The sequence below is a fragment of the Microcaecilia unicolor genome, chromosome 13 (assembly GCF_901765095.1).
Source record: "Microcaecilia unicolor chromosome 13, aMicUni1.1, whole genome shotgun sequence".
Taxonomy (NCBI): Eukaryota; Metazoa; Chordata; class Amphibia; order Gymnophiona; family Siphonopidae; genus Microcaecilia; species Microcaecilia unicolor.
The window spans coordinates 29,111,442-29,252,675 of NC_044043.1; the positions used below are offsets into that span (position 1 = coordinate 29,111,442).

Here is a 141,234-nt window from a genome sequence, read left to right on the forward strand (position 1 = left end):
TCCTCCAGGCCGCTGCAGACTCAAGAAGTCAGCAGCTATGAAAGGAGTCAAGACTCAGGTGTAAGCTGGGGAAATGTTTCTGCACAGAAAGGCTGGTGAATTCATGGAATAGCCTCCCAGTGGAGGTGATGGAGACAAATATTGTATCTGAATTCAAGCAAGCTTGTGATAAGTTCATAAGATCTCTGAGGCAGGGGTAGTAAATGGTATGGATGACCAGACGCTATAGGCCATTTGGTCTTTATCAGGTTTTATTTTTTCCATTTCTATGTTTTTGTCCACCTTTGTTTGCAAATCCCTAAAAGTTAGGGAAATATTGTTGCTATAATGATATTTATATTGCTATGTTGGGAATGACAACACTGTAAAGTCTTATACTACCTCATTATTATTTCAACACTGCCATCCAGTGGCTGAACTGAACTTGCACCTGGATAAAATGTTTCCTATGTGGATTTTTTTGAGGAGAGAATAGGATTATTTTAATTCATTAAATGCAAATTGACCGAAGTTGTGTTTACCTATGTTGCAATTATAGGAATTGCTGAGGATAATAATAGCAACAGTGATTCATATGAGGAATAAGGTAAAGGGTGATTAATCTGTGTAATAAAGGCCATAGTGAGATAAGCAAGTCTTACTAAAGTATTGAATGGAATAATAAACCTCGGGATGTGGTCACTCAAAAGACTTGGTGCAAGAGAAATTCTAGATTCCTAATTAAGGGCTTTTGAGCCTAAACAATGTAATAGAGTAAGTCTGTAAGGGCTCCAGACTGCAGGTTTTCTTAATCTAGATCCTCTAGGCTGCCGGATCAAGGGAAAGGAGCCCGACAGAGTAAGCAAAGGGTGCGTACCCAAAAAGATTCACTATATGAGAGAATCATAGGGACCCCTTGTGGGGGAGGGGGAACAGTATAATAAGTTTTTTTCTGGGAGAGTGAAATAGATGCACAAGTTGTCTGAGATTTCATCCAATGCAATAGTTATGATAAATAAGAAAAGTAAATGTGAGTATTCTATTTTCTGTAAATGAAGTTTAAATTATGCTTTTGAGACTTACAAATGTTTGGCAAAATGGTACATACGAACATAAGAATAGCCATACTGGGTCAGACCAATGTTCCATCTAACCTAGTATTCTTCTTCCAGCAGTGGCCAATCAGGTCACAAGTACCTGGCAGAAACATTCCATGTTACCAAACCCAGGGCAAACAGTGGCTTCCCCAATGTCTATCTCAATAGCAGACTATGGACTTTTTCCTTCAGGAATTTGCCCAAACCTTTTTTTAAACCCAGATTCCCAAGGGAAATATTTTGCAACCTGATACAGTCAATGGTACTAAGCCACGCAGACTACTGCAATGGAATCTATGCGGGATGCAAAGAACAAATCATAAAGAAACTTCAGACCGCCCAAAACACAGCAGCTAGGCTCATATTTGGAAAAACGCATTTTGACAGCATCAAACCGTTCCGTGAAAAACTGCACTGGCTCCCAATCGAAGAACGTATCGCTTTCAAAATCTGCACGACAGTTCATAGAATTATTTACAGCGAGGCCCCAGGATACATGACAGACCTCATCGACCTGCCAACCAGAAACACCATAAAATCAGCACGATCATACCTAAACCTCCACTACCCAAGCAGCAAAGGACTCAAATACTATGCTCGACCACCTAAATTTCCAGCAAGTTCCAGAGCTTAACTATTCTTTGCATACATTTTTTTCTCCTTTTTGACTGAGGAAGTGATAGATTGCGCCAGAGAGAAATGTTCATGCAGATACAGCCTCGGAATGCTGTGAAGCTCTTCTGATGACAGAAACATAAGGCGTTTTGGATTTCTTTCTTAGTTCATCCTTACATGACAGGTCAGAAAATGACAGGAAGACTGACAGCATCTCAGACCTGAATCAACGCTTCTGAAAGCGTGTTTTTCCCCCCCATGCTTGAGCACCCCTATTATTGAGAACATCCCTTCTATATATCCAGGGAGGGGTTATTTCCGTTGAGCTTAACACCCCCAATAGTTTTCAAAAGTTGGCTCCTATGCATCCAGGCCTACCCAATTAAGGTGTAAGGCTTTCCTACAGCTAAAACCAGTGGGAGGTACTTTTTTCTTAAAGGTTCCTTGTAAATGCCTGATTATATATGGAATTAATTCATTTATTTTCTTAGATCCAGCTCATTTAGAAGTCTTTTTGTCCATCAATGTTGGAAATATGTCTTCATGATTTAAAAGAACATTGGATTAATTAAGAGTTTGTAAGTATTGCTCCTAGCCTGAGCTTGTTATTATTTTTTTTTTTTTAGTGGTAGAATTCTTGATTTAACTCCCTTTTGTTCCCATTGATGTGGACTTGAAGATATACATTTATTCTTTAACTATTTTTATTGGATTATATTGCCTTCGTTTTTTCTTGTTGGTTGCTTTATGTAACAAAATTCATTTTCAACTAAAAATAAAGGAAATATTTTTTTTCACTCAAAGAACAGTTAAGTTCTGGAACTCATTGCCGGAGGATGTGGTACAGCGGTTAGCGTATCTGGGTTTAAAAAACATTTGGAGGAAAAGTCCATAGTCTGCTATTGAAATAAACATGGGGAAGCCACTGGTTGCCTTGGGATTGGTACATGGAATGTTGCTACTATTTGGGTTTCTGTGAAGTACTTGTGACCTGGATTGGCCACTGTTGGAAGTAGGATACTGGGCTAGATGGACCATTGGTCTCACCCACTACAGCTGTTCTTATGGAAGAAAAAAATGGCTAAAGACAAAGAAAGGTGACAAGACCCACCAGCTGCAGCAAGGATCAGAGCAGGTGTTAGACATGCTAGAGTCTTGAGCAGAAATTAAGAAGCTCCCCCCCCCCCCCCCACACACACATGTCATGGCTACCATACAGCCACTGACCCTCACCAAATATGGAACAAGGGATCAGAAATTATAAATAAAAATACGTAGACAAAAATTGAACTGGGAACCCCAAGACGTTAAACTCAGCATATACTGTTACACTGGAAAAAACAGAAATGCTTTTCATTTTGTACTGAACACAGTACAAAGCCATCTGCCATGCACATTTCCCATTTCAGTTAATAAATTCAAAATAAAACACTTTGTTGTCTGTACATTTCTTTTTCCATCATATTGGTCCCAATTTCTGTTTTCTGTTTTGCTGTCTGACTTCTGTTAACACTTTCCAGTAGCTATTGTCCATTTGTCTTTTCTCCTCTCTCCTGTCACTGACATATTGATCTTTCCATTTTAGCTGTTTTCTGCCTTTTTTTTTCTTTTCTGCCACTCAGCTTTCACCCTCTTTCTCACCCTTATTTTTACCTTTCATCTATCTATGAACTTCCCATCTCCTTCTCTCACCCCCTAGCTCCCCCATTTCTCATTTCACTCCTTCCTCAGCCCCTATTCTCTTCTATTTTGTTTTCTATTCCCTATTACCACATTCCTACCCTGTGCACTCACTCATCTACATGCCCTCCCCCACTGGCCTCTCCCACATGGTTCCGCCATTCCCAGCATCTCCCTCCTTTGTAACCCAGCATCTCCTCCCTCTCCCTCAACTCCACCTTTTGGCCTGACATCCCCTTGTCCCTTCTACTCCATCCCATAGCATCTTCTTGTCTCCCCATTAGGGCCAGCTCAAAGGATTGTGGTGTCCTGAGCCAACTTGCTTGGGCACTCCCCCCCCCCCCCCCCCCCCCCCCAGCATTGGTATTGTTTCCTTTCACCCTCAATTGCTCATGGCGGTTTGGTATCTATCTGTCTCTCATCCATTCTGCTCCCCTTGCAGGTCTGACATTCCTTCCCCTTGATCTTTTAAATTTTATGTAGGTTTGTTTGCAACAGCACATGGGAACAGGCTGTTTTTCCCAACCCCTGAATCTTTCCTCTGCAGTATTCTATATCCTGTGATGCAATTTCCTTTCACCAGGACACAGCAGAAGAAGCCTGTCTTTAATCTATGTAAAGTTTAAAGGACCATGGGAGAGGGGAGGAGAAGGAGACAGGAAAGAAAGGGATGTGAACCTGTAGGGCAGATGGAGTGTGGAAGAGAGAGAGTGGTCCAGGGAGGTGGGGAGAGAGAGGGAGAGATGCTGGACCAAGGGATAGAGAACGATATGCTGGTCCTGCTGGGGGAAGGGAGGGAAAGAAGAGGGGAAGAGAAGTCTTTACCATTAAACTATGTGAGGTACTGTCAGTTATGTTAGAGGCTGGGGATTTTGGCATCCTGTATTGCTGGTACCCTGAGCCAGTGCCTTACCTGGTCCAAAGGTTAAGCCAACCCTGCCCCATCTACCTTCCCTTCTACCCCCCCCCCCCCACCCCATGGTCCAGCATCTCTCTTTCTCTCCCCCCAGCACACATGGTCAGACATTTCTCCCTCTCTCTTTCCTGCTGTCCTTCCATCATTCTTTCCCTTCCCTGTAGTCCAGAGTCTCCCTCTCTCTCTCTTCCCTCCTTTTCTGCCCCTTTGATGTAACATCTCTCCCTCTCTCTGCCCTTCTTCCCTCTGTCCAGCTTCTTTCCACCCCTGGGTCCAACATCTCTCCCTCTTTCTTCCCTCCCTCCCATTGTTCCCTATATCTCTCTTTCTTTCCCTTCCACTCCAGAATCTAGCATCAGCTCCCTGCATTGATCCCCTACTACTGTCCAGCACCTCTCTATGTCTCTCTCCCTCCATTCTTTATCCCCTCCACTGTAGTCTGACATTTGTTTCTCCCTCTAGTCCCCTCCCATCCTCTGGTATTTCCTCCCTCTCTTATATACCCCCTCCCCAAGTCTACTTTAATGGATGTCTTCCATGCCGGACCATGGGGGATGGAGGGACTGGAGGGAGAAAGAAATGTTGGCCTGCAGGGTGGACCCATGCCCACTTAGGACCACCCATGGCTAAGTTTCTGTGAATAGTCAAGATCTCTCTCTCTCTCCCTGCTTCCCACCTTCTCTCTCTCAGAATTTTTTCTTGTTCCCACCATGTACTCTTTCATGACACAAACTCATGGAAAGAAACTCCAGGACATAGCCGACAGCATTTGCCCAGGCAGCTGTGATTTCTGAACAGTGATAGAATGGGGCCTGATGTGGCAGCCAGCATGGAGCAAGAAAACCGCTCCCACTGCTGCTGAGTGGTGACTAGGGGGGGCAATGAGATTTGATCACAGGAAATGGCAGGGGCCTATCTGGCCCATTATGTGGGCTGAAGCCAGTAGGCGGAGCTTGTCACCCTATCGATTACATTTTTTGGGGGTGTACCAAGATGGTGGCAGCTGCATTGGGGAGAATTAAAACTTCCTTGGGTGAAGGCTAGCTTCAGCCTTGTGACATCATGCCATCTCCTGTTATCAAACCTCCTTGGGCTCAGGAAAGAGTAGTGTCAAGAAGCTCTCTGTGAGTCTGGTACAATGGAGTAAACATGCTCACTAACATGTGAATGTGCATTCCATAAGAACATAAGGATTGCCATGTTCAATCAGACAAAAGGCCCATCCAGACCAGTATCCTGTTTCCAACAGTGGCAAATCCAGGTCACAAATACCTGTCAGAATCCTCAAAAATGGCAAGATTCCATGCCAGTGTTTTTTTCCTAGGTTTACATTAAAGACAGTTTTGTTTTGTTTTGTTTTTTTGCCAGGAATTTGTCCAAACCCTTTTAAAACCCCAGCAACATTAACTTACCACATTCACTGGCAATGGATTCCAGCACTTAACTATGCGTTGAGCAACAAAATATTTTTTTCTGATTTGTTTTAAATGTACTTCGTAGTAACTTCATGATGTGTCCCCAAGTTTTTAATACTTTTTGAAAACCATAAATAATTGATCCACATTTACCAGTTCTACTCAATTCAGAATTTTATGAACCTCTATCATATCTTCACTCTGTTATCTCTTCAGTTCCAACCTCCCTAGCTTTTTGTCTTGTAAGAGTCATTCCATCCCCTTAATCATTTTTGTTGACTTCTCTCTACCTTTTCTAATTCCACAATATCTTTCTTGAGATATGGAGACCAAAATTGCACATATCATAGAGCAATATAGAAGGATTATGATATTTTTGGTTTCATTCTCTATTCCTTTCCTTTTATGGTCATCCGTATTATTCTCATATGGATCTCCTTTCCATTTTCTGAAAGAGGTCCATGTGGCTCTTACCTGCTTCTTTCACTTCCTATTAAAAAATGCTAGGAGCAGTTTGGTCTTCTTTTGACCTTATTAATATGCATGCAATATAGTTTAGCTGGTTTTACAATGTTCATTTGTGAAAAGTTGAGCTGACGGAGTGGCCTAGTGGTTAGGGTGGTGGACTCTGAGTTCGATTCCCACTTCAGGCACAGGAAGCTCCTTGTGACTCTGGGCAAGTCACTTAACCCTCCATTGCCCCAGGTACAAATAAGTACCTGTATACAATATGTAAGCCACATTGAGCCTGCCATGAGTGGGAAAGCGCGGGGTACAAATGTAACAAAAATAAAATAGATACTATTGGAGATTCTACATGGAATGTTGCTACTATTGGAGATTCTACATGGAATGTTGCTATTCCACTAGCAACATTCCATGTAGAAGGCTGTGTAGGCGTGTGTTTCTGTGAGTCTGACGTCCTGCATGTACGTGCAGGACGTCAGACTCACAGAAGCAGAAGCCTGCGCGGCCACATTGGTGATCTGCAAGGGCCGACTTCTACATGGAATGTTACTAGTGGAATAGCAACATTCCATGTAGAATCTCAAAGAGTAGCAACAGTGGAGGAGTGGCCTAGTGGTTAGGGTGGTGGACTTTGGTCCTGAGGAACTGAGTTGGATTCCCACTTCAGGCACAGGCAGCTCCTTGTGACTCTGGGCAAGTCACTTAACCCTCCATTGCCCCATGTAAGCTGCATTGAGCCTGCCATGAGTGGGAAAGTGCGGGGTACAAATGTAACAAAAAAATTATATGTATATATATATAGTATTTTATAGTGTTAGTACTTTGGATATATTTTTTGTTTCTTTTTGAGGATTTGTTGTTATGATTTTTAAAGTATTTTCTAATGTTTATACACCTGATACAGCTGTTTAGCTGAATCATAGACATGTTGAGTTAGATTCTGTCACACCGGGAAAGGCATGATGCTGCCCATAGCAGCCAGCTCTTTGGGTGCTGTGGGTGCTTGAATACCAGCAATATTGACCAAACTCCTTTACTGTGTCCATGGAAGGGCAATTTCTATTGGTTTAGCACCTCCAATAATTTTGAAAAGTTAACTGCTAAGGTGCTGCCTGAGGGAGAGGGAGAACCTCGAGTGTTGGGTTTTTAGGAGGCTGGAGCCTGCCGATTCATTTGAGTTTGGGGTCCTAGAGAAGGAAGAGAGCACCCAGAGCATGTCAGCAGCTGGAATATCACTGAGCAGGCTCACATCTGTGCAACAGAGAGGTGCAGTGCAATGGCTTCAGCTTATTCAGTGTCTTGAGAATTAATGGCCAAGGGAGCTGTGGGAATGAGTGATTTTCCAAAGCAAGTAGTTGCTTCTACATTAGACTAGCCATTGACTGCGGTGAGCTCAGTTGTACCTGGATATTCAATGCCAGGGCCCAATCCAGGCATTGACACTGAACAGCTGGACTTGCCTGGCTGCTGTAAGTTATTTGGGTGCTGGCCAATATTGAGTGCCAAGAACCAGATAACGATTCAGGAAAGTTAGGAACGCTACTTGTGCAGTCCTAGTTGATCGGATCTTTATCTGGGCACCAGCACTTAATACTGCCAGTGCATGGGTCACTTCCAGGTCTGCCCCTGCGCTGCCTGATTATTCAACGTTTCTATCTGGGTAAGCGCTGCTGAATGTCTGGGCATGGCCTGGTGAGTGGAACGTATCTGGGTAGGAGCCTCTCCTATGCAAATTAAATCCTGATGAATATCAGACCCTTTACATTTAGGTGTTTATTTTCCAACTAATTGCAGTACCTTGAGGCTACAGAAAAATCAGTGTTTTCATGCCAGAGGTACAATTACTGGGTACCATTTCCTGTGGAGTCCAATACGCCTGGAATCAACTTCCTGAGCCCCTACGTCTTGCCCCATCCTTGGCCACCTTTAAATCTAGACTGAAAGCCCACCTCTTTAACATTGCTTTTGACTCGTAACCACTTGTAACCACTCGCCTCCACCTACCCTCCTCTCCTCCTTCCTGTACACATTAATTGATTTGATTTGCTTACTTTATTTTTTGTCTATTAGATTGTAAGCTCTTTGAGCAGGGACTGTCTTTCTTCTATGTTTGTGCAGCGCTGCGTATGCCTTGTAGCGCTATAGAAATGCTAAATAGTAGTAGTAGTAGTCTCTTGTAATCAGAGGTGATATTGTGATGTCATAATGCCTCAGGCCACCAATAAGAGCCAACCTCATCAGTGATGTCACAATGGCTTGATTGTCCTATACTTGGCTCACTTTTATTACATAGCTCTTTGAGCAGGGACTGTCTTTCTTCTATGTTTGTGCAGCGCTGCGTACGCCTTGTAGCGCTATAGAAATGCTAAATAGTAGTAGTAGTAGTAGTATGTCCATTTGTGCTTGTAGAAGCTGAGCAGAGGATACAAGACAGACCAGGGGAGGGGAGGTGAGACTACTAGGGAAAAGTATTTTTTGCCAGCGTTCATCTGATAAACACTTACTTAATTTTCTTTTTTCTTTGGAATTTAAAATGAGAAACCCAAACTACAGCTCGGATGCTCAATGCAGAAACTAAGAATTACCCCAACCCATTCTTTGTGGTGGAAAAGTGACTATCGTCATGTAAGTAAAGTAGACAGGTTTGGAACCAATGTCACACCAGCAGAGAGGTCTGAGATCGGTGGGAGTAATATCACAGTGCAGTCACTATCTGATAGACCTCCTAATATAAGAAACCCTGAGCACACAATCACCCCCTCCCACCCCCATAGTTCTGGTTGCATTGCCTGCTGTAGATAATATTCTAAGGGCCCTTTTACTAAGCTGTGTAAGCGTCTACATGTACCCAACGTGCGCCAAAATGGAGTTACCGCGTGGCTCTTGTGGTAATTTCATTTTTGGTGCATGTCTGAAATTTTTATTTTTGGGCGTGCGTATTGGCCGCGTGCCAAGTGGCATTTGACGCGCATAGGTCATTACCGCCCGGTTACCGCGTGAAACTTTACCGCTAGGTCAATGGCTGGCGGTAAGGTCTCAGACCCAAAATAGACGTGCGGCAATTTTCATTTTGCCGCACGTCCATTTTCGGCAAACATTTTTAAAAAGGCATTTTTCTACAGGTGCGCTGAAAAATGATTCTGTGTGCGCCCAAAACACGCGTCTTCACTACCGCAGGCCATTTTTCAGCACAACTTTGTAAAAGGGTCCCCTAGAGAAATTCTGATCCCTGTTAAAGAGAATACTGAAATCAAAGCAATGGTAGTGCTATACAAATGTTAATAATAATAATAATAAAAGCAATAAGACAATTTGCTAGTTTCTACTTTTATTAAGATTACATCTCATAGGAGAGGTTGGCACATGTTTTCATTATTTTATGGCCACGCTCACAGTTGTCTCCTTTCTATTGCTTGCCTTATCCAGAGGCTTTGGCATTTGCATTTGCGGGTTTTACTTCTCCTCCCAGGCAGATTTTCTCTTTTCCAGAGAAGCAGCGGTTATATTGACCATCAAAGCAGCATTTCTGATCAGGGGGGCACTTATTCTGTTCACCACACATGTCATAACAAGCAAAAAAGGTCTTTTGCTTCGGGACTTTTTTGCATACAGGACATTCGCAATTATCCTTATCTGAAAAACATCCAGAAAAAAAAAAAAGAACAGTTTATCCATATTAATGTATGAAGATCTCAAACTTTGCAAAGTCGTTTTAAGGTGGTCATATTATTGTATTGCATTTGGAGAAAACTGGTTTCTATTACATTTTTTTCAAAAGTAAAAATGATGGGCCCAATATTCAGCGAGATTTAACCGGATTTCATCTCACTGACTGTGCCAAAACTGGATATTCAGTGGCTCTTATTAAATAGTGCCATTCAATGTCCAGGTAGACCAACAAGCAGGGGTGTGCTGGTAAATTGTTAACAGGGGGCTCTTGTCTTGTCTAGAAGGTAGGTGAGCCCTTAGGTCCCGTGAGGCCCCGAAGGACCTCAGAGGACAGCCGTGCAACCCTAAGACTTCACCCGCGGCGACCGCCGTTCACCGGAGATTGAGCCTCCAGCTGCAGGTGGCCAACGGGACTTCCGGAACTGCGGGGTTGACGAACTGACCCAGTACCGGAACCGGGAAGGGCAAGAGGAAACCAGAGAAGTCCAGAGACAGGCACCAGGACAGAGCAGGCAGCTCGCAGCGTCGTCCAAACACAGGCAACAGGTCAGGGCAGGCGGCTAGCAGAGTTTTCCAAAAACAGTCCAAAGGTCAAACCAGGAGAACAAGGGAACGTACTGAAAACTCGAACACACAAAGACTGGCCTCAGGAAACAGAACCTGAAGCAACGTCCTGTTTCAACCCCGCTCCTTAAATAAGGTCAGCAATCAACCGCCCAGCCCCAGCCGACATGGCCGGCCAATCGGAACCCGTCTACTGAATAAATCCTTCTGGTTGGTTCTGTCCGGCTTCTCAGGCGGGGCTACAGCACCGAAATCCCAATCTAGTTCTTCTGAGGCGGAGCTTCGGGCTCCTGCACCCGAATGTGGGGAAGACGCCGGCCATCGCGTCTCGGCGCCATCCTCCCCGCTGGCGCAAGCACGGAGCCCATAGCTGGCGACCGAGAGTCCGGAAGCCGCGATCGCCGGCCCCCAGGCTCGGCCCCGGACAGGGCGGCCATCGCCGCGGCGAACCCCGGCTCTCAGCCGTGGCCTCAAGAAGGCCAGCCATCGCCGCAATAGACACCGGCTCTTGCTACCCGCAGAGGAGCAGCCGGAGGGAGCGACGGATGTGACAGCTCTCTCTCGCCAGTAAAGTAAAAGAGAATTCAGGAGGGGCCCAAGCCCACATTTTGGGATCCATTTGTTAAAGTAGCCATGGAGAACCGGCTCCCAAAATTCTTAAAAACTTAACAAACGGTTCTCGAGAGCCTGTGAGAGCCTGCTCCAGCACACCACTGCACACGGCACTGCCTAGTGCCCAACACCCATTTCTATGACTGTATTTAGTTGCGGTCAAAAAACAAGGAGTGGGAACTGGATCAGGCTCTTCGAAAGCAGACTCAGGACTCCAAAGTGAAATTATAGGTGTTTATTTAAGCTGAGTCAACACAAGTACCATTTCACTTGTTATTCATTTTTTCATTCATCAATGGTCTTTTTAAAGACCAGCTTATATTTTACCAGACGTATTGCCAGGGAGAAATGTGATTGTCAAGTACACGCATTTGAGGCAGGCACGTGTGTGCCGAAACATGGTACCATGTCGAGTCAGCTTAAATAAACACTTACAATTTCTCTTTGGAGTCCTGAGTCTGTTTTTGAAGAGCCTGATGGAATGGAAATGGGACTTCATATACCGCCTTTCTGAGATTTTTGCAACTATATTCAAAGCGGTTTACATATATTCAGGTACTTATTTTGTACCAGGGGCAGTGGAGGGTTAAGTGACTTGCCCAGAGTCACAAGGAGCTGCAGTGGGAATCAAACTCAGTTCCCCAGGATCAAAATCCACTGCACTAACCATTAGGCTACTCCTCCACTACCAACATTCCATGTAGAAGTCGGCCCTTGCGGATCACCAATGCGGCCGCGCAGGCTTCTGCTTCTGTGAGTCTGACGTCTTGCACATACGTGCAGGACGTCAGACTCGCAGAAACAGAAGCCTGCGCAGCCTTCTACATGGAATGTTGCTAGTGGAATAGCAACATTCCATGTAGAATCTCCAATAGTAGCAACATTCCATGTAGAATCTCCAATAGTATCTATTTTATTTTTGTTACATTTGTACCCTGCGCTTTCCCACTCATGGCATGCTCAATGCGGCTTACATGGGGCAATAGAGGGTTAAGTGACTTGCCCAGAGTCACAAGGAGCTGCCTGTGTCTGAAGTGGGAATCGAACTCACTCCTTCAGTTCCCCAGGACCAGAGTCCACCACCCTAACCGCTAGGCTACTCCTCCACTGCAGTATCAAACGGGTAGGTTTTTAGCCCAGATAGATGCTTCCCCGGTCCTATGCACTCTTTTATACACCACACCTAACTTTAGGCGCATTAAATAGAATAGCGCTAGGTGCTTTAATCATACACGTCAGATTTTAGACGCCATTTACAGAATCTGGCCCTTTGTGTGCAAACATTCACATCTGCGCTGGAGCATGCAAAAATGTCTGCAGCTTCCTTTTACCTGTGATTTCTGTAGCTGTTCGGGGGTTGTTTTAAAAAGACATGTGGGTACTTACACGTCTTTACAAAATAGACCCAAAACAAGTTGCCCACTTAACATCCCAACCTATGCCACCTGGTATAAGCCTACTCTCCAACCCCCTGTTTATAAAGCAGTGTGGTAATGCCGACACAGCCCATTCAGAATAAACGGGCTGTGTCGGCATTAGTGTAGCTGTGTAAACTGGGGGGCAAATGTGTAAGTAAGGAGGTAATCTGATAGACTTTACATGTTGAAACCAGCTTTACATAGAACTTATTTTAGAAACCCTATTCAAGGTTTACATACTTAAATTCTTCCATTTACACATGTTTGTGCAACATAAGTGAAAAACCTGATTTTAGAAAATCGGTATTTATCAGGGGAGGACTGACAGGGATCTGGGCCCCAGGCAATAAATGGGTTCTGGGCCTGCCCCCGCCTCCTGGGTCCCATTTCCCTCCCCATTCACCCCTGGGTCCCACATCTCTCCCCCTCCCCAGATCCAACATCTTATTCCCGCTCCCCCCCCCAGATGCAATATCTCTCCCTCTCATTCTTTATCCCTCTCCTTGATGCACCATCTCTGAACCCCTCCACAGCTCCATCATCTCTGCCCCGCCTCCCTTCCCCAGGGCCAATATTTCCCCCTTTCTCCTTTCTATCCCTGGATCTGGCTCTCTCCCCTCGTGTTTACCTCAAAAGTCCCTTTCTCTGTATAGGGCCCTGACTGACTGCTGCTGACAGGAACCTCTCCCCCTTGCGGAAGCAGGAACTTATGTCAGAAAAGGGCAGGTTGTGACACAGAGAAGGTTCCGGTCAGTGACAAACAGCCGGAGCCCTGTATGTCAAAAAAAGACTTTTGAGGTAAACGGGGGGAGGGGGTTAGAGAGGCGGAGTGTCGGATCTGGGGATACAGGGGAGAGAGATGTTGGACATGAGAGGAGGAGGTACTGGGCCCCCCCCAACTGCACTGGGTCCTCAGGAACTGCCTGGTTGCCCAAACGGTCAGTCCGCACCTGGTACTGATACATGTAAATCAGCACTATGTGTCCTCACTGGCCTCCCACTTAGCCATCTATCCCCCCTTCAGTCCACTCAGAACTCGGCTGCACGTCTTATCTTCCGCCTGGACCGATATACTCATATCACCCCTCTCCTCAAGTAACTTCACTGGCTTCCGATCAGGTACCGCATACAGTTCAAGCTTCTCCTACTAACCTACAAATGCACTCAATCTGCAGCCCCTCACTACCTCTCTACCCTTATCTCCCCTTACATTCCTACCCATAACCTCCGCTCTCAAGACAAATCCCTCCTCTCAGTACCCTTCTCCACCACTGCCAACTCCAGGCTCCGCCCTTTCTGCCTCGCCTCACCCCATGCTCCCTGAGCCCATACTCCAGGCCCCCTCCCTGCCCATCTTCAAATCCTTGCTCAAAGCCCACTTCTTCAATGTCGCCTTTGGCACCTAACCACTACACCTCTACTCAGGAAATCTAGACTGCCCCAACTTGACATTTCGTCCTTTAGATTGTAAGCTCCTTCTATGTTTGTGCAGCGCTGCGTACACCTTGTAGCGCTATAGAAATGGTAAATAGTAGTAGTAGTAGTACTACTACTACTACTATTTAGCATTTCTAAAGCGCTACAAGGCATATGCAGCACTGCACAAACATAGAAGAAAGACAGTCCCTGCTCAAAGAGCTTACAATCTAATAGACAAAAAATAAAGTAAGCAAATCAAATCAATTAATGTGTACAGGAAGGAGGAGAGGAGGGTAGGTGGAGGCGAGTGGTTACGAGTAGGAGTAGTAGTAGTATTTGCATGGGGCTTGGTTTGGGTGTGATGTGGCAGAACCAAAATCTACACATGTATTCCTCAGTTCAGAAAAGCAATACATTTATATATGTCAATATTTCAACGTGAGGATTTATAGCTTCTGCGTCGCATGTATATGTTTTAAAAAATGCTTATTTGAGCCAGCTCTTTACTGGAGGGATGAAGAGAGTTTTCCCTCTTAATCTCTTCTTGGTTATGTCCCTTCTTCCTCTGTTCCTTCTACCCTCTCTACTGTCATTGTATTATTTCATCAGTTCATTGTAAGCCGCTTTGAGGCCGCTTTCAGTGGTATAAAGCGGGGTCTAAATGTCTTCTGTGTTTGTGCAACGCTGCGTATGCTTTGTAGCGCTATAGAAATGCTAAATAGTAGTAGTAGTAGTTCTGCATAAATAAATAAATAGTGTCGTGTCTATGTATGTTTGTATAATGACAGACACACATGTAAGTGTTAACACACGTGTGAAATACCAATTTGCATGTGCACATATCAGCATTTACACGCTTAAGTTGTTGCAGTTCCTTTGTTCAGATTATTTAGCACATATTTTTGTAAAATGATTGGTCCTTCTGTACATACCACCACTTACCCTGGCACGCACGCATGTGTTTTAGGAAAGACTCCATGCTGGCAGATTCTTTTGGGAACGGGGATGGGGCTTGATTTACCGCCTTTCTGTGGTTCCATTCAAATTGGTTTATATATTATATACAGGCACTTATTTTGTTCCTGTATATTTGGCCCAGAGTCACAAGAAGATGCAGTGGGAATCAAGCTCAGTACACCAGGAACAAAGCCTGCTGCGTTAAACACCAGGAGGGGTCCTTTTACAAAGGCCCGCTAAAAATGGCTTGTAGTGTAGGCGCGGGTTTTGGGTGCACGCTGATCCATTTTTCAGCACGCCTGTAAGAAAGGCCTTTTTAAAAAAGTTTTGACGAAAATGGACGTGCGGCAAAATCAAAATTGCCACGCGCCCATTTTGGGTCTGTGACCTTACCGCCAGCCATTGACTTGGCGGTAAAGTCTCATGCGGTAACCGGGTGGTAATGACCTACACGTGCCAAATGCAACTTGACGCGCTTCCACTACACGTGCCCGAAAATAAAAATTATTTTTCAGCTGCGCGTATCGGATGCGCGCCAAAAATGAAATTACCGCAAGAGCCACACGGTAGCCAGGCAGTAACTCCATTTTGGCACACGTTGGGCGCGCATAGAGCCTTACGCAGCTTAGTAAAAGGACCCCTAGGTTACTCCTTCATTTTTCTAAAACACTACTGTCCCGATCTGACATGTATTGATTCTGATTTCCACATTCTGTCTAAAATGAATCTAAGAGCATTTTATAAAATTTTCCTCAATATAAACATATGAAAGTAGATACAGGGAGCAATCCTATGCATACTTTTATAGTTATTTAAAGTGGCGTTACTTGGGGAGGAGTTACAAAATGTCAAAACATACATGTGTCATCAGCTGTCGTACTCATGCATATTTATTTCTGCTCTGGTACAGATGCAAATATGTGCATTAATGCTTTTGCTGCTGGTTGAATGCATGAATGGCGATTTTATCTGCGAAGGTACATGTTTTATTTATTTAGACAGGCTTGATGTGCCGGCAATCACATCATAAATGCAGCAAAGCGGTTTATAATCAATAGGGGCCCTTTCACTAAGACGCATAGAGGGGCATAATCGAACGGGGCGCTCAAGTTTTCCTGAGGGCGTCCTCACAGAACGTCCTCGGGAAGGGACGGGGAAACCCGTATTATAGAAAACAAGATGGGCGTCCATCTTTCGTTTCGATAATATGGTCAGGGACGCCCAAATCTTAACATTTAAGTCGACCTTAGAGATGGTCGTCCCCGGTTTTCAGCGATAATGGAAACCGAGGACGCCCATCTCAGAAATGACCAAATCCAAGGCATTTGGTCATGGGAGAAGCCAGCATTAGTAGTGCACTGGTTCCCTTGACATGCCAGGACTCCAACCGGGCACCCTAGGCGGCACTGCAGTGGACTTCAGAAATTGCTCCCAGGTGCATAGCTCCCTTACCTTGGGTGCTGAGCCCCAGGGCCGTGCCTATGGTCTCTGGTGCCCCCCTGCAGACTGTCAGTTGGCGCCCTCCCCCCATGTGGCACAAGATGCAAAGGAAATAGGAGCTGAAAGATGGAGTGCATCTTTGTGGGATTGCTGAACAAATAGAAGGTTTACAACCACTTAGCTTTTCGTGCTTTTATGTTCACGAAATTAGTAATTAAATCTTTGATATCTAACGGGCACATATTTCATTCTCAATAGCAATCATGGCAAGGCTTACAAGCCTTTCTTGTGAAATACTTGATCGCAAATAATCCTATATAATAATTCTCACCTCCAACAGGATGTGCCTGGGACCGTGCCTCCCTCGGAGGTGGTCTGCCAGGCAGGCACGCACTGAGGTCAGTGACAGCTGCGTGTTTCCCTACTCCTCCCCCTGTGTTACAGCCCACTGCACCCCCCCTTCCGCGACCCAGTCGACCCCCCTTCTTGGCGAAAACCATCCACCGCCGCCGTCCAATACCTGTGCTGACTGGGGACCCCAACCCCCATCAGCCGAAGTTCTATGCTGGCCTTTGCGCCATTGCTTCTTCAGTGATCTTTGATTCAAGTTCCTCTGCGTGCGTCTGACAACTTGGACACAAAATCATTGAAGAAGCAACGCCTCGAAGGCCAGCACAGGACTTCTGCTGACGGGGGTTGGGGGTCCCCTGTCAGCACAGGTACTGGATGGTAGGGGACGGTTTTCACCGAGAAGGGGGGTCGACTGGGTCGTGGAAAGGGGGGGTGAAAACGGAGGGACGGCAGAGTCTGGAACAGCGAGGGAGGGAGGGTGGGGAATGGCCTTGCTAGCGCCAGTTTCCTTCCCTTTTGAAACGGGCATTTTTTACTAGTTTTTTAATGATTTTTAACCGAGAAAATGATTGCTCACCACTTGCCACACTGACAGGAATTGTCAGCAATATTCTTAGAAACAAATTCTATACATTGCAAAATAAGATAGCAGATGTAAATTCTCAAAGTGGACATATTCCAAACACTAAAATGAAAATAAAATGATTTTTCTCTACCTTTGTTGTCTGGTGACTTTCTTTTTCTGATCATTGATAAGTCTCTGACTCTAAAGTTTAGCAAATTCATTAAAGCAAAATATATTTTCACATATCACAGACTCTTCCTATCCAAGGAGAATCTTTTATATAAAAACAAACAAACAATCAAACACATCACTCCAATATAGTGTCACATTGGGGATTCAGATCTGAAGGATAAAATATATAAAATTTTAAAAAATAGCCTCAGTGTAACAGGGAGCCTGACTTTTGTGCTCCACTGTAAATATTACCATCAAAGGCTTCCACCAGCTTCCAAAAAAAAAAAAAAGAGAAAAACTCCCAGAATATTTCAAAAATTGTAAAGAAGTGGGAGAAAAGTCTGTGTTTAAAAAACAGAAGGGAGGGTAACACAATTTAACACAATACAGATCCAAATACCCACAACACTAAATCTCACTATGAATATAAATCACCCAAAAGGACACTAATTAGCAATCCCTCACTAGACTAAAATCCTCATTCAAACAGAGAAGCCTTCCTACAAGTAAAGAAAACTCAAAAATAGAGCAAAAACTCTTATAACATTACTAAAATTGCTTAAACTTCCATCCTTACTAATGAATGGATTCTAATTCTGACAAAAAGTAAACTTTACTTAGCTCAGAACATCCAAATTGTCCTGACAGAAGTGCAGCCTCATAGGATTTTCACAATCTGTGGGGTTTCTCCAAAATTAAAGTGTCCAATTTCCTACTGTCGAGAAACAAGGAAATTGGACATTTTTGCCAGAAGGATAATATAAATTGGAGGGGGCTTGGCGTAAGGGCTCAGGAAGTTTATTCCAAGCATAAGGTGAGGCGAGGCAGAATGGGCGGAACCTGGAGTTGGCGGTGGTGGAGAAGGGTACTGAGAGGAGGGATTTGTTCTGTGAGCGGAGGTTTCAGGCGGGAACGTAAGGGGAGATGAGGATAGAGAAGTAATGAGGGGCTGCAGACTGAGTGCATTTGTAGGTAAGAAGGAGAAGCTTAAACTGTATGCGGTATCTGATCGGAAGCCAGTGAAGTGACTTGAGGAGAGGGGTGATATGAGTATATCGGTTCAGGCGGAATATAAGACGTGCAGCAGAGTTCTGAACGGATTGAAGGGGGGATAGATGGTTAAGTGGGAGGCCAGTGAGGAGTAGGTTGCAGTAGTCAAGGCGAGAGGTAATGAAAGCGTGGATGAGAGTTCGGGTGGTGTGCTCAGAGAGGAAAGGGCGAATTTTGCTGATGTTAAAGAGGAAGAAGCGACAGGTCTTGGCTGTCTGCTGGATATGCGCAGAGAAGGAGAGGGAGCAGTCGAAGAGGACTCCGAGGTTGCGGGCGGATGAGACGGGGACGATGAGGGTGTTGTCAACTGAGATTGAGAGCGGAGGAAGAGGAGAGGTGGGTTTTGGCGGAAAGATGATAAGCTCAGTCTTGGCCATGTTCAGTTTCAGGTGGCGGTTGGACATCCATGCAGCAATGTCGGATAAGCAGGCCGATATCTTGGCCTGGGTCTCCGCGGTGATGTCTGGTGTGGAGAGATACAGCTGGGTGTCATCAGCGTAAAGATGATACTGGAAACCATGAGATGAGATCAGTGAGCCAAGGGAAGAGGTGTAGATTGAAAAAAAGAAGGGGTCCAAGGACAGATCCATTGCTAAAGAATATGGTGTCAATCCCAGTCAAATTTCACATATTTTGAAGCAGAAAGACCAGCTTCTGGAAGACTGGCAACACAATACAAATCCACACCGGAAATGAAAACGGGCGGGAAAAGCTGAGGAGGTAGAAGATGCTCTTCTTCGGTGGTTTTCTCAAGTCAGGAGCAGACAGTGGTCCACTGTTTATGGAGAAAGCTAATCAGCTAGCTGAAAGTCTTGGACTAACTGAATTCAAAGCCACTGCTAGATGGTTGGAAAGATGGAAGGAGAGGAACAACATAAAATTCAAGAAACAGTATGGTGAAAAACAAGATGCTGATGACTTTGGTGCTGAAAATTGACTTGTTTCAGTTCTTCCTACCATCTTGAACGAGTTTGCACCTCATGACATTTTCAGTGCTGACGAAAACGGACTCTACTGGTGAGCGATTCCTGATGGAACACTTGCATTCAAACAAGCCAAAACTACAGGAAGTAAAACATTGCAGGACCGACTGACAATCCTCCTTTGCTGCAATATGGATGGGAGTGAGAAGTTGGAACCTCTCATCATTGGAAAGAGCAAACAGCCCAGTTGCTTCAAGAATCTTAAGTGACTTCCTGTGTCATACGAGGCTAACGCAAATTCATGGATGACTGGGGATTCTCCAGGACAAGCAGGCTGCTTGTTCTCACGACTGGGTTGACGTCCACGGCAGCCCCCACCAACCGGAAGAAAACTTTGCGGGCGATCCTGCACACAGGGCACGCCCACCGCGCATGCACGGCCGTCTTCCCGCCCGTGCGCGACCGTTCCCGCTCAGTTTTTTCCAATTCCACGCTGGAGAGAGACGTGTTATTGTCTCTCTCTCTGTCAGCCCCGGAAACCGGATCGCAGCCTAGCCGCGGTTTTTCTCCTTCGTACGTGTTCGCGTATTTTCTTTTGTTTTGATTGTAACAAAAAATATATATATATATATATATAACAGTGTCCTCGTCGTTCTTAGCCTCGAGGGCGCTTCGTTGCGGCCTTGTGGCTGCGCGGTCATTTTCTTTTTCGGGTGTGCTTTTTCACCACCACCATCCACGACTTTGACTTTGCCGACGCAATTTTCTGTCGATGTCCTCGAAGGTCCCAAGTGGATTCAAGAAGTGTGGTCGGTGCGGCCGGCAGATCTCGCAAACCGATACCCACGCTTGGTGCCTCCAGTGCCTCGGCCTGGAGCATAATACCAAGACGTGCACCTTGTGTCTTGGCTTAAGGAAGCGGACACAGGTGGCAAGGCAAGCTCTTCGGGACTGTCTTTTCGGAACTTGCGCCGGCCCTTCGACGTTGACTTCGACGGCATCGGTGTCAACGGCCGGATCTTCGGTACTGGTACCGATGTCGACGAAATCGGCGCCGGCTATGGCACCAACCCCAGGAGTACAGGTACCGTTGGCCCGCCGGCCTGCCGGTGACGGCGGGGGTGAGCGGCCGCGCGGGCATTCGGCCCCGGCCACTCCCTCTACCTAGGGCCATCGGGACCGAACCCTGTCGGATCTGACTCCTCGAGGCCGGGGGGGTTGTACCTCCTCTTCATCTCTGCCGCCGAGCGCCAATGACGGGCACTGAAAGAAAGCCAAGAAGCACCATCATCGGTCGCCCACGGCGCATGGAACTGCCAGCTCCGGCACCTCGAGGAAGCGGCAGTGCCGAGAGGAGCATTCCCCCTCGGTTGAAGAGGTGTCGCTGCGCCAGTCCGCAGGTGCTTCGGTACCGTCTCCTGGACCCGAGCAGCTTCTGGCACCGACGGAGGCGCCGGTGTGCTCTAGCCCGATGCCGAGGCCTCCGACGCCGCTTGCGGCACCGGTGTCGACCGCCACACAGGTGGAGTCCCCGTCGACGTCGATGGAGGGAGCTTCGTCCACCGCTCAACGCCATCACTGAGGACGTGGTTCCTCGCAGGCGAGATGGGCCCGGTTGAGGTCTGAGCTGTAAGAGCTCATGTCCGACACCGAGGAAGAGGCCTCATGGGGGGAGGAGGAGGACCCCAGATATTTCTCCTCAGAGGAGTCTGTGGGCCTTCCCTCCGACCCCACTCCTTCACCGGAGAGGAAGCTCTCGCCCCCTGAGAGCCTCTCCTTTGCCTCCTTCGTCAGGGATATGTCTATCTGCATTCCCTTTCCCGTGGTCTCTGTGGATGAGCCGAGGGCTGAGATGCTCGAGGTCCTCAACTATCCATCACCACCTAGAGAGTCTTCCACGGTGCCGTTGCACAATGTCCTCAAAGAGACACTGCTTCGGAACTGGCTGAAGCCATTATCTAACCCCACCATCCCCAAGAAAGCGGAGTCCCAATACAGGATCCACTCAGACCCAGAGTTGATGCGGCCTCAATTGCCTCATGACTCGGCGGTCGTGGACTCTGCTCTCGAGAGCACGGAGTTCGAGGGATACCGCCTCGGCGCCCCCTGGGCGTGAGTCTCGCACTCTGGACTCGTTTGGGAGGAAGGCCTACCAATCTTCCATGCTCGTGACCCGCATCCAATCATACCAGCTGTACACAAGCATCCACATGTGGAACAATGTGAGGCAACTGGCGGACCTGGTCGTAAAGCTCCCTCCGGAACAGTCCAGGCCTTTTCAGGAGGTGGTCAGGCAGCTGAAGGCATGCAGAAAGTTCCTGTCCAGGGATATCTATGACACCTGTGATGTGGCATCTCGAGCTGCGGCCCAAGGTATAGTGATGCGCAGACTCTCATGGCTGCGTGCCTCTGACCTGGACAACCACACCCAGCAGCAGCTGGCGGATGTCCCTTGCCGGGGGGATAACATTTTTGGCGAGAAGGTCGAGCAGTTGGTGGACCAACTACACCAGCGGGAAACCGCTCTCGACAAACTCTCCCACCGGGCGCCTTCAGCATCCACCTCTGTAGGTGGACGTTTTTCCCGGGCCCGGCAGGCTGCACCCTACGCCTACAGCAAGCGTAGGTACACCCAGCCAGCCCGAAGGCCTCCTCAGGCACAGGGACAGTCCCAGTGCGCTCGTTCCAGTCAACAGCGTGCGCCTAAGCAGCCCCCTGTGCCTCCACAGCAAAAGCCGGGGACGAACTTTTGACTGGATCCATGGGAACATAGCCGCCATCAAAGTGTCCGTACCGGATGACATGCCAGTCGGAGGGAGGTTGAAAGTTTTTCACCAAAGGTGGCCTCTGATAACCTCCGACCAGTGGGTTCTCCAAATAGTGCGGTGCGGATACACCCTGAATTTGGCCTCCACTCCACCAAATTGCCCACCGGGAGCCCAATCCTTCAGCTCCCATCACAAGCAGGTACTTTCAGAGGAACTCTCCGCCCTTCTCAGCGCCAATGCGGTCGAGCCCGTGCCACCCGGGAAGGAAGGGCAGGGATTCTATTCCAGGTACTTCCTTGTGGAAAAGAAAACAGGGGGGATGCGCCCCATCCTAGACCTGAGAGGCCTGAACAAACACCTGGTCAAAGAGAAGTTCAGGATGCTTTCCTTGGGCACCCTTCTACCAATGATTCAGAAAGACGATTGGCTATGTTCCCTGGATTTAAAGGACGCTGACACTCACATCCCGATACTGCCAGCTCACAGACAGTATCTCCGATTCCGTCTGGGAACACGGCACTTTCAGTATTGTGTGCTGCCCTTTGGGGCTCGCCTCTGCACCACGGGTGTTCACGAAGTGTCTCGTGGTGGTTGCGGCGTATCTACGCAAGCTGGGAGTGCACGTGTTCCCGTATCTCGACGATTGGCTGGTCAAGAGCACCTCAGAGGCAGGAGCTCTTCGGTCCATGCGGTGCACTATCTACCTTCTGGAGCTGCTGGGGTTTGTGATAAATTACCCGAAGTCCCATCTCCAGCCAGTCCAATCTCTGGAATTCATAGGAGCGCTGCTGAATTCTCAGACAGCTCAGGCCTTTCTTCCCGAAGCAAGGGCGCAGAACCTTCTATCCCTTGCCTCTCAGACCAGAGCGTCTCAGCAGGTCACAGCTCGGCAGATGTTGAGACTCCTGGGTCATATGGCCTCCACGGTTCATGTGACTCCCATGGCTCGCCTTCACATGAGACCTGCTCAATGGACCCTAGCTTCCCAGTGGTGTCAAGCTACTGGGAATCTAGAAGATGTCATCCGTCTGTCCATTAGTTGCCGCAATTCGCTACACTGGTGGACCATTCGGACCAATTTGACCCTGGGACGTCCATTCCAAATTCCGCAGCCCACGAAAGTGCTGACGACGGATGCATCTTGCCTGGGGTGGGGAGCTCATGTCGATGGACTCCACACCCAGGGACAAGATCTTCAGATCAACCTCCTGGAGCTCCGAGCGGTCTGGAACGCGCTGAAGGCCAATCATCCAAATTCGGACAGACAATCAGGTTGCAATGTATTACATCAACAAGCAGGGGGGCACCGGATCTCGCCCCCTGTGTCAGGAAGCCATCGGGATGTGGCGTTGGGCTTGCCAGTTCGGCATGCTTCTCCAAGCCACATACCTGGCAGGCGTAAACAACAGTCTGGCGACAGACTGAGCAGAGTCATGCAACCGCACGAGTAGTCGCTCCATTCCAGAGTGGTACGCAAGATCTTCCGAGAGTGGGCACTCCCTCGGTGGACCTTTTCACCTCTCAGACCAACCACAAGCTGCCTCTGTTCTGTTCCAGACTACAGGCACATGGCAGACTAGCGTCGGATGCCTTTCTCCTCCATTGGGAGACCGGCCTCCTGTATGCTTATCCTCCCATACCTTTGGTGGGGAAGACCTTACTGAAGCTCAAGCAAGACTCGGCACCATGATTCTGATAGCGCCTTTTTGGCCCCGTCAGATCTGGTTCCCTCTACTTCTAGAGTTGTCCTCCGAAGAACCGTGGAGATTGGAGTGTTTTCCGACTCTCATTTCGCAGAACGACAGAGCGCTTCTGCACCCCAACCTTCAGTCTCTGGCTCTCACAGCCTGGATGTTGAGGGCGTAGACTTTGCTTCGTTGGGTCTGTCTGAGGGTGTCTCCCACATCTTGCTTGCCTCTAGAAAGGATTCCACTAAAAAAAGTTACTTTTTCAAGTGGAGGAGGTTTGTCGTTTGGTGTGAGAGCAAGGCCCTAGAACCTCGTTCTTGTCCTGCACAGAACCTGCTTGAATACCTTCTGCACTTATCAGAGTCTGGTCTCAAGACCAACTCAGTAAGGAATCACCTCAATGCGATTAGTGCTTACCATCATCGTGTAGAAGGAAAAGCCATCTCTGGAGAGCCTTTAGTCGTTCAATTTATGAGAGGCTTGCTTTTGTCAAGGCCCCCTGTCAAGCCTCCTGCAGTGTCATGGGATCTCAACGTCGTCCTCACCCAGCTGATGAAATCTCCTTTTGAGCCACTGAATTCTTGCCATCTGAAGTACTTGACCTGGAAGGTCATTTTCCTGGTGGCAGTTACTTCAGCTCGTAGAGTCAATGAGCTTCAAGCCCTGGTAGCTCATGCTCCTTATACCAAATTTCATCATAACAGGGTAGTACTCCGCACTCACCCTAAGTTCCTGCCAAAGGTAGTGTCGGAGTTCCATCTTAACCAGTCAATTGTCTTGCCAACATTCTTTCCCAGACCACATACCCGCCCTGCTGAATGTCAGTTGCTCACTTTGGACTGCAAGCGAGCGTTGGCCTTCTATCTGGAGCGGACACAGCCCCACAGACAGTCTGCCCAATTGTTTGTTTCTTTTGACCCCAATAGGAAGGGGGTCGCTGTCGGGAAACGCACCATCTCCAATTGGCTAGCAGATTGCATTTCCTTCACTTACGCCCAGGCTGGGCTGGCTCTTGAGGGCCATGTCACGGCTCATAGTGTTAGAGCCATGGGAGCGTCAGTGGCCCACTTGAAGTCAGCCACTATTGAAGAGATTTGCAAGGCTGCGACGTGGTTATCTGTCCACACATTCACATCACATTACTGCCTCCAGCAGGATACCCGACGCGACGGTCGGTTCAGGCAGTCGGTGTTGCAGAATCTGTTTGGGGTTTGAATCCAACTCCACCCTCCAGGACCCCATTTTGTTCTGTTCAGGCTGCACTCTCAGTTAGTTGTTCTTCGTAGGTCAATTTCTGTTATACCCTCGCCGTTGCAAGGCTCAATTGACCTGGGTTCTTGTTTTGAGTGAGCCTGAGAGCTAGGGATACCCCAGTCGTGAGAACAAGCAGCCTGCTTGTCCTCGGAGAAAGCGAATGATACATACCTGTAGCAGGTGTTCTCCGAGGACAGCAGGCTGATTGTTATCACCTACCCTCCCTCCTCCCCTTTGGAGTTGCGTTTTTTTCCTCATTCCTTTGCTTGTCATTCAACTAAGCGGGAACGGTCGCGCATGGGTGGGAAGACGGCCGTGCATGCGCGGTGGGCGTGCCCTGCATGTGGGACCGCCCGTGAAGTTTTCTTCCGGTTGGTGGGGGCTGCCGTGGACGTCAACCCAGTCGTGAGAACAATCAGCCTGCTGTCCTCGGAGAACACCTGCTACAGGTATGTATCATTCGCTAATTTGGAAGCAGTGGCAAAAGAAGTTAGACACTAGAATGCGGGCACAAAAGTGTCAGATTTTGTTGCTTTGTGATAATTGTGCTGCACACAGTGATGATGTCAGGCTGTCTAACGTCAAGGTGGTCTTCTTGCCACCAAACACTACCGCTCTGATCCAACCTATGGGTCAGGGCATAATAGCCAATTTCAAACAACATTATCGGGCTCTTGTGCTACGTTGTCTGATGAGCGTTATGGATGACCAGACTGGGAAGGATAAACGTGCTGTTGAACTGGCTCATAATCTATCACTGTTGGATTCCCTACATATGCAGAAAGCTTTGTTAGGGATGTGGAGAGGGATGAAACAGATGCAACTGTTGCAAACGCGTCAGATGAACAGGCTATTGACAACCCAGCCAGTGTTACTGAAGAGGAGTTTCATCACTACGTATCTGTTGATTACGATCTACAAACAGCTGACGACAGCACTGATGTCCAGATATGCGCCTACACGCAGGCAACGGCTGATGATGAAACAGATGATGAAATGAGCAGCGAGGCACATGCTGACAAAATTCAACAACCTCCTGTCACTTTTGCAAGAGCGCTGGAGAGTGTCAACACCATGCGGGCCTATCTGGAGGCCGCTGTATGTCATTGCTATGACAGTTTTTACCGTCTGGCAGACATAGCCTATGGAACTCACAGACACAAGAGTGTACAGAGGACTATGACTGATTACTTCAAGTAAATGTAATGACAGTTAACGGAGACTGTATACAGTACGTATAATAAACAGTACTGTACATATGTTTATCAGATGTCAAGCTTCTTTTTTGGGTCACAATGGTTAAGTACACGCTCTGGTTAACTGCATGTATTTCTTTGGTCCCAGACCCTTGCACTTAAGCGGATTGCACTGTATTTATATACTAGTAAAAAAAAGGCCCGTTTCTTAACGCAATGAAAGGGCACTAGCAATGTAATGAGTTCCTGCCATTAATGTTTCCACGGTTGTATTCTGAATATAATTGTTATTTACATGTGTAAGATTTCTTTATATACAATATTTTTTGTGTAAACTGTGTTACAATGTGGTAAAAGTTTTCCTTGTTCAGGCCCTTCAATCAGGTTAACAATCACATCAGAAGAGCTCCTTACTCCTGCGAATGCAACATACAGTTGCCCATGTGAGAGACTGAGAGTGACAGTGTGTTTTACAGACAGTGTAAGAGAGATACTCAGTGATTGAGTGTGTGTGTGACAAAGTGATTAAATGTTTGTCTTCCCTTCCGTTCTGTGCACTTGCCTCCACTGATGTTCGTACCTCCCCTGTATATGATTGTTTGTTAGAGATTCAATCCACTCCACTTCTCTCCTCCAAGTTCCGTTCTGTCTGATTGGGTCTTCGTTCCTGTGACATCAAGTTTATTTGCTTGACAACTATGCAGTGTTCCGTTTCCTTGACGTGAGGGCGGGGACAGTGAGAGCCAATGAAACGCTGAACTACAGACTTACAAATCCTACACTGCCACAGTGTCACGAAGTCAGCTTGAGAAATTTTACGTACGTACTTATTTAGTCATCAAACTTACTTATTACTATTAAACAACATTTAATTATCTTAAACCATGTTGATGTAACTGACATTTTAGAGTTACTACCTAGCGATTTTTTCATATTAAAAATGTTTGAGCTGAAACACAGTAAAATAGCATCATTCAAACGATATAATTAACAATGTCAGAATTTAGCAGTCACTGTGAATGCTCAAAATGTCGTCTCCCCTCCTCCTCCCCTCCCCCCCCCCCCCCCCCCCCCCCCCCAGCTATAACCCAGGCCTTCAGTTGCTTTGGGAAGTTCTTATCAGCCTTGTTGGTCGGTCCATACAGCAGGTTGTCCCAGATCATCTCCTTGAGTTTGGTGATTGTTTGTGGCTTTGGGTGGAGCTTGTGATAGGCCTCCAACATTGCTTCCCAGACAAAAGTCTACGTCACTGTGACATCATTAACAGTAAACTGGTACCCTGTTTTTTCCCCAAAATAATGGTAGTTTTACAGTGCAATTGAATGTGCAAAAATCACTGGGTGGTCATTCTAAAAAGTCTGTAACTTCATCATGTTCAAAGATAATTTTATTCCACTCAGCACGTAAACATAGATAGCAACAACAACACATAAAGCTGTGAAATTTCACATTGAAATTCCAAGCAGTTGCTGAGAAAATAGGAAACAACTCTAGGGGGTTACTTTTTATGCCTCACCCTGTCTCTATATTTATATTTACATTTATTTTTGTTCTGGATCTAAAGTACTGGTTATGTTATATGTACCAGTATCCTTTACTAAAGCTTAGTGAGTACACTCTAAGTGATGCGCAGGGTTGCCAGATTAACCAGTTCCAAACCCGCCCAAAATCACACACCCCCGCCCCCACCGTCATCAGCTCCACCCCCGCCGTCATCAACCCCGCCCCCTGCCGTCATCAGCTCCACCCCTGCTGTCATCAACCCCGCCTCCGCCGTCATCAACCCTGCCCCCGACATCATTAACCACGCCCCCGCGGGGCGAAAAACCGCAGCCAGCCACGAAAAAAACCGCCCGGCCAAAATAAAAGCCACCCAAAAAAACCACAACCCGCAGCGGTCAAAAATTTCCCGCAGCGGGTTGCAGAAAGCCGCCCAATTGGGTGGGAAAACCGTCCATCTGGCAACCTTGGTGATGTGTGTCCTATTTTATACTTATGGGTCACGTGGCACTTAGTGAATGCTAATGTCCATTAGCTACGCTACACTTTATAGGAGTCAGAGTAGTATTTGAAATGGGCTGGGGGAGTGGCCAAGATGGCACCTACATGCTGGGACTGAGTAGCTGGCCCGGTTAGAACTGCTGGAATTTTTGCTACTTACCGTGATGCCACATAGCAAAGAAAGGGGACTGTCAAGGCGATACCGCTGCCGGCCAGGACATCCCTCACCGGTTCAGCAGACTCTGGAACGCTTCTCGACCCGTCGTCCCCTGGAGAATGCTGGTGTGGGCTCGGTTGGAGTGCGGGAGGATGGAACTCCTGCTCTCTTGGAGCATGACATTACGTTACCTCCCCTGGCAACTGACATCCCATCATGCCCCGCTGCAATTCGGGAGGGGAAACCAAACTCCGCTCTGGCGAAGATTGCCGAGATTGGATCTGGTGGTGGCAGAGCTTCTCTTGATAAGATAGCAGCAGGAGTAAATTCAACTTTGGAGCAGATTTCTTCATCTCTCGTGGTGGTGACACTAGATACACTTTGGAAGGCAGTGGAGCAGCTAAATTCTTCAGTGGAGCAGTCGACCCAGGAAACGCTGAATCTTGCTGCTAAGGTAGAACAACTTTCTCAAATGGTGGAAAACATGAAGCATGATTCTGCTGAACAGGTTCAAAGAATCCAAGTGGAGGTAAATGCTATTAAAGGTACTGTGTCTGCTTTGAATAAGGACAATATTGTTATACATCAAAAATTGGATCAAATTGAAAACTTTAATAGGCGACTACATTTGAGGATTTTGAATTTCCCTACACCTGTTGGGGTCTCCCCCATGGAATTGTCAAAAACGTTTCTTGTTGAAAATGTCAAGTTTGCCTCTGGACAGATTCTGCCTTTTAATAAGGTTTATTATTTGCCTATGAAAAAAAGCCTCAGGGGAGGCTCAGCTCCAGGGAAATCAAGAGCAGAACCAGAAGGATGATAATGACCTAAAAGACCTTTCAGCAATTTTGGAGGACTCGCTGTCTGATGTTAGTGATAGAGCCATGGTGCTGGCTTCATTTGTTTTTGAACAAGATCTGAATGCTGTAATGAGACTTTAGTTTTAAAATGCTCAGGAGTTATTTTGTGGTCAGAAATTATGGATCTATCCTGACATAACTATAACCACTCAAGATGGTCTTTTCCCAGCGTGGCAGTGCTTATGTACTTATAAGATACTTGGTACTGTGCTAGTTATGTGGCTGATTTTCCGGATACATCTACCAGTTTGAAGCTGATTTATCCAGTGAAAACTTGACTTCAACTAGCTAAGGGGTCCTTTTACTAAGCTGTGGGAAAAGGACTCTGCGGTAGTGGCGGTTGCCATTTTTCCCGTGCATCAGGGCCCATTTTTTACTACAGTGGGTAAAAAGCCCCTAAATTAATTACCATGTGGTAAGATAACTCTTCCATGCAGTGGGGAGCAGTTACCGCCACCCACTGAGGTGGCGATAAGCCCTGGTAACCCAGCAATAACCGGGAGGCACATGGCGATGCCTGATTACTGCCAGGTTAGTGCTGTGCTACAAAAAAGAAAAATTTCTGGCGTGCCGGAAATGGCACATGCTCGAGCTGGAACTACTGCTGGCGGCTGCGTTGGGCCAGTGGTAGTTCTGGGATAGCGCGCGGTAAGCTGCTGGCTGAATTAGTCTGATTATTCAGTGCCAGCAAATGTTCCCTCTAAGCTAAGCACGAATCCTCCACTTACCCTCCTGTCAGTAGGTGGTGCCATTTCAGTATTGCACGTTCAATAGCGAGGGGCAGTCAAGCTGTGAAGGACTCCGGGGAACCTGCCTGCCTCTAGGGATTGAGAATACAATATCGAAGCACCACACCCCACTGGCAGCAATGCGTTTACGTAGAAACATAGAAGAATGTAGGCAGATAAAGAACATATGGCCCATCCATGCCATCTACTCTCCCTATCACTTCCTTAGAGGACTCCTGCTCAGCTTAGAGAGAACATTGAGGTCAGCCCTTTTCCGGTGTCTGTACTGCACCCGGAAGTTACCTGGATATGGTCGATATTTAGTGCTATACCTGGAAAATCTCAGAATGTATTTATGTGGTCCCACCATGCTCAGCACAGAATATTGGTGGCGCCCAGATAATTTCAGGATCCATGCCAAGTCTACCCCCAGGATCCCTGGTACTACCCTGATAGTACTGTGACAGTCAACTGAAAATGTGGGGTAGGGCCTGGTCAGTGGGACTTATCCAGGTAGGACCCTCTCCTACCAATTAATTCCCACTGAATGTCAACCCCCTTGATTATTAATGCCTTAAGGTCCCTGGGGTGTTAAAAAAAAAAAAAAATGCATTTTCACTTCTAACCTGGAGTGAACATGAATCTGAAATTCAGAGGTAATATTCGGTGCTAGCTGGTTAAATTTATTGCAGCCAAAGATAGGACTGCTATTTCAGTGGCCCAATTTGGCCGCTTGGCTGAATATTTATTTTTGTAGCTGTGGTACATTTATTATTTAAATACGGTTAGTCCGACTGGCTTAAATGCCGAATTAGAATGGGCCTCCTTAATATAAAGGTTTTTCAGTCCTGCCCAATGGGAACCGAGGGTTTTGATACGTCATGTGAGGAATCATTTAAAGGGTTTAATTAGACGCCGTCGCCATCTTGACAGGGGTAATCCCCGAAAATAATCTAGTTGAGCTGGCGCTAGAACGGCATAAGGGTAATTATGAGCTAGGGATTATATGTGGAAAATTGTCATTTTGTGTGAGAAGTGAAAGCTCAACTCATACTTAATGTTTTGAGACGTTATTTATATATTTTTTCCAGGGGAAGCCCTTGACACAGCCTAGCAGGCGAAACATGCATGTTGGACAGCTTTGAGCCCCCAATCCGAATATATTTAAGATAAGTGCTTTAAATATATTAAAATGATTGTTTAGAAGCCGATGAGGAAGTTGGTGCCGTATGAATTGCCAAAAAAATAATTATTGGACAATGAAGCACCACTGAGGCAAAATCAGAAGAGTTGTGAAAACTGAATAAGGAAATAATTAGATTTTGACAACTTATATAAGTTATACAATGCGGTGGGAGAAAAGTATTGACAGATAGATCTGGGACTGAAAAATTTGAAGATAATCAAGGTCAGGTATACATATAAAGTAGCACATATGAGTTTATCTTGTTGGGCAGGCTGGATGGACCGTACAGGTCTTTATCTGCCGTCATCTACTATGTTACTATAAATAATAAATGCACATATCACCCGCAGTGTGATCAAAAGTCATTTGTCACTGAATGGACCTGTGTGGAAGAAGTTGCCCTGCTGCTGCTGCTGCTGCAGTACTATTTTTAACAACTCAAGTCTCCCAGATCTTCCAGAAAATTCCTGTTCTGTCAGTTCTAACTCCTGAGGCTTCTTGATGAAGAACTTTGCTCCTCTTCCTCATTTTGGGAGGTGTGGCCTGTTGCCATGGGAACAGGAAGGGGAGACTTTGCAGCATACCCTGGCCTGCTCTCTACCAGCAGAAAGGAGGAGAAGGAGGAAGAGGGGAGTGATGAGCAGAGGCAAAAGACGATTCATTTTTGGAAAATTTGGCCTTTTTTTCCAATTTTTCCTCGATTTTTTTTTTTTGTTTGTTTCACACACTCACAAAACATTTGAAGCATGCATTAGAAATGTTTTCTGTGCGCAAACTGGTTGCACACATTTTAGTTCATAGGTTACAAGGAACAAATCAGTTTTCTGTGCACACATTTTTAAAGCATGCTAATAAGTTTGCATTCCTAAAATGGAAGAAGCAGAGTGAGCCAGGCAGTCATTGGACAGCCAAGTGGAAAGGCTGCAAATACTTCAGATGGTAGAGGAGATTAGAAAGGAGAAATCAGCTAGTGAGTAGAAAGGTTAGGAATGCTTTTGTGAGTAGGGGACAGGCTTACATGGGGAAGAACCAAATGCTGAAGGAAATGGGGAAAATCTTCCTACATCTATCCTTATGACCCTATAATTGGTCTCATGTATTTTCTGTTTGCAATTTCAATTCAAATTCAAATCAATTCTTGAATATCGCTAATATCCCCTTTCCAGGGTTCAGTGTGGTTTACATTCTAGGTGAGACAAAAGCAGATAGTGTTAGTGTGAGGTTTGAGAAACATTAGAGACCATTGGAATAATGCATGAGACTAAAAACATTAAGGACATGATTTATGGACGACAAGAAATGTGTATGGAAACTATGCACCCAAGCAAAGAAGACAGCACAAGAAATGAATCAATACATTCATCCAGCATCTCACTAAATCAAAAACAAAAATCTGCATAACTTGAAACTTGTGGCTGACTATTGACCTCATCGTTCTTCTGCCTGAGGGTCACAGTTGCAGCATCCTCTTAGTTCAGACTGCATGGCTGACTGTAAGGAGGGTGATGTGGAGCAACAATCAACCCCTTCTCACTCCATTCACTCTTCCATCGTATTTATCCCCAAGCTTCCTAAACTTGCACGGAGGACAAGTTTAGGGTATGTTTTCAGCTACATTCACAATGAATATCCGTGAGAAACTGAGAAGTTTAGGGTATGTTTTCAGCTACATTCACAATGAATATCCGTGAGAAACTGAGGCCCCGATGCACAAAGGCAACCGTGAAATTTAGTGAATCGCTAACAGCCAGTGATGCACGAAAGGGATCGCATGCAAATGAACTGCACGGATCCCCCTTTGTGCATCCTCGCTATTTGTGAGTTCGAGCTGTCAGATGGATTTGATATTGCTGTCAAATCCATTTGATAGCTCTGATGCACTGGACCTGTTAACCCACACTGTTTTTTAAAATTTACCCTGGTGGTCCAGAGGACCACGACCCCCCCCCCCCCCCCCTCCCTCTGACCCTGCAACCTTTTAAAAAAATTTCCATGGTGGACCAAACCCCTTCCCCTGCGCAGGAACACACACACCCCTCCCTCCCGCACCCAACCCACACTCCCTCCCCTCCCTGTACCTTTAGAACAAGGAGGAGGGCAGGAGCAATTGCTCCTCCCTCCTGCCTCGGGCCCTCCTGGAACAAAATGGCAGCGCCCAGGCCCTGCCCAGTGCATTGTGGGATGCACTGAGCAGGGGTAAACACCATATAAGGAGCTCATTGTAATACATTTGCATGGGGTTCTCGGTGACTGCAAACAGCACACGTTAGAGCCGTGGAAAACCCCTTTGTGCTGTCTAAAGCAAACGTTAATAGCAAGGTAAGCTTTGTGCATCTGGCCTAGAGATGCCAACATATGCCAGGTCTGTATGCAAATATATCGCCTGCATATTCGTTGTGAATATTGTTTGTTCAGTCTTTGCTATATTGCCTTTTGTAACGAGTATGTTGAAAACGTGACTACCTTCTTCTTTCTTGGGTTTCTGGACCTGCTCCTCTTTGTGATGATGTATTTGACCACTTTCATTAGGTGCTTGATAGACTTACTGATCATTTATCTCACGCGTTCTTCTTATTTTGGGTACTTATGATCCTTTCCACATACAGGTTCTTGTGGTACTACTTATATGGTTTATCAAGAGGAGTGGCCTAGTGGTTAGGGTGATGGACTTTGGTCCTGAGGAACTGAGTTCGATTCCCGGCACAGGCCTAGTGGTTAGGGTGGTGGACTTTGGTCCTGGGGAACTGAGTTCGATTCCCACTTCAGGCACAGGCAGCTCCCTGTGACTCTGGGCAAGTCACTTAACCCTCCATTGCCCCATGTAAGCCACATTGAGCCTGCCATGAGTGGGAAAGCGCGGGTACAAATATAACAAAAATAAAATAGATACTATTGGAGATTCTACATGGAATGTTGCTATTCCACTAGCAACATTCCATGTAGTAGAAGCCTGCGCGGCCACATTGGTGATCCGCAAGGGCCGACTTCTACATGGAATGTTGCTAGTGGAATAGCAACATTCCATGTAGAATCTCAAATAGTAGCAACAGTGGAGGAGTGGCCTAGTGGTTAGGGTGGTGGACTTTGCTCCTGGGGAACTGGGTTCGATTCCCACTGCAGGCACAGGCAGCTCCTTGTGACTCTGGGCAAGTCACTTAACCCTCCATGCCCCATGTAAGCCGCATTGAGCCTGCCATGAGTGGGATAGTGCGGGGTACAAATGTAACAAAAAAAGAAAAAGACAAAACGCCGTTACTGGGTTTAGATAAAACACACAAGCCTCTTACCTTTATTTGAAACTGCTGGAGGTGAATCTTTTTGTACGGGCACCTCAGAACACATTTGCTTCATAACAGTATTTTCTATATCTTTCAGGCCATCAAAGCTGCCTATGGTAAAGACCCGCGACTTATTCCCAGCAATCTGATGCAGCTCTGTTTGGTTAGCCTCAGTGCCCACTCCAATGCAGTAAACCATGGCATTCGTCGTATTCCTCAAATTCTCAGCAGGTTGCAACACACTGTCTTGGGATTCTCCATCTGTTACCACAATAAGGTAGATGGGGACGCCTGGCCGGAGAGCAGCTGCCTTCCTCAATTCCCTAATCACGGTATCTAGTGCTTTACCTGTCTTGGTTCCTTGTTTCAGCTGAACCATATTCATAATGGCAGAGGTGATGGAATTAGCATCATCATATGTGTCAGGGGTAAATACAATTTGTACATTATCTGAGACTGTACATATCCAACTTGCACGTTATTTCGTCCGATCTGAAAATGTTGTGTTATATTGACAGCGAAGGCTTTCGATTTATTGAAATCTTGCGGCCAGATGCTTCCAGAGCCATCCTGCAAGTATACGAGAATAGCTTCTTGCTTTGTTGTACATTCTATATGTAAACAGAAGATGAATATTATAATTAGCATTTCTGAATCTAGGGATTGTCATTTGCATTTATTAGAGGTTTACCTTTCAAGTAATTAGGTGCTGTCCCAGGGTCAGAAGCATATGGCTTTATTGGTGTATATGTGACATGCACACACAAACATTTGTGGCATTTTATGTGGGTTCCATTTAGTGACCAAAAACCGTGTATCAGAATCAGCCATTTGCCCCTTCCCCAGCTCCTCTTTCTGCCAGCCCTAGCATCAGCCTGAGGGCATAGAATTTTTTTTTTTGTGGGGGGGGGGGGGGGGCAGAAAGAAGAGCAGAGATGAAATTTTGATGGCAGTTCCTTTTGTTGTAATATTATAATTACTGTGGGGCCCTTTTACTAAGCTTCGTAAGGCTCTACGTGCACCCAACGCTGGCCAAAATGGAGTTGGCGCCTGGCTACCACGTGGCTCTTATGGTAATTTCATTTTTGGCATGTGTTCGATACACGCGGCCGAAAAATTTCAGCCGCGCGCCATGTGGCATTTGGCATGTGTAGGTCATTACCACCCGGTTACCATGCGAGACTTTACCGCTAGGTCAATAGCTGTTGGTAAGGTCGCAGATCCAAAATGGATGCGCGGCAATTTTAATTTTGCCGTACATCCATTTTCGGCAAAAATACTACAAAGGGCTTTTTTTACAGGCAGGCTGAAAAATGGATCTGCATGCGCCCCAAATCCCACCTACACTACAGTAAGCATTTTTCAGCATACCTTAGTAAAGGACCCCCAAATTTGTGTATCAGAAGTCAAACGTGCAAAGTAGACCATCTATTTTGTAATGAGCAACGCTTGTAAAATGTGTCCAATACAGTAATAATACAAAAATATAGTGGCTTGCGGTAGCGTAGGCGCGGGTTTTGGCTGTGCGCAGAAATATTTTTCAGCGCACGTACCAAAAATGCCTTTTTAAAAATTTTTTGCCGAAATGGATGTGCGGCAAAATCAAAATTGCTGCGCGCCCATTTTGGGAGTCTTACCTTACTGCCAGCCCTAGACCTAGCGGTAAAGAATCTGCATGGCAACGACCTATGCACGTCAGATGCCACTTGGCGCGCGTCCATTGCACTCATCCGAAAATATTTGCCAGACGTGCGTAGTGGACGCCCGCCAAAAATTAAATTACCGCAAGAGGCATGCGGTAGTCAGGCAGGGTAAGTTCATTTTGGCGTGCGTTGGGCGCGCATAGATGCTTACACAGCTTAGTAAAAGGGGCCCATAATGAGTGGCTTAAGTCTGTTGTACTTTGACCGCAGATGTATTGAGCTTTCCAGGTTCCATAAACACTGGAAAGATTTTCAAAAAGTCTAGTTGTTTCAATGTGTTTTGATTTGTTAATCTGCTGTTAGAATCTGCCCTGCTTTAGCTTTTTGATTTTATGCTGCTTTCAGTTTAAATTAGTTTATATTTCCACCCCTTCTAGTTCACTCCCTCCCATCAGGCTTCTGTTCCTTATTTTCACTTAGGGATGAACATTTTCATTTTTTTATTTATTTATTTATTTATTAGATTTAAAAAAATTTTTACACGAAAACATGTAAATAGTAATACATTGTATACCTTGATCAATAATCTAAACAATTATATTATTAATAATATTGCAAATACACAAATTCACCAAGTAAGAATAGGTTATACAATTAATTAGACCACAACTATAACTTCCAAGGGAAACGTGAATTAGATTATAGGAGATCTCAAAGAAGAAAAAGAAAATAATCGTTTATGGCCTGGCCTACCTTACCCTTACTACTATTGATAATCTGATAACATCAATTATTCTGCAGGTGTAATGGCTAATTTTTTTCATCGCTAAGAACGCTTTAAGATGTTCTGGTTCAAAAAATATATATTTTACTCCCATATATTTAACCAGACATTTACATGGGTAAGCAAGTAAATATGTTGCCCCCAAAGCTCGGGTCTCTTCTCTATATGAAAGAAATATCTTTCTCCTATCCTGAGTTGTCTTACAAACATCCGGGTATATCCACAATCTTTGACCACCAAAAGTTTTTAAAGCATTTTTAAAATATAACTTCAGTACAGCATTCAAATCCTGTTCAAAAACGAATGATATCAAAAGAGTTCTGCGCTGTTCAATTTCAGATAGAGATGAGTCTAATATTACTGAAATGTCCAGTTGTGCTTGAGGATCCAAAGATATGTTCCCATGTTCATTTGTCTTGCCCTTATCTCCCGATTCAGCTTGCAGAGGAATTGGAAGGTAATATATTCTATTTAAAGGAGGAATAGCTGAATCTGGATATAACAAGATTTCTTTTAAATATTTCTTGAACATTTCAATAGGACTCAGTTCTTTAATCCAGGGGAAATTCAATATTCTAAGATTCAATCTTCTATTAAAGTTCTCAAACTGTTCAATTTTCTTGTGGATTACTATTTTATCTGTTACTAAAGATTCAGTCACAGATTATAAAGATTTAACTTCCTGCTGAAGTGCTTCAGTTTGTAAGACCGATTCCTGCTTAGTTTTTTCAAGGGAATTAGTCAAAGAGTCGATTTTACTTACTAACAGAGAAGTCTCTCGAGCAGATTTTATTACCGTCTGGCTCAAGCCCTGTAGTGTCTTCCATATCATCTGCAGATTTATCTCCGCCGGAGGGTTCCCCTCCAAAGAAATATCCTCAGCGTTCGGGGGGGAGTTAGCGCCATCTGAGGTTTGGTCCAACACGCCTTCCGTAGTGGCTTCATCCTCCTCCCTCCGCCCCGAAATCGCTGGCGGCGGAGGTCGATTATCTGGTGGCGAAAGAGATATTTCCAGTGCTGAGGGAGATATGGCTCCTCCAATAGCTCCCAATTCAGCTTCGCTCGCCCTATTTCCTTGGATACGCGTCGCAAATCGGTCCAGTGTTTGTTGGGACGGGGAGGAAGTTCGGGCCGCTGGCGTCAGGCCCTTAACTGCCTTAACTAGCCCCTTCCTTTTGGTGTGAGGCATTTCAGTTGAGAGGAAAAACACAAAGATTAGGCTCCCAGCAAAACTACCGTGAGCGATCCACGAACGCTCCGGCCGCCATCTTGACACGCCCCCGAACATTTTCATTTTCTGCAGTTTCACTCCATTTTAGCTTAAGCTATTTCATTGAAAATATGCTGATTAAGCCTGCAGTGACATCAAATATCACATGTCCAAGACAAACTGTGGCACACTATTTTGTGTTAGCATGTGCTAAATTGAAATAGTGGCCACTAAAATAGAAAAAACAAAACAAAACTGAACGAAGCAATGAAAGGTTTAACCAAAATCAAACAAAAATACTTCCCCTGCACAATTCTATTCTTAGGTGCTTCCCTACCTCAGGAGGCAGGCTTTCCCTTCCTTGGAAACTTTCTTGTATGCCTAGAAGGCTGGATTCAGTAAATGGTGCTCAAAAATCAGCGCTGGAAAAAAAATCGGCACTCGGTGCTATTCGATACCAGGGGCGTAGCCAGACTTCGGCGGGAGGGGGGGTCCAGAGCCTGAGGTGAGGGGGCACATTTTAGCCCCCCCCTGGCGCCGCTGCCCCCCCCCCACTATTGCCGATCCCCACCGCCACCACCACCACCAACAACAACAACTTTGACCCCCCTGCCGATGACCCTCTCAATCCCCCCCTCCCGCCTCCAACCCTCCCCTGCCACCACTGTCGCCTACCTTTGCTGGCGGGGGACCCCAACACCCACCAGCCGAAGTCCTCTTCTTCCGGCACAAGGCTTCGTTCTGTTTCTGTGAGTCTGACGTCCTGCACGTTGGGGTCCCCCGCCAGCAAAGGTAAGCGACGGCGGGGGAGGGTTGGCGGCAGGAAGGGGGGGGTCAAGAGGGTCATCGGCAGGAGGTTCCAGGGCCAAATCTACGGGGGCCCAGGCCCCCATGGTCTCACGTAGCTACGCCACTGTTCGATACAGAATGCTCTGAGCTGAGAACCCTTTATGAAATAGCACGCATCTTGGATTCTCATGCCTGAGTTTGAATACTAGGACATACGCCAACTGAAACCAGGTGTAAATCCCGGTGCACCAGTTGGGCACATCTACCCCGTGACCTACTCATGCCTGTCCTGTGGCCATGCCCCCTTTTGGGTTGGGTGCCCAGCGATATAACATAGCGCACAGCAAAATGCAAGCACAAACCCAAACTGTATTTATGTTTATTTAGTTCTTGATATCCCACCAAATTCAAAGACTGGGTCAAGGCGGTTTACAATTGGTAAAAACAGGATTAGAAAAGAACACCATTTGGAGATAGGACAGCACACACTCACAAGATGTACATACCAAAATTTACATAGGGCTCCTTTTACCAAGCGGCGATAAGCACAACGCGTGCTTACCACTCGCTATACGGGAGGTACCGTCAGGCTACCGCAGCAGCCCTGTGGTACTTCCCACCCCTAGCATGTCATTTCCTGCGCTACAAAAATGTATTCATTTTTGTAGCTCTAGAGTATACCCGGTGGTAATTGGGCAGTGCCACGCACCTCCATCTGCCACGTTCTGCCACACAGGAAACAGGAAATGATGTCAGCGAGGGCGGGACACTGACAGATGGAAGCCTGAGAATGAATAGCTGCATGCGCCGAGGGACGCTTGTTCCGATACTGGGGAGGGACAGGGTTCAGAGAAAGGAGTGCAGATGCATGGACGCCACGAAGGAGCGGGAGAAGATGTGGGTAGGTGAAAAAATCTGTGATATTAAAAAATACCTCTGGGAAGATGGGTGTGGTGTGGTGTGGAGGGGACGTCAGCACGTGCATAGAAGGGCCCATCCAAAATACTGAGCCTGGCTCCCTCTCTGGTGTATATATGGTACTGGCGGTGGTGGTGTGCCAACCTCTTCTGTTCTGAATTTGTGATGCTGGGAATGGGCTAGTGCTCTGAAAGGTAGATGAAGGGAGGATAACCAATATCTTGCAGGAGAAACAGTTGGAGCAGCGCGGGAAACGCATATAACACCCCCACCCATTAACTACTACTACTACTTATCATTTCTATAGCGCTACTAGACGTACGCAGCGCTATACAGTTGAACATGAAGAGACAGTCCCTGCTCGACAGAGCTTACAATCTAATTAGGACAAACAAGAGATAAGGGAATATTAAGGTGAGGATGATAAAATAAGGGTTCTGTGACATCATTAACAGTAAACTGGTACCCTGTTTTTTTCCCAAAATAATGGTAGTTTTACAGTGCAATTGAATGTGCAAAAATCACTGGGTGGTCATTCTAAAAAGTCTGTAACTTCATCATGTTCAAAGATAATTTTATTCCACTCAGCACGTAAACATAGATAGCAACAACACATAAAGCTGTGAAATTTCACATTGAAATTCCAAGCAGTTGCTGAGAAAATAGGAAACAACTCTAGGGGGTTACTTTTTATGCCTCACCCTGTCTCTATATTTATATTTACATTTATTTTTGTTCTGGATCTAAAGTACTGGTTATGTTATATGTACCAGTATCCTTTACTAAAGCTTAGTGAGTACACTCTAAGTGATGCGCAGGGTTGCCAGATTAACCAGTTCCAAACCCGCCCAAAATCACACACCCCCGCCCCCACCGTCATCAGCTCCACCCCCGCCGTCATCAACCCCGCCCCCTGCCGTCATCAGCTCCACCCCTGCTGTCATCAACCCCGCCTCCGCCGTCATCAACCCTGCCCCCGACATCATTAACCACGCCCCCGCGGGGCGAAAAACCGCAGCCAGCCACGAAAAAAAACCGCCCGGCCAAAATAAAAGCCACCCAAAAAACCACAACCCGCAGCGGTCAAAAATTTCCCGCAGCGGGTTGCAGAAAGCCGCCCAATTGGGTGGGAAAACCGTCCATCTGGCAACCTTGGTGATGTGTGTCCTATTTTATACTTATGGGTCACGTGGCACTTAGTGAATGCTAATGTCCATTAGCTACGCTACACTTTATAGGAGTCAGAGTAGTATTTGAAATGGGCTGGGGGAGTGGCCAAGATGGCACCTACATGCTGGGACTGAGTAGCTGGCCCGGTTAGAACTGCTGGAATTTTTGCTACTTACCGTGATGCCACATAGCAAAAGAAAGGGGACTGTCAAGGCGATACCGCTGCCGGCCAGGACATCCTCACCGGTTCAGCAGACTCTGGAACGCTTCTCGACCCGTCGTCCCCTGGAGAATGCTGGTGTGGGCTCGGTTGGAGTGCGGGAGGATGGAACTCCTGCTCTCTTGGAGCATGACATTACGTTACCTCCCCTGGCAACTGACATCCCATCATGCCCCGCTGCAATTCGGGAGGGGAAACCAAACTCCGCTCTGGCGAAGATTGCCGAGATTGGATCTGGTGGTGGCAGAGCTTCTCTTGATAAGATAGCAGCAGGAGTAAATTCAACTTTGGAGCAGATTTCTTCATCTCTCGTGGTGGTGACACTAGATACACTTTGGAAGGCAGTGGAGCAGCTAAATTCTTCAGTGGAGCAGTCGACCCAGGAAACGCTGAATCTTGCTGCTAAGGTAGAACAACTTTCTCAAATGGTGGAAAACATGAAGCATGATTCTGCTGAACAGGTTCAAAGAATCCAAGTGGAGGTAAATGCTATTAAAGGTACTGTGTCTGCTTTGAATAAGGACAATATTGTTATACATCAAAAATTGGATCAAATTGAAAACTTTAATAGGCGACTACATTTGAGGATTTTGAATTTCCCTACACCTGTTGGGGTCTCCCCCATGGAATTGTCAAAAACGTTTCTTGTTGAAAATGTCAAGTTTGCCTCTGGACAGATTCTGCCTTTTAATAAGGTTTATTATTTGCCTATGAAAAAAAGCCTCAGGGAGGCTCAGCTCCAGGGAAATCAAGAGCAGAACCAGAAGGATGATAATGACCTAAAAGACCTTTCAGCAATTTTGGAGGACTTGCTGTCTGATGTTAGTGATAGAGCCATGGTGCTGGCTTCATTTGTTTTTGAACAAGATCTGAATGCTGTAATGAGACTTTAGTTTTAAAATGCTCAGGAGTTATTTTGTGGTCAGAAATTATGGATCTATCCTGACATAACTATAACCACTCAAGATGGTCTTTTCCCAGCGTGGCAGTGCTTATGTACTTATAAGATAACTTGGTACTGTGCTAGTTATGTGGCTGATTTTCCGGATACATCTACCAGTTTGAAGCTGATTTATCCAGTGAAAACTTGACTTCAACTAGCTAAGGGGTCCTTTTACTAAGCTGTGGGAAAAGGACTCTGCGGTAGTGGCGGTTGCCATTTTTCCCGTGCATCAGGGCCCATTTTTTTACTACAGTGGGTAAAAAGCCCCTAAATTAATTACCATGTGGTAAGATAACTCTTCCATGCAGTGGGGAGCAGTTACCGCCACCCACTGAGGTGGCGATAAGCCCTGGTAACCCAGCAATAACCGGGAGGCACATGGCGATGCCTGATTACTGCCAGGTTAGTGCTGTGCTACAAAAAAGAAAAATTTCTGGCGTGCCGGAAATGGCACACGCTCGAGCTGGAACTACTGCTGGCGGCTGCGTTGGGCCAGTGGTAGTTCTGGGATAGCGCGCGGTAAGCTGCTGGCTGAATTAGTCTGATTATTCAGTGCCAGCAAATGTTCCCTCTAAGCTAAGCACGAATCCTCCACTTACCCTCCTGTCAGTAGGTGGTGCCATTTCAGTATTGCACGTTCAATAGCGAGGGGCAGTCAAGCTGTGAAGGACTCCGGGGAACCTGCCTGCCTCTAGGGATTGAGAATACAATATCGAAGCACCACACCCCACTGGCAGCAATGCGTTTACGTAGAAACATAGAAGAATGTAGGCAGATAAAGAACATATGGCCCATCCATGCCATCTACTCTCCCTATCACTTCCTTAGAGGACTCCTGCTCAGCTTAGAGAGAACATTGAGGTCAGCCCTTTTCCGGTGTCTGTACTGCACCCGGAAGTTACCTGGATATGGTCGATATTTAGTGCTATACCTGGAAAATCTCAGAATGTATTTTATGTGGTCCACCATGCTCAGCACAGAATATTGGTGGCGCCCAGATAATTTTCAGGATCCATGCCAAGTCTACCCCCAGGATCCCTGGTACTACCCTGATAGTACTGTGACAGTCAACTGAAAATGTGGGTAGGGCCTGGTCAGTGGGACTTATCCAGGTAGGACCCTCTCCTACCAATTAATTCCCACTGAATGTCAACCCCCTTGATTATTAATGCCTTAAGGTCCCTGGGGTGTTAAAAAAAAAAAATGCATTTTCACTTCTAACCTGGAGTGAACATGAATCTGAAATTCAGAGGTAATATTCGGTGCTAGCTGGTTAAATTTATTGCAGCCAAAGATAGGACTGCTATTTCAGTGGCCCAATTTGGCCGCTTGGCTGAATATTTATTTTTGTAGCTGTGGTACATTTATTATTTAAATACGGTTAGTCCGACTGGCTTAAATGCCGAATTAGAATGGGCCTCCTTAATATAAAGGTTTTTCAGTCCTGCCCAATGGGAACCGAGGGTTTTGATACGTCATGTGAGGAATCATTTAAAGGGTTTAATTTAGACGCCGTCGCCATCTTGACAGGGGTAATCCCGAAAATAATCTAGTTGAGCTGGCGCTAGAACGGCATAAGGGTAATTATGAGCTAGGGATTATATGTGGAAATTGTCATTTTGTGTGAGAAGTGAAAGCTCAACTCATACTTAATGTTTTGAGACGTTATTTATATATTTTTTCCAGGGGAAGCCCTTGACACAGCCTAGCAGGCGAAACATGCATGTTGGACAGCTTTGAGCCCCCAATCCGAATATATTTAAGATAAGTGCTTTAAATATATTAAAATGATTGTTTAGAAGCCGATGAGGAAGTTGGTGCCGTATGAATTGCCAAAAAAATAATTATTGGACAATGAAGCACCACTGAGGCAAAATCAGAAGAGTTGTGAAAACTGAATAAGGAAATAATTAGATTTTGACAACTTATATAAGTTATACAATGCGGTGGGAGAAAAGTATTGACAGATAGATCTGGGACTGAAAAATTTGAAGGATAAATCAAGGTCAGGTATACATATAAAGTAGCACATATGAGTTTATCTTGTTGGGCAGGCTGGATGGACCGTACAGGTCTTTATCTGCCGTCATCTACTATGTTACTATAAATAATAAATGCACATATCACCCGCAGTGTGATCAAAAGTCATTTGTCACTGAATGGACCTGTGTGGAAGAAGTTGCCCTGCTGCTGCTGCTGCTGCAGTACTATTTTTAACAACTCAAGTCTCCCAGATCTTCCAGAAAATTCCTGTTCTGTCAGTTCTAACTCCTGAGGCTTCTTGATGAAGAACTTTGCTCCTCTTCCTCATTTTGGGAGGTGTGGCCTGTTGCCATGGGAACAGGAAGGGGAGACTTTGCAGCATACCCTGGCCTGCTCTCTACCAGCAGAAAGGAGGAGAAGGAGGAAGAGGGGAGTGATGAGCAGAGGCAAAAGACGATTCATTTTTGGAAAATTTGGCCTTTTTTTCCAATTTTTCCTCGATTTTTTTTTTTTGTTTGTTTCACACACTCACAAAACATTTGAAGCATGCATTAGAAATGTTTTCTGTGCGCAAACTGGTTGCACACATTTTAGTTCATAGGTTACAAGGAACAAATCAGTTTTCTGTGCACACATTTTTAAAGCATGCTAATAAGTTTGCATTCCTAAAATGGAAGAAGCAGAGTGAGCCAGGCAGTCATTGGACAGCCAAGTGGAAAGGCTGCAAATACTTCAGATGGTAGAGGAGATTAGAAAGGAGAAATCAGCTAGTGAGTAGAAAGGTTAGGAATGCTTTTGTGAGTAGGGGACAGGCTTACATGGGGAAGAACCAAATGCTGAAGGAAATGGGGAAAATCTTCCTACATCTATCCTTATGACCCTATAATTGGTCTCATGTATTTTCTGTTTGCAATTTCAATTCAAATTCAAATCAATTCTTGAATATCGCTAATATCCCCTTTCCAGGGTTCAGTGTGGTTTACATTCTAGGTGAGACAAAAGCAGATAGTGTTAGTGTGAGGTTTGAGAAACATTAGAGACCATTGGAATAATGCATGAGACTAAAAACATTAAGGACATGATTTATGGACGACAAGAAATGTGTATGGAAACTATGCACCCAAGCAAAGAAGACAGCACAAGAAATGAATCAATACATTCATCCAGCATCTCACTAAATCAAAAACAAAAATCTGCATAACTTGAAACTTGTGGCTGACTATTGACCTCATCGTTCTTCTGCCTGAGGGTCACAGTTGCAGCATCCTCTTAGTTCAGACTGCATGGCTGACTGTAAGGAGGGTGATGTGGAGCAACAATCAACCCCTTCTCACTCCATTCACTCTTCCATCGTATTTATCCCCAAGCTTCCTAAACTTGCACGGAGGACAAGTTTAGGGTATGTTTTCAGCTACATTCACAATGAATATCCGTGAGAAACTGAGAAGTTTAGGGTATGTTTTCAGCTACATTCACAATGAATATCCGTGAGAAACTGAGGCCCCGATGCACAAAGGCAACCGTGAAATTTAGTGAATCGCTAACAGCCAGTGATGCACGAAAGGGATCGCATGCAAATGAACTGCACGGATCCCCCTTTGTGCATCCTCGCTATTTGTGAGTTCGAGCTGTCAGATGGATTTGATATTGCTGTCAAATCCATTTGATAGCTCTGATGCACTGGACCTGTTAACCCACACTGTTTTTTAAAATTTACCCTGGTGGTCCAGAGGACCACGACCCCCCCCCCCCCCCCCTCCCTCTGACCCTGCAACCTTTTAAAAAAAATTTCCATGGTGGACCAAACCCCTTCCCCTGCGCAGGAACACACACCCCTCCCTCCCGCACCCAACCCACACTCCCTCCCCTCCCTGTACCTTTAGAACAAGGAGGAGGGCAGGAGCAATTGCTCCTCCCTCCTGCCTCGGGCCCTCCTGGAACAAAATGGCAGCGCCCAGGCCCTGCCCAGTGCATTGTGGGATGCACTGAGCAGGGGTAAACACCATATAAGGAGCTCACTGTAATACATTTGCATGGGGTTCTCGGTGACTGCAAACAGCACACGTTAGAGCCGTGGAAAACCCCTTTGTGCTGTCTAAAGCAAACGTTAATAGCAAGGTAAGCTTTGTGCATCTGGCCTAGAGATGCCAACATATGCCAGGTCTGTATGCAAATATATCGCCTGCATATTCGTTGTGAATATTGTTTGTTCAGTCTTTGCTATATTGCCTTTTGTAACGAGTATGTTGAAAACGTGACTACCTTCTTCTTTTCTTGGGTTTCTGGACCTGCTCCTCTTTGTGATGATGTATTTGACCACTTTCATTAGGTGCTTGATAGACTTACTGATCATTTATCTCACGCGTTCTTCTTATTTTGGGTACTTATGATCCTTTCCACATACAGGTTTCTTGTGGTACTACTTATATGGTTTATCAAGAGGAGTGGCCTAGTGGTTAGGGTGATGGACTTTGGTCCTGAGGAACTGAGTTCGATTCCCGGCACAGGCCTAGTGGTTAGGGTGGTGGACTTTGGTCCTGGGGAACTGAGTTCGATTCCCACTTCAGGCACAGGCAGCTCCCTGTGACTCTGGGCAAGTCACTTAACCCTCCATTGCCCCATGTAAGCCACATTGAGCCTGCCATGAGTGGGAAAGCGCGGGGTACAAATATAACAAAAATAAAATAGATACTATTGGAGATTCTACATGGAATGTTGCTATTCCACTAGCAACATTCCATGTAGTAGAAGCCTGCGCGGCCACATTGGTGATCCGCAAGGGCCGACTTCTACATGGAATGTTGCTAGTGGAATAGCAACATTCCATGTAGAATCTCAAATAGTAGCAACAGTGGAGGAGTGGCCTAGTGGTTAGGGTGGTGGACTTTGCTCCTGGGGAACTGGGTTCGATTCCCACTGCAGGCACAGGCAGCTCCTTGTGACTCTGGGCAAGTCACTTAACCCTCCATTGCCCCATGTAAGCCGCATTGAGCCTGCCATGAGTGGGATAGTGCGGGGTACAAATGTAACAAAAAAAGAAAAAGACAAAACGCCGTTACTGGGTTTAGATAAAACACACAAGCCTCTTACCTTTATTTGAAACTGCTGGAGGTGAATCTTTTTGTACGGGCACCTCAGAACACATTTGCTTCATAACAGTATTTTCTATATCTTTCAGGCCATCAAAGCTGCCTATGGTAAAGACCCGCGACTTATTCCCAGCAATCTGATGCAGCTCTGTTTGGTTAGCCTCAGTGCCCACTCCAATGCAGTAAACCATGGCATTCGTCGTATTCCTCAAATTCTCAGCAGGTTGCAACACACTGTCTTGGGATTCTCCATCTGTTACCACAATAAGGTAGATGGGGACGCCTGGCCGGAGAGCAGCTGCCTTCCTCAATTCCCTAATCACGGTATCTAGTGCTTTACCTGTCTTGGTTCCTTGTTTCAGCTGAACCATATTCATAATGGCAGAGGTGATGGAATTAGCATCATCATATGTGTCAGGGGTAAATACAATTTGTACATTATCTGAGAACTGTACATATCCAACTTGCACGTTATTTCGTCCGATCTGAAAATGTTGTGTTATATTGACAGCGAAGGCTTTCGATTTATTGAAATCTTGCGGCCAGATGCTTCCAGAGCCATCCTGCAAGTATACGAGAATAGCTTCTTGCTTTGTTGTACATTCTATATGTAAACAGAAGATGAATATTATAATTAGCATTTCTGAATCTAGGGATTGTCATTTGCATTTATTAGAGGTTTACCTTTCAAGTAATTAGGTGCTGTCCCAGGGTCAGAAGCATATGGCTTTATTGGTGTATATGTGACATGCACACACAAACATTTGTGGCATTTTATGTGGGTTCCATTTAGTGACCAAAAACCGTGTATCAGAATCAGCCATTTGCCCCTTCCCCAGCTCCTCTTTCTGCCAGCCCTAGCATCAGCCTGAGGGCATAGAATTTTTTTTTTTGTGGGGGGGGGGGGGGGGGCAGAAAGAAGAGCAGAGATGAAATTTTGATGGCAGTTCCTTTTGTTGTAATATTATAATTACTGTGGGGCCCTTTTACTAAGCTTCGTAAGGCTCTACGTGCACCCAACGCTGGCCAAAATGGAGTTGGCGCCTGGCTACCACGTGGCTCTTATGGTAATTTCATTTTTGGCATGTGTTCGATACACGCGGCCGAAAAATTTCAGCCGCGCGCCATGTGGCATTTGGCATGTGTAGGTCATTACCACCCGGTTACCATGCGAGACTTTACCGCTAGGTCAATAGCTGTTGGTAAGGTCGCAGATCCAAAATGGATGCGCGGCAATTTTAATTTTGCCGTACATCCATTTTCGGCAAAAATACTAAAAAGGGCTTTTTTTACAGGCAGGCTGAAAAATGGATCTGCATGCGCCCCAAATCCCACCTACACTACAGTAAGCATTTTTCAGCATACCTTAGTAAAAGGACCCCCAAATTTGTGTATCAGAAGTCAAACGTGCAAAGTAGACCATCTATTTTGTAATGAGCAACGCTTGTAAAATGTGTCCAATACAGTAATAATACAAAATATAGTGGCTTGCGGTAGCGTAGGCGCGGGTTTTGGCTGTGCGCAGAAATATTTTTCAGCGCACGTACCAAAAATGCCTTTTTAAAAATTTTTGCCGAAAATGGATGTGCGGCAAAATCAAAATTGCTGCGCGCCCATTTTGGGAGTCTTACCTTACTGCCAGCCCTAGACCTAGCGGTAAAGAATCTGCATGGCAACGACCTATGCACGTCAGATGCCACTTGGCGCGCGTCCATTGCACTCATCCGAAAATATTTGCCAGACGTGCGTAGTGGACGCCCGCCAAAAATTAAATTACCGCAAGAGGCATGCGGTAGTCAGGCAGGGTAAGTTCATTTTGGCGTGCGTTGGGCGCGCATAGATGCTTACACAGCTTAGTAAAAGGGGCCCATAATGAGTGGCTTAAGTCTGTTGTACTTTGACCGCAGATGTATTGAGCTTTCCAGGTTCCATAAACACTGGAAAGATTTTCAAAAAGTCTAGTTGTTTCAATGTGTTTTGATTTGTTAATCTGCTGTTAGAATCTGCCCTGCTTTAGCTTTTTGATTTTATGCTGCTTTCAGTTTAAATTAGTTTATATTTCCACCCCTTCTAGTTCACTCCCTCCCATCAGGCTTCTGTTCCTTATTTTCACTTAGGGATGAACATTTTCATTTTTTATTTATTTATTTATTTATTAGATTTAAAAAAATTTTTTACACGAAAACATGTAAATAGTAATACATTGTATACCTTGATCAATAATCTAAACAATTATATTATTAATAATATTGCAAATACACAAATTCACCAAGTAAGAATAGGTTATACAATTAATTAGACCACAACTATAACTTCCAAGGGAAACGTGAATTAGATTATAGGAGATCTCAAAGAAGAAAAAGAAAATAATCGTTTATGGCCTGGCCTACCTTACCCTTACTACTATTGATAATCTGATAACATCAATTATTCTGCAGGTGTAATGGCTAATTTTTTCATCGCTAAGAACGCTTTAAGATGTTCTGGTTCAAAAATATATATTTTACTCCCATATATTTAACCAGACATTTACATGGGTAAGCAAGTAAATATGTTGCCCCCAAAGCTCGGGTCTCTTCTCTATATGAAAGAAATATCTTTCTCCTATCCTGAGTTGTCTTACAAACATCCGGGTATATCCACAATCTTTGACCACCAAAAGTTTTTAAAGCATTTTTAAAATATAACTTCAGTACAGCATTCAAATCCTGTTCAAAAACGAATGATATCAAAAGAGTTCTGCGCTGTTCAATTTCAGATAGAGATGAGTCTAATATTACTGAAATGTCCAGTTGTGCTTGAGGATCCAAAGATATGTTCCCATGTTCATTTGTCTTGCCCTTATCTCCCGATTCAGCTTGCAGAGGAATTGGAAGGTAATATATTCTATTTAAAGGAGGAATAGCTGAATCTGGATATAACAAGATTTCTTTTAAATATTTCTTGAACATTTCAATAGGACTCAGTTCTTTAATCCAGGGGAAATTCAATATTCTAAGATTCAATCTTCTATTAAAGTTCTCAAACTGTTCAATTTTCTTGTGGATTACTATTTTATCTGTTACTAAAGATTCAGTCACAGATTATAAAGATTTAACTTCCTGCTGAAGTGCTTCAGTTTGTAAGACCGATTCCTGCTTAGTTTTTTCAAGGGAATTAGTCAAAGAGTCGATTTTACTTACTAACAGAGAAGTCTCTCGAGCAGATTTTATTACCGTCTGGCTCAAGCCCTGTAGTGTCTTCCATATCATCTGCAGATTTATCTCCGCCGGAGGGTTCCCCTCCAAAGAAATATCCTCAGCGTTCGGGGGGGAGTTAGCGCCATCTGAGGTTTGGTCCAACACGCCTTCCGTAGTGGCTTCATCCTCCTCCCTCCGCCCCGAAATCGCTGGCGGCGGAGGTCGATTATCTGGTGGCGAAAGAGATATTTCCAGTGCTGAGGGAGATATGGCTCCTCCAATAGCTCCCAATTCAGCTTCGCTCGCCCTATTTCCTTGGATACGCGTCGCAAATCGGTCCAGTGTTTGTTGGGACGGGGAGGAAGTTCGGGCCGCTGGCGTCAGGCCCTTAACTGCCTTAACTAGCCCCTTCCTTTTGGTGTGAGGCATTTCAGTTGAGAGGAAAAACACAAAGATTAGGCTCCCAGCAAAACTACCGTGAGCGATCCACGAACGCTCCGGCCGCCATCTTGACACGCCCCCGAACATTTTCATTTTCTGCAGTTTCACTCCATTTTAGCTTAAGCTATTTCATTGAAATATGCTGATTAAGCCTGCAGTGACATCAAATATCACATGTCCAAGACAAACTGTGGCACACTATTTTGTGTTAGCATGTGCTAAATTGAAATAGTGGCCACTAAAATAGAAAAAAACAAAACAAAACTGAACGAAGCAATGAAAGGTTTAACCAAAATCAAACAAAAATACTTCCCCTGCACAATTCTATTCTTAGGTGCTTCCCTACCTCAGGAGGCAGGCTTTCCTTTCCTTGGAAACTTTCTTGTATGCCTAGAAGGCTGGATTCAGTAAATGGTGCTCAAAAATCAGCGCTGGAAAAAAAAATCGGCACTCGGTGCTATTCGATACCAGGGGCGTAGCCAGACTTCGGCGGGAGGGGGGGTCCAGAGCCTGAGGTGAGGGGGCACATTTTAGCCCCCCCCTGGCGCCGCTGCCCCCCCCCCCACTATTGCCGATCCCCACCGCCACCACCACCACCAACAACAACAACTTTGACCCCCCTGCCGATGACCCTCTCAACCCCCCCCTCCCGCCTCCAACCCTCCCCTGCCACCACTGTCGCCTACCTTTGCTGGCGGGGGACCCCAACACCCACCAGCCGAAGTCCTCTTCTTCCGGCACAAGGCTTCGTTCTGTTTCTGTGAGTCTGACGTCCTGCACGTTGGGGTCCCCCGCCAGCAAAGGTAAGCGACGGCGGGGGAGGGTTGGCGGCAGGAAGGGGGGGGGTCAAGAGGGTCATCGGCAGGAGGTTCCAGGGCCAAATCTACGGGGGCCCAGGCCCCCATGGTCTCACGTAGCTACGCCACTGTTCGATACAGAATGCTCTGAGCTGAGAACCCTTTATGAAATAGCACGCATCTTGGATTCTCATGCCTGAGTTTGAATACTAGGACATACGCCAACTGAAACCAGGTGTAAATCCCGGTGCACCAGTTGGGCACATCTACCCCGTGACCTACTCATGCCTGTCCTGTGGCCATGCCCCCTTTTGGGTTGGGTGCCCAGCGATATAACATAGCGCACAGCAAAATGCAAGCACAAACCCAAACTGTATTTATGTTTATTTAGTTCTTGATATCCCACCAAATTCAAAGACTGGGTCAAGGCGGTTTACAATTGGTAAAAACAGGATTAGAAAAGAACACCATTTGGAGATAGGACAGCACACACTCACAAGATGTACATACCAAAATTTACATAGGGCTCCTTTTACCAAGCGGCGATAAGCACAACGCGTGCTTACCACTCGCTATACGGGAGGTACCGTCAGGCTACCGCAGCAGCCCTGTGGTACTTCCCACCCCTAGCATGTCATTTCCTGCGCTACAAAAATGTATTCATTTTTGTAGCTCTAGAGTATACCCGGTGGTAATTGGGCAGTGCCACGCACCTCCATCTGCCACGTTCTGCCACACAGGAAACAGGAAATGATGTCAGCGAGGGCGGGACACTGACAGATGGAAGCCTGAGAATGAATAGCTGCATGCGCCGAGGGACGCTTGTTCCGATACTGGGGAGGGACAGGGTTCAGAGAAAGGAGTGCAGATGCATGGACGCCACGAAGGAGCGGGAGAAGATGTGGGTAGGTGAAAAAAATCTGTGATATTAAAAAATACCTCTGGGAAGATGGGTGTGGTGTGGTGTGGAGGGGACGTCAGCACGTGCATAGAAGGGCCCATCCAAAATACTGAGCCTGGCTCCCTCTCTGGTGTATATATGGTACTGGCGGTGGTGGTGTGCCAACCTCTTCTGTTCTGAATTTGTGATGCTGGGAATGGGCTAGTGCTCTGAAAGGTAGATGAAGGGAGGATAACCAATATCTTGCAGGAGAAACAGTTGGAGCAGCGCGGGAAACGCATATAACACCCCCACCCATTAACTACTACTACTACTTATCATTTCTATAGCGCTACTAGACGTACGCAGCGCTATTTTCCATCTCACAGATAGGCTGCAGAGAATACCTTCTCCTGCTTTAGACTTAGCCTGGCCTCAGAATGACATCCTATAGTATATCTCCTATCAAACTGAGCTCTCTTTTTCATCAAGCACTGCCATTTCCTCCCCTCACCCTCCCCACTGACAGTTTGAACTTCGTGGGTGTGGCTTGGATCTCTTTCAGGGAGAGAAAACTAACAACTTATAGCAGCAGCTTCAGAGAGCATTTTCCATCTCACAGATAGGCTGCAGAGAATACCTTCTCCTGCTTTAGACTTAGCCTGGCCTCAGAATGACATCCTATAGTATATCTCCTATCAAACTGAGCTCTCTTTTTCATCAAGCACTGCCATTTCCTCCCCTCACCCTCCCCACTGACAGTTTGAACTTCGTGGGTGTGGCTTGGATCTCTTTCAGGGAGAGAAAACTAACAACTTATAGCAGCAGCTTCAGAGAGCATTTTCCATCTCACAGATAGGCTGCAGAGAATACCTTCTCCTGCTTTAGACTTAGCCTGGCCTCAGAATGACATCCTATAGTATATCTCCTATCAAACTGAGCTCTCTTTTCATCAAGCACTGCCATTTCCTCCCCTCACCCTCCCCACTGACAGTTTGAACTTCGTGGGTGTGGCTTGGATCTCTTTCAGGGAGAGAAAACTAACAACTTACAGCAGCAGCTTCAGAGAGCATTTTCCATCTCACAGATAGGCTGCAGAGAATACCTTCTCCTGCTTTAGACTTAGCCTGGCCTCAGAATGACATCCTATAGTATATCTCCTATCACCTTCTCCCACTACTCCAACCAGAGTTACACCTAATCACACTGACCACCCTTCAACATCTTCTGTCCTTCTGTGACTGTTCTCTTGTGCTTGACTGCTTAAATATTTTAAATTTAAATGCTTTACTTTTTGTCTATTAGATTGTAAGCTCTTTGAGCAGGGACTGTCTTTCTTCTGTGTTTGTACAGCGCTGCGTACACTTTGTAGCGCTCTAGAAATGTTAAATAGTAGTAGTAGTATACAGTTGAACATGAAGAGACAGTCCCTGCTCGACAGAGCTTACAATCTAATTAGGACAAACAAGAGATAAGGGAATATTAAGGTGAGGATGATAAAATAAGGGTTCTGTGACATCATTAACAGTAAACTGGTACCCTGTTTTTTTCCCAAAATAATGGTAGTTTTACAGTGCAATTGAATGTGCAAAAATCACTGGGTGGTCATTCTAAAAAGTCTGTAACTTCATCATGTTCAAAGATAATTTTATTCCACTCAGCACGTAAACATAGATAGCAACAACACATAAAGCTGTGAAATTTCACATTGAAATTCCAAGCAGTTGCTGAGAAAATAGGAAACAACTCTAGGGGGTTACTTTTTATGCCTCACCCTGTCTCTATATTATATTTACATTTATTTTTGTTCTGGATCTAAAGTACTGGTTATGTTATATGTACCAGTATCCTTTACTAAAGCTTAGTGAGTACACTCTAAGTGATGCGCAGGGTTGCCAGATTAACCAGTTCCAAACCCGCCCAAAATCACACACACCCGCCCCCACCGTCATCAGCTCCACCCCCGCCGTCATCAACCCCGCCCCCTGCCGTCATCAGCTCCACCCCTGCTGTCATCAACCCCGCCTCCGCCGTCATCAACCCTGCCCCCGACATCATTAACCACGCCCCCGCGGGGCGAAAAACCGCAGCCAGCCACGAAAAAAACCGCCCGGCCAAAATAAAAGCCACCCAAAAAACCACAACCCGCAGCGGTCAAAAATTTCCCGCAGCGGGTTGCAGAAAGCCGCCCAATTGGGTGGGAAAACCGTCCATCTGGCAACCTTGGTGATGTGTGTCCTATTTTATACTTATGGGTCACGTGGCACTTAGTGAATGCTAATGTCCATTAGCTACGCTACACTTTATAGGAGTCAGAGTAGTATTTGAAATGGGCTGGGGGAGTGGCCAAGATGGCACCTACATGCTGGGACTGAGTAGCTGGCCCGGTTAGAACTGCTGGAATTTTTGCTACTTACCGTGATGCCACATAGCAAAAGAAAGGGGACTGTCAAGGCGATACCGCTGCCGGCCAGGACATCCTCACCGGTTCAGCAGACTCTGGAACGCTTCTCGACCCGTCGTCCCCTGGAGAATGCTGGTGTGGGCTCGGTTGGAGTGCGGGAGGATGGAACTCCTGCTCTCTTGGAGCATGACATTACGTTACTACTACTACTACTACTACTTAACATTTCTAGAGCGCTACTAGGGTTACGCAGCGCTGTACAATTTAACAAAGAGAGACAGTCCCTGCTCAAAGAGCTTACAATCTAATAGACAAGTGAACGGTCGGTCCGATAGGGGCAGTCAAATTGGGGCAGTCTGGATTCACTGAACAGTAAGGGTTAGGTGCCGAACGCAGCATTGAAGAGGTGGGCTTTAAGCAAAGACTTGAAGACGGGCAGGGAGGGGGCTTGGCGTAAGGGTTCAGGAAGGTTGTTCCAAGCATAGGGTGAGGCGAGGCAGAATGAGCGGAGCCTGGAGTTGGCGGTGGTGGAGAAGGGTACTGAGAGGAGGGATTTATCCTGTGAACGGAGGTTACGGGCGGGAACGTAAGGGGAGATGAGGGTAGAGAGGTAGTGAGGGGCAGCAGACTGAGTGCATTTGTAGGTAAGAAGGAGAAGCTTGAATTGAATGCGGTATCTGATCGGAAGCCAGTGAAGTGACCTGAGGAGAGGGGTGATATGAGTATATCGGTTCTGGCGGAATATGAGACGTGCAGCAGAGTTCTGAACAGACTGAAGGGGGGATAGATGGCTAAGTGGGAGGCCGGTGAGGAGTAAGTTGCAGTAGTCCAGGCGAGAGGTAATGAGAGCGTGGACGAGAGTTCGGGTGGTGTGTTCAGAGAGGAAAGGGCGAATTTTGCTGATGTTAAAGAGGAAGAAGCGACAGGTCTTGGCTATCTGCTGGATATGCGCAGAGAAGGAGAGAGAGGAGTCAAAGATGACTCCGAGGTTGCGGGCAGATGAGACGGGGAGGATGAGGGTGTTATCAACTGAGATAGAAAGTGGAGGAAGAGGAGAAGTGGGTTTTGGTGGAAAGACGATAAGCTCGGTTACCTCCCCTGGCAACTGACATCCCATCATGCCCCGCTGCAATTCGGGAGGGGAAACCAAACTCCGCTCTGGCGAAGATTGCCGAGATTGGATCTGGTGGTGGCAGAGCTTCTCTTGATAAGATAGCAGCAGGAGTAAATTCAACTTTGGAGCAGATTTCTTCATCTCTCGTGGTGGTGACACTAGATACACTTTGGAAGGCAGTGGAGCAGCTAAATTCTTCAGTGGAGCAGTCGACCCAGGAAACGCTGAATCTTGCTGCTAAGGTAGAACAACTTTCTCAAATGGTGGAAAACATGAAGCATGATTCTGCTGAACAGGTTCAAAGAATCCAAGTGGAGGTAAATGCTATTAAAGGTACTGTGTCTGCTTTGAATAAGGACAATATTGTTATACATCAAAAATTGGATCAAATTGAAAACTTTAATAGGCGACTACATTTGAGGATTTTGAATTTCCCTACACCTGTTGGGGTCTCCCCCATGGAATTGTCAAAAACGTTTCTTGTTGAAAATGTCAAGTTTGCCTCTGGACAGATTCTGCCTTTTAATAAGGTTTATTATTTGCCTATGAAAAAAAGCCTCAGGGGAGGCTCAGCTCCAGGGAAATCAAGAGCAGAACCAGAAGGATGATAATGACCTAAAAGACCTTTCAGCAATTTTGGAGGACTTGCTGTCTGATGTTAGTGATAGAGCCATGGTGCTGGCTTCATTTGTTTTTGAACAAGATCTGAATGCTGTAATGAGACTTTAGTTTTAAAATGCTCAGGAGTTATTTTGTGGTCAGAAATTATGGATCTATCCTGACATAACTATAACCACTCAAGATGGTCTTTTCCCAGCGTGGCAGTGCTTATGTACTTATAAGATAACTTGGTACTGTGCTAGTTATGTGGCTGATTTTCCGGATACATCTACCAGTTTGAAGCTGATTTATCCAGTGAAAACTTGACTTCAACTAGCTAAGGGGTCCTTTTACTAAGCTGTGGGAAAAGGACTCTGCGGTAGTGGCGGTTGCCATTTTTCCCGTGCATCAGGGCCCATTTTTTTACTACAGTGGGTAAAAAGCCCCTAAATTAATTACCATGTGGTAAGATAACTCTTCCATGCAGTGGGGAGCAGTTACCGCCACCCACTGAGGTGGCGATAAGCCCTGGTAACCCAGCAATAACCGGGAGGCACATGGCGATGCCTGATTACTGCCAGGTTAGTGCTGTGCTACAAAAAAGAAAAATTTCTGGCGTGCCGGAAATGGCACACGCTCGAGCTGGAACTACTGCTGGCGGCTGCGTTGGGCCAGTGGTAGTTCTGGGATAGCGCGCGGTAAGCTGCTGGCTGAATTAGTCTGATTATTCAGTGCCAGCAAATGTTCCCTCTAAGCTAAGCACGAATCCTCCACTTACCCTCCTGTCAGTAGGTGGTGCCATTTCAGTATTGCACGTTCAATAGCGAGGGGCAGTCAAGCTGTGAAGGACTCCGGGGAACCTGCCTGCCTCTAGGGATTGAGAATACAATATCGAAGCACCACACCCCACTGGCAGCAATGCGTTTACGTAGAAACATAGAAGAATGTAGGCAGATAAAGAACATATGGCCCATCCATGCCATCTACTCTCCCTATCACTTCCTTAGAGGACTCCTGCTCAGCTTAGAGAGAACATTGAGGTCAGCCCTTTTCCGGTGTCTGTACTGCACCCGGAAGTTACCTGGATATGGTCGATATTTAGTGCTATACCTGGAAAATCTCAGAATGTATTTTATGTGGTCCACCATGCTCAGCACAGAATATTGGTGGCGCCCAGATAATTTTCAGGATCCATGCCAAGTCTACCCCCAGGATCCCTGGTACTACCCTGATAGTACTGTGACAGTCAACTGAAAATGTGGGTAGGGCCTGGTCAGTGGGACTTATCCAGGTAGGACCCTCTCCTACCAATTAATTCCCACTGAATGTCAACCCCCTTGATTATTAATGCCTTAAGGTCCCTGGGGTGTTAAAAAAAAAAAAAAATGCATTTTCACTTCTAACCTGGAGTGAACATGAATCTGAAATTCAGAGGTAATATTCGGTGCTAGCTGGTTAAATTTATTGCAGCCAAAGATAGGACTGCTATTTCAGTGGCCCAATTTGGCCGCTTGGCTGAATATTTATTTTTGTAGCTGTGGTACATTTATTATTTAAATACGGTTAGTCCGACTGGCTTAAATGCCGAATTAGAATGGGCCTCCTTAATATAAAGGTTTTTCAGTCCTGCCCAATGGGAACCGAGGGTTTTGATACGTCATGTGAGGAATCATTTAAAGGGTTTAATTTAGACGCCGTCGCCATCTTGACAGGGGTAATCCCGAAAATAATCTAGTTGAGCTGGCGCTAGAACGGCATAAGGGTAATTATGAGCTAGGGATTATATGTGGAAATTGTCATTTTGTGTGAGAAGTGAAAGCTCAACTCATACTTAATGTTTTGAGACGTTATTTATATATTTTTTCCAGGGGAAGCCCTTGACACAGCCTAGCAGGCGAAACATGCATGTTGGACAGCTTTGAGCCCCCAATCCGAATATATTTAAGATAAGTGCTTTAAATATATTAAAATGATTGTTTAGAAGCCGATGAGGAAGTTGGTGCCGTATGAATTGCCAAAAAAATAATTATTGGACAATGAAGCACCACTGAGGCAAAATCAGAAGAGTTGTGAAAACTGAATAAGGAAATAATTAGATTTTGACAACTTATATAAGTTATACAATGCGGTGGGAGAAAAGTATTGACAGATAGATCTGGGACTGAAAAATTTGAAGGATAAATCAAGGTCAGGTATACATATAAAGTAGCACATATGAGTTTATCTTGTTGGGCAGGCTGGATGGACCGTACAGGTCTTTATCTGCCGTCATCTACTATGTTACTATAAATAATAAATGCACATATCACCCGCAGTGTGATCAAAAGTCATTTGTCACTGAATGGACCTGTGTGGAAGAAGTTGCCCTGCTGCTGCTGCTGCTGCAGTACTATTTTTAACAACTCAAGTCTCCCAGATCTTCCAGAAAATTCCTGTTCTGTCAGTTCTAACTCCTGAGGCTTCTTGATGAAGAACTTTGCTCCTCTTCCTCATTTTGGGAGGTGTGGCCTGTTGCCATGGGAACAGGAAGGGGAGACTTTGCAGCATACCCTGGCCTGCTCTCTACCAGCAGAAAGGAGGAGAAGGAGGAAGAGGGGAGTGATGAGCAGAGGCAAAAGACGATTCATTTTTGGAAAATTTGGCCTTTTTTTCCAATTTTTCCTCGATTTTTTTTTTTGTTTGTTTCACACACTCACAAAACATTTGAAGCATGCATTAGAAATGTTTTCTGTGCGCAAACTGGTTGCACACATTTTAGTTCATAGGTTACAAGGAACAAATCAGTTTTCTGTGCACACATTTTTAAAGCATGCTAATAAGTTTGCATTCCTAAAATGGAAGAAGCAGAGTGAGCCAGGCAGTCATTGGACAGCCAAGTGGAAAGGCTGCAAATACTTCAGATGGTAGAGGAGATTAGAAAGGAGAAATCAGCTAGTGAGTAGAAAGGTTAGGAATGCTTTTGTGAGTAGGGGACAGGCTTACATGGGGAAGAACCAAATGCTGAAGGAAATGGGGAAAATCTTCCTACATCTATCCTTATGACCCTATAATTGGTCTCATGTATTTTCTGTTTGCAATTTCAATTCAAATTCAAATCAATTCTTGAATATCGCTAATATCCCCTTTCCAGGGTTCAGTGTGGTTTACATTCTAGGTGAGACAAAAGCAGATAGTGTTAGTGTGAGGTTTGAGAAACATTAGAGACCATTGGAATAATGCATGAGACTAAAAACATTAAGGACATGATTTATGGACGACAAGAAATGTGTATGGAAACTATGCACCCAAGCAAAGAAGACAGCACAAGAAATGAATCAATACATTCATCCAGCATCTCACTAAATCAAAAACAAAAATCTGCATAACTTGAAACTTGTGGCTGACTATTGACCTCATCGTTCTTCTGCCTGAGGGTCACAGTTGCAGCATCCTCTTAGTTCAGACTGCATGGCTGACTGTAAGGAGGGTGATGTGGAGCAACAATCAACCCCTTCTCACTCCATTCACTCTTCCATCGTATTTATCCCCAAGCTTCCTAAACTTGCACGGAGGACAAGTTTAGGGTATGTTTTCAGCTACATTCACAATGAATATCCGTGAGAAACTGAGGCCCCGATGCACAAAGGCAACCGTGAAATTTAGTGAATCGCTAACAGCCAGTGATGCACGAAAGGGATCGCATGCAAATGAACTGCACGGATCCCCCTTTGTGCATCCTCGCTATTTGTGAGTTCGAGCTGTCAGATGGATTTGATATTGCTGTCAAATCCATTTGATAGCTCTGATGCACTGGACCTGTTAACCCACACTGTTTTTTAAAATTTACCCTGGTGGTCCAGAGGACCACGACCCCCCCCCCCCTCCCTCTGACCCTGCAACCTTTTAAAAAAAATTTCCATGGTGGACCAAACCCCTTCCCCTGCGCAGGAACACACACCCCTCCCTCCCGCACCCAACCCACACTCCCTCCCCTCCCTGTACCTTTAGAACAAGGAGGAGGGCAGGAGCAATTGCTCCTCCCTCCTGCCTCGGGCCCTCCTGGAACAAATGGCAGCGCCCAGGCCCTGCCCAGTGCATTGTGGGATGCACTGAGCAGGGGTAAACACCATATAAGGAGCTCACTGTAATACATTTGCATGGGGTTCTCGGTGACTGCAAACAGCACACGTTAGAGCCGTGGAAAACCCCTTTGTGCTGTCTAAAGCAAACGTTAATAGCAAGGTAAGCTTTGTGCATCTGGCCTAGAGATGCCAACATATGCCAGGTCTGTATGCAAATATATCGCCTGCATATTCGTTGTGAATATTGTTTGTTCAGTCTTTGCTATATTGCCTTTTGTAACGAGTATGTTGAAAACGTGACTACCTTCTTCTTTTCTTGGGTTTCTGGACCTGCTCCTCTTTGTGATGATGTATTTGACCACTTTCATTAGGTGCTTGATAGACTTACTGATCATTTATCTCACGCGTTCTTCTTATTTTGGGTACTTATGATCCTTTCCACATACAGGTTTCTTGTGGTACTACTTATATGGTTTATCAAGAGGAGTGGCCTAGTGGTTAGGGTGATGGACTTTGGTCCTGAGGAACTGAGTTCGATTCCCGGCACAGGCAGCTCCTTGTGACTCTGGGCAAGTCACTTAACCCTCCATTGCCCCATGTAAGCCACATTGAGCCTGCCATGAGTGGGAAAGCGCGGGGTACAAATATAACAAAAATAAAATAGATACTATTGGAGATTCTACATGGAATGTTGCTATTCCACTAGCAACATTCCATGTAGTAGAAGCCTGCGCGGCCACATTGGTGATCCGCAAGGGCCGACTTCTACATGGAATGTTGCTAGTGGAATAGCAACATTCCATGTAGAATCTCAAATAGTAGCAACAGTGGAGGAGTGGCCTAGTGGTTAGGGTGGTGGACTTTGCTCCTGGGGAACTGGGTTCGATTCCCACTGCAGGCACAGGCAGCTCCTTGTGACTCTGGGCAAGTCACTTAACCCTCCATTGCCCCATGTAAGCCGCATTGAGCCTGCCATGAGTGGGATAGTGCGGGGTACAAATGTAACAAAAAAAGAAAAAGACAAAACGCCGTTACTGGGTTTAGATAAAACACACAAGCCTCTTACCTTTATTTGAAACTGCTGGAGGTGAATCTTTTTGTACGGGCACCTCAGAACACATTTGCTTCATAACAGTATTTTCTATATCTTTCAGGCCATCAAAGCTGCCTACGGTAAAGACCCGCGACTTATTCCCAGCAATCTGATTCAGCTCTGTTTGGTTAGCCTCAGTGCCCACTCCAATGCAGTAAACCATGGCATTCGTCGTATTCCTCAAATTCTCAGCAGGTTGCAACACACTGTCTTGGGATTCTCCATCTGTTACCACAATAAGGTAGATGGGGACGCCTGGCCGGAGAGCAGCTGCCTTCCTCAATTCCCTAATCACGGTATCTAGTGCTTTACCTGTCTTGGTTCCTTGTTTCAGCTGAACCATATTCATAATGGCAGAGGTGATGGAATTAGCATCATCATATGTGTCAGGGGTAAATACAATTTGTACATTATCTGAGAACTGTACATATCCAACTTGCACGTTATTTCGTCCGATCTGAAAATGTTGTGTTATATTGACAGCGAAGGCTTTCGATTTATTGAAATCTTGCGGCCAGATGCTTCCAGAGCCATCCTGCAAGTATACGAGAATAGCTTCTTGCTTTGTTGTACATTCTATATGTAAACAGAAGATGAATATTATAATTAGCATTTCTGAATCTAGGGATTGTCATTTGCATTTATTAGAGGTTTACCTTTCAAGTAATTAGGTGCTGTCCCAGGGTCAGAAGCATATGGCTTTATTGGTGTATATGTGACATGCACACACAAACATTTGTGGCATTTTATGTGGGTTCCATTTAGTGACCAAAAACCGTGTATCAGAATCAGCCATTTGCCCCTTCCCCAGCTCCTCTTTCTGCCAGCCCTAGCATCAGCCTGAGGGCATAGAATTTTTTTTTTTGTGGGGGGGGGGGGGGGCAGAAAGAAGAGCAGAGATGAAATTTTGATGGCAGTTCCTTTTGTTGTAATATTATAATTACTGTGGGGCCCTTTTACTAAGCTTCGTAAGGCTCTACGTGCACCCAACGCTGGCCAAAATGGAGTTGGCGCCTGGCTACCACGTGGCTCTTATGGTAATTTCATTTTTGGCATGTGTTCGATACACGCGGCCGAAAAATTTCAGCCGCGCGCCATGTGGCATTTGGCATGTGTAGGTCATTACCACCCGGTTACCATGCGAGACTTTACCGCTAGGTCAATGGCTGTTGGTAAGGTCGCAGATCCAAAATGGATGCGCGGCAATTTTAATTTTGCCGTACATCCATTTTCGGCAAAAATACTAAAAAGGGCTTTTTTTACAGGCAGGCTGAAAAATGGATCTGCATGCGCCCCAAATCCCACCTACACTACAGTAAGCATTTTTCAGCATACCTTAGTAAAAGGACCCCCAAATTTGTGTATCAGAAGTCAAACGTGCAAAGTAGACCATCTATTTTGTAATGAGCAACGCTTGTAAAATGTGTCCAATACAGTAATAATACAAAAATATAGTGGCTTGCGGTAGCGTAGGCGCGGGTTTTGGCTGTGCGCAGAAATATTTTTCAGCGCACGTACCAAAAATGCCTTTTTAAAAATTTTTGCCGAAAATGGATGTGCGGCAAAATCAAAATTGCTGCGCGCCCATTTTGGGAGTCTTACCTTACTGCCAGCCCTAGACCTAGCGGTAAAGAATCTGCATGGCAACGACCTATGCACGTCAGATGCCACTTGGCGCGCGTCCATTGCACTCATCCGAAAATATTTGCCAGACGTGCGTAGTGGACGCCCGCCAAAAATTAAATTACCGCAAGAGGCATGCGGTAGTCAGGCAGGGTAAGTTCATTTTGGCGTGCGTTGGGCGCGCATAGATGCTTACACAGCTTAGTAAAAGGGGCCCATAATGAGTGGCTTAAGTCTGTTGTACTTTGACCGCAGATGTATTGAGCTTTCCAGGTTCCATAAACACTGGAAAGATTTTCAAAAAGTCTAGTTGTTTCAATGTGTTTTGATTTGTTAATCTGCTGTTAGAATCTGCCCTGCTTTAGCTTTTTGATTTTATGCTGCTTTCAGTTTAAATTAGTTTATATTTCCACCCCTTCTAGTTCACTCCCTCCCATCAGGCTTCTGTTCCTTATTTTCACTTAGGGATGAACATTTTCATTTTTTTATTTATTTATTTATTTATTAGATTTAAAAAAATTTTTTACACGAAAACATGTAAATAGTAATACATTGTATACCTTGATCAATAATCTAAACAATTATATTATTAATAATATTGCAAATACACAAATTCACCAAGTAAGAACAGGTTATACAATTAATTAGACCACAACTATAACTTCCAAGGGAAACGTGAATTAGATTATAGGAGATCTCAAAGAAGAAAAAGAAAATAATCGTTTATGGCCTGGCCTACCTTACCCTTACTACTATTGATAATCTGATAACATCAATTATTCTGCAGGTGTAATGGCTAATTTTTTCATCGCTAAGAACGCTTTAAGATGTTCTGGTTCAAAAAATATATATTTTACTCCCATATATTTAACCAGACATTTACATGGGTAAGCAAGTAAATATGTTGCCCCCAAAGCTCGGGTCTCTTCTCTATATGAAAGAAATATCTTTCTCCTATCCTGAGTTGTCTTACAAACATCCGGGTATATCCACAATCTTTGACCACCAAAAGTTTTTAAAGCATTTTTAAAATATAACTTCAGTACAGCATTCAAATCCTGTTCAAAAACGAATGATATCAAAAGAGTTCTGCGCTGTTCAATTTCAGATAGAGATGAGTCTAATATTACTGAAATGTCCAGTTGTGCTTGAGGATCCAAAGATATGTTCCCATGTTCATTTGTCTTGCCCTTATCTCCCGATTCAGCTTGCAGAGGAATTGGAAGGTAATATATTCTATTTAAAGGAGGAATAGCTGAATCTGGATATAACAAGATTTCTTTTAAATATTTCTTGAACATTTCAATAGGACTCAGTTCTTTAATCCAGGGGAAATTCAATATTCTAAGATTCAATCTTCTATTAAAGTTCTCAAACTGTTCAATTTTCTTGTGGATTACTATTTTATCTGTTACTAAAGATTCAGTCACAGATTATAAAGATTTAACTTCCTGCTGAAGTGCTTCAGTTTGTAAGACCGATTCCTGCTTAGTTTTTTCAAGGGAATTAGTCAAAGAGTCAATTTTACTTACTAACAGAGAAGTCTCTCGAGCAGATTTTATTACCGTCTGGCTCAAGCCCTGTAGTGTCTTCCATATCATCTGCAGATTTATCTCCGCCGGAGGGTTCCCCTCCAAAGAAATATCCTCAGCGTTCGGGGGGGAGTTAGCGCCATCTGAGGTTTGGTCCAACACGCCTTCCGTAGTGGCTTCATCCTCCTCCCTCCGCCCCGAAATCGCTGGCGGCGGAGGTCGATTATCTGGTGGCGAAAGAGATATTTCCAGTGCTGAGGGAGATATGGCTCCTCCAATAGCTCCCAATTCAGCTTCGCTCGCCCTATTTCCTTGGATACGCGTCGCAAATCGGTCCAGTGTTTGTTGGGACGGGGAGGAAGTTCGGGCCGCTGGCGTCAGGCCCTTAACTGCCTTAACTAGCCCCTTCCTTTTGGTGTGAGGCATTTCAGTTGAGAGGAAAAACACAAAGATTAGGCTCCCAGCAAAACTACCGTGAGCGATCCACGAACGCTCCGGCCGCCATCTTGACACGCCCCCGAACATTTTCATTTTCTGCAGTTTCACTCCATTTTAGCTTAAGCTATTTCATTGAAAATATGCTGATTAAGCCTGCAGTGACATCAAATATCACATGTCCAAGACAAACTGTGGCACACTATTTTGTGTTAGCATGTGCTAAATTGAAATAGTGGCCACTAAAATAGAAAAAAACAAAACAAAACTGAACGAAGCAATGAAAGGTTTAACCAAAATCAAACAAAAATACTTCCCCTGCACAATTCTATTCTTAGGTGCTTCCCTACCTCAGGAGGCACGCTTTCCCTTCCTTGGAAACTTTCTTGTATGCCTAGAAGGCTGGATTCAGTAAATGGTGCTCAAAAATCAGCGCTGGAAAAAAAATCGGCACTCGGTGCTATTCGATACCAGGGGCGTAGCCAGACTTCGGCGGGAGGGGGGGTCCAGAGCCTGAGGTGAGGGGGCACATTTTAGCCCCCCCCTGGCGCCGCTGCCCCCCCCCCCCCCCACTATTGCCGATCCCCACCGCCACCACCACCACCAACAACAACAACTTTGACCCCCCTGCCGATGACCCTCTCAACCCCCCCCCTCCCGCCTCCAACCCTCCCCTGCCACCACTGTCGCCTACCTTTGCTGGCGGGGGACCCCAACACCCACCAGCCGAAGTCCTCTTCTTCCGGCACAAGGCTTCGTTCTGTTTCTGTGAGTCTGACGTCCTGCACGTTGGGGTCCCCCGCCAGCAAAGGTAAGCGACGGCGGGGGAGGGTTGGCGGCAGGAAGGGGGGGTCAAGAGGGTCATCGGCAGGAGGTTCCAGGGCCAAATCTACGGGGGCCCAGGCCCCCATGGTCTCACGTAGCTACGCCACTGTTCGATACAGAATGCTCTGAGCTGAGAACCCTTTATGAAATAGCACGCATCTTGGATTCTCATGCCTGAGTTTGAATACTAGGACATACGCCAACTGAAACCAGGTGTAAATCCCGGTGCACCAGTTGGGCACATCTACCCCGTGACCTACTCATGCCTGTCCTGTGGCCATGCCCCCTTTTGGGTTGGGTGCCCAGCGATATAACATAGCGCACAGCAAAATGCAAGCACAAACCCAAACTGTATTTATGTTTATTTAGTTCTTGATATCCCACCAAATTCAAAGACTGGGTCAAGGCGGTTTACAATTGGTAAAAACAGGATTAGAAAAGAACACCATTTGGAGATAGGACAGCACACACTCACAAGATGTACATACCAAAATTTACATAGGGCTCCTTTTACCAAGCGGCGATAAGCACAACGCGTGCTTACCACTCGCTATACGGGAGGTACCGTCAGGCTACCGCAGCAGCCCTGTGGTACTTCCCACCCCTAGCATGTCATTTCCTGCGCTACAAAAATGTATTCATTTTTGTAGCTCTAGAGTATACCCGGTGGTAATTGGGCAGTGCCACGCACCTCCATCTGCCACGTTCTGCCACACAGGAAACAGGAAATGATGTCAGCGAGGGCGGGACACTGACAGATGGAAGCCTGAGAATGAATAGCTGCATGCGCCGAGGGACGCTTGTTCCGATACTGGGGAGGGACAGGGTTCAGAGAAAGGAGTGCAGATGCATGGACGCCACGAAGGAGCGGGAGAAGATGTGGGTAGGTGAAAAAAATCTGTGATATTAAAAAATACCTCTGGGAAGATGGGTGTGGTGTGGAGGGGACGTCAGCACGTGCATAGAAGGGCCCATCCAAAATACTGAGCCTGGCTCCCTCTCTGGTGTATATATGGTACTGGCGGTGGTGGTGTGCCAACCTCTTCTGTTCTGAATTTGTGATGCTGGGAATGGGCTAGTGCTCTGAAAGGTAGATGAAGGGAGGATAACCAATATCTTGCAGGAGAAACAGTTGGAGCAGCGCGGGAAACGCATATAACACCCCCACCCATTAACTACTACTACTACTTATCATTTCTATAGCGCTACTAGACGTACGCAGCGCTATACAGTTGAACATGAAGAGACAGTCCCTGCTCGACAGAGCTTACAATCTAATTAGGACAAACAAGAGATAAGGGAATATTAAGGTGAGGATGATAAAATAAGGGTTCTGAACAAGTGAATATTCAGTGTGAATACCCTGAAAACCTGATTGGTTGGGGTTTCCCCAGGACAGGTTTAAAAACCCCTGCCCTGCATACTTTCAATGCCTGCCCACCCACTCTCACCCCTCAGCTTTCCCCCCCACACTTGGCACTCCCCTGTCCCCACCCACATTCCATCCTCCAAATATATCCCTCCCATACTACTACTACTAGTATATGTGGAGGGGCATAATCGAACGAAAACGTCTATCTCCATGGGCGTTTATCTCCAAGAACGGGTCCGTGAAGGGGCGGACCGAACCGTATTTTGGGAAAAAATAGACGTCCATGTTTTATTCGACAATTTGTGAGCTGGGCGTTTTTGTTTTTCAGCGATAATGGAAAATGAAAGCGCCCAGCTCAAAAACGAATAAATCCAAGGCATTTGTTCGTGGGAGGGGCCAGGAGTCGTAATGCACTGGTCCCCCTCACATGCCAGGACACCAACCGGGCACCCTAGGGGGCACTTTTACAAAAAAAAAAAAAAAAGGTAAAAGAGCTCCCAGGTGCATAGCACCCTTCCCTTGTGTGTTGAGCCCCCCAAATCCCCCTCAAAACCCACCACCCACAAGTCTACACCATTACTATAGCCTAAGGGGTGAAGGGGGCACCTACATGTGGGTACAGTGGGTTTGGGGGGCGGTGTGGAGGGCTTCCATTTACCAGCACAAGTGTAACAGGTGGGGGGGGGGTGGGCCTGGGTCTACCTGCCTGACGTCCACTGCACCCCCTAATAACTGCTCCAGTGACCTGCATACTGCTGCCAGGGAGGTGGGTATGACATTTGAGGGTGAACATAAAAAGTTGTGAAACGGCATATTTTTGTGGTGGGAGGGGGTTTGTGACCACTGGGGGAGTCACGGGAGGTCATCCCCGACTCCCTCCAGTGGTCATCTGGTCATTTAGGGCACTTTTTAGGGCCCTATTCGTGGAAAAACAGGGTCCAGGAAAAGTGCCCTAAATTCTCGCTAAAAACGCATATTTTTTTTCCATTATCGGCGAAAGGCGCCTATCGCTGATCGGCCGATAACCACGCCCCAGTTCCGCCTTCACCACGCCTTTGACACGCCCCCATCAACTTTGTTTGCATCCGCGACGGAGTGCAGTTGAAAACGTCCAAATTCGGCTTTCGATTATACCGCTTTATTCGTTTTTGTGAGATAAATGTCTATCTCCCGATTTGGGTCGCAATATAGGCGTTTTTCTTTTTTAATTATAAGCTGGATACTATATATATATATATATATATATATATAGTATATATATATATATATATATATATATATAGGAGACGTGGCTAAATGGTTTGCATGAATGGGATGCAAACATACCAGTCTATAATCTGTTTAGGAAGGATAGAGAGAGTCGTAAAGGTGGAGGAGTAGCTCTATATGTGAGAAATGATATCACGGCGACCGAAATGACAGGGACCTGGGGAAAGGAAGAGGCAATATGGACCACCTTAAAAAGAGAGGATAGAACCTCTATACACGTGGGTGTTGTCTACAGACCTCCGAAACAATTGGAGGAACTAGATAAAGACCTGATCGCAGATATTCAAAAGTTGGGAAACAAGAAAGAGGTGCTGTTGCTGGGAGATTTCAATCTGCCGGATGTAGATTGGAAGGTTCCGTCTGCGGAATCGGAAAGAAGTAGAGAGATCGTGGATGCTTTACAAAGCGGTTTGCTCAGACAAATGGTGACAGAACCCACGAGGGAGGGAGCGACACTGGATCCGGTGCTCACAAATGGGGATAGCGTGTCAAATATCCGAGTGGGTGCCCACCTGGGCAGCAGTGACCATCAATCGGTTTGGTTTGATATTACAGCTAAAGGGGAGAGCGGCCACTCAAAACTCAAAGTTCTGGATTTCAAGCATGCTGACTTTACTAAAATGGGGGAATACCTGAGGAAGGAGATGATGGGCTGGGAGGAAATACGAGAAGTGGAAGGACAGTGGTCCAGGCTGAAAGAAGCTATAAATAGGGCCACAAACCTTTATGTAAGGAAAGTAAATAAAAGCAAGAGAAAAAGGAAACCGATATGGTTCTCCAAGCAAGTGGCTGAGAAAATAAAGGCTAAAGAGTTGGCGTTCCAGAAATACACAAAAACTAAAGAAAAGGAACACAAGGAAGAATACAGGATGAAACTGAAAGAAGCCAAGAGAGAGATACGTCTGGCGAAAGCGCAAGCGGAAGAACAAATGGCTAGAAATGTAAGGAGGGGTGACAAAACTTTCTTCAGGTATATAAGTGAAAGGAGAATGACTAAAAAGGGAATTGTGAGACTAAAAGATACTGCGAACCGCTATGTGGATAATGATGAAGAAAAAGCAAATTTGCTAAATAGATACTTTTGTTCTGTTTTCACAGAAGAAAATCCTGGAGAAGGACCGCGATGGACTGCAAAAAGTACAAATGAGATTGAAGTGGATAGAGCACAGTTCACGGAAGAGAATGTGTATGAACAGCTTGAAAAGCTAAAGGTGGATAAAGCCATGGGACCGGATGGGATCCACCCCAGGATATTGAGGGAGCTCAGAGAGGTACTGGCGGGTCCTCTTAAAGATTTGTTTAACATATCCTTGCAGAGGGGAGAGGTTCCGAAGGATTGGAGAACGGCGGAGGTGGTCCCTCTTCACAAGAGTGGTGATAGGGAAGAAGCTGGAAACTACAGGCCGGTAAGACTCACTTCGATTATTGGAAAAGTAATGGAAGCGATGCTGAAGGAAAGGATAGTGAATTTCCTGGAAGCCAATAAGTTGCAAGATTCGAGACAACATGGTTTTACCAAAGGGAAATCATGCCAAATGAATCTCATTGAGTTCTTTGATTGGGTGACAGGAGAATTGAATCAGGGACGAGCTATGGACATAATCTACTTAGATTTCAGCAAAGCTTTTGACACGGTTCCCCACAGGAGGCTCTTAAATAAACTGGATGGGCTGAAGATAGGACCCCAAGTGTTGAACTGGATTAGGAACTGGTTGACGGACGGAAGCCAGAGGGTGGTGGTGAATGGAATTCGCTCGGAGGAGGGAAAGGTGAGTAGTGGTGTGCCTCAGGGATCGGTGCTGGGACCGATTCTGTTCAATATATTTGTGAGTGACATTGCCGAAGGGTTAGAAGGTAAAGTTTGCCTATTTGCGGATGACACTAAGACCTGCAACAGAGTGGACACCTGGGAGGGAGTGGAAAACATGAAAAAGGATCTGAGGAAGCTAGAAGAATGGTCTAAGGTTTGGCAATTAAAATTCAATGCGAAGAAATGCAAAGTGATGCACTTAGGGAATAGAAACCCTCGGGAGATGTGTGTGTTAGGTGGGGAGAATCTGATAGGTACGGACGGGGAGAGGGATCTTGGGGTGATAGTATCTGAGGATCTGAAGGCGATGAAACAGTGTGACAAGGTGGTGGCCGTAGCTAGAAGGTTGTTAGGCTGTATAAAGAGAGGTGTGACCAGCAGAAGAAAGGAGATGTTGATGCCCCTGTATAAGTCGTTGGTGAGGCCCCACCTAGAGTATTGTGTTCAGTTTTGGAGGCCATACCTTGCGAAGGATGTAAAAAGAATTGAAGCGGTGCAAAGAAAAGCTACGAGAATGGTCAGGGATTTGCGTTACAAGACGTATGAGGAGAGACTTGATGACCTGAACATGTATACTCTGGAAGAAAGGAGAAACAGGGGTGATATGATACAGACGTTCAAATATTTGAAAAGTATTAATCCGCAAATGAACCTTTTCCGGAGGTGCGAAGGCGGTAGAACGAGAGGACATGAAATGAGATTGAAGGGAGGCAGACTCAAAAAAAATGTCAGGAAGTATTTTTTCACGGAGAGAGTAGTGGATGCTTGGAATGCCCTCCCGCGGGAGGTGGTGGAAATGACTACTACTACTACTACTTGACATTTCTAAAGCGCTACTAGGGTTACGCAGCGCTGTACAATGAAAACGGTAACAGAATTCAAACAAGCGTGGGATAAACATAAAGGAATCCTGTTCAGAAGGAATGGATCCTAAGGAGCTTAGCTGAGATTGGGTGGCAGAGCCGGTGGCGGGAGGCGGGGATAGTGCTGGGCAGACGTATACGGTCTATGCCAGAGCCGATGGTGGGAGGCGGGGTTAGTGCTGGGCAGACTTATACGGTCTGTGCCCTGAAGAGGACAGGTACAAATCAAAGTAGGGTATACACAAAAAGTAGCACATATGAGTTTGTCTTGTTGGGCAGACTGGATGGACCATGCAGGTCTTTTTCTGCTGTCATTTACTATGTTACTATGTTAACATTTCTAGAGCGCTACTAGGGTTACGTAGCGCTGTACAGTTTAACAAAGAAGGTCAGTCCCTGCTCAAAGGAGCTTACAATCTAAAGGACGAAATGTATGGTGGTTAGGTGCTGAAGGCGACATTGAAGAGATGGGCATTAACCCACTATGGGCCCTTTTACTAAGCTGTGGTAGGGCCTAAGCGCGTGCAGCATGTGCCAAAACGACCCCCTGGTGGTAATTTTGGGTTTGGTGTGCGCTCATTCTGGCTGCAGAAAAAAAATTGTATATTTTCTTCTGCGCGCGGCAATTCCGTTGGTAATTGGCAGTTGGCGTGTGCTAAACGGTTACTACACATGTAGTGCATGAGCCCTTACCGCTAGATCAACGGGTGGCAGTAAGGGCTCAGGCTATAAATAGGCACACACTAATTTTAATTTCAGCACACGGCCATTTCCTGGCCCATTTTAAGAAAGGCCCTTTTTCACAGATGAGGTAAAAAAATGGCCAAGCGTGCGCCAGAAACATGCACCCACACTGCCGCAGACCACTTTTTACCGCAGATTAGTTAAAGGACCCCTACATCTCTGTGCATGACTGAGGCAAAGCCAAGGCTGGATCAACCTCTTTGGGTCAACCTTGGAGAGGTTAACAACTCTAATCTCTTTTGGTTCTTCAGTTGCAGACAATATGCCAGGACTGCATGATCTGTCTCAGTGATCGCAATGTTGTCACATAGGACCACCGAGTTGGGGGAGGCAGGGGGGCAAAATTCCCCGGGCCTGGCCTCCAAGGTGAGGCCCGGCGCCGGTGTCTCTCTCTCTCTTTCTCTCCTGCTCCTGATGGGCCCCAGTGTTCGGGCCCCGCTCCAGCGCTGCTCTTCGCTCGCCTCTACCGCCGTGCCGACCGGCTGCTTTTCCCCTCAGGTGCATACTCAATTGAAACCAAGCCTGCGCGACAAGAGAAAAAAGCAGCTGCAGGGGCAGAGCAGGCATAGAGTGAAGAGCAGCGCTAGAGTCTTCTGCTGGTGGGGCATCAGAATCGCCGCCAGCCCCAAGGTTGGCAGCGGTGATCCTGGGGGGGAGGGGGGCGCTTGGCTCAGTCTCTCGGCGGCCCTGTTGTCACCCAGTATTCGCTTCCAGTCCTTGAGAGCTGTGCATTGGTTGGATTTTCATGAAATTCCTAATGAATATGTATGGGATAGGTGTGCATACAATGAAGGCAGTATGCATGCAGATTTTCTCATATATATTCTTAATGGGTATCCTGAAAGCCTGATTTATTTGTGGCCCTTGAATACATATACTGTAGTTACTCAGTTATCAATTTGGAGGATCAAAGAAAACTGAGGCAAAGAAAAGTGAAAGTATATTTGTTTGCACAGTCTAGAAACTGAGCTTCATTTGCCTAATCAAACATATAAATGGCAAGTGACCGACTCACCTGCAAATGCGCAGTAGAAACTTCCCTCTGTCCCGCCCTCGCGTCAAGACGTGATGATGTCAGAGGGCGGAACAGAGAGGGAAACGGAGTCGGACTGTCGAACGCTGCCGCTGCCACCTGGAGCCTGGAAACGAACATCGTGAGCACCAACCTCCCCCCATCCCCGCCGCCGCTCCCGCCCCCCTCCGTATTGGACCCCCTGCACTGACCTGACAGCACCTCTCACCTCAGTGTGGAAGTGCTGTAGGCAGCAGCAGAGCGATCTGCTGCTGCCTGCAGCGCTGTCACATGGAGGTGAGAGGCGCTGTCAGGTCAGTGCAGGGGGCCCGGCAAGGAGGGGGGAGGGAGCGGCGGCGAGGTGGGTAGCTGGAAATCTCGCCCGTTTTAACGGGCTTAACGGCTAGTAATTAATATCTGGAGACTTGTGCAATATAAATGTTCATACAGAAAAATACTGTGACTGCAAAATTGTGTGCAAAAAAGTGCTGGTAGAATTTTTATCCAATTCAGGGAAGAATTGTGACATGACTTTTTTTTTGGACGTCATGGGCACAAGGTACATTGTTTCACAACTGAGCAAGCAGTTTGGGTCTTGATGTCTTAATGTAATCCCCTGGTGAATTGGGATTACTAAAAGATGGAATCCCTGTAGAGAGTCACTGAGGGGAGTAACTGGGAGGTCCCTGGGTTGAAGGAAACCCGGCCCATGGGATCGTTTATGAAACAAAATGCAGAGGAAAAGTGTCCCTGAAGAGAAGAGTTACAGGGGAGATGGAGTCAAGGGATAATAAAAGTGGAGATTTCCTTGGTTTTGTCTCTAAAGAAGGACACTGAGTAATCTCTGGTGGCCTGCAAGCCCCTGCCAAGTGGCCAGGATCTTTGAACACCACCTTCGAGTAGGCAGAAATTAAGGAGCAGTTATTGTCGTTCTCACGATAACTGGAGAAGGAATAAGAGCCCTGGAAGGATTGGGGAGCCCTATCCAGGAGCAGGACAGAGCAGAAAAGTATCTGCTTAAGGCCAGGGTGTGACCCAGCAAGATGCCCTCATGGAAGGAGGACGGCCCTAAAGGGGTTTGTGCCTGATGGGAGAGATTGGGAGTAGGACAAATATGGCCCTTGAAAACTGACAGAGCAGAGCAGGTGTATTCTAGAACCCTGTGCGTAGATTTTTGGATTGCCCATGACCACACCCCCTTTTCACCATGCACATTAGAATTTGTGCGCACCACCTTACAGAATACGCTTAGCAGGTAGTGCATGTAAATTCTAAGTAAAGCCAATTAGTGCTGATAATTGCTTGTTATCCAATTAACAATGCTGATTGGCTTGTAAACCAGTTAGGTTATGGAATCCGCTTAGATTTCCGTGCGGAAATCTTGCCGTGATATAGAGAATCCAGGGGTAAATGCAACAGAAACAGAAACGTAATGTTCAGTGAGGAGTTTGCACACTTTTACCACCATTCTTCATCCTAGCTTCTCACATTAGTATTTTTCATACGTCACTTTCATATCAGCATCACATTTCTTAAGATCATTTGTCACTTTGGTTTCTCAAGACAAGATGCATCTTTCCATTGAATGATTGACATATTTGGATTCAGACACTACACCTAGTTTTCAGCTATATGAAGCTTCCACTTACTATTTAATTCATCTATATTACCCGCAGTTTATTTTATGTAAATCATTTTATTTTTATTTATTGGTTTGTACACTCATTTAACCTTTATTTATATATATATCTTTTTAATATCATTAATTTATGTTTTGTTTTAAATTATTTTATGGTAAAAATCTATAATTTTCCTGTAGGTCTGTGCTTATTCTCTCTATTTGCCTAGACCCCTAATGTAGGCGGCGAAACATGGACCATGTCAGGTCTGATTAATAAAGTATAGCTGTGTTGCCCCCATCCTTGAAGGGTCCTGTGCTTCTTTGGCTTCTAATTCCAATGCTACTCAGCGATGATATGCTCATTCCTACTCTCTTTAGTCCCTTAGGGTCCTTTTACAAAGGTGCACTGAAAAATGGCTTGTGGTAGTGTAGGCGCGGGCTTTGGGTGTGTGCCGATCCATTTTTCAGCGTGCCTGTAAAAAAAGGCCTTTTTTGAATTTTTGCCAAAAATGGACATGTGGCAAAATCAAAATTGCCGCGTGTCCATTCAGGTCTGAGACCTTACCGCCAGCCATTGACTTAGCGGTAAAGACTCATGCGGTAACTGGGCGGTAATGAGCTACGCGCGTCAGGTACCACTTGGCGCGCATGTCGGAAAACATTTTTCGGACACGTGTCTCGGACGCACGTCAAAAATGAAATTACCCCAAGAGGCACGTGGTAGCCATGCGGTAACTCCATTTTGGCAGGTGTTGGGCTCAGGTAGATGCTTACGCGGCTTAGTGAAAGAGCCCCTTGATCTCCGTCGCATAGTGATGTGCATTCCAGTGGCGTAGCTATGTGGGGCCATGGGGGCCTGGGCCCCCGTAGATTTGGCCCTGGACCCCCCTGTGGACGACCCTTTTGACCCCCCTCCCGCTGCCGTAGATTTGGCCCTGGACCCCCCTGTGGACGACCCTTTTGACCCCCCTCCCGCTGCCAACCCGCCGTCGCCTATCTTTGCTGGCGGGGGACCCCAACCCCCGCCAGCCGAGGTCCTCTTCTTCTGTTGCAAGGATGTCAGGCTCAGAAACTGAACAAAGCCTTGCAACAGATGAAGAGGACCTCGGCTGATGGGGGTTCGGTCCCCCGCCAGCAAAGGTAGGCGGCGGCGGTGGGAGGGGGGTTGAGAGGGTCGTCGGCAGGGGGGGTCGGCAATGGCGGGGAGGGGGTCATCGGCACCGGGGGGGGGGCTAAAATGTGCCCCCTCACCTCGGGCTCTGGACCCCCCTCCCGCCGAAGTCTGGCTACGCCCCTGGTGCATTCATTTGAAACCACAAAAGGATATGTCAACGATATTTCCTATGTCGTCCACAAACAAAAATGAGCAGGAAAAACACACAGTTTTGTGTTTTGTTCTGGGCCATTTATAGTGGACACTATTTGTAAGAAGAGTGCAGTCTTTTCCGATAGTGTATGCAAGAGCAAAGCATCGCAGAAAAGAGTAAACACTCTTCTGAATGAGTATGAACTCCCTGTGTATAGCAAACCAAAAGAAAAAAGACTGATCAAAAAAGACAAAAAAAATGGAACAGGAGGGTAACAGAAGAAGTAATAAACCTCCTGTTCCATTTTTTTGTCTTTTTTGATCTGCTTTTTTTCTTTTGGTTTGCTATTTCTGTGGCAGATTTTTGCCTTTTTTTTTTGTTTCTGTCTCCCTGTATATAGTGCGCACACTTTCCAAAACAGCGTGCGTAATTGTAATGAGAGAGTTCCCATGAAAACATAAGGGAAAAAAAAAACATTGCCAGAAACAACACGAAAACACCCCTAATGTTCTTGCACTCATGCTAAAAATGATCACACCTTAACCCTTCTACAGAACCCTCACATTTCACATCACACTTAGGGCTCTGTTTACTAAGGTGAGTCAGCATTTTTAGCACGTGAACAAAATTAGCGCGCGCTGTGTAGACGCCGATAGGAATATTGTGGGCGCCTACACAGTTAGCACGCGATAAAAGCACCAACGCGCCTCTAGCACGGCTTAGTAAACGGGGCCCTTAATCCTGACCATCACTGCTCCTTCTCTTCATGACTTATGGTACCAACACGTTGGAAGCACCAGACTGTCCTACAAATGCCCACGACCAGTTATTATTAGCATTTGTATAGCACTACCAGATGCACGCAGCGCTGAACACTTGACACAGAGAGACAGTCCCTGCTCAATAGAGCTTACAATTTAAAATAATACAGACAGACAAGACAATTAAGGGGGAGGCAAATGAGTAGTGGCTAGGAGCCAAAAGCAGCAGTGAAAAGGTGGGTTTTCAGCATAGATTTGAAAACAGGTAGAGATGGAGCTAGACGTACAGGCTCAGAAAGTTTATTCCAGGCATAAGGTGCCGCGAGAGAAAAGGAACGAAGCCGGGGGGTAACAGTGGAGGAGAAGGGGGACGACAAGAGAGATTTGTTCAGCGAGCGGAGGTCACGGGGAGGAATGTAGGGAGAGATGAGAGTGGAGAGGTAATGGATGCATTTAAAGGTCAGTAAGTTCTGTTAAAGTCACTACACGGGGCCCTTTCACAAAAGCCTACTGTGGGCTTTCTGCATGGCAATCCTGCAGGAGCCCAGCAGTACTTACAGCCCCCACCGTGTGCCATTTCCACTGCACAGAAGTTATTTTTTCCCAGCGGCGGGGGCATGCCCGGTGGTAATCAGATAGCACCGCGCATTGCCTGGTTACCACCAGGCCCCCCTAGGAAATGGCCACACACCAATGCCTTGGCGTAGCGCATAGACATTTTTTTTTCTTGGACAAAAAAACCCCTTTCATTTGTTGCAGTAAAAGGGGGGCCTCGGCACGCGGTAAATCCACGTGCCGATGCCACCGCAGTGCCCCTATTACCTCCGCTTGGTAAAAGGAGCCCTAAATAAATTACCCAGTGAGGCGCTGTTTACTGACAACAGATTCAAAGAGTTTCCACTATGATTCTCTTGTAATACCAGATCTCTCACTATATTCATTATGAACCACTGTCTGGCAAGGTTTCTCCAGAATTCTGTCTGGGTTGCCTCCTTATCCTCCATCCTTCATTATTTTCTAGAAGACGCTAAGGGGCCTTTTTACTAAGCCACATAAGCGTCTACGCGCACCAAAATGGAATTCCCGCCTGGCTACTGCATGGCTCTTGCAGTAATTTCATTGGTTGGCAGTAAGATCTCAGATTCAAAATGGACGCGTGGCAATTTTCATTTTGCCGCACATCCATTTTCAGTAAAATTTTAAAAAGGCATTTTTGTAGGTGCGCTGAAAAATGATTCTGCGTACGCCCAAAACCTGCGTCTATGCTACTGCAAGCCATTTTTCAGCGCACCTTTGTAAAAGGACCCCTAATCCTCCTGTTTACTAAGTTGCGTTAGCAGCTGCCGCACGGCAAAATTGACTGACACAGCCCGTTCATAGTGAACAGGCTGTGTCGGCATTAACGCATCACCAGTTGCTAGCACAGCTTAGTAAACAGCAAGGTTGCAAGCTCCAGATAGGTCAATGAAGTCCTATTTTTACCGTACTATATGCATGGACTCATAGTTCTTGATTCCTCTTGATTTTCCCAAGGAAAACAAGTCTACAAGGTCAAGCAAGCACTGGAGCAAAGTCAGAACTGCATTATCCTGCCCTGAAAAGCTGAAGCTAGCTGGTAACCTTAGGGAACATTTCTTTGTGTTAATAACTAATTTGTGTGTCTTTTCCATTTATTTTGTAACTGTTTAGTTCAATGCTTGCATAAAGGGGGATCATTGCTTGCATCTTATATAATAGTTATCTGTAATTGGGTGTTATGAAAAGGGCAGTCTTATAATGGGGTGTCTAGGTCAAAATAACAGAAGACACCTGTTTTATTCTTGTTTTATTTGAGCTCTAAAAATTACAGCTAGAACTATCAAAACTCAGCACAAATAATTCTCTGTGATTACAAACACTAGAAATAATATTCAGCTGGCAGCCACATTAAGATGGTACTGACTTTTACGCAGTCCTATTCAGGAGTGTAGCCAGACTTCTGTGGGAGGGGGGTCCAGAGCCCAAGGTGAGGGGGCACATTTTAGCCCCCCCCCCCGCGCCGCTGCCAACTTTGACCCCCCCTCCCGCTGCCAACCCTCCCCCGCCGTCACCTACCTTTGCTGGCGGGGACCCCAACCCCCGCCAGCCGAGGTCCTCTTCTTCCTTCGTTCTGTTTCTGAGTCTGACGTCCTGCACGTACGTCTTGCACAAAGGAAGAAGAGGACCTTGGCTGGCAGGGGTTGGGGTCCCCCACCAGCAAAGGTAGGTGACGGCGGGTTGACGGCGGATTGGCGGCGGGAGGGGGGTTGAGAGGGTTGTCAGCAGGGGGGTCCAGGGCCATATCTACGGGGGCCCAGGCCCCCGTGGCCCCACATAGCTATGCCCCTGGTCCTATTTATGCGGTTAATCTAGCTGGTTAAGTTCTCACGACTGGCACTTAAGTGGCCAATGCTATCTCTGCCCCTAGAAAGCTCCCCAAATAGTCAGTTTCTAATTCTGCGCTAACCAGTTATTTTCAGTGGCATTAACCAGTTACGTGCTGGTTAGCCCCAAACCGGTGATTCACCTGGCCAGGAACCATTTCTAGCTGGTTAAATCGCTTTGAATTTCGACCCGTAGGTGCAGCAGTATTGGGTTACACTAGTATTCTATAGTACAATCTAGGTACCTAGGTTTCAGGGGAGTAGCTACCATTGAGCGAGCCTGGGAAAATTCCCAGGGCCGCACAATGGTAGGGGCTGCCTGAAGTGGTAATCTCCCACCCTCTCCAGCCTCCACGCGCCCGGGTCCTGCATCTGTTTAGCCTTCTTTCCACCCCCCACCAATCCGCCAAACAGTGCAGTGTGTTGCAGGCAGAAGCCACAGTGAAAGTGGCCTCTCCCTGTCTGGCAGAGACTTTCCTTTGCTTGTCCTGCCCACAGGAAGTTGCATTATTCAGGTAGGACGTGCAGAGGAAAGGCTCCGCCAGCTAGACAGAGTGTTTCTACCAGTGACAATCCTCTGCTGACTGGTAACGTGCTGCAGCATTTGGAAGACTGATGGGGTCGGGAGTGGGGGCTATAGACCCAGGTGCAGAACTGGAGCAAAGTGGAAGAGGAAGAGAGGGGGAGAGATACTGGACCTTGGGGGACAGGGAAGCAAAGGGAAGTGAGAGAGAGAGACCTAGACCAAAGGGGAGGGGGAGAGTGGGGGCCAATGCTGGACTGGGGGAGTGGAGGGGGGCAGAGAGAGTTAGATTCTGGACCAACAGAGGGAGGGAGTGAGAGATGCCAGACCAGAGAAGGTAGGGGGGTCAGGGGTGGGGGTAGAGGAGGAAAGGAAGAGAGAGGAGAGAATCTGGACATGTGGAGGGACAGGGACATAGAAATGCTGGCAGAGGATGAAGCATAAGAACATTGCAGAGGGGCAATACTAGACACAAGGGGAGGGATAGGGGCACAGAGGAGAGATGCCGAATGTGGAGGTAGACAGGGGCAAAAGGGAAATACACTGGACAGGACAGATAGGGACACACAGGAAATATGGTTGGTTGAAACAGAGAAGAAATGTCAAAAGGATGAGACCCTGGAGATAACTGAGAGAAGCAGAAGAGAGACATTAGGACCAAAGCAACGTTTAGATAACAAAGATAGGAAAAAAAGTATATTTTTCTAATTGTAATATGTCAGCTTTGGGAAATGTGCCCCCCCCCCCCCCCGGTCCCCACTACCCTGGAAATGATGGTGTTAAAGGGGGCCCATTTCAATTTTTCTGCCCAGGTCCCATTCAGTCCTTGCTAAACCTCCGCAAAGTTCTGTTATACAATAGATTCTTACCATATGACCTTGGCCTGATTAAATGGAGATGCCTAGTTATAGAACTGACCTCTCTATATATATACTTTCCAACACTAGGCATACACGTTAATAGCAGCTTCACGGCTGGCATAAGCAGTGGCGTACCAAGGTGGGGGCGGTCCGCCCCGGGTGCACGCCGCTGGGGGGGTGCCGCGGCGGGCGCCTGTTCCCCTATCTCAGTCCGAGTTCGCAATTCGCATGTGTCCCTCAGAGGGAGCAGTGAACACATGCGAATTGCGAACTCGGAGACAGGGCAACAGGCGCGCACCGCGGCACCCCCCCCCAGCGGCGTGCACCCGGGGGGGGGTCATTTCGCCGGGGGGGGGGGGGAGAGGTGTCATTTCACCGGGGGGGGTCACGCTGCACCCGGGGGGGGTGTCAGTTCGCCGGGGGGGGAGAGGTGTCATTTTGCCGGGGGGGGGGGGGAGAGGTGTCATTTCACCGGGGGGGGGGTCACGCTGCACCCGGGGGGGGGGTGTCATTTCGCCGGGGGGGGGGTCACGCTGCACCCGGGGGGGGAGGCGCATCGGCGATCCGCCCCGGGTGTCAGCTAGGGTCAGAACGCCACTGGGCATAAGTGCTGCACCTAAGTGCATGTGTTGTCTCACTTGTTACACTAGTGAGACAGGAAAGGAGCAAAGGAAGGTGAGCACTGAAGTTCCTCAGGGGTCGGTGCTGGAACCTATTCTGTTTAATATATTTGTGGGAGATATTGCTGAAGGGTTGGAAGGAAAGATGTGCCTTTTTGCGGATGAAACAAAAATAGCCAATAGAGTGGATACCCTGGAGGGAGTAGAAACGACGAGAAGGGATCTCCGAACCTTAGAAGAATGGTCGAGGGTCTGGCAGTTAAAATTTAATAAGCAATATATCAAGAAACCTGTTTACATTTACAAAATAAACTAAAAATATAATAGTGCACTGTGTGACATACTATATATATTTTTTTATTTTAAATATGCTGATAGTGCTCAGCGGAGGGGGGTTACGTCCACAGGACTCATTCGCAGTATATAAGGCACAAACACCATCGCACACCACCTTCCTATCGTATTATGTGCTATATGGCATATAAATTCTGCCCGTTATGCTTATTATTTCCAACAAAAATATTGAGCAGATGCTGCTACTTAGCTTGATTGCTGCTTAACACATTTCTGGATGATGGCTGTGTTTAGATGTGTCAACGTCCTGTAGGGATCCCCATCCATGGTGTAGTTAAAAACATATCCGTGGTGTTAATGCTCCCTAAACTCGGGACTAGTATCCAACTTTCTCATGCCACTGAGGGGGGAAGTTATCAACGTGGCCTACCTTTAAAACGGGCTATTTTACAGCTAACCTGAGTTATCAGTAATTAGGACTCATTGCATAAAATAGGACCTGTGCTAAAATAGCAAGAGTTAATGGTAAAAACAACAGGTCTTAAAGGTAGTCCACAATGATAAGGTATATTAGTGAAAGGAGGAAGACTAAAAATGGAATTGTGAGACTGAAAGATGCTACGAACCACTATGTGGAAAATGATGAAGAAAAAGCAAATGTGCTAAACAAATACTAGTGTTCTGTTTTCATGGAAGAAAATCCTGGAGAAGGGCCACGATTGACTGGCAAAAGTTCGTTTGAGAATGGAGCGGATATAGCACCGTTCACGGAAGAGTGTTTATGAACAACTTGAAAATCTAAGGTGGACAAAGCCATGGGACCGGACAGGATCCATCCCAGGATATTGAGGGAGCTCAGAGAGGTTCTGGCAGGTTCTCTTCAAGATTTGTTCAATAAATCCTTGGAGACGGGAGAGCTTCCATGGGATTGGAGAAGAGCGGATGTGGACCCTCTTCACAAATGTGGTGGCAGAGAAGAAGCTGGAAACTACAGGCCGGTAAGCCTCACTTCGGTTATTGGAAAAGTAATGGAAGTGATGCTGAAGGAAAGGATAGTGAATTTCCTGGAATCCAATAAGTTGCAAGATCCGAGACAACATGGTTTTACCAAAGGTAAATCGTGCCAAACGAATCTCATTGAATTCTTTGACTGGGTGACCAGAGAATTGAATCAATGACGTGTGATAGATATAATCTACTTAGATTTCAGCAAAGCCTTTGACACAGTTCCTTACAGGAGGCTCTTGAATAAACTTGACAGGCTGAAGATAGGACCTGACATGGTGAACTGGATTAGGAACTGGTTGATGGACAGACACAAGAGGGTGGTGGTTAATGGAATTCACTCGGAGGAGAGAAAGGTGGGTAGTGGAGTGCCTCAAGGATCGGTGCTGGGGCCAATTCTGTTCAATATATTTGTGAGTGACATTGCCGAAGGGTTAGAAGGTAAAGTTTGCCTTTTTGCGGATGATACCAACATTTGTAACAGATTGGACACCCTAGAGGGAGTGGAAAACATGAACAAGGATCTGCAGAAGCTAGAAAATGGTGTAATGTTCGGCAATTAAAATTCAATGCAAAGAAGTGCAAAGTGATGCACTTAGGGAGAAGAAATCCACAGGAGATGTATGTATTAGGTGGTGAGAATCTGATATGCACAGACAGAGAAGAGGGATCTTGGGGTGATAGTATCTGAGGATCTGAAAGTGATGAAACAGCATGACAAGGCGGTGGTCGTAGCCAGAAGGATACTAGGCTTTATAGAGAGAGGTGTAACCAGCATAAGAAAGGAGATGTTGATGCCCTTGTACAAGTCGTTGATGAGGCCCCACCTAGAGTATTGTGTTCAGTTTTGGAGGCCGTATCTTGCTAAGGATGTAAAAACACTTGAAGCGGTGCAAAGAAAAGCTACAAAAATGGTATGGGATTTGCATTACAAGACGTACGAGGAGAGACTTACTGACCTGAACATGTATACCCTGGAGGAAAGAAGAAACAGGGGTGATATGATACAGACGTTCAAATATTTAAAGGATATTAATCCGCAAACAAATCTTTTCCGGAAACGGAAAGGCGGTAGAACATGAATTGAGGTTGAAGGGGGGCAGACTCAGGAAAAATGTCAGGAAGTATTTTTTTCATGGAGAGAGTAGTGGATACTTGGAATGCCCTCCTGTGGGAGGTGGTGGAGATGAAAATGGTAACAGAATTCATAAATGTGTGGGATAAACACAAAGGAGTCCTGTTCAGAAGGAATGGATCCACAGATGCTTAGCGGAGGTGGGTGGCAACACCAGTAATTAGACAGCAAAGCTAGTGCTGGGCAGACTTCTACGGTCTGTGCCCTGAAAATGGCAAGGACAAATCAAGGTCCGGTGTTTATATATAAAGTAGTACATGCGAGTTTATCTTGGGCAGACTGGATGGACCATACAGGTCTTTCTCTGCCGTCATCTACTATGCTACTATGATAAATTTCCCCCTGAGTATCCTTACAGACCGTCTAGACACTTTCCAAATAGTGCAAGGAGAGAGGGGCAAATTATGTGGAGAACAGTGATGTTCAGCCTTCTATCTGGATGGCTATGTAATTCATTTTAGGCAGTGCGTTTTTTTCTAGCGAAAAAGACGCCGGTACTCAAATGCCAGGCCACCCTTCAAGGGTGGGGTGATCACTGAGGGACTCCACCCCACAATAGCCAGGCCCCCTGCAACCAGTCGCAGAATCCATGACAAGGCAGAGTTGGTGTGTAGAGCCTGAGATCTTTCATTAAAACTTGGGGACCATGGACCAATTTTAGCAGACAATGGAAAAGGTGCTGGCACTCAGTACCCCCAAGTACCCCCTCTGGCAATGAATTCTTCATCATGTATTTAAACACCATGGCTAGCATATTTAAAAAAATGTCAGCTGTGTTGTTTAATTATTGACCTATTAATTTTTAATGAAAAATTCCTTTGGGTTTTTTTTTTAAGACCTAAAATTGATTTGATGATTAGCTCTCCATTCCAGGATAGATAAATGAATTTTACCATCCTTACTTATATGGAGTGTGCCAGATGACTGAATCCGTTCCTTTAAGGTCTTTTCCCCTATATGCAAATATACAAAATCTGAGCTTTTTTTTTTTTTTTTTGAATGAGTTTGGGAATTTTTCACAATTAGATGTGCTCATGATATGGGGAATTGTTAATAAAAAATTTCTTCCTTAGGATGACTTTTTTAAGAACACCAGCCTATGCTGGCAGAAAATAGTAATTTTTATTTATTTTGGTGCATTTTTACCCCACATTTTCCCACAAGAGCAGGTACAATGTGGCTTCAAGAGGATACAATACAATACATAGATGGCACAGATATGGAATGTATCAGGAGGGGAAGAAACATGGGATAACACGGGGAGAATGTCAGGGGCGAAGCAACCAGCGAATAACCTGTACAGTCAACAAGAAAGAAAAGTTAAACATTGGAGTTGCCGGTGGAATAAGCCTTGTCGAATAAGAATGTTTTTTAAGGACTTCTTGAACAGGTGGTGGTCGACTAGCTCTTTTAGTTGTTTTGGCAGAACATTCCAGGATTTAGGACTGATGTAGGGGAAGGACGAAGCAAAAAGGGTCTTGTATTTAACATTCCTGCAGTTGGGATAATGTAGATTGAGGTAGGTCCTTGCAGATATTAGGGCATTTCTAGACGGTAGATCGATTAGATTGAGCATGTAGGGGCGTCTCCATATATTATCTTGTGTGTTAGTGAGCAGATTTTAAATGTAATACGGTCTTTTACAGGGAGCCAGTGTAGATTAAGACGTAGTGGTTGAGCACGATCAAAGCGTGATTTTCCCAGTATTAGCCTTGCAGCCGTGAACAGCTATTAGCGAAATAAAGAGCTAATTTGATAAGCACTTCAATGTAAGCATCTGAATATGTGAATCTGGATGGAACCTACCCTGCTTTATGTACAACCACACCACCACAGAAGTATTCTAGAAATTTCTCTGAGTGGCTTCATAGAATGCAAAAATTTCCCAGGGGTCATAAATTTTGCTGAGTTTTAACCATCTGCATTGTAGGTAGTACAATCATACTCACGGGTAGTAGAGTTAGTACTATTGGTGCTGTCGGTCACAGGACACAACCCTATCCAAAGACTGAGGACAGTGAAGAGGATGCCGATAGCCTTCATGGTTCTTCTCTACCAGAGACTTGTCCAGGTATCTAGCACCAAGCCTAGCTAAATTTATACTCTTCTTCAGATGCAGCTGACAAAGGAGAGGGAAGGTCAGGATATGGTGTAGTTTGTTCAAAGATCAAGCTGCCAGCACATCTTCATTCAAAGAAGGATGTTCTCTATCACTTTTGCCAGGTACACAAACAGAAGTTCCCTGCCCAGAAACTGTATCCAAAAAATACAGAAAAAGTACTTGTGTTTAGCAAGGAAATACTAACAGACAATTTCCGTTGCCCACATCATTGAAAAACAAAATAGTCATTGTTCATTATTTGGAACAGGCTAATAAAGAATCTCCTAGTTAAAAAAAAAACAACCCTCAAGATATCTCACTGGACACACTTTTTAAGAATCCATAAACCTTGTGAGCTGAGTACTCAGGTAGTTTCATGTTCAGGCACATGCCAGACTCTTCCACAGTGCCTTCATTTACACACAAACATCATCATTTTCATCAGTAACCTCTGTTTGCTTTTAAGAGAGGCACCTGTGTTGGAATATTTGAAACACAGCTTGAGATTTAGTTTTGGAGAAATCTTCGCCTTCAGATTTCCCACACTTTACGAATTTATCAGTTTCAGTCTCATCATGATTGTAACTTTTCAAATGTGGTGTATCTGATTTGGTGCCCATGTTTTATAGGCAATGCCTGGGAGCAACCTGATGCTCTTGGGATGATAGAATAAATCTGTTTACAAGGTGGCTCATAAGCAGCTTTATTAAAATAGCATGGGAATCAGTAAACTGTGGTACTGAACTATCACTGGTTGAGTCCATCTTTTACCCCACCTTGATAACTTCCGCCTTAAATACTGGCTCTCACTGCTTTATCCAGATATTCAGTCCTGCTTGCAATTCGGATGGTGAAACTGAACATTCAAGCTATCGTTAAACACTGTGGCCAATGTTTAAAAATGTCAAACTTAGGACCCGATATTCAAAGCAATTTAGGGGCCCTATTACTAAGCCACGTAGGTGGCCACGCCTGCCCATTGTGCGCAAAATTGGAGTTACCACCCAGCTACGCCGTGTCCCTTGTGGTAATTTCATTTTTGACGTGCGTCTGAAAAATAATTTTTATTGTCTGACACGCATAGCGGACGCGTGTCAAGTGGCATTCTACGCGCATAGGTCATTACCGCCCAGTTAATACGTGAGACCTTACCCCTAAGTCAATGGCTGGTGGTAAGGTCTCAGACCCAAAATGGACGCACAAATATTTATTTTGCCGCACGTCCATTTTCAGCAAAAAAATTTAAAAAGGCTTTTTTTTTTACAGGTGCACTGATAAAATGGATCTGCACACACCCAAAACCTGCGCCCACACTACTGCAGGCCATTTTTCAGTGCACCTTAGTAAAAGGACCCCTTAAAGAGCCAGGAGAGACCCCTGGCCGTTTAAGCAGAGATATTCGGTGGCATTTAACTGAATAGTGTTACTGCTTATCCCCTCTAACTGCCTATGCCATAATTGGCTACTTTGTTTGCGGACCTTTGGCGGAGTTAAGGAGTTAGGGAAGAGCAGGAACACAGTCCACTAACCCCGGAATTCTATATATCGCACCTCGATTTCCACTCAGAAATCGAAATGTTTTCCATAACAATGCGCATAGCTTTAATTAGTTAACAAGCTAATCAGTGCTGATAATTGGATGTTAACAAGCAATTATCAGCACTAATTGTCATTAATTAGAATTTATGTGCACTACTTGCTAAGCGTATTCTGTAACGTGATGCGTGTAAATTCTAAGTCGCATAGTTGCAAAGTGGGTGTGGTTATAGGAGTGGAATGGGTTGGTCTTGGACATTTGTTATCGAATACACCCGCTCCATGCCTAATTTTCACGTTGGATTTACACTGGGTTTTAGTTGGTGTAATTGACCACAACTAAATTCAGTTGAGCGGAGCAGCACTACATATGCCTAAATTAAAGCGTACTTTATAAAATCCACTTTGATTTCTGCAGATCCCTTTATGTGGTAAATCTGAATATCGGCCAGTGCATGGTTAACTTCCAAGCCCTGGTCTAAGTGTTCACATCCCTCTTCTTTTCTCTTACTCTCCACAGCATGCCACCCCCCTTCTGATCCCCCTCCCTCCCTGCCACCCTCTGGAAACACATGAACATCCCCCCACCCCACAGGATCCTACTGCCTCTCAAACACCTGTCAAGACCCTTCTAATTCCTCTCCCACCACAAATTGAATATTGACTGGCTTGGTGTTTACATATTGGCCAAACAGATTTTTGTGAAGTGATTGGTATACAAACTTCTGATTGTATGAATTAACACCATCTTCTGTGGGTGGCTGTAGCTCAATGTCTGCTTTATACATGTATCTGAGTATTCATAATGGCAAGCTAAGGTAAGGTTATCTCATGTCATCTTTTGTATATGTTTACTCAGAAAAGTTTTTAGAATATTTATGATTGGAGTGCTTGTTCAATATATATTTTTCTTTTCTGACGACTGTGTTTAATTACATATTCTTAAGAAAGCCCAGGAAGGCAAAACCCGTTTGGTATCAGAGCATATTCGAATTGAAGCCATGATAAGTTCGCATGATTAATCCATCTTGTGGAGCAAGACATTTTTTTTCTGTATTATTGTTGAGTAAGGGGTCCTTTTACAAAGGCATGCTGAAAAATGGCTTGCGGTAGGAGGAGTGGCCTACGTGCAGGACGTCAGACTCAGAATGAAGCCTTGCGCCAGAAGAAGAGGACCTCGGCGGGCGGGGGTTGGGGTCCCCCGCCAACAAAGGTAGGTTACGGTGGCGGCAGGGAAGATTTGGTGGTGGGAGGGGAGGTCTACTACTACTACTACTTATCATTTCTAAAGCGCTACTAGACGTACGCAGTGCTGTACACTTGAACATGAAGAGACAGTCCCTGCTCAACAGAGCTTACAATCTAATTAGGACAGACAGACAGGACAAACAAGAGATAAGTGAATATTAAAGTGAGGATGATAAAATAAGGGTTCTGAACAATTGAATAAGGGTTAGGAGTTAAAAGCAGCATCAAAAAGGTGGGCTTTTAGCTTAAATTTGAAGACGGCCAGAGATGGAGCTTGACGTACTGGCTCAGGAAGTCTATTCCAGGCATATGGAGCTGGAGTTAGCACTGGAGGAGAAGGGTGCAGATAAGAGAGATTTACCCAGTGAGTGGAGTTCCCGGGGAGGAATGTAGAGAGAGATAAGAGTGGAGAGGTACTGAGGAGCTGCAGAGTGAATGACCTTATAGTTCAATAAGAGGAGTTTGAACTGTATGCAGAAACGGATAGGAAGTCAGTGAAGTGACTTGAGGAGAGGGCTAATATGAGCATAACAACACTAGTGGAATATTAGTTGTGCAGCAGAATTTTGAACAGATTGAAGAGGAGAGAGATGGCTAAGTGGGAGACCTGTGAAAAGCAAGTTGCAATAGTCTAAGCGAGAGGTGATAAGAGTGTGGATGAGGGTTCTGGTAGTGTGCTCAGAAAGGAAAGGGTGAATTTTGCTGATATTACAGAGAAAGAAACGACAGGTTTTAGCAGTCTGCTGAATATGTGCAGAGAAGGAGAGGGAGGAGTCAAAGATGACCCCAAGGTTACGAGCTGATGAGACAGGAAGGATGAGAGTGTTATCCACAGAAATAGAGAATGGGGGAGGAGGAGAGGTTGGTTTAGGGAGAAAGATGAGAAGTTCAGTCTTGGTCATGTTTAGTTTCAGATGGCGCTGAGACATCCAGGCAGCAATGCCAGACAGGCAGGCTGATACTTTGACCTGGATTCCTGCTGAGATTTCTGGTGTGGAGAGGTAGATCTGGGAGTCATCAGCGTAAAGATGATACTGAAAACCATGGGATGAGATTAGAGTACCAAGGGAAGAAGTATAGATGGAGAAAAGAAGAGGTCTCAGGACAGATCCCTGAGGTACACCAACTGACAGTGGGATAGAAGTAGAGGAGGGGAGGGGGTTGAGAGGGTCGTCCAGGATGAAATCTACGGGGGCCCAGGCCCCCTCAGGCCCCATGTAGCTACGCCACTGGTATGCACTAAAGGTATGCTGGGAGAGATAAGAAGAAAACCAGGAAAGAACAGAGCCCTGAAATCCAAGTGAGGACAGCGTATCAAGGAGTAGGTGGTGATCAACAGCATCAAAAGCAGCAGATAGATCGAGAAGGATGAAGATAGAATAGAGACCTTTGGATCTGGCCAGGAACAGATCATTGGAGACTTTAGCAAGCGCTGTTTCAGTTGAATGAAGGGGATGAAAGCCAGATTGAAGTGGCTCAAGAATAGCTTGAGATGAAAGAAAGTCAAGGCAACGGCGGTGAACAGCACGTTCAAGTATCTTGGATAGGAAAGGGAGGAGGGAAATGGGGTGATAGTTGGAAGGACAGGTAGGGTCCAATGAAAGTTTTTTAAGGAGTGGTGTGACTACGACATGTTTGAAGGCATCAGGAACAGTCGCAGTGGACAGTGAAAGATTGAGGATATGACAGATAAAAGGGATGACAGTAGGAGAGATAGTGTTAAGTAGATGGGTGGGAATAGGATCAGAGGAACAGGTAGTTGGTTTCGAGGAGGAAATAAGATGTGTAGTTTCCTCTTCAGTGATTTCAGAAAAGGAAGAAAAGGAGGCAGGGGTTGGAGGGTTGAGAGAATGGACTAAGGGAAGGAGAGGTGGAGGTGACCTGGTTGAAAATTCAAGTTTAATCTTGTGAACCTTATCATGAAACAACTCAGCCAGAGTCTGGGGGGAAAGTGAAGGGGGGTTGGAGGTCAAAGTTGGTGGTGGTGGCGGCGGGGGGGGGGGGGGGGGGGGAAGGATTGGCATTTTTCTCCAAAAGAAACCTCAGTGTTAGGGGTTCTATTGACAGAGATGTATAGAATTTATATAACAGTTTCTATAAAGTGGAGATAATATTTTAAAGAGCCAGTATAGGATAAATGGATAGCTAATTGTTCCAGAGACTTTTGATAATACTGGAGGGATTCACATTGAAAATGGAATGTTTTATAGATTACTAGTAAAAAAAAAAAAAGCCTGTTTCTCATTGAAATGAAATGGGCGCTAGCAAGGTAATGACCTTCTGCCATTAATGGTTTTAAGGGAAGGGTTAGGAGAAATGTGCTCTGATGGTAATCAATAATTTTCAGTGGTGTGTTATGAGTACTATCAGGGGAAGGGGGCATGTGGGTTCCTGCATCAGTGTGTGTATGATTCTTCTGTGCTTAATGGCTCCCAAAATGCAGCAGAGGTCCCAATACTGTGGAAGGTGTGTGTGAGAGAGTCAGTCGGGGGTGAGGGTGTGCAGGGGCATCTACCTCATTGGGGGGAGAGAGTGAGTGTCCATGTATCCAGGGGGAGGGGTCAGCGTTGCTGGGGGGGGGGGGGGGGGGGTCAGTGATGGAGTGTGTGATACACAGAGAGAGAGAGAGAGAGAGAGTGAGTGAGTGTCCCTGTATCCATGTCCTGCATCAGTGTGTGTATGTGTGAGATTGACAGGGGAGGGGGGTGGATCTGGGATCCTGCATCAGTGTGTGTGTGTGACACAGAGAGTGTGACATGGTTGATGCTTCTTTACTGGAAGGGAGTAGAGGGGGGTCAGCATTGCTGGGGGTGTGGGGTGTCAGTAATGGGGTGTGTGATACACAGAGAGAGAGAGTGAGTGGGGGGGGGGGTGTCAGTATTCAAGTGTGTGATACACAGAGAGAGAGTGAGTGTCTCTGTATCCATGTCCTGCATTAGTGTGTGTGTGTGAGATTGACAGGGGAGGGGTGGATCTGAGATCCTGCATCAGTGTGTGTGTGTGACACAGAGAGTGTGACAGGGTTGATACTTCTTTACTGGGAGGGGGGTAGCGGGGGGCTTGGAGGCGGGTCAGCGTTGCTGGTGGTGTGGGGTGTCAGTGATGGAGTGTGTGATACACAGAGAGAGAGTGAGTGTCCATGTATCCATGTTATGCATCAGTGTGTGTTTGTGTGTTGATTGACGGGGGGTGATCTGGGTTCCTGCATCAGTGTGTGTATGACTCTCCTGTGCCTAATGGCTCCCAAAATGCAGCAGAGGTCCCAATACTGTTGAAGATGTGTGTGAGAGAGACAGTCGGGGATGGGGGGGGGTTTGTGTGGAGGCATTGACTTCGTGGGGGGGGCGGCGGTGATTAACGGCTCCCAAAATGCAGCAGAGGTCCCATTACTGTGGAAGGTGTGTATGAGAGAGTCAGTCGGGGGTGGGGGTGTGCGGGGGCATGTATCTCGTTGGGGGGGGGCGGCGGAGCCGAGGTAGTAGAGCAGCGTTTCTGGGGGGGGGGGTGTGTGTGACTCTCCTGTGCCTAATGGCTCCCAAAATGCAGCAGAGGTCCCAATACTGTTGAAGATGTGTGTGAGAGAGAGACAGTCGGGGATGGGGGGTGTGTGTGGAGGCATTGACTTCGTGGGGGGGCGGCGGTGATTAACGACTCCCAAAATGCAGCAGAGGTCCCATTACTGTGGAAGGTGTGTGTGAGAGAGTCAGTCAGGGGTGGGGGTGTGCGGGGGCATGTATCTCGTTGGGGGGGGGGGCGGCGGAGCCGAGGTAGTAGAGCAGCGTTTCTGGGGGGGGGGTGTGTGTGTGACTCTCCTGTGCCTAATGGCTCCCAAAATGCAGCAGAGATCCCAATACTGTTGAAGATGTGTGTGAGAGAGACAGTCGGGGATGGGGGGTGCGGAGGTGTTGACTTCGTGGGGGGAGGCGGCGGTGATTAACGGCTCCCAAAATGCAGCAGAGGTCCCATTACTGTGGAAGGTGTGTGTGAGAGAGTCAGTCGGGGGTGGGGGTGTGCGGGGGCATGTACCTCGTTGGGGGGGGGCGGCGGCGGCGGCGGAGCCGAGGTAGTAGGGCAGTGTTGCTGGGGGGGTGTGTGTGTGACTCTCCTGTGCCTAATGGCTCCCAAAATGCAGCAGAGGTCCCAATACTGTTGAAGATGTGCGTGAGACAATCGGGGATGGGGGGGGGGGGTTGCAGGGGTGTGTACCTCGAGGGGGGGTGCAGACGAGGTAGGAGGGGTGTTGTAGTGGTGTTGACTGTGGTCCCGGGGGGAGGGGCAGCGTGGTGTGTGGCTCAGAGGGGGTGACAGCGGCGGTACAGGCAGTGTTAAGTCTGGCTGCCCCTTGCGTGTGACTTCAGTCGGAGTGCGGAAGAAGCGCTGAATCCTGCTGTACCTTTAACAGGTGCGGGTTGAGTCTGTTGGCGCCTCGTGCTTGAGACGTGTCACGCTATACAGAGTTCCCTCGAGGGCGGGGCAGTGATCGGGAGTGCGATTATGAACCCTACGAATACTACACGGCTACACTGCCACGGAGTCAGCTTCAGAACGTTTGACGTGCAAATTATTATATTAGATGATTGCACATATTTATAATAAAATTGTAAAAATCTATTCTTCTTTTTTTGTGACAGCAAGATGAAAGCCAGAAGCATGTTAGGCTGCATAGAGAGAGGCACAACCAGCAGAAAAATATGAGGTGATACGGAGAGTCATTTTCAGAATTGGGACGTCCTGCTCATAACATCAAAAAACCTCATCCGTTTCGCAGCCATTTTTGAACAGGAATATATTAGGGTTTCCTATCCAAAAATACATGAGAACATCCACAATGAACAGCTATTTTACAAACCTGAAACACCCAAATTATGAATGCCCAAAATCCAGGGACAAGGACATCTGTCTGGCAGTGTGGCCAAACAAACATTCTTGCAGAGCAGAGGGGCAGCCTAGTGGTCAGTGCAGTGGACGGTGAACCAGGCTACCTAGGTTCATATCTTCCTACAACTCTTTTTTAAAATTTTGAGCCCCCTAGGAACAAGGAAATACCTACTGTACATCACATCAATAGCCTTCAGGCTTGCAGGTGTCATAAATATTTGGGTACAGTAGGTATATGTCTGTTTCTGGAGGGCTCACAATTTAAAGGGGAAAAAAAGAGAGCGCTGAAGAGGGAATTGAACCTGCACTGACCACTAGGTATTCCTCAAACCTACCATCCACTTTGTTCAGAATGCCTAAAATAACTGAAGCTGCCATACAGCCTGGCATTCCTTTCTGATTTCACTTTCAGGGGAGAGGGAGGGGGACAGCAACCACTGGGGGATTCATGAAGGGTCATGCCTTAATCCCTGTAGTGGTCAGCTTCTCAATTAGAGCACCCTGGCAGTGACTGAAAACATCCTTCATTTTAGACTTGGGCGTTTCTTCCCATTCAATTATCGTTGTTGTTGGACATCCTAAGTTTGAGCCCTCTCTAGTCCCACCCAAAACACACCCCGTTGCTATTTAGTGAATGACATCAAACTTCACTTACTTCATCCAATCAGCAACTAGACATTATGGCCCTGTTTACTAAGCAGCATTATAGGCGCGTTAAAGTTTTTAATGCACATCGACCATGTACGCGCATTAACTAAGTATATGCCTACAATATCTCTATAGGCGCCTACATGGTTAGCACGCATGCTAAGTGTAGGCGCGCTAAAAACACTAACGCACCTTAGTAAACAGGGCCCTTAGATGATAAGAACATATCGAAAAACAGAGTAATTAAATAAAATGGCAAGAGAAGGCTTCTGATGTCATTCATTAAAAGGGCAGCCATTTTGTAAGTCTGTGAGAGCCATTCGATAGCAGCCGAATATGTAGGCGCTGTGAAGAGAGGTAAGATGAAGCGAAACTGTTATATAGTACTGTATATTCTTTGTGCGCTACGGAGCCTGATTTTCTATGATTTCTTTTGACAGTCCCAGTGTTGCGGACCCTGAAGCAGCAGTACAAAACGCTGGCCATCGTTGGTCCGGGGATCTCATCTGTGAATAGGAAACTGGCTCGAAGAGTTCCTCTAAGATAAGTGTTTTTTTGGTTTTTTTGCAGCCTTGAGCGAAAGTTTCGAATTCTTGCACTATTTGTTTTGGACAACTATCCCCCTGATTCTATATAGCGTGTCTAGAGATCTGTGCCAAAATCGGCATGGATTCTATAACAGTGCCCATAATTTAACAAGCTTAAGGCCCTGTTTACTAAGGTGCGTTAGTGTTTTTAGCTCGCCTACACTTAGCGCACGCGCTAACCATGTAGGCGCCTATAGGGATATTGTAGGCACATACATGATTAACGCGCATACATGGTTAACGTGTGTTTAAAAACGTTAACGCGCCTATAATGCTGCTCAGTAAACAGGGCCCTAAACAAGGTCATGAGCGCTGGTAACAGCACTTAACAAGCAATAAAGAGCACTAATTGGCACTGATTAGAATTTAGGTATACAGCTTGCTAAGCATATTCTGTACTGATGTGCGCTGAACTTCTAACATGCGCAGGCAAAAAGGGGAGTGGTTATGGGCGAAGAAATGGGCATTTCTTGGGCATTCTGAAATTTGCACGCTTAATTATAGAAAATGGCCCATTGCAACTAAATCTAGTGTTGGGATTTACGCCACATTTTTGTTGGTGGAAATGGAAGTGCATAGATTTAGGCGCTGAAATATCAACTAAGCACATTCTATAATCGGTGCTTAAATCTAGGCGCCGACTATAGAATACGCTTAGTCTGCACTGCTTTCCGCGCCAATTGTTTAGGTGCCATATACAGAATTGGGTTCTATATGGGTTTTGTTATTTTGGATACTTGAAATATTTGATATGATTAAGCCGATGATGACAAGTAAATCTTGTTTGATTGAAATAGCTCTAGAGGTTTTTGGACCTGGAGGTCTTTGAGGCTTTTCCTTCCTCCTCAGATATATCTAATATAATAATTTGCTCCTCCAACATTCCAATGTGTCTCACTGGGATCGTAACCACCTGCTGACATCACTCCTCCAACATTCTCCTCCAACGTTCCAATGTGTGTCACTGGGATTGTAACCACCTGCTGGCGTCACTCTTCCAACGTTCTCTGTCCCCCCTCCCTCCCAGTTCCATGGGACCCTGGAACTTGGAGGGGGGACGGAGGGACAGAGGGAGGGGGGACCCTGGAAACGGGCGGGAGGGAGGGGGACACTGGAACTCGGAGGAGGGAGGGGGGCCTGGAACTCAGGTGGAGGGGGCAGGGGAGAGATGCTGCACATGGATGGATGGAGGGGGCAGGGCACAGAGGATGTTGCCTGCATATGGATGAATGCAGGGGAGAGAGCATAATGCAGGGGAGGGAGGGGACCCTGAAACTCGGAGGGAGGGAGGGAGGGAGGGGGGACAACAACCCTGGAAATCGGAGGGAGGAAGGGAGGGGGGACGACCCTTGAACTCGGAGGGAGGGAGGGGGGAGGACACTGGAACTCGAAGGGAGGGAGAGGGGATGACCCTGGAACTGGGAGGGAGGGGGGCCCTGGCACACACTCTCATGCTCACACACACACACACACACACACACACACACACACTCTCTCACAGACACACTCGCACCCAGTGTCACTCTCTCTCTGTCACACATACACACTCACACATTCACTCTCTCTCTCTCTCTCTCTCTCTCTCACAGTCACTCTCACACAGTCACTCTCTCAAACATACACACTCCGAGGAAAACCTTGCTAGCGCCCATTTCATTTGTGTCAGAAACGGGCCTTTTTTTACTAGTTTAATATATCTTCTCTATTTTTAAATGCATCTTTCAGATAGTTTCTCAACATTTGAGTAGAACATATTGGGATCCTTTTACAAAGACGCGCTGAAAAATGAGAGGTAATTAAATTCGCAGATGACACAAAATTATTCAGGGTTGTCAAGTCACAGGAGGAGTATGAAATATTACAGGAGGACCTCGCGAGACTGGGGGATTGGGCGTGCAAGTGGCAGATGAAGTTCAATGTTGACAAATGCAAAGTGATGCATGTGGGTAAGAGGAACCCGAATTACAGCTATGTCATGCAAGGTTTCGCGTTAGGAGTTACGGACCTAGAAAGGGATCTGGGAGTCATTGTTGATAAGACGTTAAAAACTTCTGCTCAGTGTGCTGTGGCGGCTAAGAAAGCGCACAGAATGTTGAGTATTATTAGGAAAGGGATGGAAAACAAACACAAGGATGTTATAATGCCATTGTATATTGCTCCATGGTGCGACCACACCTCAAGTATTGTGTCCAATTCTGGTCGCCGCATCTCAAAAAAGATATAAAGGAATTAGAAAAGGTGCAGAGAAGGGCGACGAAAATGATAAAGGGAATGGAATGACTTCCCTATGAGGAAAGGCAGAGAAGGTTAGGGCTCTTCAGTTTGGAGAAAAGGCGGGTGATATGATAGAAGTCTACAAGATAATGAGCGGATTAGAGTGGACAGATGTGAAGCGCTTGTTTAAACTTTCAAACAACAACAAAACCAGGGGACATAAGATGAAGCTAGAATATGGTAGATTTAAAACAAATAGGAGAAAGTTTTTCTTTACTCAGCGTGTAGTTAGACTTTGGAACTCGTTGCTGGAGAATGTAGTGACAGCAGCTGGCCTTACGGAATTTAAAGGGGGTTTGGACAGATTCCTGAGGGAAAAGTCCATTGAACATTATTTAAAAATTTTTTTTTTTTTGGGGGGGGGGGGGGGGTTGTCAGGTTCTTGAAGCCTGGATTGGCCGCTGTCGGAGACAGGATGCTGGGCTTGATGGACCCTTGGTCTTTTCCCAGTATGGTGGTGCTTATGTACTTACGTACTTATGTACCAATTCATTTTTCAGTGCACCTGTGAAAAAGGCCTCTTTTTTGGGGGCCGAAAATGGACGTGCGGCAAAATCAAAATTGCAGCATGTCTATTTTGGGTCTGAGACCTTACCGCCAGCCATTGACCTAGCAGTAAAGAATCCGGACGGTAATGACCTACGCACGTCAAATGCCACTTGGCAAACGTCCCTTTTTGTGCATCCAAAAATAAAAAAATATTTTTCAGATGCGCGCCAAAAATGAAATTACCGCAAGAGCCGTGAGGTAGTCGGGCAGGAACTCCATTTTGGTGCATGTTGGGCGTACGTAGACGCTTAAGCGGCTTAGTAAGAGGGGCCCCCTAGTGTTTGTTTTGAAGTATATTTTGTGTATCCATATCCAACTAACTTTTGTAGTCACTTCTGATCATTAAAGTTATGTTTTCTAAGAAGTAGGAGTCCATAGAAAAAAGGTTTGCGTGAGTTGGAAATTAGGAAGGTGTGTTGCCTTTTCTGACTTATAGGATGAAAAACATCAATCAGCTAGTCCCATGAGAAATTTAACTCAGGGAGAAAACAAAATTCCACTGTAAAATAACATTACTCCAAGTGATGGATGTAACTGAACCAGCTCTGATGAACTGATGATCTGCCAGACAAAGGCTGGCCAAAAATATATAATTATACTGTGTACACAACTGTCGCATGTGAAAATTAAATGTTTGCACAGCTGCATGGCTTCCAGACAGTTACGTTAGACCTGTGATGGTAGTTTGTAGTCTGGTAATTGTTTTCAAAGAAGTGACACAAATGAATCTTAAAATGTGTTTGTTTATGCAATTATCTAGGACTTCACAAATGTGTATGGTGGACCCCACAATCAGTTTTTAAGGATATATATCCACAATGAATATGCACAAGATAAATTTGGTGTGTGCTGCATGCTTACTTACCATTAGGGTAGCGAATGAGACCTTACCACTAAGTCAATGGGTGGCAGTAAGGTCTCAGGCCGAAAATGGATGCATGCTGGCTTCAATTTTAGTGCAGATCCATTTTCTGGTCCCATTAAAACAAAAATACCCTTTTTCCTAGACACCATAAAAAATGGTCCGGCGGGCGCACAAAAGACACGCTCACACTACGGCAGGCCACTTGTTACCACAGCTTAATAAAAGGGTCCCTAAATCTGGTGGATTCAAAGCAGGAACGAAAAACTGAGGGGACTAGGAAGACGGTGCTCCACAGTGGAGCAAAGGGTTCTGGAAGGTTGGATGCTTGAGGCTGGGTAAGATGGCATTCCTATGTGAAAGGCTTAGTGTGTTAAGGTGATGAATTCTAAAGGAAATCGGAAGCCATTGGTGAAGGTAAAAAAGAGGGTTTATGGTTTTTAGAATTTGATCTATCACCCTTCACTGGAATACAACAGAGTGGTTTACATTAACAAAATCAAAGAAATAAGGTGAGTTTTCAATGATGATCTGAATTTAGGAAATGAGAGTTCTGTATAAGAACATAAGAATAGCCATACTGGGTCAGACCAATGGTCCATCTAGCCCAGTATCCTGTTTCCAACAGTGGTCAATCCAGGTCAAAAGTACCTGGCAAAAACCCAAATAGTAGCAACATTCCATGCTACTGATCCTAGGGCAAGCATGTCTGTCTCAATAGCAGACTATAGACTTTTCCTCCAGGAACTTGTCCAAACCTCTTTTAAACCCAGATATGCTTTACCACTGTAACCACATCCTCCAGCAGCGAGTTCCAGAGATTAACTATTTATTTAGTGAAAAAATATTTCCTCCTATTTGTTTTAAAAGTATTTCCATCTAACTTCCTTGAGTGTCTCCTGGTTTTTGTACTTTTTAAAAGAGTAAAGCAATGATTCATTTCTACTTGTTCTATACCACTTAAGATTTTATAGACCTCAATCATATCTCCTCTCAGCCATCTCATTTCCAAGCTGACGAGCCCTAACCTTTTTAGCCTTTCCTTATACAAGAGGAGTTCAATCCCCTTAATCATTTTGGTCACTCTTCTTTGAACCTTTTCTAATTCTGCTATATCTTCTTTTGAGATACAGAGGCATTATAATATTTTTGCTTTTATTTTGCATTCCTTTCGTAATATTTCCTACCATCCTGTTTGCTTTTTTTGGCTGCCGCTGCACACTGGACATGTAAATCCTGTAGCTCACAACTGAAAAGAGGGGCATGGGCGGATCAGGGCATTCACTAGAGATGCGTGCAGTGTTATGGAATTTGGGGGAGCGATGTCTAATTTACGTGCTCACGCCTAAAAGTTGAACGTGGATCCTGGAGGTGCGTACTACTCTATAAATGGCACCCAACTTGAAGCACAATTTATAGAATAGTGCTGAGCATGGTTTTTGTGTGGCGCCATATATAGAATCCTAATCCCCCCCTTCAATTGTAGGCTCTTCACCTTGGAGAAAAGGCGGCTGAGGGGAGATATGATAGAGGTCTATAAAATAATGAGCGGAGTTGAACGGGTAGATGTGAAGCGTCTGTTCACGCTTTCCAAAAATACTAGGACTAGGGGGCATGCAATAAAGCTACAATGTAGTAAATTTAAAACGAATCGGAGAAAAGTTTTCTTCACTCAACGTGTAATTAAACTCTGGAATTCGTTGCCAGAGAATGTGGTAAAGGCGGTTAGCTTAGCGGAGTTTTATAAAGGTTTGGACGGCTTCGTAAAGGAAAATCCACTATTTCTGGGATAAGCAGCATAAAATGTTTTGTACATTTTTGGGATCTTGCCGGGTATTTGTGACCTGGATTGGCCACTGTTGGAAACAGTATGCTGGGCTCGATGAACCTTTGGTCTTTCCCAGTATGGCAATACTTATGTACTTATTTGTTGGGAGCAGGGCTTTTTTTTGTGCCAGTATATGCTGGTACAACGGTACCAGCATTTTTTCCCTTCCCTGCTAATCCCTCCGCCTCTCTCCTGCAGCCACAGCTGCTTCTCGCAATGAGCAGCAGCAGCGGACAAAGGAGTAGCAGGCATGGGGCTGAAGTGCTAGGACATGTGCTGTCGGCTCTGCCAATCTCCTACCCCGGAACAGGAAGTTGACATCAGAGGGGTAGGGGATTGGCAGAGCTGATAGCTCGCGTCTGAGCACTGCTGCCCCACGTACTCCTTGATTTGCCCACTGCTGCTGCTCATTGGGAGAAGGAGCAGTGGCCGCAGGAGAAATGCTAGATGGGAAAGAGGGGGCAAGGGGAGAGAAATGCTGGATGGGGAGGCAAGGAAAGACGGGAGAGAGGAGAAAGATGCTGGATGAAGAGAGCGGGAGAAGAGGAGAAATACTGGGTGGGGAGAGAGGGGACATGGGGAGAAATGCCGGATGGGGAGAGAGGGGGCAAGGTTTGAAATGCTGGATAGGGAGAGAGGGAAAAAGGGGAGAAATGCTGGATTTGAGAGATGAGGCAAGGGAACAAATGCTGGATGTGGAGAGAAGAGGCAACGGAAGAAATGCTGGATGGGGAGAGAAAAGGCAAGGAAAGATGCTAGATGGGAGAGAGGAGAAAGATGCTGGATGAGGAGAGAGGGAGAAGAGGAGAAATATTGGACGGGGAGAGAGGGGGGCATGGGGAGAAATTCCGGATGGGGGGAGAGGGGAAAGGCAAGAAATGCTTGATGGCAAGAGAGAGGGCATGGGAGAAATTCCGGATGGGGAGAGAGGGGGAAAGGCAAGAAATGCTTGATGGCAAGAGAGAGGGCATGGGGAGAAATTCTGGATGGCGAGAGAGGGGGTGCAAGGGGAGAAATGCTGGATGGGGAGAGAGGGGGGAAGGGGAGAAATGCTGGATGGGGAGAGATGTGGATGGGTAGAAAGGGGAGAAATGTTGGTTGGAAGTGGGGAGGAGAGAGAGGGCAAATGCTGGATGGAAGTGGGGATAAGAGAGAGGGGGAAATGCTGGTTGGGAGTGGGGAAGAGAGAGAGGGGGCAAGTGCTGAGTGGATTTGTAGAGGAGAAAGAGAGAGCAAAAGCTGTATGAAACTGGGGAGGAGATAGAGGGGGCAAATGTTGGATGGATATGGGGAGGAGAGGAGGGGCAATGCTGGATAGAAGTGGGGAGGAGAGAAAGAGGCAGACAATAGAAGTGGGGATGACAGAAGGGGAAATGCTGGATTAAATTGGGGAAGAGAGAGGGGCAAGCTGTAGGTAGGCGCAGTCAAAAGAGGAGGAAGTCCTGGATGGAAGTGGGGAGCAGAGAAGGGCAGAGCTCCGGAGTCTCAATGCGTGGATGAGACGATGGTGCAGCGAGGAGGGTTTTAGATTTGTTTGGAACTGGGCAACATTCTGGGGAAGGGGGAGCCTATTTCGAAAGGATGGGTTCCACCTTATCCAGGGTGGTACCAGGCTACAGGCATCGGCAATTAAAAAGGAGATAGAGCAGCTTTTAAACAAGAAACAGGAGGAAGGCCAACAGTCGCTCAAAAGCGCATGGTTCGGGATAAGGTATCTTCCAAAGATATCACCAACACAGGGAAGATAGGGTGTCCTGATAGTGAGGTTGCAAAAGAGACTGTAGTAGATCAGGTGTCCTTACTGGATTAAGTAATCCTTACTTGGATTACTAAAACCAAGTCAGCACGGCTTTTGTGTGGGGAAATCTTGCCTGATCAATTTACTTCAATTCTTTGAAGGAGTAAAGAAACCTGTGGACAAAGGGGAGCCGGTTGATATTGTGTATCTGGATTTTCAAAAGGCGTTTGACAAGGTACCTCATGAAAGGCTCCCCCAACTCCCCCTTCATTATCTCCTCAGACCCTTGCTGAATTCTTTCACGACAAGGTTCAAAAGATAAACCTTGAATTCTCTACCTCGCCATCTCTCCCTCCACTAGTCCGTTCCCCTCTCTCTCCTTCCCCTCATTCCTTTTCCTCCTTTCCTGAAGTTACTATAGAGGAAACTACACTTCTCCTTTCTTCCTCAAAATGTGCCACCTGTTCCTCTGATCCCATTCCCACCCATCTTCTTAATGCCATCTCACCTGCTCTTATTCCTTTTATCTGTCACATTCTCAACCTCTCACTTTCCACTGCAACTGTCCCTACTGCCTTTAAACATGCTGTGGTCACACACCTCTCCTTAAGAAGCCTTCACTCGACCCTACTTGTCCCTCTAATTACCGACCCATCTCCCTCCTCCCTTTTCTCTCCAAGTTTTTTTTTAAATTCTTTATTTATAATTTTAAATTATATACATTCAAGGATAAACCTTGTACAGAAATTCAGGTAGAAATCAAAAACTTATTATTCCAAAAAGTTCACATAGACTAGCTTTCGCTGAAAATTATTTAAAGAATGGAATAATTAAAGAAAATATACACATGAGATAATTACAACCTTTCTTAGACCCCAATTATAAACGGAGGGGGAGAAAAGAGTTAGAGAAGATTGAATACAAGCAATTTTCAAAGTAGAAATTCTGGCTACATTTTCCTCCAGGTACTTTCACTTCACTTGTTTCATCTCTACAAACGATTTTAGTTGTTCCGGTGTAAAAAAGATGTATTTAGTTTGTCCCAGCCTCACCACACACTTGCATGGGTAGGCAAGAAAAAAAGAAGCCCCTATATCTATAGTCTTTGTTTTAATGTCAGAAATAATTTCCTTTTTTGTTGTGTAGCCTTGGTGATATCAGGATAAATCCATATTTTAGAACCATAGAATTGAGCATTCATATTTCTGAAATAAAGCTTTAAAATAGCATTATAGTCTTGCTCAAATACCAAAGATACAATCGTTGTGACTCTGTTAGTTATAATGTCTGAGGATTGTTCCAATGACCCCAAAGTCATCCACAAAGGAAAGATATTCAACATAAAGGGATCTTTCACTTGCTCATCTTCCAATTTGGTATATATCATTCAGTGTAAAAAATGTAACGAAGGATGCTATATTGGAGAAACAGGCCAGATGCTTAAGACAAGATTCAATTTACATAGACATCATATGAACAATACTGGTGCCAGCAGGGTTCCCACGCCTGTTGGTCAACATTTTACAGGACCAGGACACTGTACCAGTGACTTCACAGTGAGAATCCTCAAAGGTAACTTTAAAACCCTACAAGAACGTAAGACCTTTGAAGTCAGAATGATTGAATATTTTAACACCCAACAGAAAGGACTTAACAAGGATCTGGGTTTCCTAGCCCATTATAAACCATAAAGCTGTATGTCTCTGTTGATCACCCTCCCCTCACCTATCCACACCCACCCTGTTAGAATATCAATGATATGCTTTGATGTCCCCATGCATACTTCCTACCCACCCCCCTCCTCCCACCCTGCTTGAATGTTTTCACTTATATACACTGTCAGCTAGCACATTTGCTTATTTCCGATCTGAGGAAGAAGGGCAACCTTCGAAAGCTAATCAAGAAATGTATTAAGTTATGTCCAATAAAAAAGGTATAATCTTATTTTCTTTTCCATGTTTTATTTTGTTTGATTTCTATTGATATCCAATATATCAGAAATATTTTGTAAGTTTAGGTTATCTTCTTCAGGGCCTTGCACTCCTTCTCTGTTTTTAGGAATATAATATATTTTGTTTAGCGGGGGTACACCCTCTGAAGGAAAATGGAGAGTTTCTATCAGGTATTTCTTAAAGGTATCAACCAGAGATACCCCTGTTATCAATGGAAAATTGAGTCGGAGATTGAGGCGCCGATTAAAATTTTCAATTTGCTCAATTTTTTGCCTCATGTTTGTAGAGTCCTTCATAGTCGTGATCTTAAAGGCATTCAAGGCATCAACCTCCTTCTGTACCGATTTAACTTGTGTAGTTATATCATCTTTAACAGAGTCTACTGTCTTTTTTAAGTCCTCAAACTTAGCATTCAATATAAGTACGTCACCTGAAGTCTTCTGGAGTGTAGTGGTGATCTGGTCTAACATCACCTTCAGCGTTTGCAGCGTCACCTCCGAAGTCTGTGTCGTAGGGGAAATATTCCCCCTGGCTCCCCGAGTCGTTGCCTGCGCCTCTGGGTCCTCACTAGAAACTCCTTTCGGCACACCTTCCGGGTCGTCGGGGTTTCCCACCAGGGCCGCTCTCGACATCGGGCTGGGAGGGATCAGTGAGAACGATGGTGGTGATAGGGAGACTTCCTCTCCCAGTGGGGCTTCCGCTTCTCCGGACCTCCCCACAGCGGGATCCTCTCCCCGAATCCTGGGAGCACCGGGGAAAAAACGCTCCAGCGATGTTTGAACCGAAGAGGGAGTTGAGGTAGGTGGAGGCACTATCCTCAGAGCTCCCTTACGTTTATGGGGCATTTCAACAGGAAAAAAGAGCTGTTCAGCTCAATTCTCACAGAGCGTTTTCATGTCCACCCGGTGCGGCAGCCATCTTGGTTTTTCCCCCTCTGTGGCGCCTCCATCCTCATTCTTCTTGATCTTTCCGCTGCTTTTGACACTGTCGATCACAGCATACTCCTCGATACCCTGTCCTCACTTGGATTCCAGGGCTCTGTCCTTTCCTGGTTCTCTTCCTACCTCTCCCTCCGCACCTTCAGTATTCACTCTGGTGGATCCTCTTCTACTTCTTTCCCTCTGCCTGTCGGCGTACCTCAGGGTTCTGTTCTTGGTCCCCTCCTCTTGTCTATCTACACTTCTTCCCTTGGTTCATTAATCTCATCCCATGGCTTTTCCTACCATCTCTATGCTGATGACTCCCAAATCTACCTTTCTACCCCTGATATCTCACCTTCCATCCAAACCAGTTTCAGTGTGCTTATCTGGATGTCTCAACGCCACCTGAAATTAAACATGACCAAAACCGAGCTTCTCATTTTTCCCCCCAAACCCACCTCCCCACTCCCCCCGTTTTCTATTTCTGTTGATGGCTCTCTCATTCTCCCTGTCTCCTCAGCTCGAAACCTTGGGGTCATCTTTGACTCTACAGTGGCTGATTCAATTCCAGGTGGTTTTTGCAATAGGAACACTGTGGATTATTTCCTTTTCAAAAAACACTCCTAACTGTAGACAGGTACTAAATATTTGTCAACCTGCTGGGAATAGCCCTCGGTATGTACAAATGTTACTTTCAAAAACTGGGCTTCAGTTGGTTGTAATCATGGTTTAGGACCAGGCACCAGCTGAAAGCTTCAAAACCCCTCCTGAACCCCCTGAGGCATGGAGGAAGGAGTTTGAGAGCCTGTGGATTGCTACTGTGGGTTATGGGAAAAAGTGCTGGGCAGACTTATATGGTCTGTGCCAGAGCCGGTGGTGGGAGGCGGGGCTGGTGGTTGGGAGGCGGGGATAGTGCTGGGCAGACTTATGCGGTCTGTGCCCTGAAGAGCATAGGTACAAATCAAAGTAAGGTATACACAAAAATTAGCACATATGAGTTATCTTGTTGGGCAGACTGGATGGACCGTGCAGGTCTTTTTCTGCCGTCATCTACTATGTTACTCTCTCCTTCTCTGCTCATATCCAGCAGATCGCCAAGACCTGTCATTTCTTTCTTTACAACATCCGTAAAATCCGGCCCTTTCTTTCCGAGCACTCTACCAAAACCCTCATCCACACCCTTGTCACCTCTCGTTTAGGCTACTGCAATCTGCTTCTTGCTGGCCTCCCACTTAGTCATCTCTCCCCTCTCCAATCGGTTCAAATCTCTGCTGCCCGTCTCGTCTTCCGCCAGGGTCGCTTTACTCATACTACCCCTCTCCTCAAGTCGCTTCACTGGCTCCCTATCCGTTTTCGCATCCTGTTCAAACTTCTTCTGTTAACCTATAAATGTACTCACTCTGCTGCTCCCCAGTATCTCTCCACACTCGTCCTTCCCTACACCCCTTCCCGTGCACTCCGCTCCATGGATAAATCCTTCTTATCTGTTCCCTTCTCCACTACTGCCAACTCCAGACTTTGCGCCTTCTGTCTCGCTGCATTCTACGCCTGGAATAAACTTCCTGAGCCCCTACGTCTTGCCCCATCCTTGACCACCTTAAATCTAGACTGAAAGCCCACCTCTTTAACATTGGTTTTGACTCATAACCACTTGTAACCAGTCGCCTTCACCTACCCTCCTCTCCTCCTTCATGTACACATTAATTGATTTGATTTGCTTACTTTATTTTTTGTCTATTAGATTGTAAGCTCTTTGAGCAGGGACTGTCTTTCTTCTATGTTTGTGCAGCGCTGCATACACCTTGTAGCGCTATAGAAATGCTACATAGTAGTAGTAATAGTAGAGGAAATTGGAGGGTCATGGGATAGGAGGAAATGTCCTATTGTGGATTAAAAACTGGTTGAAGGATAGGAAACAGAGAGTGGGGTTAAATGGGCAGTATTCGCAATGGAGAAGGGTAGTTAGTGGGATTCCTCAGGGGTCTGTGCTAGGACAGCTGGTTTTTAATATATTTATATATGATTTAGAGAGGGGAGTAACTAGCAAGGTAATTAAATTTGCTGATGACACAAAGTTATTCAAAGTCGTTAACTCGCGACAGGATTGTGAAAAATTACAGAAGGACCTTACGAGACTGGGAGACTGGGCGGCTAAATGGCAGATGACGTTTAATGTGAGCAAGTGCAAGGTGATGCATGTGGGAAAAAAGAACCCGAATTATAGCTACGTCATGCAAGGTTCCACGTTAGGAGTTACGAACCAAGAAAGGGATCTGGGAGTCATCGTCGATAATACACTGAAACCTTCTGCTCAGTGTGCTGCTGCGGCTAGCAAAGCGAATAGAGTGTTGGGTATTATTAGGAAAGGTATGGAAAAAAGGTGTGAGGATGTTATAATGCTGTTGTATCGCTCCATGGTGCGACCGCACCTTGAGTATTGTGTTGAATTCTGGTCGCAGCATCTCAAGAAAGATATAGTAGAATTGGAAAAGGTGCAGCTAAGGGTGACTAAAATGATAGCGGGGATGGGACGACTTCCCTATGAAGAAAGACTAAGGAGGCTAGGGCTTTTCAGCTTGGAGAAGAGACGGCTGAGGGGAGACACGATAGAGGTATATAAAATAATGAGTGGAGTGGAACAGGTGGATGTGAAGCGTCTGTTCACGCTTTCCAAAAATACTAGGACTAGGGGGCATGCGATGAAACTACAGTGTAACTTTTCTTCACCCAACGCATAATTAAACTCTGGAATTCGTTGCCGGAGAACGTGGTGAAGGCGGTTAGCTTGGCAGAGTTTAAAAAGGGGTTAGACGGTTTCCTAAAGGACAAGTCCATAAACCACTACTAAATGGACTTGGGAAAAATCCACAATTCTAGGAATAACACGTATAGAATGTTTGTACATTTAGGAAGCTTGCCAGGTGCCCTTGGCCTGGATTGGCTGCTGTCATGGACAGGATGCTGGGCTCGATGGACCCTTCGTCTTTTCCCAGTGTGGCATTACTTATGTACTTATGTACCCTTTTATCCCCACCTCTTTAATTCCTTTACCTCTTAGTTGCTCTGTCTGTTTGTCTGTCCTATTTAGATTGTGAGCTGTTTGAGCAGGAACTGTCTTTTCATGTATGGTGTACAGCGCTGTGTATGCCTTGTAGCGCTATAGAAATGATAAGTAGTTATAGAATCATATTCTTCTAATATATGATCTGAATATCAATTATCAAAAACTCATAATGAAATCAAAATTAAAATTACACATACACAGGATAAATGAAGTCAATTTATAACCTCCCACTGTAAGAGCCCTGATTACAAAGGTGCGTTAGCGTTTTTAGGAATATTATTACTACTACTACTTATCATTTCTAAAGCGCTACTAGATGTACGCAGCGCTGTACACTTGAACATGAAGAGACAGTCCCTGCTTGACAGAGCTTACAATCTACAATCTACACAGTTAGCGCATGCTAAAATCACTGGCACGCCTTTGTAAACAGCGCCCCTAAGATTTCTAAAGGACTGTGCATTTTTTGTAAAATAATTCTGCTGGTTTTACAGTTGCATAAATGCAGATAAGATATATATGAGAAAAGTGCGGTGACTCTCTAATTTATAGTTTAGTAAACCTATGTTATTAAAGAACAGTCTAGATCATGTTTTTAAACATTTCATATATTCTTTATGATGACAATGTGGCCATAAACTGTGACAACAAATCCTTTGAGAAAGATTATTCTAAAGAATGGAATGACGCCGATCCAAGTGGTTGCAGGCCAGAAATGCTGATGATTCATCAGATAAATAAAGATGGGCCAAAATGTTATAATTATACTTAGCACTTACAGTAGCTGTTGCACATGAAAATTAAATATTTACACAGTTGCACAAATTTTGACGCATTATGTCTATGCCATGGTGCTAGATTATGGTTAGTGCTTCCGTTCTTAGGAGTCTCTGTGGTGCAATCGGTTAGCGGGTTAAGCTGTTAACTGAAAGGTTGGTGGTTCGAGCCCACCCAGGGATGCAAGTAGCTTTCATAGTGTAGCCTGATGGTTAGTGCGGTGGGCGTTGGGCCAGGCAGCCTGGGTTTGATTCCCACTGCAGTTCCTTGTAACCTTGGGCAAGTCACTTAACCCTCCATTGCCTCACGTAGAAAAAAACAGATTGTGAGCCCACTAGAGACACAGAAAAATACCTGTATATCATGTGTACAGTGCTGCATATGTCTAGTAGTGCTATAGAAATGATTAGTAGTAGCACCTTTACTTTAATGATTAGTAGTAGTAGCTCCTCAGCTTAGCGGAGATTGGGTGGCAGAGCCGGTGGTGGGAGGCGGGGCTAGTGGTTGGGTGGCGGGGCTAGTGCTGGGCAGACTTCTATGGTCTGTGCCCTGAAAATGGCAGATACAAATCAAGGTCAGGTATATACAAAAAGTAGCACATATGAGTTTATCTTGTTGGGCAGACTGGATGGACCGTGCATGTCTTTCTCTGCCGTCATCTACTATGTTACTCACGTTACTAGGGTACATTAATGGATTTTGTGTGTGCTCAGGGCTGGCGTTAGGGGGTGGAAAGCAGGGCAATTGCCCTGGGGCCCCCAAACCACCAGACGGCATGGGCTGAGGGGGGTGGAAGTGATGTGCAAGGGGGTGATGTGCCGGGGGAGTGCACAGCGACAATCTGCCCTGGGTGGCTACCAACCTACCGCTGATTTGTGCACACCTATCTTCATTCCATTGGGGCCAGAGACTGAGTTTACACCTACCATCGGGCTTGCTGCTGGTTCTGACCTTTGCGCTGAGTCTGTGAGACTTCCGGGAACATCTACTTGTCTCCTCTCCTTGGGGCAGCATCAGCTCTGCCCACTGTGACATCACAGTGTTGCGTTGAGCACTTTAGGAGGGAGCTAGCACTACGAGTCAATGTAGACAATACGCTGAAATCTTCTGCCCAATGTGCGGTGGCAGCCAAAAAAGCAAACAAGATGCTAGGAATTATTAATAAAGGGATAGAAAATAAGACAAAGAATATTATAATGCCTCTGTAGCGCTCTGTGGTGTGACCTTACCTTGAGTATTGCGTTTAATTCTGGTCGCCGTATCTCAAAAAAGATATAGTAGAATTAGAAAAGGTTCAAAGAAGAGTGACCAAAATGATAAGGAGGATGGAACTCCTCCCATATGAGGAAAGGCTAAAGAGGTTAGGGCTTTTCAGCTTGAAAAAGAGATGGCTGAGTGGGGATATGATTGAGGTCTATAAAATCCTTAGTGGTATAGAATGAATAGTAGTGAATCAATTTTTCACTCTTTCAAAGAGGGGACACTAGATGAAACTATATGGAAATACTTTTCAAACAAATCAGAGGAAATATTTTTTCATTCAAAGAACAGTTAAGCTGTGGAACTTGTTGCTGGAGGATGTGGTAACAGCGGTTAGAGTATCTGGGTTCAAAAAAGGTTTGGAGAAGTCCATAGTCTGTTACTGAGATAGACATGAGGGAAGCCACTGCTTGCCCCCGGATTGGTAGCATGGAATGTTGCTACTAATTGGGTTTCCGCAAGGTACTTGTGACCTGGCTTGGCCACTGTTGGAAGCGGGATACTGGGCTAGATGGACTGTTGGTCTGATCCAGTATGCTATTTTTATGTTTTTATGTAAAATAAAACAGAAATATGATTAATGTTTGTTAACTTCCTTTATGAAGAGGTTCTTCCAGGATGATGTAGCTTGACATAAAGAACTTACCTTTGTACTAACAGCATAACAATAGTAAAACGACTAAATGTCAGCATAATACACAGCTAGATCTATTTCTTTATTTCTAACATTTGTATCCCACATTTTCCCACCCATTAGCAGGCTCAATTTGGCTTACATAATACCGTCAAGGCGAACGCCAAGTCCAGTAGATATTAAACAAATACAGTTTAAAGTAAGGGTCAGGTAAGGTTAGGGTAAACAACAAGGGTCAAAGAACTAAGGAATATACAATGTCCATTACGATGTGAGGTTTTGATGCATTATGGAGTTAAGGCATTTAAGTTGGATCAGATTAATGAGGTAAACTTGGAAATAGACAAATTAAATCCTACTAATAACAATAATATACATATTAAAACAGCACAGCAGAACATGCATAACACAGAATTATGATAAATATTTATAAATGATACACTTCCATAGGTAACACATTGGAAATTTTATATGGCATAGATAGGATGATCACTGATACAGGGGCATTTTCGAAAGAGAAGGGCGCCTATCTTCCGACACAAATCGGGAGATGGGCGTCCTTCTCTCAGGGTCGCCCAAATTGGCATAATCGAAAGCCGATTTTGGGCGTTCTAAACTGCAGTCGGTCGTGGGGATGACCAAAGTTCACGGGGGCGTGTCGGAGGCGTAGAGAAGGCAGGACTGGGGAGTACTTAAGAGATGGGCGTCCTTGGCTGATAATGGAAAAAAGAAGGGCGTCGCTGAGGAGCATTTGGTCGACTTTACTTGGTCCAATTTTTTTCACGACCAAGCCTCAAAAAGGTGCCCAAACTGACCAGATGACCACCGGAGGGAATTGGGGATGACCTCTCCTTACTTCCACAGGGGTCACCAAACCCTTCCCACCCTAAAAAAAAAATTTAATATTTTTTGCCAGCCTCTATGCCAGCCTCAAATGTCATACCCAGCTCCATGACAGCAGTATGCAGGTCCCTGGAGCAGTTTTAGTGGGTGCAGGGCACTTCAGGCAGGTGGACCCAGGCCCATCCCCCCTACCTGTTACACTTGTGCTGGTAAATGTGAGCCCTTCAAAACCCACCCGAAACCCACTGTACCCACATGTAGGTGCCCCCCTTCACCCCTTATGGATATGGTAGTGGTGTACAGTTGTGGGGAGTGGGTTTTGGGGAGGGGGTTGGGGGGCTCAGTACCCAAGGTAAGGGAGCTATGCACCTGGGAGCAATTTGTGAAGTCCACTGCAGTGCCCCCTAGGGTGCCTGGTTGGTGTCCTGGCATGAGAGGGGGACCAGTGCACTATGAATGCTGGCTCCTCCGACGACCAAATGCCTTGGATTTGGTCGTTTTTGAGATGGGTGTCCTCGGTTTCCATTATCGCCGAAAACCGGGGACGGCCATCTCAACATTTAGGTTGACCATCTCTAAGGTTGACCTAAATGCTGAGATTTGGGTGTCCCCGACCGTATTATCGAAACGAAAGATGGACGCCCATCTTGTTTTGATAATAGCAGTTTCCCCGCCCCTTCACTAGGACGTCCTTAGAGATGGGCACCCTTAGAGATGGTTGTCCCCGTTCGATTATGCCCCTCCACGTCAACACAATATAATGAAATATCTTAATAGGCAGCCGAGGGGTTGAGTGCAGTTGGGTCATGTACAGCCCCATTTTATATAGAACTAGTAAAAAAGGCCCGTTTCTGACACAAATGAAACGGGCACTAGCAAGGTTTTCCTCGGAGTGTGTATGTTTGAGAGAGTACATAAGTAATGCCACACTGGGAAAAGACCAAGGGTCCATCGAGCCCAGCATCTTGTCCACGACAGCGGCCAATCCAGGCCAAGGGCACCTGGCAAGCTTCCCAAACGTACAAACAACCTATAAATGTTATTCCCGAAATTGTGGATTTTTCCCAAGTCCATTTAGTAGCGGTTTATGGACTTGTCCTTTAGGAAACCGTCTAACCCCCTTTTAAACTCTGCCAAGCTAACCGCCTTCACCACGTTCTCCGGCAACGAATTCCAGAGTTTAATTACGCGTGTGTGTGTGTGAGAGATAGAGTGTGTGTGTGTTTGTGTGAGAACAGAGTGTCTGTGTGTGTGAGACTGTGTGTGTGTGTGACAGAGAGATAGAGTGTGATAGACAGAGAGTGTGTCAGAGAGTGTATGTGAGAGACAGTGAGTGAGTGTGTGCCCCCACCTCTCTGGTCTGAGGACCCCCTCCCCACCTCCCTCTCCCCTGCCCCCCCACTTCCAGCCATGCATGTCCACCGACCCTCCCCTTCTCCTGCCCCCACTCCAGCCACCCATGTCCAGCGACCCTCCCCCTGTACCCCTCCAGCCACCCATGTCAAGCGACCCTCCCCTCCTCCTCCCCCCTGCCCCCCTCCAGTCATCCATGTCCAGCGACCCTCCCCTCCGGCGCATCAAATCCCCTCGCCACCCACAGCTGCCACTGGTAATGCTGTACGGCCGCTGCTGCTTCTCCTGTTGAGCAGCAGCAGCCGCTACAAAAAGAAAAAAAGCAATAAATGTTTTTAAACCTCAAACGCGGCACCGTAGACAGCCATCAGGCATTGACTGTGGGCTCTGCAGCCGCTCCTCCTCTCATGTCTCACGTCGCTGCGCTCCTCCGGGGTCTTACTCCAGGGGCAGTGACGTGGAAGCGAGAGGAGGAGCGGCTGCAGAGCCAACAGCCAATGCCTGATGGCTGTCTATGGTGCCGCGTTTGAGGTATTAAAACATTTATGGCTTTTTTTGTTTTTGTAGCGGCCGCTGCTGCTCAACAGGAGAAGCAGCAGCAGCCGGACAGCGTTACAAGTGGCAGCTGTGGGTGCCAAGGGGGGTTGATGTGCCCGGGGGGGGGGGGGCTTGGGTGAAGGGGCAGGGGGGTGTTTGATGCATCGAGGGGGGCGACGGCGGGTTGGCGGCGGGAGGGGTGCAAAGTTGGTGGTGCCGGTAGCGGGGGAGGGGGAGGTGGTTGGCAATGGCGGGGGAGGGGTCGGCAGCTTTCGTTGAGTGCTGGTGGGTTGGCTGGAGCGGGAGTGAGAGGGGTGCTGTCTGTGAGTGGCTGAGTGATGTATTGTGTGGGGGGCGGGGCTGAGGGCGGCTTTGTGAGGTTACGAGCACTACAGGGCTTCAAGGCTTCACTGGCACGGAGGCAGCTTCAGAACGTTGGAGTTGCGAATTATGTTTGGTTGGGGCAGGGCTGAGGGGCGGGGGTCTATGACTGGTACTGAGAGCCTATGAACACTACAGGGCTTCAGGAGCTTGCGTACCGGCTCAGGAAGTCTATTCCAGGCATATGGTGCAGCAAGATAAAAGGAACGGAGTCTGGAATTAGCAGTGGAGGAGAAGGGTGCAGATAAGAGAGATTTACCCAGTGAACGGAGTTCCCAGGGAGGAATGTAGGGAGAGATGAGAGTGGAGAGGTACTGAAGAGCTGCAGAGTGAATGCACTTATAGGTCAATAAGAGGAGTTTGAACTGTATGCGGAAACGGATAGGAAGCCAGTGAAGTGACTTGAGGAGAGAGCTAATATGAGCATGACGACACTGGCGGAATATTAGTCGTGCAGCAGAATTTTGAACAGATTGAAGAGGAGAGAGATGGCTAAGTGGGAGACCTGTGAGAAGCAAGTTGCAATAGTCTAAGCGAGAGGTGATAACAGTGTGGATAAGGGTTTTGGAAGTGTGCTCAGAAAAGAAAGGGCGAATTTTGGTGATATTATTGAGAAAGAAAGACAGGTTTTAGCAGTCTGCTGAATATGTGCAGAGAAGGAGAGGGAGGAGTCGGAGATGACCCCAAGGTACGAGCTGATGAGACAGGAAGGATGAGAGTGTTATCCACAGAAATAGGGAATGGGGGAGGAGAGGTTGGTTTAGGGGGAAAGATAAGAAGCTTAGTCTTTGTCATGTTTAGTTTCAGATGGTGCTGAGACCAGTGTTGCCAGGTGAGCGGTTTTACCGCCCAATTGGGCGGTTTTCCGCGCCCCGCCGCGGGAAATTTTTGCCCGCGGCGGGTTGCGGTTTTTTGGGCGGTTTTTTAGGCTTCCGGGCGGCTTTTTGGGCGGCTTTTTGATTTTTTTCGGCCGCGGGGGGCAGGGTTAGTGACGTTTTTGGGCGGGGTTAGTGACGTTTTGGGCGGGGCCGATGACGTGGGAGGCGGGGCCGATGACGTGGGAGGCGGGGCCGATGACGTGGGAGGCGGGGCCGATGACGGGGAGGCGGGGCTGATGACAGGGAGGCGGGCCCGATGACGTGGGAGGCGGGGCCGATGACGGGGAGGCGGGCCCGATGACGTGGGAGGCGGGGCCGGTGACGCGGGGGTGGGGGTGTCAGGGGCGGGGTTTGTGTTTGGGCGGGTTTTGGGCTGGTTTCTGGCCCGGATTGGGCTGGAAAAAAAATTTCTACCTGGCAACCCTGGCTGAGACATCCAGGCAGCAATGTCAGACAGGCAGGCTGATACTTTGGCCTGGATTTCGGCTGAGATTTCTGGTGTGGAGAGGTAGATCTGGGAGTCATCAGCGTAAAGATGATACTGAAAACCATGGGATGAGATCAGAGTACCAAGGGTGATGAGCAAAATGGTAGAGACTATTATTAAGAACAAAATTACAGAGCATATTCAAAAGCATGGATTAATGAGACAAAGTCAACATGGATTTAGTGAAGGGAAATCTTGCCTCACCAATCTACTACATTTCTTTGAAGGGGTGAACAAACATGTGGATAAAGTTGAGCCGGTTGGTATTGTGTATCTGGATTTTCAGAAGGCGTTTGACAAAGTACCTCATGAAAGACTCCAGAGGAAATTGGAGAGTCATGGGATAGGAGGTAGTGTTCTATTGTGGATTAAAAACTGGTTAAAAGATAGAAAACAGAGAGTAGGGTTATATGGTCAGTATTCTCAATGGAGAAGGGTAGTTAGTGGGGTTTCCCAGGGGTCTGTTCTGCGACCGCTGCTTTTTAACATATTTATAAATAACCTAGAGATGGGAGTAACTAGTGAGGTAATTAAATTTGCTGATGACACAAAGTTATTCAAAATCATTAAATCTCGGGAGGATTGGGAAAAGTTACAAGAGGACCTTAAGAGACTGGGAGACTGGGCGGCTAAATGGCAGATGACGTTTAATGTGAGCAAGTGCAAAGTGATGCATGTGGGAAAGAGGAACCCGAATTATAGCTACGTCATGCAAGGCTCCACGTTAGGAGTCACGGACCAAGAAAGGGATCTAGGTGTCGTCGTTGATGATACTTTGAAACCTTCTGCTCAGTGTGCTGCTGCGGCTAAGAATGTTAGGTATTATTAGGAAAGGAATAGAAAACAAAAATGAAGATGTTATAATGCCTTTGTATCGCTCCATGGTGTGACCGCACCTCGAATATTGTGTTCAATTCTGGTCGCCGCATCTCAAAAAAGATATAGTGGAATTAGAAAAGGTGCAGAGAAAGGCAATGAAAATGATAAAGGGGATGGGACAACTTCCCTATGAGGAAAGGCTAATGTGGCTAGGGCTTTTCAGCTTGGAGAAAAGGCGGCTGAGGGGAGATCTGATAAAGGTCTATAAAATAATGAGTGGAGTTGAACGGGTAGATGTGAAGCATCTGTTTACGCTTTCCAAAAATACTAGGACTAGGAGGCATGCGATGAAGCTACAATGTAGTAAATTTAAAATGAATCGGAGAACATTTTTCTTCACTCAACGTGTAATTAAACTCTGGAATTCTTTGCCAGAGAACGTGGTAAAGGCGGTTAGCTTAGCGGAGTTTAAAAAAGGTTTGGACGGCTTCCTAAAGGAAAAGTCCATAGAATATTATTAAATGGACTTGGGGAAATTCCACTATTTCTGGAATAAGCAGAATAAAATGTTTTGTACTTTTTTGGGATCTTGCCGGGTATTTGTGACCTGGATTGGCCACCATTGGAAACAGGATGCTGGGCTTGATGGACCTTTGGTCTTTCCCAGTATGGCAATACTTATGTACTTATGTACTAAGTATAGATGGAGAAAAGAAGATGTCCCAGGACAGATCCCTGAGGTACACCAACTGACAGTGGGATAGAAGTAGAGGAGTATACACTAAAGGTACGCTGGGAGAGATAGGAAGAAAACCAGGAAAGAACAGAGCCGTGAAATCCAAGTGAGGACAGCGTATCAAGGAGTAGGCTGTGATCAACAGTGTCAAAAGCAGCAGATAGATCGAGAAGGATGAGGATAGAAGAGACCTTTGGATCTGGCCAGGAACAGATCATTGGAGACTTTAGCAAGCGCTGTTTCAGTTGAATGAAGGGGCAAAAGCCAGATTGAAGTGGATCAAGAATAGCTTGAGATGAAAGAAAGTCAAGGCAATGACGGTGAACAGCACGTTCAAGTATCTTGGATAAGAAAGGGAGGAGGGAGATGGGGCGATAGTTGGAAGAACAGGTAGGGTCCAATGAAGGTTTTTTAAGGAGTGGTGTGACTATGGCATGTTTGAAGGCATCAGGAACAGTCGCAGTGGAAAGTGAAAGATTGAGGATATGACAGATAAAAGGGATGACAGTAGGAGAGATAGTGTTAAGTAGATGGGTGGGAATAGGATCAGAGGAATAGGTTTCGAGGAGGAAATAAGATGTGTAGTTTCCTCTTCAGTGATTTCAGAAAAGGAAGAAAAGGAGGCAGGGGTTGGAGGGTTGAGAGAATGGGCTAAGGGAAGGAGAGGTGGAGGTGACCTGGTTGAAAATTCAAGTTTAATCTTGTGAATCTTATCATGGGGGGAAAGTGAAGGGGGAGTTGGAGGTGAAGGCACTTTGAGGAGAGAGTTCAGTGTGGCAAAGAGACGTCGAGGGTTTGAATTAAGAGTATTTGTCAACTGGATGTAATAGTCGTGTTTGGCAAGTAAAAGAGCAGGCTGGAAGGAGGTCAGCAAGAATTTGAAATGTATGAAGTCAGCATGGGCACGGGATTTCAGCCACAGGTGTTCGGCAGAGCGGGCAAAGAAACATAGGTAGCGGATTCTAGAGGTTAGCCAAGGCTGGGGTTTGGTACATTTTACAGAACGGGGAATGGGAGGAGCGAGAGTATCCAGAGCAGAGGAGAGAATAGTATTATAGGAAGAGAGACAGCCTCATTGACAGACTTGGCTAACATAGTGGTAGAGAAGAGATTTGAAACACTGGAGGACAAAGGATCAAGGCGGGGTACAATCAAATATTTGCAATAAACAAAAACATAATAATGTACAAACTCACAAGAAACAGATGGAAAAAAGCAAAAAGCTAACAATAACACCTCTAAATAAATAGGCCTTTAAATATCTAAGAAAGTCAAGGTCATTTACGTTATGTAACACAACTGGTAGCATGTTCCACAAAAGAGGCACATAGCAAAGAAAAGACTCATTCATAGGTTAACGTAAGCCTGCCATCTACCAACAGATCCAAAGTGTACATAGACTATGAACACATATGCAATAGCTAACATGTTATGTCCTGCTCAAGAAGCAAATGTAAACAATCAAGCCATGACTATCATCGTGACTTAAACAAGAACATAAACACTTTCTACTGTATACGTTGTTCAACTGGCAACCAGTGAAGCTGTATCAGAACTGAGGTGATATGGTCTGAGCAAGCCATGCCCAATATAAGCTGTGCAGCCACATACAAAACAAGCTACAAAGAGTGAAGAGTAGAAACTAGAAAGCCATGCAACACTACGTTTAGATTGTAAGCTCACCTGAGCAGGGACCGTCCTTCTTTGTTAAATTGTACAGCGCTGCGTAACCCTAGTAGTGCTCTAGAAATGTTAAGTAGTAGTAGTAGTAACTACTGTACAGAAATCAGCTTCTGCTAAGATAGGATGCATGTGTCTAAGTATCTTCAGCTTCTAGAAAGAGTTCTTGAATGCACTGGTAGTATGCGGACAGAAAGTCAAATATGTATCCAACAAACACCAAGATACCGGAATTCCACAAACCATGTCCACGTCAGCCATGTGAACAACAAGCTTTGAAAATAAATACATTAATAAACAATGGACTTTAGAGGGAAAGCTGGGGTGAAAGAGTGGACAAGGACTCTGATAGTTTTTTTTCCAAATATTATCTATATATTGAGAGAAAAATTTATTGGATATATGGGGGGGGGGGGGGGGAGAAGCGAGGACATACATGGAGAGGTATGACTACATTGTAGAAATGATTTACAGTTATTCAACAGGGAAGCTAATATCATGTCTATGGAAGGGATCTGTTCAGTACATCTTTGGAGACAGGATTGGTACATCAGAGAAAGGTGAATATGGTCTCTCTTCACATAGGTGGTAAGAGGGAAAGAAGGTTGAAAACTTCATTTCAGTTTGTCTTTCCTCAGAAGTGGGATAATTTAAGGAAACTTGTCTTAAGAAAAGCATAATGAAGTATCTACCATCCAATGATTCACAGACCAAAGGCAGAGGTAAATCATGTCAAATAGGTGACTAAAGAGGTAGATCAAGGATTAATGCAGGATGTGATTTACTTGGATTTCAGCAAAACATCTGATACTGTCTTAATAGGCACATTAATAAGGAAGGCAGTTGAGGGGACTATCTCAATGTGGTGGACTAGATTAGAAACTTGTTGAGGGCTGAGTGATAAACAACAGAGGGTAATTGTAAATGGATTTCTCTTTGACAAAAGAAGAACGATTTTTCTGGAGTGCCACAGGATTGGTCTTTGAACCAGTTTTGTTCAGTGTCTTTTTAAATGATATTACAGAGGTGATAGACGGGAGACGCTTGACTTTTAATTGATGACTCAAAGATCTGCAATAGCGTAGACATTCCTAAAAGAGATGATGGAAAGGGAACTAACTTAAGAAAGCTTGAGGAATGGTCAAATGCTTGGCAGTTAAGATTCAAATGCCACAAAAACTACTACTACTTATCATTTCTAAAGCGCTACTAGATGTACGCAGCGCTGTACACTTGAACATGAAGAGACAGTCCCTGCTCGACAGAGCTTACAATCTAATTAGGACAGACAAACAGGACAAACAAGAGATAAGGGAATATTAAAGTGAGGATGATAAAATAAGGGTTCTGAACAAGTGAATAAGGGTTAGGAGTTAAAAGCAGCATCAAAAAGGTGGGCTTTTAGCTTAGATTTGAAGACAGCCAGAGATGGAGCTTGACGTACCGGCTCAGAAGTCTATTCCAGGCTTATGGTGCAGCAAGATAAAAGGAACAGAGTCTGGAGTTAGCGGTGGAGGAGAAGGGTGCAGATAAGAGAGATTTACCCAGTGAACGGAGTTCCCGGGAAGGAATGTAGGGAGAGATGAGAGTGGAGAGGTACTGAGGAGTTGCAGAGCGAATGCACTTATAGGTCAATAAGAGGAGTTTGAACTGTATGGGGAAACGGATAGGAAGCCAGTGAAGTGACTTGAGGAGAGGGCTAATATGAGCATAACGACACTGGCGGAATATTAGTCGTGCAGCAGAATTTTGAACAAATTGCAGAGGAGAGAGATGGCTAAGTGGGAGACCTGTGAGAAGCAAGTTGCAATAGTCTAAGTGAGAGGTGATAAGAGTGTGGATGAGGGATCTCGAAATCTGCAGGAGCAATATATGATTGCAACTTCTAGTCTTAGGGCTCCTTTTACAAAGCTGTACTACCGATTAGTGGTGCACTAAATGCAAGAAGCCTCTTCTATTCTCATGGGCTTCTTTGCATTCAGGGGACCTTGTGCTTAGTCACGTAAGCACCTACATGCATCCAATGTACATCAATTTGGATCTACCGCCCAGCTAACGCATGCCCTGGGCAGTAATTCCATTTTGTACGCGCATCCGGTACGCACTGCAGAAAGTATTATTTATTTCCTACCTTGTGACACTAACTGGGCGGTAATTGGCAGTGTACACATGCTGATGATTACTGCCCAGTTAATGTGTGAGACCTTACCGCTAAGACAATGGGTGACGGTAGGGTCTCAGGCCCAAAATGGACGCGTGCCAATTTAAATTTTGCAGTATGTCCATTTTTGGCCAAAAATTTTGCAGGTGCACTGAAAAATGGACCTGCACACGTCCAATACATGTGCCTACAACAGCGCAGGCCATTTTTTTGGTGCACCTTAGTAAAAGGACCCCTTAGTGCGTTGCTAGTAGTAATGCAGCTTTGTGAAAGGAACCCTTAGTTCTTTGTAAATTTAGGTGTTTATTTTTCAGTTAACTAGGGGTTTTTTGAGGATACCCCAAAATCAGTGGCCCTTTAACTAAGCTGCATTAGATACTAATGTGTGCCTAATGCAGCTTAAAAGGACTTACTGTGGTAAGTTTGATATTTACAAACTGTGTGCAAAAGAATTTTTAGATTTTTTTTCTGTGGAGGAGCATGTTTGGGGGCTGAAAGTGGGTATTTCTGCACTAATCATTGTATCTATATTACCACATGCTGATTAGCGCAGGATTAGCGCACGAGCTCTTACCGCCAACAAAATGGGTGGCAGTAAGTGCTCACCTGCTAATTTTCATTAATGGCTGTTTGCTAATGGCACCATGAGCACATGGCTATTAATTAAGAGTGTAGAAAATTGGGTATTTTTCTGGCTGTGAGAAAAATGGCTTTAGTGCATGGGAAAAACCCGCTTAGGAGCCAGGGGCGTATCTGCGTGGGGCCACAGGGGCCTGGCCCCCGCAGATTTCGCCCTGGCCCCCCTCCCCGCCGTCAACCCTCCCCCGCTGCTTACTTTTGCTGGCGGGGGGCCCCAACCCCCGCCAGCCGAGGTCCAACCCGCAGTCTTCATATTTCGTCTTCCTCCGACTCCTCCGTGGCCATGCTGTAAGTAACGCTGCTGATTCGTTGAATCCAGTTGGAGTCTGACGTTGCAGCACGTTGTACGTGCTGCGACGTCAGACTCCAACTGGATTCAACGAATCAGCAGCGTTACTTACAGCATGGCCACGGAGGAATCGGAGGAAGACAAAATATGAAGACTGCGGGTCGGACTCGGACCTCGGCTGGCGGGGGTTGGGGCCCCCTGCCAGCAAAGGTAAGCAGCGGGGAAGGGTTGACGGCAGGGGGCTGGAGAGAGGCGGCGGGGGGGGGGGAGGGAGGCAAAAATGTGCCCCCTCTCTCTGGCTCTGGCCCCCCCTACTGCCGGATTCCAGATACGCCCCTGGTAGGAGCACATTGTGGCCAATGTTTCCCGCAATTTCATAAAAGGACCCTTCAGTGTTTAGTACAGGGGCGTAGCCAGACCTCGGTGTCAGGGGGGTTCCAGAGCCCAAGGTGGGGGGGGGGGGCACATTTTGGCCTGCCTCCTCCAGCCGCCGCCCCTCCTCTGCCACTTTTGACCCCCCCTCCCCGTCGCCGCCGCTGCAAGGTACCTTTCCTGGTGGGGAAGTCTTCAGCGCCGGTCTCCAGCGCGTTCGCTGATCTGTGCTGCTGTCTTCTTGAGTCCTCACATCCTGTACGTCTTGCACATTCCTTTAAGTGAACTTGAGCATGCTCAGTTTCACTTAAAGGAACATGCAGGACATGCAGGATGTCAGGACTTAAGAAGACAGCAGCACAGATCAGTGAACGTGTTGGAGACCTGCGCTGAAGAAAGCTTCGGCTGGCGGGGGGTTGGGGACCCCCGCCAGCAAAACCAGGAGGGCCAGGACTAAATCTGTGGGGGCCCATGCCACTGTGGCCCCACCTATCTACGCCTCTGGTTTAGTAATGTTTTAGCCCCACAGGTACTATTGGTTAGTTTTTCTGACAGAATCAAATGTGCATATTTGTGTTAGTTAAGAGTTGTCAGCGCAGAAGAGACATAAAAACTGAGTGGAGGATATAATACCGTTTTCATCTCCACCACCTCCCGCGGGAGGGCATTCCAAGCGTCCACCACCCTCTCCGTGAAAAAATACTTCCTCAGGAAAGATGTCAGGAAGTATTTTTTCACGGAGAGGGTGGTGGATGCTTGGAATGCCCTCCCGCGGGAGGTGGTGGAGATGAAAACGGTAACGGAGTTCAAACATGCGTGGGATATGCATAGAGGAATCCTGTGCAGAAGGAATGGATCCTCAGAAGCTTAGCTGAAATTGGGTGGCGGAGCAGTTGGGGGGAAGAGGGGGTGGTGGTTGGGAGGCGAGGATAGGGGAGGGCGGACTTATACGGTCTGTACCAGAGCTGCTGATGGGAGGCGGGACTGGTGGTTGGGAGGTGGGAAATACTGCTGGGCAGACTTATATGGTCTGTGCCCTGAAAAGGACAGGTACAAATTCAAGGTAAGGTATACACATATGAGTTTGTCTTGGGCAGACTAGATGGACCATGCAGGTCTTTTTCTGCCGTCATCTACTATGTTACTATGTAAGGAAGGAGAGGGTAGAAAGATTATCAGAAGTGGTGTTTTTCCAGGGTTTATCCTTTAAACTTCAATGTAATTTTTTTGTATTGGTGTCCTGAAAAAACAGGACCCCTTGCATAGTTTCAAAATACTTTGCAGTTATTTAAATATTTAGTGTGAACGTTGAAATCTTCTGCTCAATATGCTGCGGCGGCTAAGAAGGCGAACAGAATGTTGAGTATTATTAGAAAAGGGATGGAAAACAAGCATGAGGATGTTATAATGCTGTTATAGCGTTCCATGGTGCGACCGCACCTGGAGTATTGTGTTCAGTTCTGGTTGCCTCATCTTAAAAAAGATAGAAAGGAATTGGAGAAGGTGCAGAGAAGGGCGACGAAAATGATAAAAGGGATGGGACAACTACCTTATGAGGAGAGGTTAAGATGGCTAGGACTTTAGCCTGGAGAAAAGGCGGCTGAGGAGTGATATGAAAGAGGTCTACAAAATAATGGGTGGGGTAGAGCGGACAGATGTGAAGCGTTTGTTTACGCTTTCTAACAATAATAGAACCAGGGGACACAAGATGAAATTAGAATGTGGTAGGTTTAAAACAAATGGGAGAAAGTTTTTCTTTACTCAGCGTGTGGTTAGACTCTGGAACTCATTGCCGAAGAAGGTAGTGACGGCAGCTGGCCTTGCTGAGTTTAAAGGGGGTCTGGACAGATTCCTGAAGGAAAAGTCTATTGATCGTTATTAAATTCTGGGTTTTTGCCAGGTTCTTGGGGCCTGGATTGGCCGCTGTCGGAGACAGAGTGCTGGTCTTGATGGACCTTTGGTCTTTTCCCAGCGTGGTAGTGCTTATGTACTTAATGCTTATGTACTTATGTACTTATTAGTATAATGGTTTTTTTTTTCTTAATTAATTCATAATTTGTGTTCAAAGCGTCCTCCTTCAACCTTGACACGTTCATGAAGTTTTCAACGCTACTGAGATGTTGGCTCATTGAATTCTGGGGTTTCACTAATTAAGAGCTCACTTGTTTTGCGAGCTCAATGAGCTGGAGTTCCATCCTGTTGAAAAATAGAAGTCCTCAGAAATGTCTTGAACTTGACTTCAGGCAGAACTTTCTGCTGTAGTAGGATGTTTTGGGGTTAATTGGAAAAATGTTGGAGGTCCTGTTTTTTCTGGGCACTGTGTATAATTGAAGGGGGAGGGGAAAGATTGGTAAGTTGCTGATGTGCATCAACAGAAGAGGTCTTAGGGTTATAGTGCCTGACAATTTCTAGGTAGTGAAAGTGTGACAAGGTCGTGCTCAGAGTCAGTGTTACTAGCATGCATAAGGGGAGACATAAGCAGCTGAATAAAATGGAGGTAATAGTGCCTCTTTACAGATCATTAGTGAGTACTCACCTGTAGGCCGATGCTCAAAACTCCCGTGGTAAGCCAACAGCGTAGAAAAAATACCTCTGGCTCCGAAAAATAGCTTGCCATTGCTCATAGGAAATGATATGCAAATCATATGTGCGCTGTTGAAGGGAAAGCAAGGAGTGGGGATGCGCTTGGCACATGCTCAGAAGAGTTCCGCGGTAAGCTCAGCTCCTGTGCGATGTGCCTGGCAAACCCAAACGCAAAGCACTCATTGGCATCTGTTTTCTGCACCTTTAATTGTAAGCTTTTCGATATTTTTAAGACTTGGGACACTTATCTATAATAACGCAGGAAACAGGCACCAATGTGTGCTCTCATTTTTGGGTCTCGTGCACATTCATTTCTCACTACCCACGCTTAAGGGCTTGCACGGGCTTCCTTCTACTTCCACAACCAAATCCAGCACATTTTAAAGAGAGAATCGTGAGAAATCCTCTTCAAACACCCTAATGCCTGCTCAGAGCTGGCGTTATTTTTTGCAGCGGTAAGGTGGCTTTGTTTTTTTGCACTGAGCATGGGGAGGGAATAGGAAATGACCTCAACATCCCATTGACTACATTAGCATGATATTTGTGCTAATCCTTGGTGCACTCATTGTCTCCGGTGCTACAGCCTCTGAGCAATTCTGCATTCACTAATGCTGGTGCTAGGTTGGTGCTAATGGCCTCTAGCACCAGCGTTTGCTTCAGAGCATCGACCTACTAGAGCAGTGTGTTCCAGTGGCAAAGCTACGGGTGGGCACAGGCCCACCCATTCTTGCCTCAGGCTGATCCAGTCTAGTGGCCCCCAAAGGCCCTCATTGGCGGTGCCTCACTCCTCTCTCTCTCTCTCATGGCAGTTGCCTGTCTCTCTCTGAACCCCCACCATCTACCTTTGAGCCTTTGCCGACAGTGATTCCTGTAAGCAACCTTATGTGGGGAGAGGTAGTTTGGCAGGAAATAAAGGGCAAGCAACAGTTTGTACAGTACTTAGTGTTGCCACCTGTTCTGTTTTACCTGGAAAATTTCCTCTGCAAACGTGTTTTTGCCAGCAGAGCTACTGGTAAGTTTACCAAGAAACTTCTAAAGCGATGTATATAATAATAATGAATTGTTGTGTAATTATATTTGAACAGCTGCTGTTCAAAGTAAAGAGAGTCACAAAGCCCGACATTAAATAGGATGACCAATTTTATGGTATGTGTGCTAGGAGTCAGGGTCATGTGTAAAGTCTGATGGATACTCTGCCTTAACCCTTCTCCCTTAAGAATTGTTTTATAAGTTGCATCATTTTTAGTAGAGCTGGACTGAACCACGTTGGATATATGTTTCTCTTGGCAGTTACTTATGTCCCATTTCTAGTTCAGCAAAACTCATGAAATTGACCACACTGGAGGTCTGTTAACGAAGCAACTTACATACACAAATATCATGGAACAGTAAGATACAAAAGGGGAGAGACACTGATATCCATGAAAGAGAAAAAAAAAAGGCATTCAGGTGATCACACCCTTTGATTTTAAAGTAGGGCAATGGAAGCCAGAGTTGGAGAAACATTACGATGCATAAGCAGTGATATAACTGGTGCTTAGAAGGCCCTCATGTGGAGCACTGTGTCTGGTTCTGGAGGCCTGTCTTCTGGATGGAAAGAATTAAGGCTCTCTAAAGGATTAAGGCCATGTAAGTTCTGCATCAGAAGTCCTACGAGATGAGACTTAGACATCTTAACATATAGGAGTGGAGGAGTGGCCTAGTGGTTAGGGTGGTGGACTTTGGTCCTGGGGAACTGAGGAACTGAGTTCGATTCCCAGCACAGGCAGCTCCTTGTGACTTTGGGCAAGTCACTTAACCCTCCACTGCCCCATGTAAGCCGCATTGAGCCTGCCATGAGTGGGAAAGTGCAGGGTACAAATGTAACAAAAATAAAATAGATACTATTGGAGATTCTACATGGAATGTTGCTACTCTTGGAGATTCTACATGGAATGTTCCTACTATTGGAGATTCTACATGGAATGTTGCTATTCCACTAGCAACATTCCATGTAGAAGGCTGTGCAGAAGCCTGTGCGGCCACATTGGTGATCTGCGGTGATCTGCAAGGGCTGACTTCTACATGGAATGTGCAACAACATTCCATATAGATTCTCAAATAGTAGCAACAGTGGAGGAGTGGCCTAGTGGTTAGGGTGGTGGACTTTGGTCCTGAGGAACTGAGTTCGATTCCCACTTCAGGCACAGGCAGCTCCTTGTGACTCTGGGCAAGTCACTTAACCCTCCATTGCCCCATGTAAGCCGCATTGAGCCTGCCATGAGTGGGAAAGCGCGGGGTACAAATGTAATAAAAAAATATATGCGTTATAGGAGAGGAAAGACAAGAAGTAAGAGGAGATAATAACAAACACATTTAAACAGCTGATAGGTATTATTTATTAGCCATGTTTTCCTGTAGTAACAGCACCTATTGAGAAGGGATTGTCCATTCATCTGTACACAAATTCATGTATGCAAAGAGCTGAGTAAAGGAGAACAGTAGCTGGCAAGAAGCAGCAAAGAGGTACCTAGATCAGGATCCACCACTGGGAAGAAACACATTACCGTGATGAATTGGCTTCTGGGGTGAAGACTGGAGCAGTGTCCACGGGGAGCTCAAACTGTGGCACAAGAGAAGATTGCCTAGCTTGGGCCTGCCAAAACAAATGGGGAGAGGGGAGGGAAATGGTGTGAATGTAAGGGGAAGATTGAGGGGGAAGGGTGGAAGGGGGTGGATACTGGGGGGGAAAAGTGAGAAAAGAGGAGTAGCCTAATGGTTAATGCAGCAGCGTGAGAACCAGGGGAACTGAGTTTGATTCCCACTGCAGCTCCTTGTGACTCTGGGCAGGTCACGTGAGCCTCCGTTACCCCAGGCACAAAATAAGTACCTGTATATAATATGTAAACTGCTTTGATTGTAACCACGGAAAGGTGGTATCTCAAATCCCATTCCCTTTTCTCTTCACACCACACCATATACTCACCTGACCACCCCCCCCCCCCCCAAAATAACCCAATATCCCAAGCATCCATGAGATATCGCTCTCCAATTAGACAATCTCACAGAGAGCGATACACATTCCCCCAGCCACCATCCCATTCTATCTCCCCTACATCTTATACAGCCAACACCTGCCACACACCTCTTCAGATGTACACCTGCACTCTTTCTATAGACATAATACTCTCAAATATGCACAATTCAAATACAGTGGCAGTCACAACATAAACAGCCCTTGGCAGTCTAACATAACATATTTTACCATGTCTCTCAATACTGAGTTGTCCATGCCTGACTATGCAGATGGAGGAAGAGGAAATACACCATTGTGTTACAATGTCCGTGGGCACTTTAACACTTTTATTTATTTATTCACTCTGGATTACTGTTCTACATAACTGACACTGCTAATCTCTACAAATATACTGCCTTTCTGTGGTTACAAAGCAGTTTACAGATTATATTCAGGTACTTATTTTGTACCCGAGGAAATGGAGGGTTAAGTGTGTTGCCCAGCGTCACAAGGAGCTGCAGTGGAAATCGAACTCAGTTCCCCAGGATCAAAGTCCACTGCACTAGCCACTAGGCTACTCCTCCACTAGCAACATTCCATGTAGAAGCCTGCCCTTGCAGATCAGCAACGCGGCTGCGCAGGCTTTTGTTTCTGTGAGTCTGACGTCCTGTCAGACTCACAAAAACAGAAGCCTGTGCGGACATGTTGCTCATCTGCAAGGTCAGGCTTCTACATGGAATGTTGCTAGTGGAATAGGAACATTAACATTCCATGTAGAATCTCAAACAGTAGCAACAGAATCTCAATAGTAGCAACATTCCATCTAGAATCTCCAATACTAGCAACATTCCATGTAGAATCTCAGATAGGGAAAGGGAAATGGGACTTGATATATCGCCTTTCTGTGTTTTTTTGCAACTATGTTTAAAGTGGTTTACATAGTATATACAGGTACTTATTTGTACCTGGGATGATGGAGGGTTAAGTGACTTGCCCAGAGTCACAAGGAGCTGCAGTGGGAATCGAACTCAGTTCCCCAGGATCAAAGTCCACTGCACTAACCACTAGGCTACTCCTCCACTAGCAACAGTCCATGTAGAAGCCTGCCCTTGCAGATCAGCAACGCGGCTGCGCAGGCTTCTGTTTCTATGTATAGCAGCAGCTTCAGAGAGCATTTTCCATCTCACAGATAGGCTGCAGAGAATACCTTCTCCTGCTTTAGACTTAATCCTACCCACCCTACCCCTCTACCCACCCACCCCTAGAGTGACATGTCTTATATAACCTCCCTATCAACCCACTCATTACTTTACCTCACCCATTTCTATTCTTCTATCACCTTCTCGCACTACTCCAACCAGAGTTACACCTAATCACACTGACCACCCTTCAACATCTTCTGTCCTTCTGTGACTGTTCTCTTGTGCTTGACTGCTTAAATATTTTAAATTTAAATGCTTTACTTTTTGTCTATTAGATTGTAAGCTCTTTGAGCAGGGACTGTCTTTCTTCTGTGTTTGTACAGCGCTGCGTACACTTTGTAGCGCTCTAGAAATGTTAAATAGTAGTAGTAGTAGTAGTACATGGAATGTTGCTAGTGGAGGAGTAGCCTAGTGGCTAGTGCAGTGGACTTTGATATACAGGTACTTATTTTGTACCCAAGGCAATGGAGGGTTAAGTGAGTTGCCCAGCATCACAAGGAGCTGCAGTGGGAATTGAACCCAGTTCTCCTGGTTTTCAGGCCACTCCACTTAGGACAACGTGTTTTAGATGCTACATTTAAAACAGACAAACACATCTAGGAGCACTAGCTTGATTCCAACTCTGGCTCAGCCCACCCAGTAAAGCCCATGGTTTTGCTCAGCCGCGTAAGCGTCTACACGTGCCCATGTGCCAAAATGAACTTACCACCCAACTACCGCGTGGCTCTTGTAGTAATTTAATTTATGGCGCGCGTCCGAAAAATATTTTTTTATTTTCGGACGCACTCCAAGTGACATCTGAAGTACGTAGGTCCTTACCACTCAAATTCTTTACCACTAGGTCTATGGCTGGCGGTAAGGTCAGAGATCCAAAATGGACGTATAGCAATTTTGATTTTGCCACACATCCATTTTGGGGGAGGGGGGTGGAAAGAGTCCTTTTTTCAGGTGTGCTGAAAAATGATTCTGTGCGTGCCCAAAACCCACGCCTACACTACTGCAAGCCACTTTTCCGCACGCCTTTGTAAAAGGACCCCTTAGTCCCCCTTTTACTAAGGAGCGCTTACGTTTTTAGCACGCGCTAAAATTGGCTGCATGCTAAACGTTAGAGTCGCCGATGCATTCCTATGGGCATCTCTAATGTTTAGTGTGTGCCCAATTTTAGCCCGCACTAAAAACGTGAGCGCGCCTTAGTAAAAGACCTCCTTAGCTCTCTGAATTTCATGACAGTATGAAGCAAACTTATTTTAATTGCAAGGGATTAAGACTCAAGTCCATCCATGCCTCATGTTTCCCCTACCTGGCATTGAAATTGTGGAACTCATTACCGCTAGCCGTAAGAAAAATGACAAACTACAGTTTCACAAGACCCTCAAAACTTCCCTCTTCAACAAATCCTGTACAGACAATGACTAGCCCATCAAATGCAGGACTACTAATTGCATAATACCACCTCTCTGTTGGCACACGCGCCTGGTCCGCCCGCCCGTCCGCGCGCCATTGCTTGTCCGCCCATCCTCCCTCCCTCCCTCCGAGCACCAGGCCGGCCTTCCTCCCTCCCAGCAAGCACCAGCCCGCCCGCCCTCCGAGCACCAGGGCCCGCCCTCCTCCGAAATTTAAAAGGCATACCTGGTCAGGGTTAAAGTAGCGAAAAGTGTGTTGTTTGCTCGGCGCGCCTTCGGCCTTCCCTTCTGTCTCTCAAGCAAGAGACAGAAGGGAAGGCTGAAGGCGCGCCGAGCAAACAACACACTTTTCGCTGCCGCTGCGGACGCCACCTTAACCCCAACCAGGTATGCCTTTTACATTTCAGAGGAGGGGGGGCCCTGGTGCTCGGAGGGAGGCCGGTCTGGTGCTTGGTGTTGGGTGGGTGGGAGGGAGGGAGGCCTGGTGCTTGGTGGGAGGGAGGGAGGGAAGCCTGGTGCTGGGTGCAAGGGAGGCCTGATGCTTGGTGCTGGGTGGGTGGCCTGGTGCTGGGAGGGAGGCCTGATGCTGGGTGGGCGGGATGCCTGGTGCTGGGAGGGAGGGAGGCCTGGTGCTGGGTGGGAGGGATGCCTGGTGCTGGGAGGGCAGGGGGGAGAGGAGGGTGGCTGGAGGAGAGGGCAGAGGGGAGAGGAGGGTGGCTGGACATGGGTGGCTGGAGGAGAGAGGAGGGTGGCTGGACATGGATGGAGGGCAAGAAATGAAGAAGAAAGGAGGAAAGTAAAGAAATAAATGGAAAGGAAACCCTGGAAACGGAGTTAAGAGAACAGATAGAGAGCAGCAGAATCAGACAACAAAGGTAGAAAAAATCATTTTATTTTCATTTTAGTGTTTGGAATATGTCCAATCTGAGAATTTACATCTGCTGTCTTATTTTGCACTGGGTATATTGGAGCTGTAACAGCTTACAGAAATGATTTAAAATGAAAAAAAATCATGTTATTTTTTTCTCCTATACTAGTATAATATTTTCAATGATGTCTGTTTATATGCGTCATGGCTGGTGTAAGGGGTGTGGCTATCATAGGGGTGGAGTCATATGTGGTGACCCCACCCATAATGAGTACTGGCACCTGTTGGCACTTTGCGATAAATAATTAGATTTTGGGTTGCTGTTTGGGCACTAGGTCTCTGAAAGGTTTGCCATCACTGCCCTATATATCTACCCTAGCTACATTGTTATTCATAGTTCTATGTAATGTTTTCACCTTAGTACACCCTAGTTACATTGTTAGTCATAGTTTTCACCTTGTTACATCTTAGTTACATTGTTATTCATAGTTCTGTGTAATATTTTACACTGAAACCTTGCTTGGATAATGTGGGATATAAGAACTAATAAATGAAATGAAATCTTACCCCAAGGTTTGCCCGAAGACAGAGTCTTTAGTCTCTTCCTAAACACTACCTAATCTGTTTCTTCTTGCAAAAACATCAGTATTACTTTTCCATAACGTAGGACCTGCTATTATAAAGACCCCATTCCTTGGCACCAATAAATGACCAGTCTTTGGAAGCAGTGCAGATAACCATGATGAATAAGCTAACAAAGTAAACCTATTTCTGAGGAATGGAGGTTCTACAACACTCTCTGGCAGATGGGATGAATTCTTAGCAGGGTGGACAGAATAATTGGGCAGCCTGGAAGGGTTGGATGCTTAACGTATGCTATTATTTACTAAGGGGTCAATATTCAAAGCAATTCAACTGGGCAGGAGAGGTTAAATCGCTTGTGTGGGGCTATTGCTGATATTCTGTGGCACTTAACTGGCTAGTATTTTATTTATTTATTTATTTTATTGCATTTGTATCCCACATTTTCCCACCTATTTGCGGGCTCAGTGTTGCTTATAATACATTGTGAATGATGGAAATACAATGTGTTACAGTACAATTATGGGTTACATTATGAGGAGTTATGGGAAGACAAAGTCAAAACAACATTTGGAGCGTAGAAACTGCTCAATGTCAGCATCAACCACTAAAGCTATAGCCAGCGATTTGTAGACGGGGACGGAGTTGGTCCTTATGCAGTTAAGTGTCGATATTCCCCATCTAATGGCCTAAGTTAACCAGACAAATCTGACCACATGGAACTCAGTCCTATCTCTGTCCAGCACTTAACCGCCTGTCACATAAACCTGGATATTTAATGCCTGGCCTTGAATATCTGGGCACAATGTCAAAAACTACTGAGGAACCCAAATTACAGCTATGTCATGCAAGGTTCTGCTTTAGGAGTCACAGACCTAGAAAGGGATCTGGGAGGCATCGTGGACAAGACGTTAAAAACTTCTGCTCAGTGTGCTGCGGCAGCTAAGAAAGCGCACAGAATGTTGAGCATTATTAGAAAAGGGATGGAAAACAAACTCGAGGATGCTATAATGCCGTTGTATCACTCCATGGTGCGACTGCACCTCGAATATTGTTTCCAATTCTGGTCGCCGCATCTCAAAAAGATATAAAGGAATTGGAGATGGTGCAGGGAAGGGCGACAAAAATGATAAAAGGGATGGAAAATGGAACGACTTCCGTATGAGGAAAGGCTGAGAAGGTTAGGGCTCTTCAGCTTGGAGAAAAGGCGGCTGAGGGGTGATATGATAGACGTCTACAAGATAATGAGCGGAGTAGAGCGGACAGATGTGAAGCGTTTGTTTACACTTTCAAACAACAATAGAACCAGGGGACACAAGATGAAGCTAGAATATGGCAGATTTAAAACAAACAGGAGAAAGTTTTTCTTTACTCAGCGTGTAGTTAGACTCTGGAACTCATTACCGGAAAATGTAGTGACAGCAGCTGGCCTTACGGAGTTTAAAGGGGGTTTGGACAGATTCCTGAGGGAAAAGTCCACTGAACATTATTAAAAATTAATTTTTTTAATGGGTTTTGCAGGGTTCTTGAAGCCTGGATTGGCCACTGTCGGAGACAGTATGATGGGCTTGATGGACCCTTGATCCTTTCCCAGTATGGCGGTGCTTATGTTCTTATGTTCTATGCTACTGGCTGAATATTTACCCCATATTATTATGAAATTAATTGTGAAAATAAATCTCAGACTGCATATATAATAGCCCGGGACTATCTAACTGCTTTGTTAGGCAACTGATATTAATTGAACATTTGATACCAGAAGATTAAACGTTTTCTATGAAAAGTTTGACCACTAGTAACATAATATAATATACTTAATGCCTTTCTGCAGGCAAAGCCTACACCAATGTCGTGCAATACATTTAATAGTGTACATATATAACATTAAATTAAATAACATTCATAAAAATCTAAACAATATAAAAATCTTTTACTAAGGCACGCTAGCGTTTTTAGCACACGCTAAAAATAGGTGCGCGCTAAACGCTGGAGACTCCCTGCATCTCACCCTCTCCTCCCCCCCCCCCATGGTGATCAGGGGTTTCTTAACTCCATTCCCCCACCCCAATACTTTTTAAATCCTTCAGTTCTTTGCCAGCAGAGCAGTGATTCATACTCGCTGATTGTACCGACCCTGAGCCTTCCCTCTGATGCTTGGGGCTGGTGTGAGCAGCAGTTATGAGGAGCTGTTCGTTGTCAGCAAAGAACTAAAGGACTTAAAAGGTACTAGGGGCAGGGGTGTAGCCAGACCTCAATGGGAGGGGGGCCAGAGCCCAAGGTGGGGGGGGGAATATATTTTGGCCCCCCTCCTACTTCTGCCCCCCTCCACGGCCGCTGCCGCCTCCCCATCGCTCTCCTGCTGCTTCCCCTCCACCGCCATTGCGAAGGTACCTTGGCTGGCGGGGGTCACCATGCCCCGCCAGCTAAAGCATTTATCCCATGCTGGTCACACATTGCCTGGCGCCCTGTTCTGTTTTCAGTCACTGTGCATGACTGCCCTCAAGTTCCAAATTACTGGAATTTCCGTCGAAGCTCTCTACAGCCCATCCTAAACCGGATTGCTATATGCAGGACTCAGCCTACAAACCACCCCAGCACTGGCTTTAGTTGATATTGCCAGAGTTGTCATCTAAGCAACACTTGACATTCACACACATATGCAACCATTTGCTTTTAATACCATTAATTTTCTAATTAGAGATCCTCTGTGTTCATCCCTCCCCTTTTTGAATTCTGCCACAGTTTCTTTCGCCACCAAATCCCTTGTGAGGGCAGGCATCAACCACCTTCTCTGTCAGAGGCGGACTGACCATACGGGCAACTGGGTAGTACCCAGGGGTCTACTCTGGAGGCTCTCTCCCCCTCAAACTGCAGCCCCCCTGGTCCCACTTTAAAGGGCTCTGGTGGTCTAGTGGCCTCTTCGGGGGCAAGAAATATCCCCACTCTTTCCTGCCCCACTGCCTTTACTCTGCCTGGTTCTACAGCTGCTGCATTTTCAAAATGGTTGCCAAGACTTCCCTGAGACCTGCATGACCAGCCATTTTGATAACACCGAATGTCTGCTGCTTGTTTACTTTGTTTTCATGATTGAAAACTTACTAAAATGTAAATGGGGGGAAAAAAAGTCCACCCTCAAATGGAACCTTATTGTGATATGACCTTAGCAACTATGAAATCAGATGCATGTTAAAGGCCAGTGTGCAACTGTTAGGCTTCACTCCTTTTGCAAGAGCAGATTGCACACACTCAGATGTGTCGCACTTGACCTGGGCAAGAGTTGCATAACAGGAGCACAGATTAAAAAAAAAACAGTTCCAAGCAATTATTTTGCAATAACAAATATATTTATTAAAGCAAATAGAAATGGTACAAGGAATAGTTTGGCTGACAGTAGTTTATCTTGGCCAATTACTACAAATGTGATTTATTACTGAACACACTGTGGGAAATGTGCACTGCATCCTGTCTGAGCCCTTTCGAAGGACATCATTATTCTCCTGTAGAGCTACAGTAGTTAGTTTTCTTGGGTAAATATCATTACAGACGTTACTTTCAAAAATGTTATTAATCAGCATCTGGTCAGTCATCTTGTAGAGGGGATGCATTTTTTTCTTGATTTTTTTTATTTGGATTTATATTACCCCTTTTCACCAGATGCTCAAGGAAAGTAAAATTCAGGTATAGTAGTTATTTCCCTATGGTTATAACATGAGAACATAAGAATAGCCATACTGGGTCAGACCAATGGTCCCTCTAGCTCAGTATCCTGCTTCCAACAGTGGCCAATCCAGGTCACAAGTACCTGTTAGTAACCTAAATAGTGGCAACATTCTATGCTCCCAATCCCAAGGAAAGCAATGGCTTCCCCCAAGTCCAGCTCAATAACAGACTATGGACTTTTCCTCCAGGAACTTGTCCATATCTTTTCTAAACCCAGATATGCTGTTACCATATCCTCCAACAATGAGTTTCAAAGCTAAACTATTATTGAGTGAAAAAATATTTCCTATTTCTTTTAATAGTATTTCCTTGTAACTTAATGGAGTATCTCCTGGTCTTTGTGCTTTTTGAAAGAGTGAAAACTAATTCACTTTTAACCATTCTATCCCCCCCCCAGCCATCCCCCCCCCCCCCCCCAGCCATCTCTTTTCCAAGCTGAAGAGCCTAACCTCTTTAGCCTTTTCTCATTTTGGTAACTCTTCTTTGAACCTTTTCTCATTTTGGTCAGTTTTCTTTGAACCTTTTCTAATTCCACTATATCTTTTTTGAGATATGGCAACCAGAACTGAACGCAATACTCAAGTCACACCATGGAATGATATAGAGGCATTATAGTATTCTTGGTGTCATTTACCATCCCTTTACTAATAATTCCTAGCATCCTGTTTGCTTTTTGGCCACCGCCACACACTGGGTAGATTTCATTGTCTTACAATGACACCTTGATCATTTTCTTGGGTGCTGACTCCCAAGTTAGACCCTAGCATCAAGTAACTATAATTTGGATTATTCTTACCAATGTGCATCACTTTGCATGTCCACATTAAATTTCATCTGCCATTTGGATGCCCAGTCTGCATAAGGTCTTCCTGCAATATTTCACAATCCACACGTGTTTAACAACCTTGAAAAATGTTGTGTCATCTGCAAATTTAATCATCTCACTCGTCGTTACGATTTCCATATCATTTATAAATATGTGAAATAGCACCGGTCCCAGTACTGATCCCTGTGGCACTCCACTGTTCACCCTCCTCCATTGAGAGAAATTACCATTTAACCCTACCCTCTGTTTTCTGTCCAACAACCAATTCCTAATCCACACCAGAACCTTGCGTCCTATCCGATGACTCTAATTTTATCAGGAGTCTCTCATGAGGAACTTATCAAAAGCTTTCTGAAAATCTAGATACACTACATCAACCAGATTATGACTGCTGCCAGCAAAAGGCAGTGAAAACTTTTACAAGGCAGTATATCTACTTTTTATATTTTCTTTTCTAGTGGTTGCTTTGTGCTGTTATGGTGCTGGACTATTTGATCCCTGTCTGGTGGGGTCATCGACCTCCTCTCAGAAACAATGAGCACCCTGATAGAGTTAGATGTCTTACCCATTGTAATAGAATTCTTCCTACAGCACAAAATCTCATACAGGAATTATATTTCGCATTCCTAAATTGTCGTTCATTGAAGGAAAAAATCTTCATTTACGCAGGATTAGTTCTGAACAGTCACCTTGACTTCCTCTGTCTTACTGAAACTTGGCTGCTTCCTGGAAAGGAAGCTTATTTATTCTCAAGTCTTCCTGTGAACGTTTCTGCATATATTTCAACATGGGCTGACAAATGAGGGGGAGGTATGGTGATTATGTTCACCTCATCACTTCAGGTTAAAGAAATATCCTCCCACGGCCTGCCTGAGCTACTTTTAGTGGAGGTTGCAGCTAATGCACATTTTTATATTCTTCTGTATTACTGCTCTCCTTCACTAAAATCTGAAGATTGGGATAAGGTCTACCAGTCTATACATAGCAGATGCTTCAGTAAAGTTCCCCAATCTACTTGTGCTTGGTGACTCTAATATTCATGTAGATAATTTCTCTCATCCACATACTAGGGGTTTTAGCTAATTGAAGACCTAGGTCTTGTCCAACATGTTGTAGGATCAACACAATCTACTGGTCATACATTAGATTTAGTAATGGTAGATCCTAGCTCAAGATTTAAGAGGTCAGCGCTGAGTACTCTTCCATGGTCAGACCATTTTTGTCAGGGCCAGCGCAACCCGGTAAGCGAGGTAAGCGTGGCAGGGGGGCGTCGACCTCTGGAGGGGCACCACAAGCCATGCTTACCACCACATACCTCAGCTCCCTGACAGCTCTCGTTTTCCTGTGCCCACTCCGCCCTGGGGGTTTTTAAATCTTTTATTGACCTCCCTCTTAGCGGCCGCGTCAGTGAAAGCTCTGCCCGTCTCTAGCCTTCCCTTCGTTCCCTTTCAGTGTCCCACCCTCGCGGAAAGAGGAAATTATGTCAGAAGAAGGCGGGACACTGAGAACAAGTGAAGGGAAGGCTAGAGATGGGCAGAGCTTTCACTGACACAGCCGCTGCGATGGAGGTAAATGAGAGATTTAAACCCTGCAGGGCAGCAGGAACGAAAAGGGGGATGTTGGGGGAGAAGATACTTTTGTTCTGTTTTCACAGAAGAAAATCCTGGAGAAGGACCGAGATGGACTGACAAAAGTACATGTGAGAGTGGAGTGGATTTAGCACCGTTCACGAAAGAGAGTGTGTATGAACAACTAGGAAACCTAAAGGTGGACAAAGCCATGGGACCGGACGGGATCCACCCCAGGATATTGAGGGAGCTCAGAGAGGTTCTGGCTGGTCCTCTTAAAGATTTGTTTAATAAATCCTTGGAGACGGGAGAGGTTCCGTGCGATTGGAGAACGGTGGAGGTGGTCCCTCTTCACAAAAGTGGTGATAGGGAAGAAGCTGGAAACTACAGGCCGGTAAGCCTCACTTCGGTTATTGGAAAAGTAATGGAAGCGATGCTAAAGGACAGGATAGTGAATTTCCTGGAAGCCAATAAGTTGCAAGATCCAAAACAACATGGTTTTACCAAAGGGAAATCATGCCAAACAAATCTCATTGAATTCTTTGACTGGGTGACTGGAGAATTGAATCAAGGACGTGCTATGGACGTAATCTACTTAGATGTCAGCAAAGCTTTTGACACAGTTCCCCACAGGAGGCTCTTAAATAAACTGGACAGGCTGAAGATAGGACCTGAAGTGGTGAACTGGATTAGGAACTGGTTGACGGACAGAAACCAGAGGGTGGTGGTAAATGGAATTTGCTCAGAGGAGGGGAAGGTGAGTAGTGGAGTGCCTCAGGGATCGGTGCTGGGACCGATTCTGTTCAATATATTTGTGAGTGACATTGCCGAAGGGTTAGAAGGTAAAGTTTGCCTTTTTGCGGACGATACTAAGATTTGTAACAGAGTGGACACCGGGGAGGGAGTGGAAAACATGAAAAAGGATCTGCGGAAACTAGAAGAATGGTCTAAGGTTTGGCAATTAAAATTCAATGCGAAGAAATGCAAAGTGATGCACTTAGGGAGTAGAAATCCACGGGAGAAGTATGTGTTAGGCGGGGAGAGTCTGATAGTTACGGATGGGGAGAGGGATCTTGGGGTGATAGTATCTGAGGATCTGAAGGCGACGAAACAGTGTGACAAGGCGGTGGCCATAGCCAGAAGGTTGCTAGGCTGTATAGAGGTGTGACCAGCAGAAGAAAAGAGGTGTTGATGCCCCTGTATAAGTCGTTGGTGAGGCCCCACCTGGAGTATTGTGTTCAGTTCTGGAGGCCATACCTTGCTAAGGATGTAAAAAAAAAATGGAAGCGGTGCAAAGAAAAGCTATGAGAATGGTATGGGATTTGCGTTACAAGACGTATGAGGAGAGACTTACGGACCTCAACATATATACCCTGGAGGAAAGGAGAAACAGGGGTGATATGATACAGACGTTCAAATATTTTAAAGGTAGTAATCTGCATACGAACCTTTTCCGGAGATGGGAGAGCGGTAGAACGAGAGGACATGAAATGAGATTGAAGGGGGGCAGACTCAAGAAAAATGTCAGGAAGTATTTTTTCACAGAGAGAGTGGTAGATACTTGGAATGCCCTTCCGCGGGAGGTGGTGGAGATGAAAACGGTAGCGGAATTCAAGCATGCATGGGATAAACATAAAGGAATCCTGTGCAGAAGGAATGGATCCTCAGAAGCATAGCCGAGATTGGGAGGCAGGGCTGGTGTTTGGGTGGTGGGGCTAGTTCTGGGCAAGACTTGTACGGTCTGTGTCCTGAAAATGGGGCTAGTTCTGGGCAAGACTTGTACGGTCTGTGTCCTGAAAATGGCAGATACAAATCAAGGTAAGGCATACACAAGAAGTAGCACATATGAGTTTATCTTGTTGGGCAGACTAGGTGGACTGTGCAGGTCTTTTTCTGCCGTCATCTACTATGTAAGATGGCGGGCAGGTGGGGGCTGGGGGCAAAGGAGAATCACTGGACGTGGACGGGTGCGGGAGGGGAGAGAGAATTGCTGGGGATGGATGAATGGAGGGGGACAGGGGAGAGAGAATTGCTTGATATGGATGGAGGAGAGGGTAGGGGAGAGAGGAGAGTTGCTGGGCATGGGTGGATGGAGGGGAGGGCTGGGGAGAGGGGAGTTGCTGGACATGGGTGGATGGAGGCGAGGGCAGCGGGGAGAGTTGCTGGACATGGGTGGATGGAGGGGAGGGCAGGGGAGAGAGGAGAGTTGCTGGATATGGGTGGATAGAGGGGAGGGCAGGGGAGAGAGGAGAGTACATCTACTAGCGCTATAGAAATGATTAGTAGTAGTACTAGGAAAGGCTAAAGTGGCTAAGGCTCTTCAGCTTGGAGAAGAGATGGCTGAGGGAAAATATGATAGAGGTCTATAAAATACTAAGTGGAGTGGATCATCTAGATGTGAATCTCTCATTTACTGTTCTCAAAAATATAAGAACTAGGGGGCACACAATGAAGTTACTATGTAGTACATTTAAAACAAACTGGAGAAAATATTTCTTCACTCAATGTATAATTAAACTCTAGAATTTGTTTCCAGAGAATCTGGTAAAAGTTATTTGCTTAGCAGGGTTTAAAAAAAGGTTTGTATACTTTCCTAAAACATCAGTCCATAAGCCATTGTTAAGATGAACTTGGGAAAATAGGATAAGCAGCATAAAATCTGGTTTACTGTTTTGGGATCGTGCCAGGTACTTGTAACATGGATTGGCCACTGTTGGAAACAGGATACTGGGATAGATGTATATGTGGTCTGAACCAGTGTGGCAACGCTTATGTTCTAATCTAATTGGAACCCAAAGTTTGACTGTAAGTGACGATGCAACAATCCCAAACTCTTTAATTACTGAGCTAATTTTGGTTTGATAAAGGATGTGAAGACAGAGTAAACACACAGTTTTGATTACATAATTTCTTTGTTCTTTTTTATTGAAAATGTAGTGTATGTTGTAAAAGAAACCTCTTACGTTCATACATTTTGAATTGTTTTTTTTTTTTTTCTTGAAAGCAGAATGTGAAAAATGTATAAGGATTAATCCTGGGAAAATTCTGTGCAACTGCACAGTGCAGAATTTGCACAGGATTACCCACCCTCAGAATGTTCAGAATTCTACTTGAAGTGTCAGCATTGGGTCACTCTACCCCCTCCCCTGCAGAGATTGTGCAGAACTGTGTCACTTCCTCTGCCAACTTAGACTACACTGCTCACGTGAACTGCTCAGGCCTTCCTTCAGCCATGTGGTTCACCTAAGCTGTTGGGTCTAAGTCGGCAGAGAAGGAAGAAGTGACCTGATATGCAGCGGTTCACTTTTACCTTCTCCTGTCACGCAATCTGTAAGGGACAGGGGTACAAAGAGCAGCTTTTCTTTTTTTTTTGCTAGAGGAGAAATGTTGTTAAGAGTGTGAACTCTTTTGGAATGAGCACGCACTCTTTCCCGATGGTTTAAACATGCATGCACTATAGGGAATGAGTGCACCCTCTCTGCAAATTTTACTTCCGGATTCAATAGATCACACTGAGATTTCTGCGTGAAAACTGAAGCATATTCCATAACAATACACATGGTTAACAAGCCAATCAGCACTGATAATTAAGCAATTGACACTAATTGGCATTATTTATTTAATTATTACATTTGTACCCCGCGCTTTCCCACTTAAAGCAGGTTCAATGCGGCTTACATAGTAATAGGGATTACAA

The 141,234-nt window shown here is 45.8% G+C and overlaps 1 protein-coding gene across 1 annotated transcript; it reads right to left on the reverse strand.

Moving 5' to 3' along the window:
• Positions 1 to 9,481: 9,481 nt before the first annotated feature.
• Positions 9,482 to 85,847, reverse strand: LOC115482439 (collagen alpha-6(VI) chain-like). Its single transcript, XM_030222186.1, has 5 exons — positions 85,709 to 85,847; positions 61,720 to 62,322; positions 47,179 to 47,781; positions 34,438 to 35,039; positions 9,482 to 9,803 (listed from the first exon to the last, which is right to left on the reverse strand). The coding sequence occupies exons 1-4, from the start codon at positions 85,800 to 85,802 to the stop codon at positions 34,810 to 34,812; spliced, it is 1,530 nt and encodes a 509-aa protein (XP_030078046.1). The 5' UTR covers positions 85,803 to 85,847; the 3' UTR covers positions 9,482 to 9,803; positions 34,438 to 34,809.
• Between the last annotated feature and the right edge of the window lie 55,387 nt (positions 85,848 to 141,234).

What these genes read in the sequence shown, in the direction of transcription:
- LOC115482439 (XM_030222186.1), bottom strand. Translation starts at nt 85,802, where the DNA reads ATGAAGGCTATCGGCATCCTCTTCACTGTCCTCAGTCTTTGGATAGGG. An exon ending in TAGTACTAACTCTACTACCC is followed by an intron (nt 62,323 to 85,708) that starts GTGAGTATGATT and finishes GTTTACATATAG; the next exon opens with AATGTACAACAAAGCAAGAA. An exon ending in TCCAGCAGTTTCAAATAAAG is followed by an intron (nt 35,040 to 47,178) that starts GTAAGAGGCTTG and finishes GTTTACATATAG; the next exon opens with AATGTACAACAAAGCAAGAA.